Source organism: Stenella coeruleoalba (genome assembly GCF_951394435.1).
Source record: "Stenella coeruleoalba genome assembly, chromosome: 1".
Classification (NCBI taxonomy): domain Eukaryota; kingdom Metazoa; phylum Chordata; class Mammalia; order Artiodactyla; family Delphinidae; genus Stenella; species Stenella coeruleoalba.
In genome coordinates, this window is record NC_137169.1 from 18,320,035 (window position 1) to 18,438,936 (window position 118,902).

At 46.5% G+C, this 118,902-nt stretch overlaps 6 protein-coding genes across 11 annotated transcripts; 2 read left to right on the forward strand and 4 right to left on the reverse strand.

Moving 5' to 3' along the window:
• The first annotated feature begins 5,818 nt into the window (after positions 1 to 5,818).
• On the forward strand, positions 5,819 to 12,676 carry PITHD1 (PITH domain containing 1). Its single transcript, XM_079900686.1, has 6 exons — positions 5,819 to 6,451; positions 7,087 to 7,130; positions 7,497 to 7,574; positions 10,291 to 10,395; positions 11,072 to 11,180; positions 11,719 to 12,676. Exons 1-6 carry the CDS (start codon positions 6,254 to 6,256, stop codon positions 11,818 to 11,820), a joined length of 636 nt encoding a protein of 211 aa, XP_079756812.1. The 5' UTR covers positions 5,819 to 6,253; the 3' UTR covers positions 11,821 to 12,676.
• Positions 12,677 to 14,790: 2,114 nt separating this feature from the next.
• Positions 14,791 to 19,225, forward strand: LYPLA2 (lysophospholipase 2). 2 transcript variants are annotated; one of them, XM_079922414.1, is made up of 10 exons: positions 14,791 to 14,887; positions 16,341 to 16,444; positions 16,711 to 16,742; positions 16,870 to 16,935; positions 17,410 to 17,457; positions 17,549 to 17,619; positions 17,760 to 17,833; positions 17,911 to 18,012; positions 18,114 to 18,287; positions 18,437 to 19,225. In XM_079922414.1, the coding sequence occupies exons 2-10, from the start codon at positions 16,367 to 16,369 to the stop codon at positions 18,503 to 18,505; spliced, it is 714 nt and encodes a 237-aa protein (XP_079778540.1). In that variant the 5' UTR covers positions 14,791 to 14,887; positions 16,341 to 16,366; the 3' UTR covers positions 18,506 to 19,225. The 2 variants fall into 2 exon arrangements, with proteins under 2 accessions (XP_079778540.1, XP_079778539.1); XM_079922413.1 differs by having other exon boundaries at positions 14,849 to 14,887; positions 18,380 to 19,222.
• Positions 19,226 to 19,361: 136 nt separating this feature from the next.
• On the reverse strand, positions 19,362 to 23,865 carry GALE (UDP-galactose-4-epimerase). Of its 4 annotated transcripts, XM_079922383.1 has the most exons (11): positions 23,809 to 23,865; positions 21,988 to 22,208; positions 21,726 to 21,841; positions 21,524 to 21,637; positions 21,114 to 21,290; positions 20,727 to 20,840; positions 20,565 to 20,631; positions 20,375 to 20,460; positions 20,188 to 20,265; positions 19,855 to 19,969; positions 19,489 to 19,682 (listed from the first exon to the last, which is right to left on the reverse strand). In XM_079922383.1, the coding sequence occupies exons 2-11, from the start codon at positions 22,106 to 22,108 to the stop codon at positions 19,624 to 19,626; spliced, it is 1,047 nt and encodes a 348-aa protein (XP_079778509.1). In that variant the 5' UTR covers positions 22,109 to 22,208; positions 23,809 to 23,865; the 3' UTR covers positions 19,489 to 19,623. The 4 variants fall into 4 exon arrangements, with proteins under 4 accessions (XP_079778506.1, XP_079778507.1, XP_079778508.1 ...); XM_079922380.1 differs by lacking the exon at positions 19,855 to 19,969 and having other exon boundaries at positions 19,362 to 19,682; XM_079922381.1 differs by lacking the exon at positions 19,855 to 19,969 and having other exon boundaries at positions 19,362 to 19,682; positions 23,818 to 23,855.
• A 171-nt stretch (positions 23,866 to 24,036) lies between these two features.
• Positions 24,037 to 41,859, reverse strand: HMGCL (3-hydroxy-3-methylglutaryl-CoA lyase). 2 transcript variants are annotated; one of them, XM_079903579.1, is made up of 9 exons: positions 41,789 to 41,859; positions 37,387 to 37,470; positions 35,454 to 35,561; positions 34,645 to 34,740; positions 32,781 to 32,929; positions 30,199 to 30,262; positions 28,553 to 28,741; positions 27,088 to 27,213; positions 24,037 to 25,885 (listed from the first exon to the last, which is right to left on the reverse strand). In XM_079903579.1, the coding sequence occupies exons 1-9, from the start codon at positions 41,846 to 41,848 to the stop codon at positions 25,784 to 25,786; spliced, it is 978 nt and encodes a 325-aa protein (XP_079759705.1). In that variant the 5' UTR covers positions 41,849 to 41,859; the 3' UTR covers positions 24,037 to 25,783. The 2 variants fall into 2 exon arrangements, with proteins under 2 accessions (XP_079759705.1, XP_079759706.1); XM_079903580.1 differs by lacking the exon at positions 41,789 to 41,859 and adding an exon at positions 39,790 to 39,830.
• Positions 41,860 to 49,770: 7,911 nt separating this feature from the next.
• Positions 49,771 to 71,951, reverse strand: FUCA1 (alpha-L-fucosidase 1). The gene is made up of 8 exons (XM_079914484.1): positions 71,521 to 71,951; positions 66,578 to 66,712; positions 59,115 to 59,252; positions 57,319 to 57,424; positions 53,911 to 54,111; positions 52,432 to 52,622; positions 51,037 to 51,136; positions 49,771 to 50,812 (listed from the first exon to the last, which is right to left on the reverse strand). Exons 1-8 carry the CDS (start codon positions 71,907 to 71,909, stop codon positions 50,672 to 50,674), a joined length of 1,401 nt encoding a protein of 466 aa, XP_079770610.1. The 5' UTR covers positions 71,910 to 71,951; the 3' UTR covers positions 49,771 to 50,671.
• A 5,911-nt stretch (positions 71,952 to 77,862) lies between these two features.
• CNR2 (cannabinoid receptor 2) lies at positions 77,863 to 78,960 on the reverse strand (the record flags this gene model as incomplete). The annotated part of the gene is made up of 1 exon (XM_079940267.1): positions 77,863 to 78,960. The coding sequence occupies exon 1, from the start codon at positions 78,943 to 78,945 to the stop codon at positions 77,863 to 77,865; it is 1,083 nt and encodes a 360-aa protein (XP_079796393.1). The 5' UTR covers positions 78,946 to 78,960.
• Positions 78,961 to 118,902: the final 39,942 nt, after the last annotated feature.

Here is a 118,902-nt window from a genome sequence, read left to right on the forward strand (position 1 = left end):
AGGCAGGGCCCAGTGTGGCCACATCATGGAGTTTTAAAGAAAAGACAGAAATCTAGACGTCTATGTAAAATTTCCCAGTATTTAAAACCCAGAAAATCTATATAAAGTGGATAATTTTCCAGAAAAATACAACTTACCAAAATTGACCCATATAGAAATGACAAATTTAAACAGACTAATTACCATAGAAAAAAATAGAGAAAGTAGTTGTAGAGTTTGCCCTATAAAATAGCTCCAGGCCTAAGATTTCATAGGAGAATTCTTTCAACCTTAAAGATTAGATAATACCAATGCCACGTGAACTATTCCAAAGCAAAGAAAGAGAAGAGGTTAAGGAACCCTGGACTTGGTTATGGTGTAGCAACAATTCCCAAATCTCAGTGGCTCAACACAACCAAGATTTGTTTCTCACTCACACTGCATGTCCAATGAGGGTCTGTTGGAGCTCTGCTTTACGTCATCCTCACGCAGGGACCCAGGCTGAGGGAGGCCTTCTAAGATTTTCAAGGCAAGTTAAGAATACTGCACTGGGGCTTCCCTGGTGGCACAGTGATTGAGAGTCCGCCTGCCGATGCAGGGGACGCGGGTTCGTGCCCCGGTCCGGGAAGATCCCACATGCCGCGGAGCGGCTGGGCCCGTGAGCCATGGCCGCTGAGCCTGCGCGTCCGGAGCCTGTGCTCCGCGACGGGAGAGGCCACAGCAGTGAGAGGCCTGCGTACCGCAAAAAGAAAAAGAAAAAAAAAAAAGAATACTGCACTGGACCCTAAGCTACGTCCAGAGGTGACATCCATCATATTTCATTGGCTGCACCTAAATTCAAGGGGACAGGGAAGTACAATCCATCCATGCACCTTGATGCAGAGAACTGGAAATATTTGCTAACTCCAAAGGCAATCACAGTAGCCTGGACTCTCAGGTACTCCACAACGCCACCCAGCTTTGAATTCCACACTTCCAGGCTTCAGCAGGTCACTTAACCTCTCTGTGTCTCAGTGTTTTCCTCCCCAAATGAGGAAAATACACCAACCTTGTGGAGCTATCATATGATGATTTAATGAGTTAAACATGTAAAGTGCTTAAAATCGTGCCTGGAACATAAAAAAAGCTCAAGACATGTCAGCCAGGACGTCAGTGATGAATTAGGCGAAGTACCCAACATGGAATGGGCATTTAGTAAAGGGTTTTTTAAAATTTCATTTATTTATTTATTTAATTTTGGCTGTGCTGGGTCTTCTTTTCTGTGCGTGGGCTTTCTCTAGTTGTGGTGAGCGGGGGCCACTCTTCATCGCGGTGCGCGGGCCTCTCACTGTCGCAGCCTCTCCCATTGCGGAGCACAACTCCAGATGCGCAGGCTCAGTAGTTGTAGCTCACGGGCCCAGCTGCTCCGCGGCATGCGGGATCCTCCCAGACCAGGGCTCGAACCCGTGTCCCTTGCATAGGCAGGCAGACCCCCAACGACTGCGCCACCAGGGAAGCCCAGTAAAGGGTTTTTGTTATAACTGAAGCTCTGAGGAAAATGATTTGTCCAATGTAACCTACCTGGTACATGCAGCATAACATGGTGGTTAACAGCCTGAGCTCTGGGGTCTCAGCTTTGCACCAGAGTAAGTACTTAATAAATGTTAATTAATATTTGGAGGTGGTTCAATGTGGTTAGCCTCAGCACAGCCTCTGGAGGCCCACTGCCTGGCTTCAAATCCTGGTTCCACTACTAACCAGCTGTGTGTCCATGGGCAAGTTACTTAGCTTCTCTGTGCCCCAGTTTTCTCACCTATAAAATGAAAATAATAGGACACCTATAATTACGAAGATTAGAAAACAATATAAGTAAAGCTCTTGGGACAGTGTGTGGCACATTATTAGTGCCATATGGTTATTAGCTATTATTAGTACAATACTCTCAGTTTGCCACAAGGAAACATTCGAAAGTGACAGAAAAATAGTTCATTTCTCCCAGCTTAACTGAGACAGGAGAGGAGGGAAGGTGGATACAAATTCAGCAGTCCTTTTGCTACAGAAATGTTTGCAGATGAACCTGGGAGTAGGAGAAAGAAAAAATCGGAAGCTTTTCCTACCTGCCCCAGGGTAATCTTAGAAGTCGGTGAGAATTCCCATTTGTCCTCAGACATCCCTGCAACATAGGAGTGCAAGGGAAGAGACAGAGTAAGGAGAGGCAAAAGGCATTATCCGCAAATCAGAGCCAGGCTACCTTGCAAGAGCTGGTTTCTTCCAAATCCAACCCCCTTAGCAATTGCAATTTCCCACTGAACCAGACGGGGATGCTGAGCTGACACTAAGTAATGGACACTATCTACCCTTTTCCAACCCACCAGATGTTGTTCCAAACCTTTCTCATACATTATTCATATCGCCCTCATAATAAAACCCTACAGAGTAGGTACTCTTAGTATTCCCATTTTATATATGACAAGTCTGAGGCTTAGAGAGGCTAAGCAACTTGCCCAGCAGGCCATACTCCGTATTTGCGGGATTGAGGCAAGAGTACAAATGGTGGGTACTTAAAAAGTTATAAATGGAGCTAACGAACAGTTAAATAAAATACAGCCTAGGCAATTCCCTGGTTGCCCAGTGGTTAGGACTCTGTGCTTTCACTGCTATGGGCCCGGGTTTGATCCCTGGTGGGGGAACTAAGATCCTGTAAGCCGCACAGCCTGGCCAAAAACAAACAAACAAGAAATACAGCTAGAATATTCTGCTACCTGGACAAAAGAACCTTCGCAGTGACCTGGAGGCCACCTTCAGATTTCTGAGCCTTTGGAGCTCTGCACTAGAAGGTGGTGGAATGGGAGAGAACAGGGCCCGAGCCCCACCCCTCTTCTCTTACCCCTAAAATGTGTCCCTGCAAGGGGCCTTGTGCACAGGCGTGCAGGTGTCTTAACCTGTATGCTCACGTTCTGTTCTAGGGTCTCTAAATTGAAAAGGTCCGTCAGGTATCCAGCACAATGAATGACAAAAGAGCCACAGCACTGCATTTCAGAACACTAGGGACCAAAAGAAGATCTTAAAAGCTTCCAGAAATGGAATGAGGGAAACCCACACAAAGAATCAGGAGTCAGAATGGCATTGTATTTCTCAAAGCTAGAAGACAACAGAGCAATAGCTTCAGAATTCTGAGAGATTCTATCCTCATCCAAATTACCAATTAAATACAAGAGAAATTTAAAGACATTTTCAGTGGCCACTTAATATGTATGGCAGTGTGGCAGCCACCTCCAAGGGGGCCTCTAATGAGTTCTACCTCTTGGTATTCACACCCTTATGTTGTTCCCTCTCACACTGAATATGGCTGACCTATGGAACCGTGCAATATTTTAGAATCAACAGTATGTGATTTCTACGGCTAGGCCATAAAAGACATTGTGGTTTCTACTTTGCTCTGTTTGATCACTTGCTCTGGCGAAAGCCAGCCACCATGTCACTAGGACACTCAAGCAGTCCTACGGAGCGGTCTATATGGTGAGGCCTCGTGCCAACAGCCTGCACCGACTTGCCAGCCATACGAGAGCACCATCTTGGAAGTGGATTGTCCAGCTCCATCAAGCTTTCAGAAGACTTGAGGTTCATGAGAGAGCGAAGACAGAACCCTCCAGCCCTCCAGCAAAGCCCCTCCTAAATTCTTGACTTGCGGAAATTGTGAGATGAATGCTGACTGTTGTTTTAAGCGGATAAATTTGGGAGTAATTTGTTACACAACAAAAGGTAACCAGTATGGGTCTATTGCGGGGGGAAGAGCAGGGAGCCACAGTATTTTGTAGTTCTTCCAATTAAAAGGTGAAGTCTGTCTCTCCACCCTTGAATTTGGATTTGGCCAATGAAACTCGTTTTGGCTGACAGGACATTCACAAAAATGATAGAGGTTGATGGTTAACAGGTGCTTGTGCAATTGGGTCTTCCCTCCTGTGCTCCTGGAACTCAGCAACTGCAACAATGTGTCTGAGTTCTGGTAGTCTGCAGGAGACTTGTCGCCATCACCTCAGCTGACAGTCCATATCAACAAGACTTGTGAGTGAGGCTATTCCAAACTAATCAGCCTACCCAACTTGCCCAGAAAAGAACTGACCAGGTGATCTACAGAAGCATGAGAAATACTAAATGCTGTTGTTTAAAGATTTTAAGTTTTGGAGTGATTTGTTACATGGTATAAGCTAATCGATACAACATATTTACTTCATGTATACCTTTTTGTTTCAGGAAAACAAACTAGGCTCAAAACCTAGTAATTTCCCAAACTTATCTGATCTTGGGCAAGTTAATTTACCTCTTTCAGCCTCAATTTTCCTCACCTTCAAATTGGGGATAATATTGGGTAACACTCCCTATCTCTCAAAGATCATGTGACAAATAACTGAGATGAACTACACGAACTACATAATGTGCTTAGCACCATGTCTGGCACACACTGCTCGATAAACCACTAAAGGATGACAATGATGCGAATGATAGGAAAGAAGCCAAAAGTGAGTAGAAGGCCTGGGTTAGTCCTGCAGTGGGATACAGTCTTCCCAAAGAAAGGCTACTGAGTGTATCATTCTATCAAACAAATATTCGCTAAGCGTTTAGCACTTGCCAGTCCCCTTCCCTGAAACGGTAACATGAAGGCAGGAATAAGTCATAACATTGAGCTAGCTGAACCAGAACCAAGCTTGCCTGCTTCACAAAGAATTGAACTAGGACATCAAAATATTTCTGAATGGAACTTGAGCAGATGTTTATTTTCGTTTGCAGCCCCCAGTCTGGTCTGGATACTTCAGAGCCAGAGTGAAGGGTAGGGGCTATCCAAAGTATCTCTTAACTCTCTCAACTTCCTATCTCTCCCCGTCTCCACCAAGAAGTAAGAACGCATTCTACCCCGAAACCAGAATCATTTCAACTCTAAATAGTGGCTTTCCACTCTTGATCGCAACCCAAAAGATGAGAAACATTTTAAATTGCACCTGAGTATACAAGAAGCTGAAACAAAAGTTCCATAAGTGGAGACTAAAATGTGTAATACATTCTGAATTTTCTATTTTATTCTATTTAATTTTTTAATGCCGGTCACAATCCTCTAAATGGATTTTAAGACATATCAATGGGTCACAACCAGCTGTTTGAAAGAACTGCTCTGAAACATCACATGGGGAGGGGACTTAAAGGTCATCTAGTCCAATCCTTTTATTTTACAGAGGGTAAACTGAGACTCAGAGAGGTTAAATCACTTGCCCAAGGCCACAAAGCTAGTAAGTGGCAGTGCTTGGATTTCAACCAAGATCTGACTCAACTATTGAATTCTTACCATGTGTCAGCCACTACGCCGAGTTCTTGAAGAGCATTATTTCATTTAATACCCACTGTGATCCTATGAAACAGATATTACCATTCCCACTTTACAGACGAGGAACAAAAAGTCTCAGGATGGGGAACATGACTTATTCAGGGTGTCACACAGTCAATAACAGACCCAGGACTTGTCTCCAGATTCAGCTGTCCATAAATCCTGTGGTCTCGACCACTAAGACCACTCAGAAGAAAGTGGTTATGAAAGTGGGTTTGTGAGCTCTAAGCGCCTAAGCGTGCACATGGGCGGCAGTGATAACGTTGTGCTCCCTACTCTTCAGGGCCTTATCACTGCGCCACCAGCTCCCAAAGAACGTTGGTGGTGGGCTTCCCTGGTGGCGCACTGGTTGAGGGTCCGCCTGCCGATGCAGGGGACACGGGTTCGTGCCCCGGTCCGGGAGGATCCCACATGCCGCGGAGCGGCTGGGCCCGTGAGCCATGGCCGCTGAGCCTGCACGTCCGGAGCCTGTGCTCCGCAACGGGAGAGGCCACAACAGTGAGAGGCCCGCGTACCGCAAAAAAAAAAAAAAAAGTTGGTGGTAAACGAAAAGAGAACAGACTTTAGCCTAAGGAGGAGGAGGATTCGAAACGCAGCCCGGAACACCAGTTTAATCTCTGTTTAAACTCGGAACACCAGTTTAATCTCTGCTTTTCAGTTTCCCCATCTGTGAAGCTGGGACTACAATAGCATCCGTCTCCAGGACTGAAAGAGCCAATCTTAATTTCCCGGCCCCCGGAAGCGCCTTAGCAAACGTCGACCCTTTCCGAGCCCCGCCCTCTTCTCCCCACGCGCTTGCGCCGCACAGGGGCGCCTTTTACGACGCGGCGGTCGCGGCGCGCTTGGCGGCCGGAGCGAAACGAGCGAGCCGCGGGTGGCGGCGGCAGGGCACGGGGACGCGCGGGCGGTGGCGTCGCCATGTCGCATGGCCACAGTCACGGCGGGGGCGGCTGTCGCTGCGCCGCCGAACGTGAGGAGCCTCCCGAGCAGCGCGGCCTGGCCTACGGCCTGTACCTGCGCATCGACCTGGAGCGGCTGCAGTGTCTCAACGAGAGCCGCGAGGGCAGCGGCCGCGGCGTCTTCAAGCCGTGGGAGGAGCGGACCGACCGCTCCAAGGTGGGCCTTCCGGGGCCTGGGTGGGCGGGCGGGGACCCGCGCGGGGCCTCAGGCCGCCCGTCTGCTCTGTCAGTCTCATTTCTGAAGTTAAAAATAACCACGGCCCGATTGCCAAGCGCTTTCCCGTGCCCGTCTCCTGACACCCCTTTGAGAGGCGAACAGGGTCGAATCTCCCCATTTTGTAGGTAGAGGAGCCGAGGCCCAGAGACGGGAAAGGGCGCTTTGCTTTACACGGCCAACGTTCAGTTCCAGGGCTGCGGGGGGTAGTGAGGGAGGATGACCCATCAGGGCGTTTTCCCTACCGTTTGACCACTGGTCCTAGTGGTTGCCTGATTACTTATCACCTGATGAAGACCGAAGACCAGCCTAGGGAGATGAAGCACGTTATCCTATCTAGAGTATTTACCATTGTGGGGCGTAGAGCCATTTGAAAGCTGTGGACCGCATAGGCACAGATCTCTGCACACAATTTCAGGAGGCTAGTTGGTGCAGGAAGTTAATAAGTGCTGGAAGACTGAGGGCGGTTGACTATCTGCATTGCACTCCAGCTGTAAAGCAGGGTGGAAGATGCCTAAAATCGTAGGCGCTCAGCAAATATTTGTTGCTTTCTCCTCTCTCCTCCTTCTCCCCTCCAGTTTGTTGAAAGTGATGCAGATGAAGAGCTTCTGTTTAATATTCCGTAAGTATTTCTTTGGTGCTTGCCTCAGGCTAAAGAGGCTGTACCCATTTGCCTTACCAGGATTCATTCCATGGTTGTGTCAAGAGCACACCTCTGTTTCTGGAAATGGGGTAAATTACTGAGGTGGGTGTGAGTAGCTTTCTTGGTGCAAAAAAGATGTATTTGTTAAAAGATAACTGAGAAGTCAAGGTAAATTTTTTAGAACCAAAGAATACCAGAGGCAGACATGATCTTAGAAATTACCTAGCACAAGTCTGACACATGAGTAAACTGAAGCCCAGTAAGGGGAAGGGCCTTGCCCAGGGTCACACAGCTCAGCAGAGATTGAACCCCAGGTTGACAACCCTCTTTTTTGCATTCTGGCAGATTTACAGGCAATGTCAAGCTCAAAGGTATCATTATAATGGGAGAAGATGATGACTCACACCCCTCTGAGATGAGACTGTAAGTGGCAAGGGTCTAGGCCCTCAAGAAGCTCCTATCCCTTTTTCTCTTTTCTCTGGTAGCACTTTATTCCAGAATAGTCTAATTTTTTCTTTTTACTGGGTTAAATATCTCCTCCCCCTCTTAAAAAAAAGTCTTATGTTTGTTCTGCATTGAAATACACTTATCTGTCTCTTCCTGAATTAACGACATTTTTAGATTAAGTATCTTTAGCGCCAACAGCTTGTCTCTCTTCAAAGTATTTGCTGTGGCACCATTGGCGTCCTATAAATGCCAACTGTTGATGACTTTGCAGTTTTCTTAATAACCCAGCTGCAGATCTCAAATGATCTTTAAGGAGTCTACTTTGGGGTTAGCTTCAACATCTTCCCTTGCTGTTTCAGACAATTACAATCTTTCTGTGTGTTTTGTTGAGATGGAAGCAGTCCATCTGAGTTTACATGGCCTTTAGTTAGCAAAGTTCTATATACTCCTTGTAACATGGAATCTGTTCATACTAGAGCTAGTACTCTCTTTCTGACAAGTTGCCTTATTCCAGCGTAGCCTTTCTAGAGGAGGGGACACTGCTTTCTGAGGGCTGCAGAAGCAAATATCAGAAGAACTTTACATAAAAAGTTCTTCTGAAAAATTGATCAATTTAAATGAGAGATTTAAGAAATGGACACTATTTTTGAATGTTAGAAACATGAATTTGAAAGCAAATCCACATATTTAATCATTGTAAGGAAACAAAGTACGTTTGAGGTGATGCTTTCTGGGACTCGTTTACTTGTGAGATGGATTGACTGGACAAGACTAGACATCCATGTTGTGTTGTAGTTAAGAGGGGGCTCTGGGGTAAATAGTCGGGTTCAAATTCTGGCTGTACCGCTTGCTAGCTGCATGACTTGGGCGATACTTCTCTGTATCCCAATGTTTCCATATGTAAAATGGCAGTAATAGTCTGAACCTCTTAAGATTGTGGAGAGAAATGAGCTATAACATGTAAAGAGCTTAGAATAAATCTGGAATGTAGTATGTGCCCCGTTTTGTTTTGTTCGTTGGTTGGTTTTGGGTGGGGGGGGTTGGCTGCGCTGCACAGCTTGTGGGATCTTAGTTCCCCGAACAGGGATTGAACCTGGGCCCTCAACAGTGAAAGAGCAGAGTCCTAACCACTGGACCGCCAGGGAATTCCATAGTATGTGCCTGGTTTTGGAAAGGCAGGTGCAAATGCTTATAGAGCCCTCAGTTCTAAGCACTTTGCACTTTATCAAATCTAAGATGTCATTGATTATAAAATGCACCATTATTTTATGTACCGTTGATAAAGAAAAAAGCGGTGTCTGTTCAACTATGACATGTCACTGATACATTCAGAAAAGTTAACTTGAGACCTTAAATCAGTGAAATTTGAACACAAAGTAGGTGTTAGATGATATTAAAGAATTATTGCTAATTGTTAAGTTGTTCATTGTAAAATGGTATCATATTTTTTTTACGAAGTCCTTACTTTGTAGAGATATATACGGACATATTTATGAATGAAATGATACGTTTGAGATTGCTTCAGAATATCAAGCGCAAACAAAATGGGGGTGATAGGCAAAATTGGCATCTTGAATATTGAAGCTCAGTAATAAGTATGTGGAGATTCATTATATTTTTCTCTTTACTCTTATGTATGTTTGAAATTTTCCATAGTAAAATTTTTTAACAAGTGTGTCTCTTAGAATTGATTCAGTTTAATATCCACATCAACCGTATGGGATATGTACTATCACTATCCCCATTTTACAGATGATGAACTAAGAGACAGATTAAATCACTTGCCCAAAATTACACAGCTGGTCAGTGACAGAACCAGACTTTAAACCTAGGAAGTCTGGCTCCAGAGACACTGCTTTTAACCACAGTGCTACTACACTGCCTCTCATAATGCTGCTTATAAATGTTCACTATTATTATTCTGTGCATCATTCTTAGAAACACTTTGAAGCAAACATTTGCTTTCCAAATGTTACCTGCATTTTGCTGCAGCTAATATCTAGGCCCCTCCCACGTGGGTGTGTTAATAAGACACTAGAGATTGGGGGTATGTGTGGCCCAGTCCTTTAGCATTTGTGAGTTACAGAGGAGACTGCTGTTTCTTAGATATGTCTTTGAAAATTTGTTTCTTCACTAGCAGTTTTACTTAACTTTCCAAAGCCCATTGTGAGTTGGCGGCCTTTTGTGCTTTCTTCAAAATGGAAATCCCCAAGTTGTATTTTTTTAAGACTTGTAAGATGACTCTGTATATAGGGTAATTTTGAACACAGAAAAATGCTTGAGTGTTGGGTTACCTGATCTTATCTCTTAACTGTGTTTAAGATGTTTCTGCCAAAGTATTTTTTCCCCATGAGTAAGCTGTTTTATTTAACATCCTCAGCTTGGTCTGAATGTGCTGAGTTGCTTATTTTCTCCATGCATTTGCTGCATGTGACCCAGTTTGAGCTATCGCTTTGTGTATTGCTTCTCATGCGCTCTTAACCCACTCAAAGATGCCACTGGCTTATGTTGCAGTTCTCAGCTCTTGTTGGATTAAAGATATTTGTGTATAAATGCCAGTAAAATGCCATTTCCAAAATTTGATCTCCTGTTGATAGAACCGAGGGCAGTTGAGGAGTCAGTAGGAAGTTCTGAGAACCTGAAAAATGTGATGATGCACATTTCTTGATTTTTCTCCCCTTTCCTTTCTCAGGTACAAGAACATTCCACAGATGAGCTTTGATGATACAGACAGGGAGCCAGATCAGACCTTTAGTCTGAACCGGGATCTTACAGGAGAACTAGAGTATGCTACAAAGTAAGCACTGGGCCTCTCTTGCACTCTTTGGCTTCTGAGAATGGCAGGCGCTCCCTCACTTGCAGTGAGCATTTGTGCATCTGTGCATTAGCATTTAGTGGGCTTGCCATTGTTTTTGGCCCATCTCCTGCTTCCTTAGCATCAGAAACAAGTTAAAACAGTGGAGAGCCCTGATCCTAGGCTTGGTCAGATTTTGGCAGAGCTTCAGTGCAAGCCACAGACTTGTTAACCTGGAAGCAATTGACAGATTTGAATGAGCTCCTAGTATGGTCTTAGGAAAGATGTTTTCAGAATTCCTCTTTGCATAGTGGGCTTACAGCAGCCAAGTTACATGTGACCACCTTACCTCTCTCATTTTCCTACTGAACTTGCTTTCAGATCCCTGCGTGGTCGCACAGCATTTCTCATTCCTGTTCCTTGCGGGCAGGGGCAGTGTTGATTCATTTTTCTGTCCCTATTGCCTTGGACAAGATCTGGCAGATGTTCAGTAAATGTTCACTGTATTCATTGCTTGCCCAAAGGAGAAGAATGAGACGTAAGACCCCAAGATTGTTCTCTGACATTTGCCTGGGTTTTACCACAAGATGGAGCTGGAATTGACTTTTTTGACATGGGTAGTGAGCTTCTCACTGAACTCTTAATTGTTGTCTTCTCTCTCCGCTCTTTCATCCTCTAGAATTTCTCGTTTTTCAAATGTCTATCATCTCTCAATTCATATTTCAAAAAACTTTGGAGCCGATACCACAAAGGTCTTTTATATTGGCCTGAGAGGAGAATGGACTGAGGTAAGATGGGGTTGGAAGTATTATTGCCCCTCTAATATGTGTACATATGTTTGTATATCTGCATGCTGTGGTGGTAGGAGCTTGAAGGAAAGGAAAAAGAGCAAGTGAGACACTGATTGCTCCCAGTCTAGTTTTTCTCGGTTTCATCACTGTAAACTGTCTGTCTCATTTGACAGGCTATAGGAATTTTAAGGGGGTTGAAATAATACAGTTGATATCAATGCAGTTTTTCACCTTAAAATTCTTTCCTTCATTTAACATTGTTGGTAACGTTTCTTGTTCTGGGCACCAGAGATAGGGTGATAAACAAGATAGACAAGGTCTTCTTCTCATGGTGCCTCCATTATAGTAGAGGAATGGATCTTCTAAGTGATGGGGTGAATCATTGATTCGATCTTACCCAGGCTTCTCAGGATAAAAAGTATCAGAACGGGGAATAGATTAGATGATGACTTCTAGAAATGAGCCTGAATAAGGACCACTCCGTTGAGTGGTCTAGGCAATGGCCAGCTGACCCAGCCTCTCAATTTTCTTGCAGCTTCGCCGACATGAGGTGACCATCTGCAATTATGAAGCATCGGCCAACCCAGCTGACCACAGGGTCCATCAGGTTACCCCACAGACACACTTTATTTCCTAAGGGCTGGCCAAGGCTCCACAGAGGCGTTGTGTCAGTGAAGATGTACGACATGCTGTTGGGAAAGACAGAGAGAGATGGGGCTCCAGAGAGAGTTGGCTGCCACAGCCTCTGCCAAGCTTTGTCTTTGGGGCTTGCTGCAGAAACCTGACCTACGGAAGACACCACACCCCCGGGAAGGGTCGTGTGGGTGCCGAGGGACAATCGTGGTTCTCTGGGGCCCTGCGGAAGTTGGGTCTTGGGGTGGTCAGCACCTGGCAGTCATGGATAATGCCTGCCTTCCCAGTTAATGTGGCCACAGGATCCCAAGTGTCTTGATGCTTTGTGGCAGGATTTTTGTGTGACTTGTTTTTTTTAAATGGAGACTCCTCCTGGGCTGCAGTAAACTTTGTGAAGCCTCAGCATTGTGTTCGTATTAACCACCAGGAGGGTGTCGAGCTAGAAGTCCTTGTCCCTGCGTGCTCCTTCTCCCTGTCACCTTTCACCATTCTTGTCAAGCTGCCCAGCTTGGAGTTGTCTGTTGTGCGCTAGTGTCCCATGGTTATAGTTAGAAGAGCAAGAATCTCCTGATAATGCGTAATAGCTTGAGAAGAAGTTCTTTTTTCCTGCTAACCAGGTAAGCAGTCTGAGGAGAGCATGGGCATCATTTCTGTGTTTGTTGGGATCCTGGTCAGGGTAAGATTGGGACTTAGATAAGATTCCTCTTGGGACATCCTTAATATTTATTAGCTTCTAACTAGTGTTGTAAGCCCAGTTGCCAATTTGGAGATCTCAGTTCTTCTCTTCATGGATTTTTATTCACTGTGACTAATAAGCTTCCTAATAAATCCTTGCCAGACTTAATGTTTGTATATTCTTTTGAGTTCTTGGTAGTACTCATGAAACCTTTACTGAGAACTGTATGAAACTTTGAAATCTGTTGTTGTTTGGGACCAGGTAGATGATAAGTGCCACAATTAAATCGACACTAGATCAGTATCTCCAGGAAAGGTCAGGTTTAATTCTGTACAGTAGGCTAAAAACGCTCCTACACCCACCCACCCACATTTTGTAAAGAAGAAGGTGAGGTTAAAAACCTTCTATTCCATTTCTTAGGTAAGGAAGTAAGTTGTGATGTTTACAAAAACAAGGGAGAACAGATTCTGGAGCTCATCAGAAGAAATGATGGTGAGGAAAGTGAAGTGAGCAGCCCCTAAGGTCTGAAGGTAGACCCGAGAAGTTGGACTTAAGATTTGAAAGTCAGTACGGCAATTGGACAGAATTTAAGTATCCTAAAAGAGGGGATTTAAAGTGGTCAGTATTCTCTCCTTTGCAGAAAATAGAAACACTTGATAATGGAAATTAGTGTTGAATTTAATCCTATTGAGAGAATGCCTCTGAGGGATTGGCCCACACCGTTGCTAGCCTGTTTCTCCAGCTTATCCTGGGGAAAGCCTGCCACCACCAAGCCTTGCCCGAGCCTCAATTTCTAAAAATGCAGCCTGAAATCAACCAGAATGCAAATACAATTCTCGACGCACCAAGGGTCCTACTCACTCCTCCGCCACAGCCTATTTATTTCAGTTGGGTCATTTGGAGATAAAGAAGGGCTATGTTTTAATTTGGAGTAGGGGGAAAATAAAGTTAGAAGTGTTCGAGCAGACTAACCATTAATCCCACTAGCACTAATAACCGGTAGCCTCTGAGACAAGGCCTCTGAATTTGAGCTTCACTCTGAAGAATTTGCTCAAAGTGCCACAGTGTCTTAGGTGATTGGGGTGCAGGAGGAATTGTTTATTCTTCCACAAGCAGACCCAGCAGGGATTCTGGGAGTGGGAGCAACTGTGTTGTCCTCATCCATTCACCCCTTTTCCAACCCTGGATCCTTGGCCTGCTCTGGTCCTCTGGACCCAAAGTTTTCCTGCTCTGTGACGGGCTGAGCACTTAAGACCAAACTGCCTCTTAACCTGGGAAAAAGTGCTTTGTTGAGCTTCCAGATATACTGTTTTCTTTCAGTTCAAAAAAACCTAGTGTACACTAAGCTGGGCAAATGAGTCCTAAGCTGCTGAGGGATGACTCATTTCCTGTGTGCAGATGCCCACAGGCCCTGTCAGGGACGTGGTCCTGCAAACCCAGTTTGCCTCCCCTTCCAGCCTTTATGTGGACCCTGAGCCCCATTCCACTTTTTCCGATGCTGCAAGGAGCAAAGGGTGACTCGGTGACCAAATGAAACCCTCTTTGTTAACAACTGGAGCTCGCTGATGGTGGTATTTTGTGCACTGTCTGTGTGGTATTGCTTGCTGAGGGCAGAGCTAAGACAACACCTCCGATTCCTGACCAGTTGTCTCGGACACTGCTGATGCCAGTGTTCTTTTCTCCCAGGTCCTTTTTAGAGTCATTATGTCCTCAACGCTGTGATTTTACACTGTATAGAGCATTTCCACACGGCCTCATTTGAGCCTAACAGCAAAGCTGTGAAGTAAGCTGGGTGGTTATTGTCACCGTTTTACAGCTCAGGAAGCAGGTGCAGGGGCAGCATCACAGTGTAATCCTGAGGTTGCTGTTTACTTCCCTCCCCTGAGCCTCAGTTTCCTCATCTTTAAAGTAAGGTTGGAAGACTAGATGGTCTCAAAGTGTCTTTTCAGCTGAGTGTATGACTTTATCCATGACCCTGGAACAGGACGTGAGGGCCAGTGGTGGAAACCCAAGACCATAAATGGATGGGAAGGTGGGAAGCTCTGCTAGTGTGAGGAATGCCTCTCCTTCAGGACAGGTTTCCTCCAGGAGATGCACGGGTGGTGGGAGCAAGTGGGAGCCACGGAGGCACTGTCTAGATTCGGCCGGAGACTCCGTGGCTTGGTTATGGGGAGTGGCCCCACCGTACCCAACATGGCAGCTCCTATCTGAAGAAACCCCGACGCCCACTTCCGGGTTCCGTACCGCTGGCCAGGCTACTTCCGGCAGCGCGATGGCTGGGTTCCCGGGACTCGAACGGAAGTTCCGGCGGGGGCGGCAGAGGGGGAAGAGTGTGTGTCTGTGCGGGAGAGAGAGGAGAATCGCCCGAGAGGTCTCGAAACCCCCAGGAGTGGAGGTACCGTGGTCCGGGGCCAGCAGGCCCGGGGAGGGCACTGGCGGGGCATCGGCCCACCGCGAGGGTACTGGCGAGTGGGGAGGGGCAACCGCAGTTGTGAGGGATGGGGGTGGGGAGTGAGGTGCGAAGAGGCGCTGGCCGGTCTGGGGGACTTTGGGGGCAGAGGGGGAGGAAGATGGGGTCCCGGTGTGATGAGAGGGACTTCGGGGTCGGAAGTGGAGGATCCCATTGTGGGGCGGGTGCTCTCCAGGGTCAAAGGTAGAACGCCCCTTTGTGGCCAGAGGCGGGTCCGGGGTCAGGATAGAAATTGTCACTGTGGGGAGGGCGACTCTCGGTCAGAACAGAAGTTCCCATTGTGGGGAGTGGGAGACCATAGGGCAGGGTGGAAGTTTCTACTGTGGCGAGGAAGACCCCAGGTCAGGGGGGAAGGCACCACTCTGAGAGGAGGGGCCTGGGGTGAGGGTGGAAGTATCTCTGTGGGGAAGAAAGGGAATCTCAGCTTAGGACAAAAGGTGCATTCCTGTGTGGGAAGAGGAACCCCAGGGTCAGAGGTGAGGGATCCTACTGTGCGGAGGGGCGCTCGGGGGAGAGGGGAGGGGGAAGCCAGTTGGTGGGGTGGGAGGGGTGGGCGCTGCTAGGAAGGGTCGGCACTTAGGGGCAGGTAGCAGAAGCTGCCGGGGAGTTTGGAGGATGCTAAGGACGGGAGGAGCCAGCCAGCTTGGCATTCTTTTGTGCGTTTGGGAGTCCCAGAGCATGGTCGAGCTGGGGGACCTATTTGGAGTCAGTGGGCAGCAGCAGGTGGCCTCATACAGGGGGGCGGGGGGCACTGTTTAGGAGGTGGGTGGTGGATCGGAGTTTGTGTGCCTTCTGGGGACATGGGCAGCTCCCAGGGGCTCTGAGAAGGGCTGAGCCAGAAGGCTGATGGGAGCTGGATGGGAGGGAAGTTGGAGAAAATGTGTGTGGGGTTGAGGGTAGGGGTTGGAAACATATTTCCCGGCAGTTTTCCTTCCCTTCATTTCCCAGTAGGGCCGGGAGTTGGGAAGGAGGGGACGCAAGGGCTCTAGAGAAGGGGGATGATTGGAGAGCAGGGAGAGGAGGCAGTTACCTGCCAACAGAGTGTTAGGTGGGGAGAAGGCAGCAGGGGATGCCCTGGCTCCGCTGCCCCACGGCCCCAAAGCCCTGCCTCTGCCCACCTCCAGCAACCTCAGGCTGTGTGGGGGGCCAGAAGCAGGGCCACTAGGGTGGCTGCCCCTGCTTTTCAGCCCTGGAGTGAAGGCAAACTTCCTGCCCGCTTGCTCGGACCCAGAACTTCTTGCCTGGCTTTTCTTTGTGCCCAGGATAGAACCTGAGGGCTGATGGCCCGGGTAGGCCCTGGGTTTCAGGCTCTGCTTCTGTGTCAGGATTCTCTCCCCTTCCTGGCCTTGCTCTTGACCACTGTCCCGAATGTGCACAGGCCCCAGCCGTGGAGCCCTGCAGTGTATGTGTGGTAACACCATGTCTGTGCCCCTGCTCACCGATGCTGCCACTGTGTCTGGAGCTGAGCGGGAAACAGCTGCGGTAAGGGTCATCTGCTATCCACGCAGCCCCCAAGGGGCCAGCTGGGGAACTGGCTGGAGGGGGCGTGGGGAAAATAGAGGTGGCAGTGAGGAGAGGGCGAGCAGCCTGCAGCCGGGAGGCAGGGGCTTAATCACCTGTCTGGCTGCCACCTCAGTTCCCCTCCAGGTCCTTGGGGGTGAGGGAGGGGTGGCCAGAAGTTGGAGGACAGAGTGAGAGTGATAGCAGGACGGTGACTGCCCTATTCCCCATCTCTGATCCTTTTCCAGGTTATTTTTTTACATGGCCTTGGAGACACAGGGTGAGTGAGCTGGGGAGGGGGTGTTTCTGGGGAAGTGGGGGAGGGCCCAGGGGGCGGGACTGGAGCGGCCTGCGCCCTCCCTTCCTCCCTCTACACATCGGTGTCTTTTCTCTCTTCCCTCCTACAGGCACAGCTGGGCTGACGCCCTCTCTACTATCCGGCTCCCTCACGTCAAGTACATCTGTCCCCACGCGTGAGTGTCACCCCAGCAAGGGGAGGGGCTGAGGATGGGGGGTGGTCCTTTGGTCCCAGGCCTGTTCTCCTGCCGGCTGCATCCTGGGGCCTGGGGCCCAGAGCAGTCACAAGTGCCATTTTCAGCCTTCATCATTCCTGTGGAACCCTCAGGAATAGGGTCCAGCCCCAGACCCAAGGCCTCCTAGACCTGAGACTCCTAGAACTAGCACCCCCTGTACCCCTTCCCCAAGTACTCACCGACTGAGCTGGAACCCCGCACACCGAGTGCTGGGCTGTGCTTCTCCATTGCTACTGCCGATGCCCCCAGCCACAGCCTCCAGCCCCACGTGGCAGGTTGCCTGGCAACACCTTAAACACAGGCCCTGCCTGCTGGGAGGGTTCCCCAGGGGTTGCCCTGCCCCCACCTGGGCTTTCTGCTGTGGCTTCCTCATCCCTCCTGAGCATGACGGCCCCTCTTGCTGTCCCTCCCCAGGCCTCGGATCCCTGTGACACTCAACATGAAGATGGTGATGCCCTCCTGGTGAGTTTGGAGAGGGGGAATAGGAGCTTGAGGGAGCTGCCTGGGGCCAGCCCAGGTCTCCTAGGAGCTGCCAACGCCTCTGCTCCTCCAGGTTTGACCTGATGGGGCTGAGTCCAGATGCCCCAGAGGACGAGGCTGGCATTAAGAAGGCAGCAGAGAACAGTAAGGCCCCAGCCCCTCCTCGGCATCCTCCCTCTCCCCCTCTGCCCGCCGAGGAAAGTGCCTGGCAATACCTGTTTGGCTCCCTTCCTTGGGTCCCTGTGGCAGCTTTCCCTCCACCCAGTCATGCCCCCTCCCCCCAGTCAAGGCCTTGATCGAGCATGAGATGAAGAATGGGATCCCTGCCAATCGGATCGTCCTGGGAGGCTTTTCACAGGTGAGGGGAGAGAGAGGGGGGTGGGGGGTGGGAGTTGAGCTGTGCCCTCATGAGCCCTCATTCTCTCCTTCCTCCAGGGTGGAGCCCTGTCCCTCTACACAGCCCTCACCTGCCCCCACCCTCTGGCTGGCATTGTGGCATTGAGCTGTTGGCTGCCTCTGCACCGGGCCTTCCCCCAGGTGAGTGTCTCCACTACCCCGCTCCTGCCCTCTGTCTCCTTGAGGCTGGGGGATTGCGCCCAAGCACTGGCTTTGCTCTCTGAGTCCCGTCTGGCCCACAGGCAGCCAACGGCAGTGCCAAGGACCTGACCATCCTTCAGTGTCACGGGGAGCTGGACCCCATGGTTCCCGTACGGTTTGGGGCCCTGACAGCCGAGAAGCTTCGGTCCGTTGTCACACCCGCCAGGGTCCAGTTCAAGACTTACCCCGGGGTCACGCACAGCTCCTGTCCTCAGGTCAGTGCCGAGGGGCTGCTTCCCACTCCCGCCCTTCTCCTTCCTCCCTCCAGCCAGGAGCCTCTCACAATACCCCCACCCCCCACCCCCAGGAGATGGCAGCTGTGAAGGAGTTTCTTGAGAAGCTGCTGCCTCCTGTCTAACTACAGTTGCTGGCCCCCAGCGCGGTCCCCCAGCTCATGGGGCACTTGGCACACGCGGCACCATCTTGGATCTGAGCCGGTCGAGCCCCTCTCACCCTCCTGGACCCTTCCTTTTCCCACAGGCCTCTGGGGTAGGCAGGCCAAGGCCTGGCCGGGCCTCCCTTCCTGACTTCAGCCACCTGGCTGTCTGCTGCAGGGGGTGGGCTGCTTTCTTATCCCATTTCCCTGGAGGGGGGGGCCCCCCTGGCAGCAGTATTGGAGGGGCTGTAGGCAGCGGGAGAAAGGGGCCCAGCCGCTGACCCACTCACTCAGGACCTCACTCACTAGCCCCACTTTGGGCCCCTCCTGTGACCTCAGGGTTTGGCCCCTGGGGCCCTACCAGGCCCCACCTCCCACCCTCTCCCGCCAGCTGATTCTGCCCAGATAATCGTGTCTCTCCTGCCTCCACTCCAGCTGCTTCTCAATCATGAATGTGTCTGTGGCCCGGGCCCCCTTGCTGCTGTGGGCTCCCTGCCCCTGCGCAGGAGTGTGGGTGACGGGGCGGAGTCCTTCGAGGGGGCCTCCCCTCAGCCATTCTGACTTGGGGGCTGGGCCCTGCCTCCCCATTACCCTCCGCCCCCGCGGGCCTGGAGCCTGCAGGGCTGGACTGAGGCTCAAGGTCTCCCCCAGCTGCCTCACCCCACATTGTCCCCACTCTAGGGCCAGGGGGAGGTGGGGAGGAGTCATGTCTTGTCTTCTGTCTCCATGTAGTTTTGGGTGTTTTTCTTGTTGTGTCTGGATTCCGATAAAATTAAAGAAATTGCTTCAACTCTTAGGCCTGGATGATTCTATCCAAGGGGTAGAGTGTGATCACGTGCAAGAATCTGCTCCAGTGTAAGAAAACTTTATTTTAAATACTTTGGGAAGCTCCTTCGTAGCAGTATAAATTAGTGCCCGGGAGGAGGGCGTTCCGTGTGTCTCAGGGCCCTGCTTCGCCCCACTTGCTCTTGGTGGTCCTCCTGGGTTCCTGGACCCTGTGGAATAGAGACCCCTGATACGTGGTCAGTGGTGCGCTTGGCCTCATGCCTGGTGGGCTGAGTGGGCACCGTTGGGGTCTGAGGTAGGGGAGGCTCTGAGGCCCCTGGGTTCCTCCCAGAGGCTGGAGAGCAGGCAGTTGTTTCTCTTCCTTTTCTGGTCCCTGGTAGGTGAGGGTCTCAGGCCTGCGCGCCAAAGCCTGAAGGATTCTGCTTCTGCCAGCGCCATAGATCTTCACCTGTGATGGGGCGAGGTCTGTGCTCAGGGTCCACGCTGGAGTGCAGGGCCCGCACCACCTTGGACAGCCCAGAGTGGGCAGGGCCAGACCCCCGGCGGCCCTTTTCCTAGCCCCTGACTCTCTCCCAGGGGCCAGGCCAGCACCCAGGGTCAGGGGTTGGGCTAGCACTCACACATCCTATCCAGCCCTAAGGCTGCTGACCAGCCCAGCTCCTTGAGGGCCAGGCTGGGGTTGGCATAACAGGCAGCCACGTCGCCTTCCCGCCGGGCCACCACCTTGTACGGGATCTGCAAGAGAGGGGGCGGTTGTAGCTTAGCTGAGCTGGCCCTAGCCTTATCTGCCAACTTGCTAACCAGGCCCTCAAGAAATGGAGGTCCAGAGCAGGGTCTCGCTCTCAGGCGTCAAGTCCTAAGGCAGGCTTGGGGAGACAGGGCGGTGCTGGGATGCCCGTCATGTAGGTTAGTGGGAGGGGCTGGGGGTGGGTCAGGGTGGGCTGCCAGCCTACCTTCTTCCCCGAGGCCTTCTCCATGGCCACGACCATCTGTAACACCGAATAGCCCGTGCCCGTGCCCAGGTTGTAGATCTGCCCAGAGAGGAGAACAGGGACCGTGCCAGGGGCTGGACTTACTACCCCTCTGGGCCCCATTGGTCCAGGCCTCCGCCTCCTTCCCCTCCCTCCCTTCTCTTCCTACCCGGCAGCCACACTGCTCCTTCAGCTTCCTCAAGGCCGCGATGTGGCCCTTGGCCAGATCCACGACATGGATGTAATCCCGGACGCCTGCAGAGGAGGAGGTGGTGGGGCGCTGGGTGCAGTACAGTCTCTGTCCCACCGCAGTCTCCCTCCCGGCTCCCACTCCTGGCTCCTCCTGGTTCTGAGCTCACCTGTGCCATCCTCTGTGTCATAGTCGTTGCCAAAGACATTTAGTGCCTCCCGTCGTCCAATCGCCACCTGGGGTGGAGGTCAGGTTAGCTTTTCCCAGGACCTTGGCACCAGCTGTAGCCCTCAAGTCTAGGGCCACCCCCTTCCTTTCCCTTCTCCCTTACCTGGGAGACATAGGGCATGAGGTTATTGGGGATGCCCTGGGGATCCTCGCCGATGCAGCCCGAGGCGTGGGCGCCTATGGGGTTGAAATATCGCAGCAGCACTGCATTCCAGGCCTGTGGGACGCAGGTCAGACGATGGGGGTTGGGGTGCAGGCTGCGCGTCCCAGCTGAATCCAGAGCCCACCCTGCTGGTTGTCTATCCCTAGAAAGGAGCAGGGTATCGGGCCCTCCCTGCAAGTGCTGTGACCTCGTGCAAGTCACTGCTGCTTCCTGAACCCCAGCCTCCTCCTTGGTGGAGGCTGATCAGGATCCCGTCCTCAGGCTCGCGGGGGTGGGCTGTGAGGGGTCCGTGAGCGGAGCCACGGCTGAATCAAAGGGGGCCCTCACCTTGTCTGCCTGGCACAGGTCCCGGATCATTTCCTCGATGAAGAACTTGGACTTGCCATAGGGGTTGGTACAGCCACCTGTGGGGTGAGCCTCATCCAGGGGCAGGTACTGGGGGTTCCCATACACGGTGGCCGAGCTGCTAAACACCAGGTTCTTCACCCCGTGGGCCCTCATGATCTGCCCGTGGAGGGGAGGCGTCAGTGGCCTCTGCCTCACACGCTATTCCTGCCCCCTTACACCTCCCAGGTGGGTGGGGCTGAGCTATGGGCTCCCATTTACAGAAGGGGAGACTGAGGCTGAGAGGCAAAGACCTAGCAAAGATGACACAGCTTGGGCTCTGCCACCGTGTTTGGCACTGCGTACCCGGCCAGGGGCCCTCACAGTGTCTGTGTCCTTGCCTCAGGCCTCACCTCCAGAAGCTGGATGGTTCCTGTCAGGTTAACTCGGTAGTAATCCAGAGGCTTCTGCACCGACTCGCCCACAGCCTTGAGCCCAGCAAAGTGGATGACTGCCGTGAAGCTGTGCTGCAGGGTTGCAAAGCTGGGGTCAGAGGTTGCTTACAGGCCTGGCCCTTGGCTATGCCCCTTTCCCGTCTGCCTGCCAAGCACCCACCTTCTTAAAAAGACGCTGTAGGGCTGCCTGGTCCAAGATGTCCATCTCCTCAAACTCCACAGAGTGGCCTGTCAGCTCCTGAACCCGGCGCAAGCTCTCAGGCATGGAGCCCCCTCCTGGTTGGGCACATAGAGGCCATCAAAGTCAGAGAAGATGGGGTGCTGGGTTCCCAAGGGACTGGCCAGACACCCATCTCTTGGAGGCAGAACACAGGGTTTCCCTTCCATCCCCCTGGGAGCCCCAGCCCCCTCCGCCTGCTCACCACGAATGGCGTTATGGAAGTTGTCGACGACCACCGGCGAATAGCCCGCCTCCAGCAGCTCCAGCACGGTGTGGCTGCCGATGTAGCCAGCCCCACCTGTTACCAGCACCTTCTCCGCCATCGCGCCTGGCCCAGGACGGAGACTCAGAGGTGGCTGAGGCTGCCTGCTCAGGGCCTCCTTCGATCTGGACTCTGGCGTCAGAGGGAGGCAGTGGTGCGTCCTAGTTAATAGGGTGGGTCTGGAGTCAGCCCTGGCCCAAGACTGGATACCATCACTTTCTGGCCTTAGGCCTTGGAGACCACTTCTCTCTTGGCCTTAGTTTCCATCTCTATAACATGGAGTTTATAACTGTCCATCTATCACGTGGTAGTGTGAGGGTCAGATGAGGTGATTTTAAAGGACTGCCACATGGTACAGGTGGGGAGACTGATGGCACAAGTGCCATAACTGACCGGGGGTTGGGAAGATGGAACCCTAGGCTCCACACTGCCTTCCCCGAGGTGTCTGGGGACTGGACAGTTCTGGACAGAAGGAAACAAGGCAGCAGCATGGGGACTCCAAGAGCCCAGGAAGGGGTTCTGTCTGCTCAGACTCGGACCTTCCCAGTCCCTCTGCCATCACTAGGTATAAACTGGCTCCTTGGTTCAGTGACTAATACCTCCTGGGGTAAGCAGCCCCCTGACTCCCTCCCACAAAGGTCAACTGGGAGGAGGCAGGAAATATAGCAGACGGCCTCAGGGTGGGGTCTTTTGCCAGGCAGGCTGAGCCCAGCTCTGGGGTTACAGCACTGCACTCCTGGAGTGGGCCCCACCCCAGGTCAGCCAGGCTGGTTCTGCCTGTGCGGATGCCACTCCCGGCTTGGAGCTAAGGATCCCGCCTAATTCTAGGTGGCACTGAACAGGGTAGTGTAGACGTGGCCTTGGCCCCAGGCTCCACTGTCAGGTGTGCACCACCACCCTGAACAAACTCTACGGGCAGAGACGGTGGAGCGGAGGAGGGGGGCGGGGGAGGAAACTCAGACACTGAGGTCTTTCATTCCGGGCGGCCTGGCCCGCAGCCGCCTTCCTCCGAGCTGCGTCAATCCTCTTCTGGGCTCATCCAGCTCGACTGAACGCCCGCTGCGTGCCAGGCTCTGTATTGGGCACTTTTGCATTATTTTCCTGAATTCCCCCAATATCCTGATGAGGCAGGTGTTATTACTGGCACTTTACAAAAAAGGATACTAAGGTCAGAGAGGTGAAGTAATTGCCTTAAGTCACAAAGCTAGTGCTGGCCGGGCTAGAATCTGGAGCTCCAGGATCAAAGCCCCGCCCCTCTCCCCAAGCAGTTCGCCCCCCGCCCCCACTGTTTCCCGCTGGACTCTGCTCCTGACGCTGAAGCCGCCCCCGCCCCCGTCCCACAGAGCTCCATGCACTGTGCGGGCCCCCGGAAAGTGGTGGCGTAGGAGCTATGGGAGGCAGGAAGGCTGGTGAGGCCGGCCTCCCTCCGACTCGCAGAGTGGCCTCGGTCAGCTGTCGCCTCCTCAGTTTTCCCAGTCCGTAAAATGGAGAGGAGGGGGCGCAGGGCCGTGAGCTATCAAGTGCACTTGAGCCTCAGGCTGGGATTCGGGCGGTGGCTCGGAGGGGGCCGAACTAGGAGTGCCTCGGCCGGGAATGAATGAACCCTGGCCACCCCAGCCAAGGCAGCGGGAGCTGCGAGCAGCGAGGGTGGGTCCGCTCTGGCGGGACTCTGCCCAGAACGCAGCCCAGATCCCCGAGACTCTCCCTCGCGCCCGGCGGACCACCCGGCCCCTCGCAAACCCGCCCAGACCCCCCATTCACCTCCCGAACCTGCTCCGCACCACGCAACCCGCGCTGCCTCGAACGGCGCCGCCTTCCGAGCTCCGCGCCCAGTCCCTTTAAGAACCGACGGCCCGCCCTGGCCCCGCCTCCTCCACGCCCCCAGGAGACGTGTCAGCGGGGAGACCGCAGTACGGGGCGCCGGGAGGACCAAGGAAGCTACGTCTTCAGGACGCCTGCGCGGCACGTCCCGCAGAGGGCGGTACCGACCCGTGCCTGGGCGGTGGGCGGAGGAAGGCACGGCACGGCCCGGAGCCGCGCCCGCGAGCCCAGGCGCCAGCGCTTGTCCCGACCACGGGAGACAGGCGCCGCGCCCCAGGAGATGGGGCTTCTCAGGGGCGCCCGGCAGCCGTCCCGCGGCGGGAGCCACAGCCAAGCGCGGGGCCGAAGACCGCGGCTCCACGCTCGCCCGCAGGTTTTCCACTGTTTTCGCAGCTGCCAAACTCTTTCTTTTTAGTAACCCTGGCATGAAGCAGATGGCTGCCTGGAACAGAGGCGAGAGGGACGGCGCCGAAGGACGGGAACGGGTAGGGGTCGCCCAGAAGCTGCCGTTCTGGAAAGTCTAGTTTAAAAACCCGCCAAAGGGAACTTCTCTGTCGGTCCTGTAAGACTCCGTGCTCCCAATGTAGGGGGCCCGCGGTTCGATCGGGGAACTAGATCCCGCATGCATGCTGCAACTAAGAAGTCCATATGCCGCACCTAAAGATCCCGAACGCAGCAACGAAGACCAGGCATAGATTAGATTAGATAGATAGACCCGGCGTAGCTGGATTAGATTAGATAGATAAGATGGTTAGATTAGATATTTTTTTTTTTAAAATACCGCTAAGGGAGCCCTAAAACTAAAACAGGAATTACAGCGCCAATTGCGGTCAGCCTGGAACGGTTTGCACGCTGCCTACCATAATAGTACGTTAGAAAATGGTGTTCTGTTTTTGTTTAAAATAAAGGGAGGGCTAAGGAATGATGTGTATAAAGGCATGACATACTGAATGATGAAACCCGAGCAAAGGAAGAAATGCACACGTGTGTCCCACAGCCTGAGTGCCCTGGGCCTGCCCGAGTCCAGCAAGGACGCTGACAGGCAGGAGAGGCTGAGGTCCCGAGAGCTGAGTGCGCCCAGAGCTGCACGTGCCCAGGCCCAGAGGACCTTGTGCAACAGCCCAGGTCACAGAGCCACGAGCCTCAGAAACAACCTCCCCAGGGTGCTCTGGTCAGCGCTGTCATTACCATCGACCTCCCCAATTCTCAAGAAGGGAAAGAGGGAGAAAATTCAGAGATTAATAAACTGAAGTCTGTGTTTTCCTCTTAGAGGAAATGTTGAAAAGATGCTTTATTCCCTCTTCCCTATGTACACACATCTGTACAACAGAACACTGGAATGGTTATGTCATTAAACCTTTAATTACATAAGCTGCTTTCAACAATCATGTTCAAAGTGGAGATTTTCCAGAGGTGCTGGAGTTGGCAGGTGGCCACCACAGCTCAGCCCTCACCCCTTCACCAAATGCCCTCTGCCAGCTGAGGGAAAAATTCCTCCCTGCCCCTTTGCCCTACAAAGTCAGCGAGCGATGGCCCCGAGGACATGGCAGCATCAGGCTGTGCAGAGTGGCCAACTGGCAGGATTCACCCAGAGATGAGACTTGAGGATCAACCCAAGTCAGAGAATTGGGTTCCCAAGTGCCTTTAGGCATCCAACTCCTGGGCCTTTGGGTCCATGGTGAAGGGAGACCTCCAGCTGCCCAAGTCTCTTACTCATCCTCAGGTCAGGCAGGGAGGGCCTGAGGCCAGGCAACTCCAGTCCACCTCCTTTCCGCCAGGAGAGATCTAGGTGCAGAGCTGGCAGTGAGGTGCCTACTCCTGTTGATTTCATTCCCATTTCCACATGCCCATCTGTGAGTCATCCACACATATCCCTATTCCCACACAGTCCCCAGGGCTTTGGGGGGCAAGGGGCTCACAGTTTACAGGTAGCCTGAGCCACTTTGGAGCTGGTTCTTCTGTTCAGGGCTTGACAGATAAAGGCCCCAGCTTCCAGGAGCTTCTGGAGGTTCACACCCTTTGAGAAACAAGTTAGAGGATGCAGTAAGTCACGACATGCCCTCAACACCCAGGGAAACATCAGACTGGACAGAAAACTGTGTAAGGGTGAAGACAACCAGGCCCTTGTTCCTCTGACGACGGAATACCAGTTGCCTGTGAGGTGGTGTCCTCGTGGCATGTGGGGCTCTCCAGCTCCAGAGTCTAGCACAGGCCTGGCCCACCGTGGTCAAACACTGAATACTGAAGCAAGGACCGTGAGGCAGAGAGAAACAGGAGTAAAAACACCAATTAAGGGCTTCCCTGGTGGCATAGTGGATAAAAATCTGCCTGCCAGTGCAGGGGACACAGGTTCGATCCCTGGTCTGGGAAGATCCCACATGCCACAGAGTAACTAAGCCCGCGAGCCACAGCTACTGAGGCGGCGCTCTAGAGCCCGTGCTCCGCTACAAGAGAAGCCACCACAATGAGAAGCCCGCGCACTGCAACGAAGAGTAGCCTCCGCTCCCCACAACTAGAGAAACCCTGCAACGTAACCCAACGCAGCCAAAAATAAATAAGTGAAAAATTAAAAAAAAAAAAAACCACCAACTTAAGGGACCACACAGAAAACCTCTTGATAACAATAGCTATTTACTGATGCGTACTATCTGCTTAGCTCTGGGCCAAGCATTCCACATTTTCTTATCCTCGTAATGACTCTGTGAGATAGGTGCTGTTATTATTCCCATTTCCTAGGCCCAGAGCTGTGAAGTAATCTGTCAGGTCACACAGCCTGTGAGTGACAGGACTAGGTTTTAAACCCAGTTCTGTCTAATCCAAAAGCACAGATGCTACACTGCTTCCAACCCACACTGAGGGCCCTTACTGACTCCGGCAGAGCCCTGGGGGGCTAATTCTGCTGCCCTCATTTTTCAGAGAACAAAACAAAGGTCCAGAGGAAACTGACTCGCTTCAGGTCATGGCTTTACCCTTTCAGGGCTCTTTCCCTACACCCCCGTGCCCCCTCACACTGAGGGCCTGCCTCCTCGTGGCCTCCATCTGCCACGCTGTTATCCCAAAACATATGACAGAACGGCCCTAATCCCTTGGCACCCTTCTCTTAACTGCACCAGCACCACCACAAAAACCCTGAACAAACCCAGCAGCTTCTGTCTTCCGGCTTTAGGCAGAGCTCTGGTCAGTTCAGGGCTGCCGCCACCAGGAGGCAGGTGACATTACCGTGTGAACGCCCAAGCCGGCCAGCATGTAGACCAGGTCCTCGGTGGCCAAGTTTCCTGATGCTCCGTGTGCATAGGGACAGCCTCCAAGTCCCGCCACAGAAGAGTCCACAACACTCACTCCCATCTGCAAACAAGGATGGTGAAACATGGCTGTCACTGTGGGGACCAGAGCCTACAAAGCCGGTTCTTGTAAACCTACCATCTGCTGCCTGAAATTCTTTGGCTTATGATTCTGTCGACGTGAAAATCCCACTGAAAGAAACTGTTCCTCTTTTTAGTTCCTAAAACAGTGTGAGTCTTTTATGCTACACTGTTTCCTCTGCCAGGAATATCCACCCTCCTTCCTTTCATGGTCAACTCCTCACCTTCTCCTTCTCAGCCTAAAAGCCACCTCCTCAGAGGGGCCCTTCCCGATCACCGACCTAAACTAACCCTCTCCCACTGTTGAGGTTTCAGACCCCTGTTGCTTACTGTGTTCACTCACCCCCGCTCCCACTCCCTCACCCCACATCAAGCCTCTAACCCCACAGGGGCCTATCCCATTTCTCTAGGTCAGTCGCCCCACTTTCCTAATATGACTGTTTCACTTTCTCCTCTCTCCTTAAACCTCAACTCTGAGAAAACAGACCCAGAAGGTAATAGAATCATCTGGCTTAAAGACATGAGCCTCAAGGAGGTAACATGAGAACTAGAAAGAGGGGAAAAAATAAGGTGGCCCTGGATTGCTCTAGCTAACCTAAAGACAACCGGCTGGACTCAGACTATCACTACAGCAAGGCAGCCTGTGGTCAGACACTCGGAAATTTCTGTCTAAGGGGCTGCTGGGCCACGGGACCCTCATTCTGGGCCAGCCCGCAAGAAGCAAGCCTCAAAAGAAACCCAATCTGAGGTCTTAGTCCAATCTTTGGGGAACAGCATTAAAGGTTCTCCCTCTGAGTGACCTCTGCCTCCCTCCCTACTTCCTGCCCGCTCTCGCTACACACAGGCACACGCACGCGCACTCACAGCCCTGTGTGCTAGGGCAGGGCCGGGGCACCTGAGTCCTCCCTGACCCCACCTTAGTCTTACAATGCAGTGCTGCCTGGTCACCTTTCCGCTTCCCTTTTTCAACTGCTTAACTTTTTCGTGTCCTTCAGGCCTCCCCTGGCAAATCCTCCCTGACCTCCCCAGCTGGGACTGGGGCCTTGCCGAGCCCCAGGCTTCCTCCCTGCGTGGCATCTGTCACAGTGCATTAGGACTGTCACCTGATTCTCGACTGTCTCTCCTAACAGACAGATGCAGGCACTTTTAGGGCAGGGTCACGTGTTTGTGTCCGCCATGGCCAGCCCGCGGCCTGGCACACAGGTGTGGGCCTTCAGCACAGTGAACGCTTGCTGAAAGAATAAACGGAACATAGCTGTCCTGCCACCATACCCTTCAGGAGAATGGACATGTGCCTCTACTCTGGGACATGCCCTGATTACCTGCAGGGCCATCAAGGTGTTGGCCAGGGCCTGGCCATAGGTGTCATGGCAGTGGACAGCCAGGGCAGCCACTGGCACCTCATGCATGACAGCGGACAGCATATCCTTCATGATCCCAGGGGTGCCCACGCCAATGGTGTCTCCCAGAGAGATCTCATAGCAGCCCACTGAGTACATCTTCTTGGCAACCTGGGGAAACAAGCAGGCGCTTGGAGGACCCCAGATTCCTCAAGCCAGGGGTCCTTAGCCTACGCAGAACACCTCCACGTGTGAGACGCTAAATTCCTACCAGACCACAGACTCCTTACAACTTTATGAGTGGGAATGACGATCCTCCTTCTACTCGTCAGGAGACTGGGACGTAAGGAGCAGAGCTGGCCACTGGGCGCGGGCCCTGGGGCCCCAACCCCTGTGCTTTCCTCCTGTGCGTGCCTCAAACTCCATCCAGTCCTCCACTTAACCACCTTCACACCCTGTGTCAGACCCAGGGGCCAGAATCAGTAGAGCTGATTCCTTTCGCGTAGCTCTGTCCTTGGTAGGAAGATGTGTGAAATCATGGGTCTGGGGTGCTAGTTATATATTTTTAAGAGAAGTACATAACTATTAAAATTTTTAGAAGCGCATTTGTCAACCCCTAAAATCACTGCAAAACCAGAGCAGTATATGCCCCACCTGAGGAGACGCTGCTCCACACTGCTGTGCTGGAGAAGGGGGAGGAAGGCGGAGGTGGGGTCAGGGACGTGGTGATACTCAACGGTGGTCTGATGGATAAAGAAATCGGTGAGCCCCCTCCGCGACTGCCCATGTGGGCAGAATGACAAGGAGCCATGGCAGCCAGTGGGCGGCAGAGGGTGCAGCAGAAGCGGCAGGCTCGGGAGTGACGTGATGCTGAAGTGAAACCCCAGTTCCGCTGCTCACTAGCTATGGGACCTTGGCAACGGACCTAAGTTTCCTGAGCTTCAATTTCTGCTTCTGAAAAACAGTGACGAGCCTTTGCAGGGATACAGGGAGGACTGGCGGCAACAGGAGGCTGAGATTCTGGACGACAGCAGCCACTCTCAATAAGCAGTTGCTACTGTTAGCAATGCTCATTTCCGGGTGCTACCTGGTGTGTGGGAAGAGCAAGAGGGCTTTAGAGGTACGCAGATGGGGGTTGAGACCTGGTTTCACCATTTGCAACCTGCATGGCAAGTTAGTCTGTTTCCTCAACTGTAAAATGGAATAACAATAACACCAAATTTGCTGGGTGCTTTTGAGGACAAAATGACATAAGTTCTTGGGCTGTTCAAGTTCATTTCCCGCCCTGTGTTATTCTCAGAGGATGTCAATGGCCTCTCCAACCACTACAAGGAACCCCTCTGCAGAGGATTCTCACCTCACATCACCTGTCCACTGACCAGACTGGAAACTGAGTCAGGGGCTTTCACCCTGGGGTAGAGGGCAGGGGCTTCGGAGACTCCATGCCAGGCTAGGAGGTGGCCCTCCAGGGGTGAGCACAGGGCTGTGCTCTCAGAGGGGCTTAATGAAGGAGCTGGGCAAAGAAATGAAATCCGTGACCCACCATGAAAGTGTGGCGAGAGCAACCTATGCACTCAGGGGCAGGCACGGGAGCCAACGCTCACAAAATCCCCCCCCCCCACACACACCTCAGCTACTTTAGCCGGGGAGATCTTCCCTTCGTAGGGGCATCCGAGCACACAGGAGACGTACCTGTGGGAAAACAGGGAGGATTGGTGTCAACGCCCCCGGGCTCTTTGGCCAGCAGAGCTGGGGCAGGGCGGCTGCTCGACACACATCCCTGGTTAGCCTGCACCCAAACCTGAAGCCAGGCGGGAGGCCACGGGCCTGGCTGAGAGGCTAGCTCAGTGCCGGCGAGCGGGCGAAGGCAGTGCTGCTCAGTGCCAGGGGCGGGCAGTGCAGCGCCACAGCAGGGAGGGCAAGAAACTAACAGGCCTGTAGTTCAGGAAGCAGGCGACACACAGAGAGGCAGCCAGGCAACCAAGGGGGAGGAGAAGCCAAAGAGGGCACTATGGGCAGCCAGCGGAGCCGCATGGAGTGGGGCCATGCTCGGGAGAGGACTAAGGACGGGTGAAAGCAAAGCGGGAACGAAAAAGCTGGGCCAGCCGAGGGCCAAGGGACCGGCTGCTCCGGCTGAGTGGCCAGAGGGTTCAAACACTCATTTATTCAACGGATATATACTGAGCTGCCCACAGTGTGCCAGGCACTGGGGAAGCGCAGTGAGCAAGACTGAAAAGATCCCCACTGCCACGGAGCTTAAGGTTTCAGGTAGGGAGACAGCGATAAAAGAGTGATCTAGGGCTTTCCTGGTGGTGCAGTGGTTGGGAGTCCGCCTGCCGATGCAGGGGACACGGGTTCGTGCCCCGGTCCGGGAAGATCCCACATGCCGCAGAGCGGCTGGGCCTGTGAGCCATGGCCGCTGAGCCTGCGCGTCCGGAGGCTGTGCTCCGCAATGGGAGAGGCCGCAGCGGTGAGAGGCCCGCGTACAGCAAACAAACAAACAAACAAACAGTTTAATAAGGGAAGGACATAATCTCAAAAAGTGACGTGCTATGAAGGAAAGACAAGGGTAGTGTGACAGGAGCAACCAGAGGAGGCCAACAACAGTAGGATGGCCCAGGAAGACCTCTGTGAGGACGCGAAGCTGGAGCTGAGATGGGGGGAGAGCCGTGTTCCGGGCAGAGAGAAGAACCAGTGTAGAGTCCCTGAGACCGAAGAGTAGGTGTGTTCAAGACACAGAACAAAGGACAAAACAGCTGAGGTATGGGCAGCAAGGGGCAAAGAAGTACAACATGAGGTTGGAGAGGAGGCCACCGGCCTGATCGTGGGGTCTTGCGAGTTACGGTGAGGAGTCTGGATCTTGGGTGTAGCCAGTTTCTATGTCCACCCACCCATTCAGGCTGAGGCTCCATTAAAACCTTTTAGAGTCTTACAAAGTACTCTGCATATTATGAGGCATAATAAATGTCTGCTGGATAAATACATTTCAGACTCAAACATCTCAGTGTATTTTTCCATCTTAATCCTTCTTCTTACTCTCCAATCACTGCTGAGCACAGAAAAGCTAAAGGAATACTGAGGAAAGAGCACAGGCTTGGGAGTCAGGAAGACCTGACATGCCCTTGCTTCCCCATCCATCTATCCGCCTGTCGGTTCCTGAGCACCTACTATGTGCTAGGCCCAGAGCTGGGAGAGGGAGTACAGCAGGGACTGAGGTGGGCTCTGCCCTCACGGAGAGCAGAGTCTAGTGGGGGATGGGAGGCAGAGGAGAATTTAACAAGCAGGTAAGTGCTTTGTTAGAGGATGTTCAGGGGACTCTGGGAGCCCAGAGGAGGGACACCAACTCCACCTAAGGGAAGAGAAAGCTTCGTGGAGAAACTGGCATCCATGAGAGGACCTGAGATGAGCAGGAGTTAGCCCTGACAAGTAGGATGTAGAAGGAGGAGTGTCCTGAGTCTACAGAAAGCACGTGCAAAGGCCCAGAGGCAGGAGAGAACTGGGCCATGTGACAAATGGAAAGAAATTCCAGCTGGCTGGAATGCAGTGTGCTGAGGAAGCAGGGCCAGAAGAGGGATGTGAGCTGCAGAGAGTGACAGGGGCTGAAAAACGCAGGGGCTTGTAAACCACGTTGAAAAGTCTGGAGTTGATGAGTCACTGACAGGTTTTTAACCAGGGAGTGATGTGATCAGATGTGTACTTCTGAAACAGCATTCTGGCTGCAGTTTGTTGTGTGACCTTACAGCAGACTCTTCATCCTTCCTGAGCCTCAGTTTTGTCATCTGGAAGTGGGGACAGAGGCCTCCTTGCTGGGCGATTGTGAGGCTACAATTAGATAATACAGGGACAACGCCTGTCACTACTGCTATTAAAGACGTGATGTCGGAGACGTCTTAGAGGCCGAGGGGATTCCTCAGGGATGTGTGAAGAGTTGGTGGTGGAGCCAGGATTAAACTGACCTCCACAAACCCTGTTTAGTGTCTGTCCTGCTAGATTCCTCTGGTGAACTGACCCAAAAATCAGGTTTGGAGAAAGCACTTGCCAGGATTTCTTCTGACCAAATTTACTTGGGAAAAGATGTCTGGGTGTGGACCTTGGGCTGCCTGCACCCAGGATAAGGAGTCTGTGAGGCATGGTCACTGGAGTTAGAGCCTGGCCCTATTCCAGAATGGTACTGAGGAAATAGAGGCAGCACCAATGTGGTCAGACTCACCCCCGCACAGGGATACTGGCTGCCCGAGCTGCCTTCAGGATTTCGTCAAACCGCTGCACACTCTCATCTATGGAGCAGTTGATGTTCTTCTTGCTGAAGAGCTCGGAGGCAGCTCCAAAGACAGCCACTTCCTTGGCTCCGGCAGCAACCTGCCAACGGCCAGGTGGATTCCTTTCAGCATTTTTCTCTTCAAGGAATACCCACACAGAGTGGCAAAAACCTTTGTCTAATGGTGAATTTTATGATATATGAATATTATAAGTTGATTTGTGTCCTTCCCAAAGACATGTTGAAATGCTGACCCCCAGTACCTCAGAACGTGACCTTGTTTGGCAATAGGGTCACTGTAGATGTAATTAGCTAAGATGAAGTCATATTAGTCCCTCTTCCCTTATACGATTGCGCCCATGTGAAGACAGACACAGAGGAAAGGCCAGCGAGGGGGAAGCAGATACTGGAGTGACGCACCTAAAAGCGGAGGAACACTGAGGATTGCCAATCATCACCAGAAACTAGGAGAGAGGCGTGGAAAGATTCTCTCTCAGAGACCTCAGAGGAACCAACCTGGGCTTCCCTGGTGGCGCAGTGGTTAAGAATACACCTGCCAACGCAGGGGACACAGGTTCGAGCCCTGGTCCGGGAAGATCCCACATGCCACGGAGCAACTAAGACCGTGAGCCACAACTACTGAGCCTGCACTTTAGAGCCCCCAAGCCACAACTACTGAGCCCACACACCTAGAGCCCGTGAGCCAAAACTACTGAGCCCACATGCCTAGAGCCCATGGTCTGCAACAAGAGAAGCCACCATAATGAGAAGCCTGCGCACCAGAACAGAGAGTAGTCCCTGCTCGCCGCAACTAGAGAAAGCCCACGCACAGCAACGAAGACCCAACGCAACCAAAAATAAATACATAAATAAATTTTAAAAAAAAAGAAGGAACCAACCCTACTGACACCTTGATTTAGGACTTCTAGCCTCCAGAACTGTGAGAGAATACATTTCTATTGTTTTAAGCCACCTAGTTTTTCCATATTTTATAATGGCAGCCCTAGGAAGTTAATACAGTGAATTATATCTCAATAAAAAAGAAGCCTTGGCCTTCCCCAAGAACCAACACTGCTGCTGCAGTCACCATCCTGGAAGTCACTCTTTTTTTTTTTTTTTTGCGGTACGCGGGCCTCTCACTGTTGTGGCCTCTCCCATTGCAGAGCACAGGCTCCGGACGCGTAGGCTCAGCAGCCATGGCTCACAGGCCCAGCCGCTCCGTGGCATATGGGATCCTCCCAGACCGGGGCACAAACCCGTGTTCCCTGCATTGGCAGGCGGACTCTCAACCACTGCGCCACCAGGGAAGCCCTGGAAGTCACTCTTAAAAGAAGCTTTTTGCCTAAATTCGGAATCAACATCTCCAATGACGTTCTCATGTAAAATTATAAGCAAGTTGACAGATACTAGCAACCACCTTTAACTCTTGTGGAGAGCTCAATCACCTTTTTTTAAAGAGGAGATGGGCAACAACAACAAGAGCTAACATTTATTAAGCACTTATCTTCTACCAGGCTCTTACTAAGCAACTCATGTGCATCCTATCTTCTGAAATCCTCACAATGTTAGGTACCATCATTAACCTTATTTTATAGGCAGAACCTGAGGCTCAGAGAGGTTTAGCAGCTTGTCAAGATCAGAGAGCTGGGAGTGGCGGTGCCAGGACTGCCCCCAGGTCTGTCTGACGGTGCCCATTACTGCTGGAGACAAGTCATTCAGACAGAAATCCTGGGACAGGGACTGAGCCCAGGGACAAGACAGAGGCCAATGCCATCAATCTCATTTCAGGGGCCCCCACCGAAAACAGGTCTCTTACCGCTGCCTGGAAGCCTTTGAAATTTGGGGTCAGCACTGGGTAGCTGATGCCAGGAAATTTCTGGATGCCCTTCATGACTTCAGCGTGGTCAGCCATCTGAGAGCCAAAGGAGACACTGCCAAGTCACCACCAAGGGCAGGCAGAGTTTAGGTAGAGAAAAACGTTTTAGCACAAAATCTCTGTTCTCCAGGACCCTTGCAGAATGAGTCCTTTTGCAGAGCTGAGTCTCCCCAACGCTCTTACTGTTTGTTTGACTGCTGATGAGCGAGAAGGCTCCTTGGCCTGGGTGAGATCCCCAGTCTCTCCATATGGCTAACACTGTCAACTCGACATAAGGAGCAACAGCAGCAATGGTACTTGTAGCCATTTGCTGAGAATGTGCTCCGAGCCCGGCACTGTGCTCAGTGCCATGTAACTCAGTTGGAACAGGATCTTTCTTCCCACTTGACTATCTCTGTGAAGCAGGAGTCGCCAGTCTTTCCCCTTCACAAACGCAGAAGCCACACCTCTAGACAGGCCTAGAGATTCTAGACTTCTTAGAGCCAGAAGAGACCTGAGAGGTCATCTTGAAGCTGGAGAGGGGAAGGCCTCACCAAGCTCACCATGCAAGTCGGGGCAGGGCCCAGACTGAATCCAAGCCACCTGCCTCCCGGGGCGTGCTCTTTAGCTGCACATGCTACTGTGAAGCACAGAGAGCTCTCAAAGCCAGAGACCTGGAAACCTACGTTCCTGACTTCTACTGACTTGCAGGGCAAGTGCAAAACTTTACATCCCTCTCATCTGAGACATGCCTGAGGGCTGGGGCTCACCTGGGGAACCCATTTGGGAGACACAAAGCTGGTGGCTTCTATAACAGGGAGTCCTGCTTCGGAAAGCATGTCTATCAGTTTGATTTTCATTGGAGTAGGTATAATATTCTGTAATGCAGAGAAAAACCAGAAAAGACAGGTTGGCAAAGTCAGTAATTAAATGGTCTCAGAATGCAGCCTGTTAGTTCAAAGCTTTTACTACAGCAAGCACTTCACTATCTCAACTTTCAAACACTATCATGAATTCACATGTAATCCTGGCCAACAGGTGCAGAACAAGGCTTGTCTTCGAATTCTACAGATAGCATTTTGCAGTGGAAGCAGTTTCTCACTTGAAAATGAGTTAATACTGACATGGAGACAATATTTTCCTGTCATACAGGCTTTTAAACTAAATTTTTGTTGCTTTATGACCCCATCATAAACAAAGTGCCATGGCCTGAAAGGGCAGAGATGACTAACCTTCTGGGTCCTATGAGATGTGGCCTCCAAAGGGTCACACCATCCCCTTCTGTCTCTCAGCTGGCACAGGAGCTCATCCTCACATGATCAGCCTGCTGCTTCTCTGTCCCTCACCATGTCTAGCTGCTCACCAGACTCTGTGGACTCCTAGCTCCAAATCTACCGTCATTATCCCATGTATGTTATGGCATGGTCACAGTCACTCTACCAATTCCTCCCACACAGGAATCCTTCTAAAACACAGTCTCCATTATCTCACTCTCCTGCTCAAAAGCCTTCCATGGCTCCCTAGTACTTACAGGATTAGGTCAAAAATCCTAAAACTCCAAGTCCTTCTCGCCAGGCCCTTCCACCCCCAATTTCTCTCCCACTGCTTTAATTTAATCTATTCCACAAGTAATTTTTGAGAGCCTTCTATGTTCCAAGGATTGTGCTAGGAGCCACAGATACAGCGGTGAGCAGAACAGACATGATCCTGTCCTCAGAGAGCTTACAGCTTATTGTTTCCAACCAACACTCACTATTAAAGGTAGGCTGATCATGCTTTAAAAAAAAAATTTTTAAAGAGGTTTTCTTATTGAAAAAATAATTAATATATGATTATTTCAGAAAAACATGCCAAAAACAAAAGAAAACCACCCTTAAAACCTCCCAGAGATAACACTCTTAATACCCTGACAGGTAACTTTCTAGATCTGTGCAGTCTAGTACATTAGACATGAGCCATACGTGGCTATTTAAATTTTAATTAATTAAAATTACATTAAAAAATTCAATTCCCAGCCACACTAGTCACATTTCAAGTGCTCAACAGCTACAAGTGTCTAGTGGCTACTGTACGGGACAGCTCAAGCCTAGAACACTTCTGTCTTCACAGGAAGTTCTACTGGACAGCACTGTTCTATGATCCTTTTCTAGGCAGGTGCTCCCACACATATATAAATTTTTTTGTTTCTTACACAAAAGTATAAGATTAAATATATATATATATATAGAGAGAGAGAGAGACACTCTCTTATAATCTGATTACATCTTAATATACTCCTATATTATTAACGGCTTCACAATATTCCATTTTATGAAGTCATTAATGTATTTGAGTTATCTTTCCTCCTACTGAACATTTAGGTTGTTTCCAACTGTTCTGCTGTTACAACAGGGTTTTAAGGAACATCCGCAAGGCTAAATCTTTGCATGTGACTTTCATGACTTCCTTTGGACAAATCCCCTTATGTGCAATTGCTGGATCAAAGGCACGCCCTCACCTTCCCTCTGCGCTCCCGCAGCACTTACCGTCCCCCCCCCCCCACAGGGCCTTAAGGTGGACCCGGGGTCACAACACTTGTGGCTGAACTGTCACAGGTGCCTGCCTGGCCTCCCTGACCCGGCCCTAAGTTGGGTATAGTTCTGCACCCCCCACATGGAACTCTCGAAGCCTGCAAAAACTTTTTTGGTTGATTTCCAGCCTTACCTTTTCATTTTGTAGTCCGTCTCGGGGACCAACTTCCACAATTTTCACTTGCTTTGGGAAAGTACCCACAGATGAGGTGCTAACCTTTGGTTTAAAAGAGGAAACAAAAAGTAACAGGAGGAAATTGTCACAATTCTCCAGGGGGGCAAATCTGAAAGAATGTATCCATCTTCACTAATGCTGAGACAAGAAGCAATATTTCTCACCCTTTAATTCACATTTGCTCTGTTTTAGAATCAAGAACAACAAAAAAAATTCACTTAGAAACAGGAATAGAATAAGACAGCAGTCCCCAACCTTGTTGGCACAAGGGACTGGTTTCGTGGAAGACAATTTTTCCACGGACTGTGGGGGGGGGAGGGGATGGTTTCGGGACGATTCAAGCACATTACATTTATTGTGCACTTTATTTCTATTATTACATTGTAATATATACTGAAATAATTATGCAACTCATCGTAATGCAGAATCAGTGGGATCCCTGAGCTTGTTTTCCTGCAACTAGATGGTCCCATCTGGGGGCGATGGGAGACAGTGACACTTGAAGTGTGTGGCTTATGTCCAGTCTACTCCATAAGATGCAGTTTGTCACTTGCCACTCACTGATAGGGTTTTGATATGAGTCTGCAAGCAACTGATTTATTATGGTCTCTGTGCAGTCAAACCTCTCTGCTAATGATAATCTGTATTTGCAGCTGCTCCCCAGCGCTAGCATCACCGCCTCAGCTCCACATCAGATCATCAGGCATTAGATTCTCACAAGGAGCGAGCAACCTAGATCCCTCGCATGTGCAGTTCACAGTAGGGCTCACGCTCCTGTAAGAATCTAATGCTGCCGCTGATCTGACAGGAGGCGGAGCTCAGGCGGTAATGGGAGTGATTCGGCAGATGAAGCTTCGCTCACTTGCCCATCGCTCACCTCCTGCTGTGCGGCCTGGTTCCTAACAGGCCACAGACCGATGCTGGTCCATGGCCCGAGGGTTGGGGACCTCTGGAGTAAGTGATTCATGCTCCCAGTACAGGGCCATTTCCAACTCTCCTTTAGTCTAGACCCATTTCCAACCACCTGACAGTTGAGCATTTAGGTTTTTATTTTTTTTAATTATTTTTAAAAAATATTTATTTAGTTGGTTGCACTGGGTCTTAGTTGTGGCTCACCGGCTCCTTAGTTACGGCATATGGGCTTCTTAGTTGCGGCATGCATGTGGGATCTAGTTCCCTGACCAAGGATCGAACCCGGGCCACCCTGCATTGGGAGTGCGGAGTCTTAACCACTGCACCACCAGGGAAGTCCCTAGGTTTTTTTAAACAAACCCATTTGTGCTCTCAAACACAGATGTCCCTAAACAGAACTTTAATTACTCCTAAAGCCCAGTCCGACTTGAGTCTTCCTATCTCAGTAAGAAGCATCACATACACCCTGTTGCCTAAGCCAGAAACTTGACTCATTCCTTTCCCACTCACCATAGCCTATAAGATTCTTCTCATCTGACTCCTGCCAATCTCCGAGAACTCATTACTGGTTCCTACTGTTCTGCACTCACCCCTCAGATGGGTCACTATACTCCAGACCCACCAGCCTTTCTCCCATAGCAGGGCCTCAGGGCTTACAGTTCCTCTGCCCAGGATGCTCTTCACCTGGCCCTTCCCACATCTGGCTCCCTCTCATCTTTCAGTCATAGATAGGCCCCTCTGACTACCCTTTGTAAAGCTGCCAATCCCCTCACCCTCATTATTTTCTATTTCAGGACTATAATGACTCCCTTGAGAGCACTGCAAATAATGCCTGCTCAATGATTCCTCCAGTAGAATGTATGCTCTATGAGCGACTCTGTCGTAACCTCCACTTCCTCTCACGTTTGACACTGTGCTTGGCACAAAGGAGGCACTCATTAAATAGTTATTAAAACAACAGATAAATGCATGAAGGGCATACCTGCCCCAGAGGAGGGCAACTACTGAGTGTGGTGAGAAGCAGTCTTGGACTTTGTGGGGTTGTGGGGATGGACGAGGCTCTGTTCTCTTATAATCATAGGCTGGGTGATGACAAGGAGAGTGAGTCTGAGAGGAGATAAAACCTTCAGCAGTTGAAGACATTAAAAAAAGGCCCCGAGTCTCCTCTGTGTAAAGTCTGTCCTATATAAAGTCCTCTATGGGAAATCTCCCCCTCCCCACCACCACCGAGTAATACAAGGCTTTTTTCCCCTCTTTCCTCTATTCTTCTTAGTACTACTTAATACTGTTTAAATTAATTACATTTTACCAGATTTGCTCTGGATAAACATATTGCAATGGGGCAAGGGGAGAGGGGTACTGGGAATCTGACAAGGATCCCAAATTCCTGAAACCCTTAAGGAAGGAAATATTCCCAGCTATGAATCAGCTGGAACTTAAACAACTCACCTGAATTGGCTTTGCTTTTAGCCAGTAAAGCTTCCTAGAGACTAATGGATGTCAATAGGCTAGGTTGGAAGGTCCCTGCAAGTTGAATATCCCTCCAAAAGGTATGTTGAGCCTCTGCTGGTACATTACCCTAAAAGGATCGCACTGGAATGTAAGCTCCATGAGGCAGGGACTTTGTTTTATTCATTGTTATCTTTCCAAGGCCTTGCTACCTAATATGGGCTCAATAAATAACCAGTGAATGTTGTTGAAAGAATGTAAAACCTGTTTCCAAGTTCCTTTTATGAGAACAGAATAAACTCAATTCTACTTCCTTCCCCATAACAACACTTCATACTAACAACAAAACAAGCATTTACTATTATTGAAGCATTTACTATTTGCCAGGCACTTAAAAGAGCCTTTTACATATTAACCCATATTATCCTCTCAACAACCTTATTAGGTAGGAACTATTATAATCCCCATTTTACTGTGAGAAATCTGAAGTCCAAGGAGATTAAGTAATTTTCCCAAGGTCACATGGTTAGCTAGTCACTGAGCTCGTATCTGAACCCCGCAGTGTGGATCTAGAGCCTATGCTCTTAACCCCTACGCCATGTTGCCTCTGCCACCCTTCGGTCTCCCCCAGTCTTCTCTCGCCTTGGTTAAACACCCAATTCATTCCCTCTGTAAAGTTCTGCATAGAAATAATCCCCTCTAACCACACAAATCCTGGGCCACAGCCTCCTGAGCTATGGTACCTTTATCAACAGCTAAAACTGACTAAAGCCCAGTGCTAACTTCCAGACATCAGCACCTCATTTAGTCCCTACATGACAGGAACTATCACTATTCCAATTCCATAGAGGAGGAAACAGCCTCAGAAAACCCCAAATCACACAGGTAGGAAGTGAGGAAGTTTGGATTTAACCGTCTGGTTCTGACATCAAGTCTGTGTAAGTTACCCCATGGAGGGAGGGCCTACTACCAGCATTTCATTACACCAGGAATTTTTTCAAATCACATTTACATCCACCATCTCATTTAATTTTCTTAACTTTTCAAGCTGGACTTACTGGATTTATTTGCAATGAGCAATCGGTGGGGGAAGGTGGTCTAGTAGACACTGAAGTGGTTTTCTGAGAGGGGCCCCTAGTGCCAAGGCAGTGTAATTTTTACCAGTTTAAACTCCTCCTAAACTCTAAGGCAACAACTGAGCAATCACTTACTAAGAGCTAGAGCAATGTTAAATGCTTTACTTACGTTTTCCTTAATCTCCAAACCAACCCTGAGGTAATCTTTCCTCATGTCATAGATCAAGAAAACCAGGGTTTAGAGACCTGTCACTCAACCGCAAAAGTGGCTTCAGTACCACTGGGACATCTCAGCTCGAGCTTTACCCAACACAATGTATTCAACCCTTTATACAATTAGGTCTCCTACACTTTCCTTCCACTCACTGAGCATGGGCGAGAGGTGGAAACACCAGGATCAAACTGGCCCAAAGTACAATTCCAAGGGAATCACAACTGGCCACACGCGATCTAAGTCCTGCTCAGCACGCTGGGATAGCTCGCCAAGCGTCCCCAAATGCAACAAGAGCTGGAAATGGAGACGGACGGAGGGGGATGACCTGGGTTTCTCCACTCGAACTGGCAGGGTAATCATGATTTTCCTTAATGAGGGACTTGGGGAAGTCTGAAGCTCAGTTACAGGGAGACAGATGCCAGGGTCACCAGAAAGAGCCTTGGCCAGGGAATGAGGACGCCTGGGATGGCGACCCAGGTCTCCACGACCCGGGCGAGTCGCTCCCCATCTCTGGGCCTCAGTTTCCCCATGCCCCTCAAGGGATTTGGACGAGTCAGAGAGGGTCCAAGATTCCAAAGCCCTCCCAACCCTCCTGGCCTGATGAGCTGTCCGGCTTCGCCTCTCAGAGAGCAGCCGCTATGGGCCAAGCCCCCGACCCTGACCATCACGGTGCCTTCAGGACCGCCCCTGGGCGGGCCGGGGCACTTACAGCCCGGAGGGACGCCAAGCCCACCAGTCTCCACAGGGGCGCCTTCTTCACTGTCGCCATCTTCACCCAGCTTCCCCGGCGGCAGCCCAGCGGAGCCCCACGTGACCACCGACAGCCAGGTGGGCGGGGCCCCGCCTGTGGGGCGGGGCCGCTGGAGCGCCGTGATGACGCCCTACGCTGGCTCCGTGCCCAGTCTGTCTACGTTTTTATTTCTTCTGGGCAGTGCTTCCCTAGCCGTTATTTATGCGCGCCCTTTGTGTGCCAGACGAAGTGAGGCGCTAGGACTATAAAGATGAACAAAAATTAACCAAAGTCTCTGACTTAATGGGTTTGTAGTCTGGGAGATGTGGGAAGACAGATATTAACAGTCACACGAATAGTTGTAGAATTACCTTCCGCATTAATAAGATGAAGCATTACTATTTGCCACCCACTGTTCTGAGTTATTTGCATGTATTAACTCATTCATCACGATCTTCAGGACTTAAATGCAGGCAGTCGACTCCAAAGAGAGAAGCATCCTTTGATTGAAGAATGAGTAAAATTTACCCAGGTAAAGAGGATACAAGAAAAACTTTCCCGACAGAGCATAGCATATGCAGAGGACCCGAGGCAAAGAAATTGAATGCCCAGAGCAGTGTTTTTCAAAATGTGTGTTGTACCTCATTGGTAATAATATCAATTTAGTGGGTACTTTTTCAAAGAAATAGAAAATATCAGAGTACATTGTATAAGTAGTAAAGCTAGGTACTGTACTGCTTTACAAAACTTTTGTTTGTTAATGCATAACAAACTAGGTTGCACTATAAAATAAAATTCTTTCTGTAGGCTGCAATTAGAAATGTTTGAAAACATTGTTTTAGAGAGATGAAAAGAAGGCCACAATGACTGGAGAGCCGACAGGGAGTTAGAAGGAGTCTTCCTACTAAGACGGGAGAGATTGACAGGGACTGTACCACAGGGCTTTGGAGAACACGTTAATAACAGCTATCCTAATAGCAATGCTTTTGAAGGATTTTAAGCAGGAAGATACGATCAAATTTGCATTTTGTAAGTAGTTACTGTGGTTACTGGGTGGGTGGATATCCAACTAGTAAGTGCACTGACTGGCATTCTCAGGAGAGGGAGAGAAGGCACTGTCCCTGTTTTCAAGGGACTCAGATTTTTAGCTAGGGAGAGAACAAGACATGATAAGGGTTTTGTTACGCTTCCACAGCACCAAAAATTTTCTCCATCATAACAGAGCACTACTGACAGAATCCTCAAGCCTGCAGCTAGAGGGCTGAACTTGACCCCAAAATACTAGTATGACATTTAAAATAAATATGACATTTGAGACTTGTACACTGAAAAGTACAAACCATTGCTGAAACTAAAGAAGACATAAGTAAATGAAAAGATATCCATGTTCATGAATTGGAAGATTTAATGTTGTTAGGATGTTAATACTACCCAAAGGTGATCCACAGGTTCACTGCAATCCCTATTTAAATCCCAGTGATGGTTTTGGCAGAAGTAGAAAAAAAAAAATCCTACATTTCATAAGGAATCTCAAGGACCTTGAATAGCCAACATGTTCTTTAAAAAAAGAACAAAGTTGGGGCTTCCCTGGTGGCGCAGTGGTTGAGAGTCCACCTGCCGATGCAGGGGACACGGGTTCGTGCCCTGGTCCGGGAAGATCCCACATGCCGCGGAGCGGCTAGGCCCGTGAGCCATGGCCGCCGAGCCTGCGCGTCCGGAGCCTGTGCTCTGCAACGAGAGAGGCCACAACAGTGAGAGGCCCGCGTACCGAAAAAAAAAAAAATCCAGAAATTAGCCCTTGCATATATGATCAAATAATTTTCAATAAGAATGCCAAGACCATTCAATGGGGAAAGAAGAGTCTTTTCAACAAATGGTGCTGGGAAAATTGGATATCCACATGCAAAAGAATGAAGTTGGATCCTTACCTGATGCCACATACAAAAATTAACTCAAAATGGATCAAAGACTTTAACTGGTTGTTCACTGTGGTGCACACAATACCAGGTACATGTCTGGCACTAAGTAAATATTTACTGTAAGAGTAATACTAGCAAATGTATGAGAGTCGGCCTAGGGTCAGCTGCAGTTGGAATCTTATTTTAATTCAAAATGTGAGAAAAAGAACAACTGGAAAACTCCAAGTAAGTAGAATGAAGGCTAAAATAAAAGGTAGAAAATTAAATGATATAGGGAAAAAAGTTACAATTGAGAGGGAATCATCCAATTAAAAAAAAAGAAAACTGGCTTTTTGAGACTAATAAAATTGACAACATTGTATAAGCACATTGATCACACACAAAAAAGCCATGAATAAAACAAGAGGACAGAATTAAAGACACTGCACTGTTTAATATACAAATTTATGGACAATAAATCTGAAAACTTTGTTGAAATGAATTTCCTGGAATATTGTAACTTTAAAAAGTGGTTTGAAAATAAAAGAATCTCCCCACATCCACTAGGATGGCTATAGTCAAAAAGACAGAAAATAGGGATTCCTATTGGCGCAGTGGTTGAGAGTCTGCCTGCCGATGCAGGGGACGCGGGTTCGTGCCCCGGCCAATGCAGGGGACGCGGGTTCGTGCCCCGGTCCGGGAAGATCCCACATGCCGCGGAGCTGCTGGGCCCGTGAGCCATGGCCGCTGAGTCTGCGCGTCCGGCGCCTGTGCTCCGCAGCGGCAGAGGCCACAACGGTGAGAGGCCGGCGTACCGCAAAAAAAAAAAAATAATAATAAAAAAAAAAAAGACAGAAAATAAGTGTTGGTGAGGGTGTGGAGAAATTGGAATCTTTATACATGACTATATAAACAGTGAATATAAATGGTGCAGCTGCTGTGGAAAACAGTTTGGTGATTCCTCAAAAAGCTAAACTTAAAATTACCATATGATCCAGCAATTCCACTCCTAGGTATATACCCAAGAAAGTGGAAAAGGAGGAACTCAAAGAAATAATTTATTCATCAGTGTTCATAGCAGCATTTCTCATATCCCAAAGGTGTAAACATTTCAGGTGCTCATCAGCTTGTGAATGGATAAACAGAATGTGATATATATGTACAATGGAATATTAGCCTTCAAAAATCCATTTGACCCAGTAATCCCACTCTATATACTCAAGAGAAATAAAAACATATGTCCACAAAAAACTTGTACACAGATGTTCATAGCAGCCTATTCCTAATTAGCTGGAAAGTGTAAGCAACCCAAATGTCCATTCAGTGATTAATAAGTAAATAAAATGTGGTGGTGTGCCCATACAATGGAATATTATTCAGCCATAAAAAGAAATAAAGTACTGATATGGGTTACGACATGCATCGACCTTGAAAAAATTATACTAACTGAAAGAAGGCAGACACAAAAGACCACATATTGTATGCCTCCACTTGTGTAAGGTACCTAGAACGGGCAAATTCACAGAGATAGGAAGTAGATTCGTGGTTAGCTAGGGCTGGGAGGGTGTTGAGGGGAGATGAGAGTGACTGCTAAAAGGTAAGGGGTTTCTTTTGGGGATGATAAAAATATTCTAAAATGGATTGTGTCAATGATTGACAACACTGTGAATATACTAAAAGCCACTGAATTGTACATTTTAAATGAGTGAATTGTATAATGTGAATTATATCTCAATAAAGATGTTTTTTACATGGCAAAAGCATAATTAATAAATAAATTGAGGGAAAGTCCCTGAGATGACTGATGGTAGAGTCCATTGGGCCTCAGAGGCCCAGTCCCACCTTTCCACCTGCTCGAGGTTGACCGGCTGGGTCTATGGTCCAAGAAAGTCCCCCCAAGTGCGGTGTCTTGGGCCTGGAAAAGGTCTCCTCGGCTGCACCACACGTCCCCTGGTGGTCACTGTGGCAGGATTGCCTACCTTCAGAAAATTCTCAGCCCATTAGCAGACTATGGGAGTCACTTTTATCAGTTTTCTAAGATAAGCACAGTGAAAAAATACTTTGATGGCAGATGGGAGGATGTGGCCTCCCAAAGTCCCCGGCTGAAAAGTCCAGACATGCCTTGGGCCAAAATTTTGTAAGGGGTTCAATCCACTCTTCACTGCAAACTATCCAGTCCTGGCCTGGTAATCCCAGCACTGAATTATTTGAGACATTTGAATTGAAGGCAAACCCAAGGAGTTCAACTTACTCCTCTCCACTGAGATAAATCCTCCATAGTAGACTTACTAAGGATATTTGATATAATCTAGAAAGTTTAAGAGTTGGGGACACACCTTGAGCTTCCATTTTGTAAGGGGGTCCATCCATGTGGTTGCACAGCAAACCATCCCAGCCTGTGACCCTCCACTGAGCTATTCCACTGAAAGAAACAACACACCTCAGATCTCGATTTTGTGAGAAGTCAGATCTACTCATCTCCATTGTGACCATTCTGGAATCTGGAATCCTGTCCTACAGTGTGGATTTACTCCAGACTTTAAGATGCAATCTAGAAGTCTTAGAGTTGGAGACATATTCTGGGACTTGAGTTTGTAAGGAGTTGGATCTCCCTGTCTCCAGTGGAACTATCCTGGAATCAAGCCCAACAGCGCGGATTTACTCAACACATTGCATGCAGCCCTGAAGACAGAGTTGGGACCATTCTTTGGGATGAAATTTATAAGGATTTGGATCTACTCTTCTCATTAGAATCATCCTGGAATCAAGCCCGGAAGCATTCCAGACGTTCCGTATCTACTGGAAAATTTACGAGTTGAGGACACACCTGGGGCCGTGATTGTGCCAGGAGTTGGATCTATTTGAGGATCCACCCAACAGGATTTACTGGGAAACTTCCATACAATCAGGGAGACTGGGGTGCCAAAGCGTCCAAAAGGTCTGAGGTGCTGCCTGGAGCCATCTTGTTGCCCCGCCATCTCCTTCCGGTGGGAAATGGCGGTTGGAAACTTAGAGAAGTTGGAACTTCGGCTGTTGAGTCTCTTGCACAACTTTTGCTAATTTTGTTTTAGGTATTTCATATCTTTTGTTAAAGTAAATGGAATTGTTTCATCGTTTTCTAGTTTCTGGACTGTAGGTATGCAATTGCTTTTTATTGATGGATCCAAAAACCTGCTAACGTATCTTATTAATTCTAATAACTTTTTTTTTGGCTATGCCCTGAGGCTTGCTGGATCTCAGTTCCCCGACCAGGGATTGAACCAGGCCCCGGCAGCGAAAGCCCCGAGTCCTAACAACTAGACCACCAGGGAATTCCCCTAATTCTAATACTTTATTTGTATATATTCTTTGAAGTTTTCTATGTGAATAATCCCATCGTCCAAGAACAATGACTGCGTGGTTTCATCCTTTCTGATTCTTACGCCCCTGATTTTGTTACTTGTTTTACTGCCTTGATTAGGACCTCCCAAACAACATCGAATAGTAACAGTGATGCTTGGCGCCCCATCTCGCTTCTGGTTGGAAGAGCTTTTTTCTAAACATCATGTCTTTAAGTATTATGTTTGCTATAGATTGTTAGTGTTACCAAAAGCAAGTCGTGTGCCCGATGCACAGTGAGGCCAAACAATACCTAAACATCAGAGTTTGGAACAGAGAAAGGTTTATTGCAGGGCCATCCAAGGAGACGGCTGGCTCATGCCTTAAAAACCCTGAACTCCCGAGGAAAGCTTTCAGCAAAGCCCTTTTATGGGAAAGGTGAGGGAGGGGCGTGGTTAGCTGTTGCAAACTTCTGGGGTCAGATCCTTTGTTCTTGAGGTCAGGTCACGATGTTCCTATAAACCTCCACTAAAACAAACGTTAGCAAATACCAATCAGAAACTTGAACGGAGAGACCGAAGCTGGTGAAGCTATCACCTTAATGGCAGTGTCCGTATACTTCGGTTGCTGAGCCCTCCATGGACTGCAACCCATGGAGACTGCTGCCACCATTAGGTCAAGGGCTGGGCCCAGCCAGTGGGCCGCGTGGCAAGGGCTCTGGAGTTCTGCAGGACACAGCCCTCAGCCAGCCCTCCGGGCCTCCCAGCTCACCCGCCAGCCTGAGACCGGGAGGGAGAAGCTCGATCCTCCTCTCCCTGCGCTCTCTACCGTGATCACTGCCAGGCTGACCGTTGGCAGAGCAGAATCTCCAACTGCTGCACAACAACGGTCTCGCGCTAATGGTCGTGCGCCAGTGGGCGCTTGCCAACAGTTACGCACCCGTCCGCCCCCATTACAGTGGCAGACACACCTGCAGGTCAGGCTCTCGAGGCCGACTGGGCACAGGCCTGTGCTGCCTCCTTGCCTTCTCCCCGGCCGCCTGCTTCACCCTCCTGTTATAGCCATTCCTGCGGGGAGCTGAGCAGGAGTCACGGATGGCCAGGCCAGGCTGGGGGCAGTGGCGGTGCGCGGGGCAGTGCATGACAGGGCGAGCTGGCTCCGTCGGATGTGGTGCACGAAGCTGTGACTCCTGTCCAGCCCCCCGCCAGGCTCGCAGCAAAGCCCCGGCCCGGGACGCGGCACTGCTTCCTTCTGGAGCCGCGGTGCCCGGAGCTGCCGCTGCCTCAACGGCCCCAATGGCCAGCCTTCTGCCCCATATTCTTTTCCATTATGGTTTATTACAGGATACTGATATAGTTCCCTGTGCTATACAGCAGGACCTTGTTGTTTATCCATTCTATATATAATAGTTTGCATCTGCTAATCGCAAACTCCCAGCCCATCCCTCCCCACCCTCCCTCCCTCTTGGCAACCACAAGTCCGTTCTCTATGACTGTGAGTCTGTTTCTGTTTTGTAGATAAGTTCATTTGTGTCATATTTTAGATTCTACATATAAGTGATGTCATATGGTATTTGTCTTTCTCTGTCTGACTCACTTCACTTAGTATGATAATCTCTAGGTCCATCCATGTTGCCGCAAATGGCATTATTTCATTCTTTCATTCTACTATGGCTTAGTAGTCCATTGTGGATATAGATATAGATACATGTATCTATCTATCTATCTCTCTCTATATATATCACATCTTTTTTTGTTTTTTGGCTCGAACAGGGATCGAACCCAGGCCCTTGGCAGTGACAGGGCAGAGTCCTAACCACTGGACCACCAGGGAATTCCCAACTATACACACATCTTCTTTATCCATTCATCTGTCGACGGACATTCAGGCTGTTTCTGGGTCTTGGCTATTGTAAACAGTGCTGCTATGAACATAGGGGTGCATGTATCTTTTTATAGTTTTTTTCCAGATACATGCCCAGGAGTAGGATTGCTGGATCATATGGCAGCTCTATTTTTAGTTTTTTGAGGAACCTCCATACTGTCTTCCATAGTGGCTGTGCCAGTTTACATTCCCACCAACACTGTACGAGGGTTCCTTTTTCTCCACACCATCTCCAGCATTTGTTATTTGTAGACTTTAATGAGATGGCCATTCTGACCGGTGTGAGGTGGTACCTCATTGTAGTTTTGATTTGCATTTCTCTAATAATTAGCAATGATGAGCATCTTTTCATGTGCCTTTTGGTCATCTGTATGTCTTCTTTGGAGAAATGTCTATTTAGGTCTTCTGCCCATTTTTGATTGGGTTAGTACTGTAGTATTTATTTTAAAAATTTGCATATAAATGGACTTGCACAGTTCAAACCCATATTGTTCAAGAATCAGCTACATATATATACACTTCCATGTTTTAGCTATTGTGAATAATGCTGCTATGAACATGGGTCTACAAATAATCTCTTTGAGATTCTGTTTTCAGTGCTTTTGGGTATATATCCAAAAAGTGGAATTGCTGGACCATGTGGTAGTTTTGTGTTTAATTTTTTCAGAAACTGCTGTACCGTTTTCTGCAACCAGTTGCATCATTTTACACTCCCACCAGTGACGCACAACAGTTCCAATTTCTCCATATTTTTGCCAACACTTGTTATTTTCTGGCTTTTGTTTTTTGATAATAGCCATCCTAATGATTATGAAGTGGTATCTCACTGTGGTTTTAATTTGCATTGCCCTAGTGCTTAGTAATTTTGAATATCTTTCATGCCTTATTGGCCATTTGTATATCTTCTTTGGAAAAATGTCTATTCAAGTCCTTTGCCCATTTTTGCTGAGGTTTTTTTTGAGTCACCTCAAAAGAATGGTACTAGAAGTGAGGAGTAGAAGAACCAAAGGAATTACTTTCTTTGCTCTGCATTAAAGAGACTTGGCAAGTTATCCCCCTTCTATTTTTTTATAAAACATAAGGCTATAAGCAATCCATATAGAAACTGGAAGAAGAAAGCTACAACATGCTTTTTGGTAGAAAATAATTTGATGTACAAATTTATTTATTTGATTGTATTAAAGAAAGCAGGGCAGAATCACATTCATTTTCTTCATAGTATCACTGTAAACAGACTGAATTTCAGAGCTCTTAGTTTGCTTTGGAAACTTCTAAAAAGCTGATTATTAGCAGCCTAGGAAGCACTTTCCTTCCCCTCCAGGATCTCCTGCTCCTGGGGGTAGGTGGGAGTAACTGGTCACATTTGATGCTAAATAAATAGCAAGTGGTGGATTTTGCCAAATCCTTTTCAGCTCCTCCTATAGGCAACGGGATGACTTGGCTTATTCTTGATCTGAAATCATTTGAGTAAACAAGCAGGTTATGAAACACAGAATGGAGTGAAGTTTCCATCGTAGATAATTCCCAAAGTTAGGATGAGCTTAACTGCTCAATCCCTTCTGCTGATCAGAGAGAGAGATGCTAGCAATCGATCTCAGATCTTTGATCCTGTGAGACATCAGCATAACGTAATTCCTTCCTTTTATTAAAATGCGTTGGAAAAGAGATGTGTGAGTAGACAAGAGTAGTTTATTACAGTGATGGTACTGTAAGAGGAAAATCAAAGTGTAGGCAGTGTCCCTTTCTGGTTGAACTCCAATGATCACTCCACTCCTGTCAGCTTTACAGTCCAAGCAAACTCAGTCGGAAGAGCAGAGGGTGGTAACTGGGGCAGGTACACGAGGAGACCTTTACCTGGATTTGGGGACCACTTCAGATACTTTTCGATTCCCAGCATTGTTACCTGCAGAAAGCAAAAGGGAATGGAAAAAACATTAATGCACTGATGGGCACAGAATGTAGCCTGAACATGGTGAGAAACAACTATGCTGGGCCATGGCAGGGGAGACAGTCCAAAAGGGGAATAAATATGGGAGAAACCTGGGGAAGGAAGGAAGAATTAGAGAAGACTTGCCAATTCCTTTACAAAAAGTTACATCTCTGACAAGACTGACTGAGGCTCTTTACCTCTGTAGTCGAAGTAGTTATGGGGGATTTAAGGCTTAAGATTCCATCTTCTGGCCAGTGTAGGAAAATGGCATAAACAGCTGATCCTTTTGAGGTATACCTGGGAAAAAAGAAACATCACTGTCAAAGATACCTGGCTTATTACCCTGCCACATGACCTTATATGTTCCCCTTTCAATTATCCACCAATTCCAAGACCTTCAGTCTGTCACTGCTACAAGGAAGCACTAATAACTCGATACCAATTAAGGTCTGTGGGAAGAAAGCAGCCCTGGAAGATTCTTTCTGGTGATATCTTCCATTTTCTCTCTCTACAGGGTTCTAAGTTTTCTTTAAAAAATTTGTAACTCTTATACTAGTTACCTCACACTGAAGCCATTTGCCTCATCATTCAAATCATTCTTTGACTCCAAATCCATATGAAAAGTCAAGGATATAACAAGGGCAAGGTGTGCAACGAAGACAAATCTGGGTTTTTGTTTTTAATTTAAAATTTTTTTTTTATTTTTTAATTTTTGGCCACCCAACACAGCTTGCGGGATCTTAGTTCCCCGACCGGGGATCGAACCCTGGCCCATGGCAGTGAAAGAGCAGAGTCCTAACCACTGGACCGCCAGGGAATTCCCAAGACAAGCTTGTTGTTCTGAGATTTCACCATGCTTAAAGAAGAGGGTGAAAATCACTACATAGAAACTCATCCAGAACAGAAGGATGAACGTGTTTCCCCTGACCCAGAGACCCCTGCTCTCTGGTATAACATTTACAGAGGTCTTTCACTGAGCAGTTAGTTTGTGCCTGGCACTCTGATGATACTTTACATATGTTATCTCATTTAACCCTCACACTCTAGGAAGTTACGTATCATCACCCCATCTTGCCATTGAAAAACACTGAAGCGCAAGATCAAATAACTAGATCCACAATCCAAGCATGAATCATGACTTCTCCATTTAGCAGCTCTGTAATTCTAGGCAAGTGATATTCCTGCCCTGAGTCTGCTTTCTCACTTGTAACCTGATAATGATAGGATCAACTTGGTGGGATGGTTGAGGGGATGAAATTAGGGGAAAGAATTTAGAGCGAAGCCTGCATATTGTGAATGTCGTGCAAATATCAGCTATTAGTATTTTTAGGAGGTGGGGTAACATTGTCAAGCAAATTGACTGACACTTTGTAGCTCTTTCTTTTTTCACCAAGCCTTGGCCTCCCTTACTAGTCAAAGATACCCTGGGGCCTAAAACATAAACCTGGGCACAAATTTAATAGCAAAAGGACCGCTTTTGCATTTCCTCAAGATGACTCCCAGCCTGGCTTGTACCACTGTGGACCCAAGGAGATGCCAGCTCAGGGTGGGGCCACATCCCATTCCTGCACGTAACAGAAGACTAGACTCACCACACAGAGGTCGTGTTTTTTTCCAATTGTACCCTCCATGGTTTGGAGGCATAGATAGCCTCCCCATTGATGCTCAGCCACTTCCCAACAGCAAGAAGCCTTTCTTGGAAGATGGGAACAATCAGTCCATCTTTAGTTGGTCCAACGTTGAGAAGATAGTTGCCTCCCAAACTTACTGTCTGAATCAGTTCCTGGAGAGAAAAGAAACAAGGAAATCCCAGCTCTGAATGTCAAGACTGGAGAAATGCTTATAACACACAGATGAAGGGAAGAAAAAGAATCTAGGCTACATTCTCCCTCTGTTTTGTGAATAGCCTTTACCCTTTGGAAAATACTATATATTTTTGTCATTATAAAAGCAGGATAGGCTTATGTGAGAAAATTTTAAAATCCTGCCACAAGGTGGAGAAATATATTAACTCGAATTCCAGGGAGTATCACAGGCACTTCCCTGTGAACCGGCACCTGCTGTGGTGCCGTGTGCAGCGGGAAGGGTCGTGTGTCAGAAGCACAGACTGTGAGCAGGGAACTGAAAACAAAGCACTTGGCCATGAAGGAATCCCATGGAGCCATCCAGAGAGAAAACAGGGATCAGAGAGGACAGATTTAGAGCAGGTGCTGTGGAGACTCTGGGGAGGTAGAAAAGATCTGATGAATTTCAGGACACTTTGTATGTGGTGGGCTATATAAGTGTGTATGTTGCCCCTTCAGGAAAACATGCTGTAAAGAGATATATTCTTTAAGATTTTTGGAGGGAGATGCGTGTGTGTTTAGTGTGACCTCAAACGGTAGCACTTCAAGGCAGCCCAGAAAAATTAAGGCTACATACAGAATACTTTAAAAAGGAGGTTTTGTTACAGTACCCCAAAGACACCACACCATTAATTTTTTTTTTTTTTGGTGGTACGTGGGCCTCTCACTGTTGTGGCCTCTCCCGTTGTGGAGCACTGGCTCCGAACGCGCAGGCTCAGCAGCCGTGGCTCACGGGCCCAGCTGCTCCGCGGCATGTGGGATCTTCCCAGACCGGGGCACGAACCCGTGTCCCCTGCATCGGCAGGTGGACTCTCAACCACTGCGCCACCAGGGAAGCCCCACACCATTAACTTCTGATGTTTCCTTTTGGTGCTTTTCCTATGCAGTTAATTCTATATAGTTGTGATACTACACCAACCCTCTAAGCATTAATCCATGTTACATTCAGAAACATTTTAATAGTTAAGGAAAATCCCTAAATCTATGTAATTACTCCTTTATGGTTGCAAGAAATTGAAACAACCCAAATGTCAAACTGAAAATAATCCTGGGAAGAACATCTCTGTACAGAACTCTTCTTAATTATACCTAGTTCCTTAGGACAGGTTTTATGAGTGTGTTCAATAACCCTAAAGGGATCTATCAGCCTGCACTTCCATCCACAGTGCTTCCACCACTCTTAGTCAGAAGGTAGTTAACAAATCACTACCTCACAGGTACTCTTACCGAAATGATTTGAGATTCACTTGCGATGTCAGCCATTGCCATGTTGCGACGATAGCCCCAGGACAGCTTGTCTATTGAGGTGCACATCTCCCACTTGTGATCTGGCAAGGTCTCTGGCTTGAATTTATCTTGACAGTTGTAGTATCCTCCATGGCGACAGGAACAGTTCTGACCCCATCGGTCATTTACTACGACAACATCCTAAAGGAGGAAGGAGTACCGGGGTCATCGGGGGTAAAATCACTTAGGTTCCTTACGTAACACAGTTTGATGTATTAGGTGCTTACTTGGAAGCAAGAAGCAGACTTAGTCGAGAGCAGTGTTTCTTTTTTTTTAAATTTTATTTTACTTTTGGCTGTGTTGGATCTTCATTGCTGTGCGCGGGCTTTCTCTAGTCGCGGAGAGCGGGGGTTACTCTTCACTGTGGTGTGCAGGCTCTAGGTGTGCGGGATTCAGTAGCTGTGGCACGCAGGCTCAGTAGTTGTAGCTCACGGGCTCTAGAGCACAGGCTCAATAGTTGTGGCGCGCGGGTTTAGTTGCTCTGCAGCATGTGAGATCTGCCCGGGCCAGGGATCAAACCGTGTCCCCTGCATTGGCAGGCAGATTCTTAACCACTGTGCCACCAGGGAAGCCCAAGAGCAGTGTTTCTTAACTGGGGGCCATTTTGCCCTGGACAAGACTTTTAGCAAAATCTAGAGACAGTTGTTTTGGTTGTCACAACCGGGGCGGGGGTGGGGGGGTGCTACTGCCACCTAGTGGGTGGAGACCAGGGATGCTTCTAAACATCTTAACAACATACAGGACAGTCCCCTCACAACAAAGAAATATCCAGCCCGGAATGTCAATAGTACCGAGGCTGAGAAACCCTGGCCTAGCAATGTGTAATGTCAGAGCTGGAATGGCCTGTTTAAATAATCTAGTAAACCACTTATTCTATCAAAGGAGAAATGGAGAGGAGACTTGCCCGAGGTCACAACCCCAGGCAGAGTTTCAGAAAGCTGGGCCTGTGAATCAGGTATTTAAACCCAGCCCAGGATACTTTCCACTATACAACCCTGACTTTCTTTACTTAGGTAAGAAAAAATCAAACATTCTTTTCCCTTCCCTCAAGGTTTTGCTGAACTTTGAGAAATCCTTACATGGAATAACCTAATGTAAATGTTTACTACTACTATAAGGGACTTCCCTGGCCATCCAGTGATTAACAAGCCACCTTCCAATGGAGGGGATGCAGGTTCGATCCCTGGTCGGGGAACTAAGATCCCACGTGCTGTGGGTCAACTAAGCCCGTGTGCCCTAGAGCTCGCACGCCACAACTAGAGAGCCCACGTGCCACAACTACTGAGCCCGTGCACCACAACCAAGACCTGATGCAGCCAAATAAATAAATAAATAAGTGTTTTTAAAAAAATACTACTATGAGGCTCATACTGGGTTATCTAGGGTAAAAGAAACACAGTTCTTGCCCTCAGAAATCCAGCAGAGACTAGCTGAGGAGACAGATACGTGAAAAATTATAATGTGACATCACAGCAGAGTTAGGGATGAACGTAAACAGGGAACACCGATCCAGGAGTGTTTCTTGCTTCTTCCAGGAAAGAATATAAATTGCCAGGAGGCAGATTTAGTTTACATTGCACCAATACTTACTATGCGCCTAACTGGGCCAAGTACTGTTCGTGGGGTTGGGGACACAGCAGTGAACAGACCCAAACGCTTGCCCTCACAAAGCTGACACTTCAGTGAGGGAGACAGATAGTAAAGAGGCAAATGATATCTGAAATATGTTAGGCCAATATCAATATCTTAGTGGTAAGAGAAAGATAAAGCAAAGAAAGACATACAGTGTGACAGGGGCATGCTGCAATTTTAGATAGGGTGACGGGGAAGGTGACCTCCCAGGGAACACCTGCAGAGAGCTCAGGAGTGAGCCACGTGGGAACTAGAGAGAATGGAGAATAAGGAGAAGGGACTATTTCTCCTAAAAGTACTTTCCTAACATGAGTGTATCTCCAAAACCACCCTCCTTCCCAATGCGTGAGAAAGCATTCAGAACAAGAGTGGGTAGAACAGGGTCTGTGGTGTCCCACCCAAGGATCCACAACGGAGCCACCCCAGCCTGAGGACCATCGGGGAAGAAGCACAACACTGTGCCACTAGAGGTCCCCACACATCTTGCAAGTCCCAGAAAACCAATCTGAATTTGCTTCAATTTGTCACATAGGATCCTTCCTTTTTTCTTTCTCTCCATTTTCTGAATTTAGTAATATTTACCCAATGAGATCCTTAGAGGTTTATGAATCTACCAAGAAAGCTCAGTTCAAACTGGTCTTACACTTAGACTTTTCTTTAAAATCCACAACAAATCTAGAATATGTAAAATTTTTGAAATTTGCTATAGTGAAGATTAAGATGTCTGCTGCTTTGTAAGTGTATTGAAATACAAACTTTAAATGGGTAGCTATCGTGCAGCGTAATAGTGTTGATTATGGGGGAGAGGACAAGGTAGGCAAAGTTCCCTCAGGAATTTGGAGGGACTCCCCTGGTGGCACAGTGGTTAAGAATCCACCTGCCAATGCAGGGGACACAGGTTCGAGCCCTGGCCCGGGAAAATTCCACATGCCATCCACGGCAACTAAGGCCGTGCGCCACAACTACAGAGCCTGTGTTCTAGAGCCAGTGAGCCACAGCTACTGAGCCCGTGTGCCACAGCTACTGAGCCCGTGTGCCACAACTACTGAAGCCCACACGCCTAGAGCCCGTGCTCCACAACAAGAGAAGCCACCGCAATGAGAAGCCCGTGCACCGCAACCAAGAGTAGCCCCTGCTTGCCTCAATTAGAGAAAGCTGGGGCTGGCAATGAAGACCCAACACAGCCAAAAAAATAAAATAAGTTAATTAATTTAAAAAAAAAAGAATTTGGAATATAAGGGAAATGAAATTTCCCCTTAAGAGTTAAACTACATAATCAACATAAGAGTAGGTGAAGTCATAGATATTCACATTTTATTCTTATCGTTTAATTTTACATGTTTTATATATTAATTTTTGGGGTGGTTTTCTCATTTATAATGTCTGTTTACTTAATAGTTTATTTTCTCTATGGTGGTCTGGGACTTCGCCATACTATTTCTAGCCTACTTAAATTTAAGAAGATTTAAAACTATCTTGTAAAAATCAAGAATTAAAGGAGAAGAAGAAAGATTATACTCCAAGTAAGAGGCCAAAAAAGAATTAATGGAGAAACCTTTAACATCCACTAAGTTCCCTGATCCCTACCACACCCACGTTGATATTACTATTTACTATTGTTGCTGTGGTCATTATTGTTATTACTCCGGATCTCGGTTCCTCACATTTTCTTTTATCATAACAGAAAAATAAGAGATAAATCATATAATCATGTACCTTAACTGGGCTATCATTGTAGAGCCAAGCAAGAAAATTTGTAGAGTTCCAATAATTATCAGGACATTCCCACTCTCCATCAGACCAAATCAAGTCAGGTTTGTACCTGAGAGACAAGCAATGAGAACAATGTTTATTATCTGAATTCATTCATAGTAAAGTCTTACGGATCTATCTTTGCAACAAGTATTTAAAAATTAATTTTCTCCTATTTGGAAAGTACCAAAAGACTACCGCAATGCAGAGAAGGTGGAAAACTAAAGAGACAAAAATGACAACACAGACACACACACAAGCCCCTTAGCTAACACAACCACTGTTTAATACACAGCACTTTGGTGTATTTCTTCCTAATCTTTTTCTTTTTAATGTCTTAACTTAAAAAGTAGAGTTGTAATCAGTGTGTATACAATTTGGTTTCCTTCCGGCAACTAATTCCAATGAAAAGAGTGGTGGTCCAGAACTACAGGATTAATGTTTCTGCTTTTAAGATGTATTAGAGCTTGAACTGTTCCGCCAAATGCATTTTTGGGGACAACTACCCAAAACTTTGACTATGAAAATCTATTGAATTCACTTGAGCCACAGTTGCATCTTTCACATATTATTACTCTGAGCCCTATGAGGTGTGAGTGTGTGTGTGTATTCATAACTATAAGGTAAGCATTATTATTCCCACTTCAGAAAGCTAGAACCTAATGCTCAGTAGGGTACTCTGCTTTAGGTGACAAAGCTGGTAAGTAACAGGAGCTGGAACCCACATGCAAGTCTGCCTGATGCCTAATCGTGTGCTGTACTCCGTAACTACTTAGGATAGCAGCTTGATTCCAGGAAAATGACTGCCTGTCTGAGAGGTGAGAGAAGCACTGCTGGTCTGTGTTCCACTGTGTACGAGAAACTGTACTGGGCACTTTATACTCATTACCTCATTCACTCTCAAGACAACCCTGTGATGTATAAACAGATAAAGAAACTGAGTTCTAGAAAGATGAAGTCGTTTTTTCAAGGCTATCCAGTCAGTAAGAAAAAAGAACTAGATTTCTGACTTAAAGCCTATGCTGATCTCTTACAACTGTACTATTTCCTTAGAGAAGTCATCTGGATGCAAGGAGTTTTTTTTGTCTTCTGGTCTACAATGGGAGTCCAGGCAGAGATGGCTGCCTCTTAATCTTTAAAGGTCCACCATCCTCTAGGAGGCCCCAGAAGCAAGAAGGGCAAACTCAGAATAAAACGTGGTGAAGACTAGGGACAAATGCCAAAGTGAAAATCATCATTTTAAGAATAACGGCAATAACAACACCATTATTCGATACCAGGCATAGTGACAAATACTTCTCACATACTATGCTGAGCCCTACACAGAAGGCATTATTATCCCCACTTCACAGAGTAAGAATCTGAGGCTCAGAAGGGTGACCTGTTTAAGGTCTGTAAGTAACTAGAGCCAGGATTCAAATACAAATCTGCCAGATGCCAAATCCTCTTCAGGGTCCGTTAGACCATGTTGCCCTTCTTCAAGGTCCAGACAAAGAAAATAGCATGTAAGGAGGGAACTGAAGTTTTGACTTACTACCATCCTCAGTTTTGTTTGTTTCAATTTATAGAGGCAATATGACCATATTATGAAAGTTCTGAAAAGTAGGAAGAAAAAATATATTTTGTCTTAACACAACCACTACTTTTACTATTTTGATGTCCTACCCCTTTTCCCCTTCCCGTCAACTTAACAGTATCCTATAAGAAGCTCAGGTGTCATTGCTGAAGGTCATAAGGCCAAAAAAATTTCTGTTTTGTACCTGCTAACAAGGTCATATAGCTCTGGCATTGTTTTTGCATGGACAAAATGCTGTGTTTTGAAGCCATTTTTCTTATCACGTAGGTAGAGTGGATGGAACCATTCTAACAGTGAGTGATAGAGTCCATAGCGTATGTTCCTTAAACAGAAAAACAGGACAGCAACTGTCATTAAGCAAAGAAAAAATAATTTATTTTAAGAAAAATCAGTTGCAGCATTTTTACATCTCAGTGAAACTTATCCATAGGGCATGCAGAGGGGCAGGATCCACAACCTTTTCCTTAAATTATCTCATCATTCACTTAAGCAGAATGATCGGGCTTACTATGCTTTTGATAATACACATAACAAATTATTTTCATACATAAATATCTTAACACCAAATGTCATTTAAACCATCTTTTGTCTTTTAAGTCAATTATCTCAATAACACGTAGTCCTATTAAAAAATGTTTTCTGTCAATCGTAAGAACACATATGGAAGAGATACTAGAAAATAGAGACAAGTATAAAGAATAACTAAAATCTTATCACTTAAATAATCATTAGTAACATTTTCTGTGTAGCTGAATTAATTAATATAGGTTTATTGTTTCATATAAGATTTATTAATAGTTCTTAACGTGAGCAGAAGCAAGAAGAACTACAATCCTGCAGCCTGTGGAACAAAAACCACATTCACAGAGACAGACAAGATGAAAAGGCAGAGGGCTAGGTACCAGATGAAGGAACAGGATAAAACCCCAGAAAAACAACTAAATGAAGTGGAGATAGGAAACTTTCCAGAAAAAGAATTCAGAATAATGACAGTGAAATGATCCAGGACCTCGGAAAAGGAATGGAGGCAAAGATCAAGAAGATGGAAGAAATGTTTAATAAAGATCTAGAAGAATTAAAGAACAAACAAACAGAGATGAACAATACAATAACTGAAATGAAAAATACACTAGAAGGAATCAATAGCAGAATAACTGAGGCCGAAGAATGGATAAGTGACCTGGAAGACAGAATGGTGGAATTCACTGCTGCAGAACAGAATAAAGAAAAGAGGATGAAAAGAAATGAAGACTGCCTAAGAGACCTCTGGGCCAACATTAAACGCAACATTCACATTATACGGGTCCCAGAAGGAGAAGAGAGAGAGAAAGGACACGAGAAAATATTTCAAGAGATTACAGTTGAAAACTTCCCTAACATGAGAAAGGAAATACCCACCCAAGTTCAGGAAGCGCAGAGTCCCAGGCAGGATAAACCCAAGGAGAAACACGTGGAGACACATAGTAATCAAACTGACAAAAATTAAAGACAAAGAAAAATTATTGAAAGCAATAAGGAAAAAACGACAAACAACATACAAGGGAACTCCCAGAAGGTTAACAGCTGATTTCTCAGCAGAAACTCTACAAGCCAGAAGGGAGTGGCATGATACATTTAAAGTGATGAAAGGGAAGAATCTACAACCAAGATTACTCTACCCAGCAAGGATCTCATTCAGACTCTATGGAGAAATCAAAAGCTTTACAGACAAGCAAAAGCTGAGAGAATTCAGCACCACCAAACCAGCTCTACAACAAATGCTAAAGGAACTTCTCTAAGTGGGAAACACGAGAGAAGAAAAGGACCTACAAAAATAAACCCAAAACAATGAAGAAAATGGTCATAGGTACATACATATTGATAATTACCTTAAACGTGAATGGATTAAATGCTCCAACCAAGAGACACAGGCTTGCTGAATGGATACAAAAACAAGATCCATATATATACTGTCTACAAGAGACCCACTTCAGACTTAGGGACACATACAGACTGAAAGTGAGGGGATGGAAAAAGATATTCCATGCAAATGGAAATCAAAAGAAAGCCAGAGTAGCAATACTCATATAAGATAAAATAGACTTTAAGAATGTTACAAGAGACAAGGAAGGACACTACATAATGATCAAGGGATCAATCCAAGAAGAAGATATAACAATTATAACTATATATGCACCCAACATAGGAGCACCTCAATACATAAGGCAACTGCTAACAGCTATAAAAGAGGAAATTGACAGTAATACAATAATAGTGGGGGACTTTAATACCTCACTTACATCAATGGACAGATCATCCAAACAGAAAATTAATAAGGAAACACAAGCTTTAAATGACACAATAGACCAGATAGATTTAATTGATATTTATAGGACATTCCATCCAAAAACAGCAGATTACACTTTCTTCTCAAGTGCGCACGAACATTCTCCAGGATAGATCACATCTTGGGTCACAAATCAAGCCTCAGTAAATTTAAGAAAATTGAAATCATATCATCTTTTCTGACCAGAACACTATGAGATTAGAAATAAATTACAGGGAAAAATACGTAAAAAACACAAACACCTGGAGGCTAAACAATACGTTACTAAATAACCAAGAGATCACTGAAGAAATCAAAGAGGAAATCAAAAAATACCTAGAGACAAATGACAACGAAAACATGACGATCCAAAACCTATGGGATGCAGTAAAAGCAGTTCTAAGAGGGAAGTTTATAGCAATACAAGCCTACCTCAAGAGACAAGAAAAATCTCAAATAAACAATCTACACTTACACCTAAAGGAACTAGAGAAAGAAGAACAAACAAAACCCAAAGTTAGTAGAAGGAAAGAAATCATAAAGATCAGAGCAGAAATAAATGAAATAGAAACAAAGAAAACAATAGCAAAGATCAATAAAACTAAAAGCTGGTTCTTTGAGAAGATAAACCATAAGTCAGACTCATCAAGAAAAAGAGGGAGAGGACTCAAATCAATAAAATTACAAATGAAAAAGTAGAAGTTACAACAGACATTGCAGAAATACAAAGCATCCTAAGAGACTACTACAAGCAACTCTATGCCAATAAAATGGACAAATTCTTAGAAAGGTATAACCTTCCAAGACTGAACCAGGAAGAAATAGAAAATATGAACAGACCAATCACAAGTAATGAAATTGAAACTGTGATTAAAAATCTTCCAACAGGGCTTCCCTGGTGGCGCAGTGGTTGAGAGTCCGCCTGCCTATGCAGGGGACACGGGTTCGTGCCCCGGTCTGGGAAGATCCCACATGCCACGGAGTGGCTGGGCCCGTGAGCCATGGCTGCTGAGCCTATGCGTCCGGAGCCTGTGCTCCGCAACGGGAGAGGCCACAACAGTGAGAGGCCCACGTATTGCAAAAAAAAAAAAAAAAAATCTTCCAACAAACAAAAGTCCAGGAGCAGATGGCTTCATAGGTGAATTCTATCAAACATTTAGAGAAGAGCTAACACCCATCCTTCTTAACCTGTTCCAAAAAATTGCAGAGGAAGGAACACTCCCAAACTCATTCTATGAGGCCACCATTACCCTGATACCAAAAGCAGACAAGGATACTAAAAAAAAAGAAAATTACAGACCAATATCACTGATGAATATAGAGGCAAAAATCCTCAACAAAATACTAGCAAACAGAATCCAACAACACATTAAAAGGATTATACACCATGATCAAGTGGGATTTATCCCAAGGATGCAAGCATTCTTCAATATACGCAAATCAATCAATGTGATACACCATATTAACAAACTGAAGAATAAAAACCATATGATCATCTCAGCAGATGCAGAAAAAGCTTTTGACAAAATTCAACACCCATTTATGATAAAAAAACTCTCCAGAATGTGGGCATAAAGGGAACCTACCGCAACATAATAAAGGCCATATACGACAAACCCACAGCAAACATGATTCTCAACGGTGAAAAACTGAAAGCATTTCCTCTAAGATCAGGAACAAGACACGGATGCCCATTCTCGCCACTCTTATTCAACATAGTTTTGGAAGTCCTAGCCACGAAAATCAGAGAAGAAAAAGAAGTATAAGGAATACAGGGCTTCCCTGGTGGCGCAGTGGTTGAGAGTCCACCTGCCGATAAAGGGGACACGGGTTCATGCCCCAGTCCGGGAAGATCCCACATGCCGCGGAGCAGCTAGGCCCGTGAGCCATGGCCGCTGAGCCTGCGCATCCGGAGCCTGTGCTCCGCAACAGGAGAGGCCACAACAGTGAGAGGCCCGTGTACGGCAAAAAAAACCAAAACAAAAACGAATACAAATTGGAAAAGAAGTAAAACTGTCACTGTTTGCAGATGACATGATACTATACATAGAGAATCCTAAAGATGCCACCAGAAAACTACCAGAGCTAATCAATGAACTTGGTAAAGTTGTAGTGTACAAAATTAATGCACAGAAATCTCTTGCATTCTTATCATTAATGATGAAAAATCTGAAAGAGAAATTAAGGAAACACTCCGATTTACCACTGCAACAAAAAGAATAAAATACCTAGGAATAAACCTACCTAGGGAGACAAAAGACCTGTATGCAGAAAACTGTAAGACACTGTTGAAAGAAATTAAAGATGATACCAACAGATGGAGAGATATACCATGTTCTTGGATTGGAATAATCAATATTGTGAAAATGACTATACTGCCCAAAGCAAACTACAGATTCAATGCAATCCCTATCAAATTCCCAATGGCATTTTTTACAGGACTAGAACAAAAAATCCTAAAATCTGTAGGGAGACACAAAAGACCCCGAATAGCCAAAGCGGTCTTGAGGGAAAAAAACGGAGCTGGAGGAATCAGACTCCCTGACTTCAGACTATACTACAAAGCTACAGTAATCAAGACAGTACGGTACTGGCACGTAAAACAGAAATATAGGTCAACGGAACAGGATAGAAAGCCCAGGGATAAACCCACGCACCTATGGTCAACTAATCTATGACAAAGGAGGCAAGGATATACAATGGAGAAAAGACAGTCTCTTCAATAAGTGGTGCTGGGAAAACTGGACAGCTACATGTAAAAGAATGAAATTATAACACTCCCTAACACCATACACAAAAATGAACTCAAAATGGATTAGAGACCTAAATGTAAGACTGGACACTATAAAACTCTTAGAGGAAAACATAGGAAGAACACTCTTTGACATATATCACAGCAAGATCTTTTTCGATCCACCTCCTAGAGTAATGGAAATAAAAACAAAAATAAACAAATGGGGGCTTCCCTGGTGGCGCAGTGGTTGAGAGTCTGCCTGCCGATGCAGGGGACGCGGGTTCGTGCCCCGGTACGGGAAGATCCCACATGCCGCGGAGCGGCTGGGCCCATGAGCCATGGCCTCTGAGCCTGCACGTCCGGAGCCTGTGCTCCGCAACGGAAGAGGCCACAACAGTGAGAAGCCCACGTACCACAAAAAAAAAAAATAAAAAAAAAAATAAACAAATGGGACCTAATGAAACTTAAAAGCTTTTGCAAAGCAAAGGAAACTACAAACAAGACAAAAAGACAACCCTCAGAATGGGAGAAAATATTTGCAAACGAATCAACGGACAAAGGATTAATCTCCAAAATACATAAACAGCTCACGCAGCTCAATATTAAAAAAACAAACAACCCAATCCAAAAATAGGCAGAAGACCTACATAGACATTTCTCCAAAGAAGACATAGAGATGGCCAAGAAGCCCATGAAAAGCTGCTCAACATCACTAATTATTAGAGAAATTCAAATCAAAACTACAATAAGGTATCACCTCACACCAGTTAGAATGGGCATCATCAGAAAAATCTACAAACAACAAATGCTGGAGAGGGTGTGGAGAAAAGGGAACTCTCTTGCACTCTTGGTGGGAATGTAAATTGATACAGCCACTATGGAGAACAGTATGGAGGTTCCTTAAAAAACTAAAAATAGAATTACCATATAACCCAGCAATCCCACCACTGGGCATATACCCAGAGAAAACCATAATTCAAAAAGACACATGCACCCTAATGTTCATTGCAGCACTATTTACAATACCCAGGTCATGGAAGCAACCTAAATGCCCATCGACAGACGAATGGATAAAGAAGATGTGGTACATATATACAGTGGAATATTACTCAGCCATAAAACGGAACGAAATTGGGTAATTTGCAGAGACGTGGATGGATCTAGAGACTGTCATACAGAGTGAAGTATGTCAGAAAGAGAAAACAGATATCGTATATTAACACATATATGTGGAACCTAGAAAAATGGTACAGATGAACCGGTTTGCAGGGCAGAAATAGACACACAGATGTAGAGAACAAACGTATGGACACCAAGGGGGTAAAGTGGCGGGTAGGTAGTGCGATGAATTGGGAGATTGGGATTGACATATGTACACTAATATGTATAAAATGGATAACTTATGAGAACGTGCCATATAAAAAAATAAAATTCTAAAAAAAAAAAAAAATAGTTCTTAACGTTCCCCAAATGAAATACGGTTAAAGTGACCTATTTTCATATACAATAAAGCTTGTTTTGAGTTAAGAATAGTGAGTGTTTTGGAAATGCTATAATACAAGTAAGAAGTAAATGTAATATTGCAATGGCACAGATAAGACAGAAACAATTGAAGTTAAGTATTTCATCACGTGATTCACGGACTAAATAAAGAAGGTAAAAATCAAGGATCTTAGAGTCCAGATCTAATCAACACCTCAGAGTCTTACAGCAGGACTATTAGCAGAGCACAGCAGTGGGAAACTGAATATTTAACCGGTGACATAAGTCAGCAAATGCTTTCTCAATGGACCAGATAATATTTGAGGCTTTGCAGGCCTTGCGATCTCTATCCCAGCTCTGCAATTGTAGCTTGAAAGCAGCCAGAGACAATGCATAAATGAATGGGCACAACTGTGTTCCAGTCAAACTTTACTTATACAAACAGGCAGCTGGTCTACCCCTTAAATAGGACATCAAGTTTGCCAAATCACAACAGAGCTGAGATTGGGCATGACACAAATACCACTTTTCCTCCTTAGAGGCGAACATACCCAGAAATATAGGATCCAAACCCAAAATACCTGAGTTCAAATCCCACCTCTGCCATTTCCCAGCATTTTGATCCTGGGAAGTTACTTTTTATTAAGTGGCAAATATTAGAAAACATTAATTAGAATCAACAGGGTGGCTCCTTATCTCACTTTTTGCCCTTTTCAGTTCTCTCTTGATCTACTATTCATCTAACCCTTCCCTGAATGCCTGCAAAGCTCTGTGTTGACAGCTAAGGAGGATAGAAAGAGGAGAGGCCCAACCGTGGCCCCCATCAGATACTGGAAAAGGCCTGGGGTTGGTAGCCTTTCCAGAAAAAATCCTTTGCAGAAGGCAAATGAAGCATTGGGGTCTACGCTGGGTATCCTTCGCCTAAGCAGACAGGGCTGTGAACTTCTCTGATGGTGTCACCTTTGGTCATATGAAAACTGCCAAGCATCAAACACTGCTAAGGCCAGAAGCCCTTCAAGGTACTGGTTAAATGCAAACTTAGAAAACACACAAGAGTAGAGAAGGCACGGCACATTGGATGGCTAGATCAAAAGTGATGATGGAGTAATCATCTGTGGACACACACCTATTTCGGATGGCTGTTCCCAACTCACCAACCAGATCACGATGGGGCCCCAGATCCTCAGAGTTCCAGTTCCAGGACACAGGACTTGGCCAGTTGGTGAAGCCTTCATGATGCTTTGTTGTCAGGACTACGTACCTGTGGACATTGAAACCATATGAACAAAGGAAGTGGGCAGTGGGCCACCGGCACGAACGTACCCGGTATGCCTGGGGCTTTCAAAATGGTTGGGAGAACTTGACTATAGGAAATGTATGGTTGAACCTTGAACAACGTGGGGGTGAGGGGTGCCAACCCCCTGTGCAGAAGAAAATCCATGTATAACTTTTGACTCCCCGAAAACTTAACTACTAATAGCCTACTCTTGACTGGAAGCCTTAGCAATAACATAAATGACTGATTAATGCCCATTCTGGGGAACTTCCCTGGCAGTCCGGTGGTTAAGACTCTGTGCTTTCAATGCAGGGGGCACAGGTTCGATCCCTGGTCGGGGAACTAAGATCCTGCATGCCATGCAGTGTGGACAAAAACAAACAAACAAACAAAAAACCCCGCCCATTTTGTAGGTTATATGTATTATGTACTGTATTAATACAATAATGTGAGCTAGAGAAAAGAAAATGTTTTTAAGAAAATCATAAAATACATTTATAGTACTGTATTTATTGATACTATAAGTTTACATTGTCTGTTTACAAGAGGAACCACCTGTCAGTACCTACATCAATATTATCTTACATGATACAAAACACTGCAGATGTTATAATTATTACTAAAACTAGATATAAAAAGTGAAAAGCTAATGTGAAAAAGAAATTCATATTTATTTGTAGGTATAACAATTTGTGCATTGATAATAAAGAAGCAGCAATGTGATTGCTTTACAGTAGCCTAGAGTAATCAATATGATTGCTTCATGATAGCCTAGCCGATACACTAATGAATGAATCATTATAAAATTTTTATGGCCTATGGTATTATAATCCTATTCATAAAACAGTATTGGAAACATTGTTACATTAAAAAAAAACACACTTGCCTGTGATGATAGGCTGATACACAGTTTATCCAATTATGAGAGGGTAGAGGGGAGGGCACACTGTATGGTAATGTAATTCTTTGAAAGCAAAGTTTTAAAACAGTAAGAAAACTGATACATTGGTAATTTTTTATTGTGTCACTTACCATATGCTTATGTAAGGATTGGCTACTCACTTCCATACCAATCTTGCATATGATGTTCTATGTGATGCATACTCAGGCAATGACGACGACGATGATGACACAAAAACGTTTCATACAGTTCTTGCCATCCAGTTCTTAGGTTTTCACATGAAGACACACACTCACACAGCAGATACATTTATTAACTGTATGGCATAATGATTATTCACCGTTCATTAAGTGGAAGGAGATCATCATAAAGGTCTTCCTGGTGAGTAGGTTGAAGAGGAAGAGGAGGGGTGGGTCTTGCTGTCTCAGGGTGGCAGAGGCAGAAGAGGTGGACGGGGAGGCAGGAGAGGCAGGAATTCAGTGTAATGTTATGGAAATACATTGCAATTTCTGTCTGCCTTTTCTGTTTTTACATTTCTCTAAAAATAACGTCTACATGATACCAATCCTTCTTCCACTATTTGCTTTTTTTGTTTGTTTGTTTTTATTTTTTGGCTGCACTGCTTGACATGTGGGATCTTAGTTCTCAGACCAGGGATCAAACCTGTGCTCCCTGCATTGGAGGGGTAACCACGGGACCACCAGGGAAGTCCTCACTGTTTGCTCTAGTTTCAGTGCTCATATCATAGAAGGGTCCATGTGGTAAAAGAAGTCAAAAGCTGTCTTGAGTAATCAGAATCCTTCTGCCAGATTGTCTAACGTCAATCTGTCTTCTGGCACTGCTTCTTCTACATCTCCTTCCTCTGCACTTGCTCAGAAGCACTCATCTCCGTCAAGCTGTCCTCTGTTAATTCCTCAGGTGTGATGTTTATTAGCTCCTGAATTTCTCCAAGATCCACATCTTGAAACCCTTCACCTTGCATCTTTTTTTTGGGCCGCATTCGGTCTTTGTTGCTGCGCATGGGCTTTCTCTAGTTGCGGTGAGCGGGTGCTACTCTTTGTTGTGGCACGCAGGCTTCTCATCGCGGTGGTTTCTCTTGTTGTAGAGCACGGGCTCCAGGTGTGAGGGCTTCAGTAGTTGTGGTGCGTGGCCTTAGTTGCTCCACGGCATGTGGGATCTTCCCAGACCAGGGCTCGATTCCGTGTCCCCTGCTTTGGCAGGCGGATTCTTAACCACTGCGCCACCAGGGAAGACCTCCCCCCTCCCCATCTTTTTTGCCGTATCCACATCTCTTTCATGATTTCCTTGACTGGCTTTGTTATAAATCCTGTGAGGTCATGCAAAATATCTGGACACAGTTTTCTCCAGCAGGAATTTATTGTTTGGGGCTTGACGGCTTTCACAGCTTTTTCTACAACAACAATGGTATCTTCAGTGCTGCAATCCTTCCAGACTTTCATGATGTTATCTATATTGGGGTTCTCTTCCACAGCATTGACAATCCTTTTCACAGAGTACCATGTGCAATGAGCCTTAAAGGTCCTTATGACCCCCAAAGATCTAGAGGTTGAATTAGAGATGTTGTGTCTGGGGGCAAGTAGACCACTTTGATGCTTTTGGTGTTGAACTCTTGGGGTTCTAGGTTGCCAGGGGCATTTTCCAATATTAAAAGAACTTTAAAAGGCAGTCCCTGGGCTTCCCTGGTGGCGCAGTGGTTGAGAGTCCGCCTGCCGATGCAAGGGACACGGGTTCGTGCCCTGGTCCAGGAAGATCCCACATGCCGCAGAGCGGCTAGGCCCGTGAGCTATGGCCGCTGAGCCTGCGCATCTGGAGCCTGTGCTCTGCAATGGGAGAGGCCACAACAGTGAGAGGCCCGCGAACCGCAAAAAAAAAATAAATAAATAAAAAAAATTAAGCTGTTTGTTTTACCAAGCCCATATGAATTGCCTCTCATTCACAGAGGTGACAAAAGGCCAAAAGAAAAGGGGAGAAAAGGCAAGTGTTGAAATAACAAGCAAATCACTCACCATTTCATCTACTTTTATGGCAGAAAAACAGCTGGTGCTCACATGTGACAATTTAATCACTGGCCGATGTGGAGTGCTCAAGACTTTAAGGTCTAGACGGTATTTCAGACTCTGTGGATCACAGTCCTCTCTGTGGCATACTCTTCTTCTACTTTTTTTTTTTAATTAATTAATTTATTTATTTTTGGCTGTGTTGGGTCTTCATTGCTGCACGCGGGCTTTCTCTAGTTGCGGTGAGCGGGGGCTACTCTTCGTTGTGGTGCGCGGGCTTCTCATTGCAGTGGTTTCTCTTGTTGCGGAGCATGGGCTCTAGGCGCGCGGGCTTCAGTAGTTGTAGCACGCGGACTCAGTAGTTGTGGCTCGCAGGCTCTAGAGCACAGGCTCAGTAGTTGTGGCGCACAGGCTTAGTTGCTCTGTGGCATGTGGGATCTTCCCGGACCAGGGCTTGAACCCGTGTCCCCTGCATTGGCAGGCGGATTCTTAACCACTGTGCCACCAGGGAAGCCCCTCTTCTTCTACTTTTTAAAAACAACCCCTTAAAATGTAAAAATCCTTCTCATCTCAAGAAACTCACCAAAATGGGCAGAGGACCAATCCCTCTGGCCATGGTTGCAGACCTCTGGTGTGGTGGAAAGAACCTCCACCTTAGAGTCACGGGATTTGGAGTCTAGGACATTAGTTCCCTTCTTCTGTCTGGGCCAGTCATCTTGTCCATAGCAAGGGCATCTTGTCCTGGACAAAGGATGTCTCCCAGATTTTAGCTTCTTCATTTGAAAATTATGGATTTCTAAGGCTTCTGGAAGACAGTGAACTCCTCCTTTGTTTGTTCAAGGCTTATATTCCCATACACTTAATTGCAAACACTAAATATCAGTTGTAATTTCTTTTTTTTTTTTTTTTTTTTTCAGTTGTAATTTCTATTTAGTACAAGAGAACTTAAAGTCCAAGAGAAACTAAAACCTGGAAGACAGGTGAGGAGACAAAGTAAGGGTGGAAGACTGCCCTAAGCCAGGAGCCGGGAAACCTACCTGGCCTTCATTCTTACTCTCCTCCAACTCACTTCCTGCCCAGCAGCCTCAGAGTCATCATTCCTTGACTTAATACCTGCAACATCCTGTCTTCAAGGATGATTCCTTCAGGACTAGCCCCAGCTTTCAACAACCTTGTGAGTCCTTGCCTCTCTCTTCCCAGCCCCAGTGCTCTGCACTTTCAGTTCTCTGAACCATTCACAAGTAAGTTGCAACAGTTCTCAAAACGATTCTGACATTTCTTGAGCACTCTCTATGTGCAAGGCATTGAGAAGAGCAGCTGAAAGAGAATCTGTATTGTTGCCCAAATACACTGCACGCCAGAACTCCCTTCCCTTCGGGACATATTAAAGCTGAAAGGAGGAACACAATCCCTGTCTACAACCATGGAAGGAGGCGGCAGGGAGGTAAAATGCCTTGTTTAAGTTCGCAGCTGAACTAGGATCAGACTCCATACCACCGGCTTAAAATCCTGGAATCCTGATTGCCTTGTTGACCCGGAAGGGACATTAGGTATCACTTAGCTCAGTCTTCTTAATATTCAGGTACAGACACTGTGGGCTTTGCAGTCCATCACCAACCGGAAACCTTTATTTCCTTCTAATCCTCAACCAGACGCACCTTCTTAGGATCAGGCGTGCCATATTCAATTCTGCATCCTTCAGGAGGCAAAACACAGTACCCCCGGTATCTTAAGTCAGACGGACACCTGTGTGACCCGGCAAGTCGCCTAGCCTTCCCCCGCTCGGTTTTCACCTGCCTAAGCCCCCTCCCGGCGCTCGGGTCAGCCCTAGCCGGGGAAGGGGAGCCCCGCCCGCCCCGCGCGGCGGCACTCACTTCGCCCCGGCGGCCTCGAACAGGTTGGCCCAGCTGTCCGGGTGGAAGAAGCGCGCAGTGAATCTTGGCCCGAAGTCGCCATAGGTGAAATTGGGCGGGTAGTTCTCCTTCATGAAACTCTCGTACTGTGGCAGCTTTTCGCCCTTCCAATGCCACCAGAACCACTCACTTCCCCAGGCCGGCACCGAAAACACGCCCCAGTGCACAAACACTCCAAATTTGGCCTCGTCGAACCAGGCCGGCAGCGGCCGGGAGTCCAAACTCGGCCAGTCTGCGGTGTAGCGACGCGGAGGGTCGGTGCAGCGCGGAGGGTGGGTGCAGCGCAGAGCCCGCACCGCGCCGAGCACCAGCAGCAGCAACAGCTTCGCGCCCACCACCCGCAACTTCATCTCGGGATTTGGGACAGCAGTCTTGGAGCCGCACCGCCGCCACTGAACGCGCAAGTGCGGGGCGCGTGGCCCCGCCCACCCTAACTAATGATTGGCTCGGAAGGAAAAGGGGTGGGTCAACCCAGGCTGCTTGGCTACCGAGCGTCTTCCCCTCCTGGTGGGCGGTCCCTACCACCACTGGCTCTCAAAGGGAGAAAGGTGCAAGGAGGATGGGGGTGTGACCGATGATTGAAAACTTTGGAATTCACTGCCGGAGAAATCGAGGGGGTGTGGAAGGCCCGGTGTGTGCAGAGAACTGGGACTGGTCCATTTTGCCGTTGGCAGCTGTGGGGGACTTTTTGAGCTGTAGTATGGAAGAACAAGTCAGGAGGCAGGAATACCAGATGGACGGGCATTGTAACAGCCCTGGCAGAAATGACGGGGCAGAAGGACGATGGGAAGAAGCATTATAAGGGGAGAGGTGGGAGGAAAGTGGGCGCTGAAAGAGGAAGAACAGGTGTGACCATTTTGCCTGTCTAATAAATATTTTTTGAACTTGCTTTGGGAATTTTGAGGCAATTCAAAGAGCTTAACATCTAGTTGGAAAAACAAGACCCATGCACAGGCTACCACGAAGGAATATTTTTAGAGTAACAGCGTGAGAAATTCGAGAGCCTCAGGCCCAGAGTGCCTTGTGTGAACCTTGTCTGGCAGGGAGGTCACCAAATTCCTCTACAGTTGGTAGAGGCTGTGCCTGCGCAAACAGGCGGTGAGGCTGTCAGGTGTGGGAAGTCTAATGACTCCCCCGTGGCACAGCTGGTACCTACATATCAGTGAGAACTGCTGCAGGTAAGAGTTGGAAGGAACTTTGGAGACCCTCGACACTATCCCCTTCTTTACCCTTACCATTTTATGGAAGAGGAAACTGAGACCCAGAGAGGGGATTGGAGTTGCCCAAGATCATGCAACTAGTTTGGATCAGAAGTGGGACCAGAACCCAGGTATCCAGATGCAGAATCTATGTCTCTCAAATGCTGCTTCTCTCTTGCACCCCAGGAGGTGCAAGAGAAACTGACAAAAGCTGTGTCGACAGAAGCAAGCACCTCCTCATTCTAGGAGTGATAAAGAAACACAGTGGCTGTTGCTGAATGAACAGTCATTTTCTTTATTTTCCTTTACTTCCTCTGCAAGATTATATTGTAATATTGTCCACAACAGCAAGCCCAGACACCTAACACAAGCAAACAAACAAAACAACAACAACAAAAACATTCGTACACATCTTGTAGTGATCAGGGTAATGGTCTTTGATGTTACAGAACTCATCTTGGGGGAGATAAAATAGGACACCATGACCTTAATTTCTCCTTAGCCTCATAATCAAAATGTGAATCTGTAGGGGCAGGTGAGAGGCATTGCAATAGGGTGGAAAAACTGGAAGTTGGGAAACCTAGGTTTCTTGCATTGGACGCCACCTTGTTGGGTCTCCTTGGGCAAGTCTTGTCCACTCTCTGGTCCCATTTCCTCATCTAAACAATGAGAGCAGTTCTCTGTGATACCTGAGGTCCCCTTTCTCCCTTGCTCTCCCCCTCCATAAACTCTAAGCAGAAATAGAGTGTGATTGTGAAAGGAGAGAGGAAGAAAGCGTGGAAGTGCATTTAATTCAATGATTTTTAAACTCTAGTTTAAAACTCTAGTTTTATTCATTAAACAGATGTTTACTGAGTATCAATTTATGCCAGGCACTTGGGCATTTTCTTTGCTGAAATGAGATAGGACCCCACCAATGAATAAAGAAAGGCATGCCCCAAATTTAAGGAGCCACATATCCATCTTTAAAAAATCATCCAATTTCTTTGCCTTACAAAAATTTGGGTTAAAATAAAATTCGATTTTCCAAAATGTAATCTAAAGCTTTTCAGAAGCAGCTCAGTTTTCAGAAGCAGCTCAGCCACAGATGTTGATCAGCCCCTTTAAGACTCTATGCTGGGTCTTCACGTAACGCTGGGAACTGAGAGATAAACATGGAGCTCATCTTGTGGGGGAAGACAAGCCAGTGACTCCCACTTAACACAGTCCATGAGATGTGCTGTAAGAGAGGGTTGAAATTTGTCCTTGGGGGCTGTACTGGGTTGAAGCATGTCCCCCAAAACTTCATGTCTGCTTGAATCCTGTGAATGTTACCTTCTTTGGAAGTAGAGTCTTTGGAGATGTAATTTGTTAAATTAAGATGAGGTCATACTGGATTACAGTGTGCCTTAATCCAATGATTGGTGTCCTTAGAAGAAGACACCAAGAGAAAAGACCTAAATGTAAGATGGAAAACCATAAAACTCCTAGAAGAAAACATAGGCAGAACACTCTCTGACATAAATCGTAGCAATATTTTTTTGAATTTGTCTCCTAAGGCAAAGGAAATAAAAGCAAAAATAAATGGGATCTAATTAAACTTAAAAGCTTTTGCACAGCAAAGGAAACCATCAACAAAATGAAAAGAAAACCTACTGAATGGGAGAAAATATTTACAAATGATATGACTGATAAGGGGTTAATATCCAAAATATATAAACAGCTCATACAACTCAATATAAAAAAAGGAAAACAACCTGATTAAAAATGGTCAGAAGACCTGAATAGACATTTTTCCAGAGAAGGCATACATATGGCCAACAGGCACATGAAAAGATGCTCAACATTGCTACTTATTAGAGAAATGCAAATCAAAACCACAATGAGATATCACCTCACACCAGTCAGGATGACCATCATCAAAAAGAACACAAACAACAAATGTTGGCAAAGGATGTGGAGAGAAAGGAACCCTTGTACGCTGATGGTGGGAATGTAAATTGGTGCAGCCACTATGGAAAACAGTATGGAGGTTCCTCAGAAAACTAAAAATAGAGCTACCATATGATACAGCAATTCCACTCCTGGGCATATATCCAAAGAAAATGAAAACACTAATTCGAAAAGATACATGAATCCCAATGTTCATAGCAGCATTACTTATAACAGCCAAGAGATGGAAGCAATGTAAGTGCCCATCAAGGGATGAATGGATAAAGAGGATGTGATATACATACATATATATATATATATATATATATATATATATATATATATATGAAATGGAATACTACTCAGTCATTAAAAAAGAATAAATTCCTGCCATGTACAACGATATGGATGGACCTGGAGGGTATTATGCTAAGTGAAATAAGTCAGACAGAGAAACACAAATAGTGTATGTTATCATTTATATGTGGACTCTAAAAAAATAAAACAAATGAATGAACATAACAAAACAAAAACAGACTCACAGATATAGAGAACAAACTAGTGGTTACTGGTGGGGAGAGAGAAGGGGGAGGGGCAAGATAGGGGTGGGTGTTAAGAGGTACAAACTACTATGCATAAAATAAATAAGCTACAAGGATATATTGTACATCACAGGGAATATAGCCAATATTCATAATAAGTAAATGGAGTATAATCTATAAAAACGTTGAATCACTATGTTGTTGTTGTTTTTTTTTTTGCGGTACGCGGGCCTCTCACTGTTGTGGCCTCTCCCGTTGCGGAGCACAGGCTCCGGACGCGCAGGCTCAGCGGCCATGGCTCACGGGCCCAGCCGCTCCGCGGCATGTGGGATCTTCCCAGACCCGGGCACGAACCCATGTCCCCTGCATCGGCAGGCGGACTCTCAACCACTGTGCCACCAGGGAAGCCCGAATCACTATGTTTTATACCTGAAACTAATATAACATTGTAACTCAGCTATACCTCAATTAAAAAAAAAGAAAGACACCTGGAGATAAAGGGTGGGGAAAGGCCGTGTGAAGACAGAGGCAGAGGTAGGAGTTATGTTGCCACAAGCCAAGGAACACCAGGAGCTGCCAGAAGTTGGAAAAAGCAAGGAAGGATCCTCCCCATGCAACTTTGGAGAGAGCATGGCCTTGCTGACACCTTGATTTTCTAGAGTCCAGACCTGTGAAAGAATAAACTTCTGTTGTTATAAGCCACTCAGTTTGTGGAAAACTGTTGCAGGAAGTTTAATACAGGGCATAAAATGAAGTATGTTGAGAAATAATGATGAGTTATTACCTTAAGTTTGCAGCAATCTGATGTTACAAAAGTCTAATATTATTATTGGACCTATTAAGTCATATTATCACTTATACTTTATACATATTTATCACTTAGACTTATTATTATTGAAGTCATTATTATTTATAGGCTTATTTATTATTACTATCCTAATCGAGCAGAATTTGACTGAACTAGGCCAAGAGGTTAGTGGTAAAGAGGCTTAGGAGTCAAACAGAACTGGGTTGAAAACCCCAGCTTTGGGTACATGTTAGCAGTGTGACCTCAGGCAAGTGATTTTGCCTCTCAGAGATTTCCTCATCTGTAAAATAAGGATACCAAACCCTCTTCATCAGGTTACTGTGAAGACTAAGTGAGATCCCTCATTTAAAACCACATAGCCCAGAGCCTGGCACATAGTAAAACCTCAGTAAAAGCCAGTTGACTCTTATGACCAGAGCACACAGTAGTTATACCTTACCTAATGTTACCTCAGTTAATCTCTATCCCACGACCCTGACGATTTCCTTCATTGTACCACCAGTAATCATCTTCTTTCTTTTTTTATTGGCTCTCTTCCCACCAGAATGTAGAATGTGAGCCCCATCAGACAGGGGCAGAGTCTCCTTTATGGCTGGACACCCAGGACCTAGCACAAAGCCTGGCACATATTTGTGAGATGGGTGGATGAATGAATGAACAGTGAACACCTCGTCTTGTAAGTATTAAATGAAGACACGTTTAATCAATATCTTTCCTTTTACTCCATCTGTAGCTCCAAATAATTGCATTAGGATTCCTCTGCAGTCCTCCACACCATCAACAGTTTCTCTTGCCTACTGCTTTAAGCCCCTTTGGTAGGAACCTAGCCTCCCTGATATGTAAGATATGGGTGTCCTGGGATCTCCAAAAGTATGGGGCTGAATCCTTGCTGGAGATGATGGACTGTGGGATGTCAGAACCACACCTGGCACGTAGTAAGGGAATTTCCCCCTCCTCCCACTTGCTCTGCTTATTATTCATTATAGGGCATGGGGGTGGAGGAGACAAAGGGGCTGAATTGAGGGATGACCGGGAACAATTCGGGGATTTACAAAATCCCTGTGAATATCTTCCTTTTTTTTGGAGTTGGGTTAGCCTGGGACACTGCCTGCTTCCAGTGGTACCATCAAATAGGTCTTCACAAAACCAATCTGCATCTCAAGCGATCCCAGTCTCCTCTGTATTCCCCACATACCTAGGAGGACACAATGGTTGTGAGTGGGGATTACCAGGGTGTCAGAGAGGGCCGGTACCGTAATGATAAGATGCCCTGAACTGGAGGCTTGTCAGTTATCTCTGCAAGAGGTGGATCCACATCCTAGGTCCTCATTGCATTGCAGTTCTTGGTCCTCTGTGGGAAAGGGTGACCTGCAGGTAGGGCCTTTCATAGCTCTAGAACCAAGGTGGACCCAACAATTAAACAGGAAGAAGGGCTAGCCAGCCATCCTGAGATCCCAGGAGAGTGATCCATTCTTCCCAGATTTCCTCCAGGCCCTTTACTGCTGAGGCTGAAGGCTCCGCTTGGCTCCCGTGGTCTCTAGAGAATGCAGGCACTAAGCCGTCTTGTTGGGAAGGTTGTCCTGACCTGCAATGAGCCTGTCCCAGGCCTCCTGCCTCCTGCCCACCTTGCCGCCCCTCACAGGGTCTGGTTAGCCAACAGACTGTGTGCAGACAGGTGTGGCCAGGTTACCCTCCAGGGGTCAGTGCCAACACTCAGTGAAAAGGGGTAAGTGTCCAGGCCTTTGGGGTTGGTTCAAGTAAGATGAGAGGATCAAAGACACTCTCCTCCAGGGATTGAAATGATTTCTGACTTGGCTTATTTAAAATTGTGAAAGTGACCTCATTAGTGATTAGAGCAGTACAGCTCTCTGGAGTCTGGCCCTGGGGTGATTTTCACATCAGCCTCTGTCTCAGTGACTGAGGACCTCGGGAACTCTTCTTTTCCTTCAGGCCCGAGGCCCCTCAGGCACTTCCTCCAGTGGGCCAAGCGGTGGAGGGCAGAGGAGCGGATCTCCCCACTCCGCAGGGCGTAGATGATGGGGTTGACCATGGAGTTGACAAGGCAGAGCAAGGAGCAGAAGGCAAAGACCTCCTTGACCTGTTTGCTTAGAGTGGTGGCCAGGCTGTAGACCATGAGGGTCAGTACCGGGACCCAGCATATTAAGAGCACAGCCAGCAGCACCCCCAAGGTCTTGGCCAACCACACATCCAGCCTCATCCGGGCCATTCCGAGCACTTGCCTGTCCCGGTGCTCAGCCAAGCTGGTTACATGCTGACGGGCCTTCCAGAGGACATGTGCGTAGGTATAGATGATGCCAGAGAAGAGGACAGCAATGAACAGGAGCCAGCCCAGCAGATAGTCATTGGGGATCAGGGGGAAAAGCTCGGAGCAGGGCCTGGGACAGCAAGTCCATCCCATGAGAGGCAGAGAGGAAACCAATGCTGAGAGGACCCACATGATGCCCAGGGTCACCAGTGCCCTCCCACGGGTGAGTAGGGCTTTGTATGTAGGTGGGTAGTGCAGACAGAGGTAGCGGTCAATGGCGGTCAGCAGCAGGCTGCCTACGGAGGCCGTGAAGGTCATAGTCACGCTGCCAATCTTCAGCAGGAAGACAGCTTTGGAATCAAAGCCATGGAAGACGTGGAAATTTACAAAGTTGAAGGCAAAGACCGCACTGGCCAGAAAGTCAGCCCCAGCCAAGCTGCCAATGAACAGGTACGAGGGCTTCCTGCGGAGCCGGTGTGAGGACAGGATCAGGTAGAGCACCACCAGATTCTCCAGGGCGCTTAGTATGCCCAGAGAGGTGCACAGCACCGCGATAGCTATCTTTTGGGAACTGCTCAGGATCATGTAATCCTTCATGGGGTTGAAATCCAAGCCATCAGTGGAGCCATTGCCTGCCTGTATCTTCCCGCATATCTCCATGGGTTGGGTCCCTCGGCTTCTGCCGGGCTTACCAAGAAGCCTTTGCTGTAGTACAATGAGAAGAAGAAATGAGTTCTTTTTCAATCAGCGCAATAATGACCTCATACAATCACTGACTCTAACCAAACACTTTACCTGTGCGATGGATCATATGTTGAAACAGCGATTTATATTGGTTTCTCTCTATTTTACCCTTTCTTCATCCTAGTGGGGTGCTAGGTCTGTACTGGTTGCCTTAGGAGAGGCATGTGGGAATTCAAGAAGCAGAAGCGACCTGCAAACCATATGATCTCACTTACATGTGGAACTGAAAAAAAAACCCAACTAATTCGTAGATACAGAGAAGAGATTTGTGGTTGCCAGATGCAGGGGTTGGGGTCGGGGGGTGACATGGGTAAAGGTAGTCAAAGGTACAAGCTTCCAATTATAAAATAAGTAAGTCTTGGGAATGTACGTACAACATGGTGACTATAGTTACTAATATTGTATTTGAAAGTTGCTAAGAGAATAGATCTTAAAAGTTCTCATCATAAGAAAATAAATTTGCAGCTATGTGTGGTAACGAATGTTAATGACTCACTGTGGTGATCATTTCACAGTGTATACAAATATCAAATCATTATGTTGTATACCTGAAACTAGTATAATGTTACATGTCAATTATACCTCAATAAAATAAAATAAGAAATAAAATAAAAGTGACTGCCTTTTTTGGTCTTTTTTTAAAAAACCGGAAAACTACACCTAAGACTTCCCTTTGAAAGTAAGGAAATCTCCAAGGGTCAAAAACCGAGAGGAAATCAAAACCAAGAAGAAATGGAATCCAGAGTGATCTGGTGGAGGGTTTTTTGCATTGATGTTTTATTTTGTTTTGTTTGCCAGTTTTGGTAAGTAAGATGCTGAAGTTTTAACAACTGTTTAGGGATGGGAGACAAGACTTGGGTTTCACACCAGTAGATTTGCCAGATAAACTATAGGAGTCCAGATAAATTTGAATGTCAGATAATGAATCATTCTTAGTATAAGAATGTCCTAAATATTGAGAAAAACAAACAGGGCACCCAAATATTGTATGGGACATTATTAGAAAGCAAACTCTGAGTTTCTCTAGAAGGATATACTCTCGTATCCAGGTCACACAAGAGTTCCACATATAAAGGCCCATGGAATGTGAGCTCACAATGCAAACTTACAAAATGCACAAGGAAACATGAACAAGAGTTAGCAGAAATGTCAGACAGTAGAATTAGACTTCCAAGAATTCATACAATTCTTGGGTTTATGTTATAGAATATGTTTATAAGCTTTTGTTTGTTTTTTTGTTTTGGCTGCACGGCATGTGGAATCTTAGTTCTGACCAGGGATTGAACCCACCCCCGCCCCCTGCATTGGAAGCACGGAGCCTTAACCACTGGACCGCCAGGGAAGTCCGAATATGTTTAATATGATTAAACAATAAGGTATCAAAACCATGATTACCTAATGAGAGACTAGGCAGAATTGAAAACGAATCAAGTAGAGTTTCTGGAAGTGAAAAATGAAGTCATTGAAAACAGTAACCCTTAAGGGTAGGTTAAAGAGCAGAAGAGACTAGCTGAAAAGCTTTGATCTAGAAGGTGGATCTGAAGAAACTTCTCAAAATGCAGCACAAGGAGATAGATGCGAAATATGAAAAAGAGGTTAAGAGACAGGAAGGATTGAAAGAGAAGGTTTAAAATATATCTAACTGGAGTTTCAGAAGGGAAGAATAAAATTGGTGGTGGGCATTGAGGAGGCCATATTCAAAGAGATGCTAGTGGAGAATTGCCCAGAATTCTCCTGGACATGACTCTTCAGATTCAGAAATCACAGTGAACTTCGAGCATAATTTTTTTTTTAAACTGAAGTATAGTTGATTTACAATGTTGTGTTAGTTTCAGGTGTACAGCAAAGTGATTCAGTTTATATATATATATATATATACTTTTTCAGATTCTTTTCCATTATAGGTTATTACAAGATATTGAATATAGTTCCCTGTGCTATACAGTAGGACTTTGTTGTTTATCTATTTTATATATAGTTGTGTGTTGAACAGAATTTTAAAAACAAACCAATGGGAATTCCCTGGTTGTCCAGTGGTTAGGACTTGGCGATTGCACTGCCAGGGCCGGAGTTCGATTCCTGGTCGGGGAGCAAAGATTCCACAAGCCACACAGCAGGGCCAAAACCAAAACCAACCAACCAGCAAAAACCAAACAAACAGAAAAAGAATTCCACATTCACATATAGCATAATACAACTTCAGAATACCAAAGACAAAGAAAAAATTTAAAACAATCAGAGAGAAAAGGCAAAGGAATCACAATTAAATTTAAAAGCAGATTTTCCAATAACAGTAATAATAGTCAAAAGATAGAGGGAAAAAAGCTACACTATCACTCAAAATAAAGAAATACAAGTAGAATTGTCCACTAAAAGACTCTCACTGAAGGAACTCTAAAGCATATGCCATCAGAAGAAGGAAATTCTTCACAGAGGGAAGAACAGAAAGGCAAGCAGGAATTGTGAACAAATAAATTGATAAATGTATGAGTAAATAAAAAAATACATATAAAGCAACAACAATAATAATAATGATGACTGAGACTGATTTGGAGGGTATAAAAACAAAGTGGAAGTAAAATTGTGAATGACAGTAACACAAGGCAAGAGAGATGAATAGAGTTGAAGCTTTATTTAGGAAGTGAGTAAAGGTATTGATCTAATTTAGGATTTTAAAAATCAGGCATAATCTCTTACTTGGTTTACTACAATAGCTTCCTAACTGACTCCCTGCTTTTAACCAGGCCTGTCTAATTTCAGTACAACAGCCAAGGTGATCCTTTTAAAATATGTCAGATCCTTTTCAAATATGTCACTCCTCTGTCCCAAACCCCACACAGCACCCATTCCATTCAGTGTAAAAGCTAAAGTACTAACAGTGGCCTAGAAAGCTGTGTGTGTTCTGGCCCCATTGACTCTCTGACCTCCCTACTAACCATGCTTCCCTTGGTCAACTAGCTTTAGCCACACTGGCTTACTAATGGGTACTCCCCCCCGCCCCCCAACGGGGCCTTTGCAGTAGTTGTTCCCTCTTCCAGAACACTCTTTTCTATGCATGGGTCAATCTCACCTTCCTAAGTTGTGGCTCAAATTTTGCCTTTTCAAAGACATCTACCCTATCATTGTATTTAAAACTGTAGCTCACCCCACCCTCCTGCTCATCTGGTCCCCCTTACTCTGCTCTATATTTTATTTTTTCCATATCACTAATCACCTTCTAACATATAATTTACCCTACATAATCTTTATTGTTTATTATCTGTTCCACTAGAATTTAAGTTCCATAAGGTCAAGGAACTGACTCTTTTGTTCACTGATATAAGGGTTTAGAATAGTTTTTGGTACATAGTAGATACTCAACAAATATTTGTGAAATTGAAGTGAAATTGAATAGTCAGTGATTTTTAGCATTCCTCTCTCAGAACTTAACAAATTAAGCAGACAATATACTAATTAATATGATATATAAGATTTGAACATGCAATTAATAAGTTTGATCTGATAGTCATATATGGAACTCAGCACCCAATAATTAAAGAATACTCATTGTTTTCAAGCAAATGTGGACATTTACCAAAACTGGTCTTGTCTTAGGTGAAAAGTAAATTGCAACAAACTTTAAATAATCTGTAACATACAAACCATGTTCTCTGACCACAGTGCAATTTATTTAGAAATCAAGAACTTAAAAAATGTAACTAACAAACTTCACAGGTTTGAAGCTCCTGAATAATTCCTGAGCCAAAAAATCATAAAGGAAATGAGAAAATTCTTATAATTATAACATATTAAAATGAGTGGGATGCATCTGAGTAGTACTGAAAGGGAAATTTATAGGCCTACGTGCTCATATTAGAAAAGAAAAAAGACTCATGAGCTAAACATCCAACTCACGAAATTAGAAAAAGAGCAACAGCAAAAATACAAAGAAGGCAGAAGGCAGAAATAATAAGAGCAGAAATTGATGACATGGTAAAACAACAGAGAATAAGAAGCCCTGACAAAGACCGAAACTAGTTCTTTGAAAAGATCATAAAGCAGACAAACCTCAGGCAAGATTACTTAAGATGAAGGAGAGAACCTACAAATAAGAAAAATATCAGGCATGAAAGAGAAACGGTCAATAATCCTTTAAAAAGATGTTTAACCTCAATAGCATCCACAGAAAGGCAAGTTTCACTCCCATCAGATCAGCAAAAAGATGAATCTGACAATATCGAGTACTGGAGAGGATGTGGAGTGCGAACGGTCAGCACTGTGACGGGGGTGTAAGTTGGGGCAAACACTGTGGAGAGCAGTTTGGCAAAATCTAGTGAAGTTGAAGATGAGCCACTGCCCTGAGATGCACCAATTCCGCTCCTGAAAATGTGCCCAAGGAGACATGTACAATCAGCATTTTTGAAATAGCAAAAGAAAACCACCTTCACCACCACCAACAAAAGTCCATCAATTGCAAAATGCATAGATAAATTATAGTACATCCATACACAGAAATAAATGAAACAGTAAAAAATGAACTAGAACTATATGTGTCAACAAGGATAAATGCTAACATCACACCATTGAGCCAAAAGCCCAGTCCCTTAGGAGAATGTAGAGGATTTATAGAGTAGATAAAGAGAAGAGAACTCGCGGACAGTGGCAGAGGAACTAGAGAAGCAGGAGCGAGTGCAGTTTTTTTTCCCCGGACTAGACTAGAAAGCAATGTCTTGCCTGAGGCAAAGGGAAAAAATGTGTTCCTCTATGTAGACATTTCCCTGTATTCTTTTTTTTTTTTTTTTTTTTTTCGGTACGCGTGCCTCTCACTGTTGTGGCCTATCCCGTTGCAGAGCACAGGCTCCGGACGTGCAGGCTCAGCGGTCATGGCTCACGGGTCTAGCCACTCCGCGGCATGTGGGATCCTCCTGGACCGGGGCTTGAACCTGTGTCCCCTGCATCGGCAGGCGGAATCTCAACCACTGCGCCAACCAGGGAAGCCCCTCCCTGTATTCTTTACTGGCTTTTATTCCCCCCCTCAAAACATTAAACACTAAAACACTAAAAAGTAGTTACTTTTGAAAAATGGAAAAGTAGGTCATTAAAACTCACAACAGCATTTTATAAGATTTAAATATTTTATTTACACTCAAAACAGAATTTATTATAATTTTTTGGCACCCATTTAAATTTTGTGCCCATGGTGAGGGCCTCGCTCTCCTCACCCTACTTCTGGTCTTGCTAGAGGTTATCAGGGAGTGGGAGTTGGGACAAGCGAGGTCTGTGGTTCCCAAGCAGTGGTTTCCTGGTGTGTCTGGGTGAGAAGACCTTCGCTGCATTTTCAAACCTCCCCTCACAGTAACCTCCAGGGTGGGTGTGCTTATGCTCATTTTAGAGCGGAAGAAGGTTTAGGAATGATAAGCTGTTTGGGCTCCCTGTACTCACTCAATTTCCTTATCTATAAAATGGGGATAATGATGGTAACCCACCATTATAGATAATTCACGTTATAAGGATTAAGTTAGATGAAGATTAATTAAGATTTAATCTAATCTAATTAAGATTAGATTAAGATTAATTAACAATTAATACATAAAATATATTTAGAAGAGAGCTCGACACTTCACTGAACTGTTCTTAATTTGGAACCTGCTCAGGATGACCTAGTTATTTAAGAGTTGAGAACTGGGGTTCAACTCCAGTTCTGTCTATACCTGCACCATGAATGTGGTTAGTCTGAACGGAGATATGCTTTGAGTGTAAAATACACACCAGATTTCAAAGACAGTATGGAAAAAAGAAGGTAACATAGCTCATTAGTAATGTTTTTATATTAATTACCAGTCGAAATGATATATTGGGCTAAATAAAAACATTTATTTCACCCGTTTCTTTTTTTGGGGGGGCGTTTCTTTTTATTTATTTATTTACTTATTTATTTTAACATCTTTATTGGGGTATAATTGCTTTACAATGGTGTGTTAGTTTCTGCTTTATAACAAAGTGAATCAGCTATACATATACATATACATATATCCCCATATCTCCTCCCTCTTCCGTCTCCCTCCAACCGTCCCTAGCCCACTATTTATTTATTTTTTATTGTGGGTACTAGAACATTTTAAATGACAAGGGGCTCATGGGACAGCGCTAGCCCACCCCAACGTGCTGTACTGTCTGGTGACAGCAAGGCAAGGTCAGAAGTATTCCTCTGCAGCTGCTGTAGGCAGCCCCAGTTGGGCTCAACTGGTTGTCTCACCATTCCTCAGATAGTTCTGCTTTCTTGCACCTTTGCCCCAGGGGTTCCTCTCCCTGGCTCATCTTTTTTCTGGACTTGTCTTTCGCCCAGTGAAAGCTTCTACGACCACGCAGTCACACACCAAGTTCCTAGACTTACTCTGTATATATTATAACCAGTTCTGATTAGTCTTTTCTCCAACCAGGTTGATAACTGCACCAACCAACATTTGTATGCAATTTAACTTCTACAAAATATTTTTTCTCAGCCATAATCTAAAGTAATCCACACAATCTCTGATATAGGAATTGTGGTTATTGTTATTTCATAGGTAATGGAAGCTCAGAGACGTTAAACTACTTGGAGGAGGATGCACAGCTCGTCAAGGTCAGGAACTGAGCCTTCATTATTTCTGGGTCTTCTGTGCCTTGCACAATGCCTGCTACCTAGTCGTTGCTAAAAAACTGCTTAATGGGGAATTCCAGTGGTTAGGACTCTGCGTTTTCACTACTGAGGGCCCAGGTTCGATCCCTGGTTGGGGAACTAAGATCCCACAAGCCGCAGCGGGGCCAAAACAAACAAACAAACAAAAACTGCTTAATGAATGAAACCCATTTGGATGGAAAGCGGCTGTTGCCAATGTGTAGATCCCAAGTAAGAGTGTTAGGGGGAGGGGAGCACATAGGGTAGGTTCAAATCCTAGCCTGATGACCTTGTTCAAGATACTTAATGCCTCTGTTTTCCCATTTCTCATCTGTAAAATGGGTTTTTATGAGGATTTCAGTAAAGTGCTTATTATTGTTATTATTATTAGGAGCATCTTCAAAGGGGATAGTTCAACCTGCTTAGTGAGGTTGTTGACAGTAATGTGCCTGGAGCATTATATGAGCTTAATAAGCGGCAGCTCTTATAATCCAGTGTTTTTTAAATTTTAAGAGAGCAGAATGCTTCTTACCATCAATGGAACACCTATTCATAAATCAGGTAAAAATCTGAATTCATGTCACCTATTGTCCTCTCTTCCAGGCAGTCCAGATTCCTCTGTGGAGCCCTCAGCCTCCAAGGAACAGATTGAAAACCTCTCTTCTAATCCACCTCTGTCATTTTACCATCAAGGAAACAGTCTAAGGGTGGGGATGTAATTTTCTAAGATCACCCAACAAATCAGCAGCAGAGCTGGAACACATTCCCCAAACCACAATCAAAACCCTCGTGCTGTAAGCATAGAAGTGAGCCTATTCCGAAAAGCTGAAAAGGAGTGTTTCCCTGAGATGGATGCCCTTTGCTGAATGTTGCCAAGGCCACCCCAGAGTGAGACAGGAAATGGCGCTAGCCGAGTTCTCAGCCCTGGACATGAATAAGAGACAGTGTAAGCCTTTCTCAGCTCCCATATCCACCCTCCCACTTCTGGAAGCTTCCTCCCTGCACCCCCGCAGCCCCAGTCCCATCCCCCTCCAACTCTCTTGCCATATTTCCCTTAGAAAACAGCCCCCCACCATCAGAGAATGGCTTACCCCACGCAGAGTCCAGCCTAGAAGAGGGAGGCCGGGGTGGTGGTGACTGGTATTTGTGCCTCACCCAGGCCTGGCGTGGCCACCAACCTATGGTTATTGTGCAAATTAAGTAAGGCCAGGAAATGCAGGCATTTGGATGGCGGTCCTAACAAGAAAACATCCGACAACAGGATGCACAGAGCAACAGGAAACCCAGCTCCCTGTCTGCCTTCCCTCTGAGCAGATAGAAATCCCTTTTGGAGTCAGAGCTTCTGGCTTCTAGATGAACCTTCTTCCCGGGCAAGGACTGGTCTGAACGCCCGGCGCAGAGAGAGACTCAGTGCTTGCTGTGCTACACAACTGTTCCAGTTCCACCTCTGCATGGCTTGTCATGTGACTTTGGGCAAGTCCCTTCAGCTTTCTGAGCCCCTCTTCTCATTGTGAAATGACAATGACAAGACCTGTCCGATTCTCCTTGGGAAAACCAAATTGGCTGGCAATCTCCCCCATGGCTCTTTAACCAGGTCCATGGGGAGGCTGTGATGGGGTACCACTCCTTTCAAAGTGTAGGTAAGACTTCATGTCAGTGCGTTTGATAGGAGGAAAGGGTTCATTTTTTTTTTTTTTAATCAGCATGTCAGTGGAGTTTCAAATATTAGGAACCACTGATGCATGTGAAAACATTTTGTGACTTGACATCGTACAAATGTAGTATTAAAAGAGAAGCAAACAACCAAGTGCTTTTCCCACCTAAGAAAAATGCCAAACCCCCAAACTACATGACACTCTTTCCCCAGGGAGCATGCCCATGCTGCAGTGGGTGTCCAGGACCTGGAGCCCTGACTCCTGCTGAGTGTCTGCGAAGCGCACATTGAGTGCCGGGAAGTTGCTCAGGAAAAGGTGCGCCTGGGGGTTTTACTGACCTGAACTGAAAGTGTGAAGTGAAAGCATGCCATTGTCACAGCTGGCCCCTCTGTACTGCTGTGTTGAAAGCCCAAAGGCACTGGGGACCATGTGTGAGTGAGAAGGAGCTGGCCCTTTGATTGTGGCCGCTACAAGTGCAGTGAGAAGCTGAGACTGGAGGCCGGGAGCCAACATATTTATTTCTTACTGGGAGTGGGGAGGCCTGGGTTCCAGTCCCTGTTCTGCCACTGAGTGACTTTGGGCAGGTCCTTTCTCCTGTCTGGGTCTTTCTTTTCTCATCTTTAAAGCAAGTGGGTTGCTTAGGTCACTTCTTAGGTCTCCTCTGGGAAACTCGCAATGTTGGATCACAATGTCACAGGCTTGGCAACCAAACCTCCTTGGATTCAACCAGCCCTGGATTCAAATCCAGCTCTGTACCTCGTGGGCTGTGTGATCTTGGGCAAGTTACTTCACCTATCTGAGCCTCTGTTTCATTCATCTGTAAACTAGGAGGAATACTACCCCTATCACCCTGTTGTACAATCAAGTGATAGAAATTTATGAAATGAATGGTGGCTTCCAGTATGTGTCTAATGAATGGTGGCTTCCAGTATGTGTCTAATGAATGGCAGGACATAGTAGAATTAGTTTATAGGATTCTTACAGGATTCTGTGCTGGTCTTGTCCAACTGTCATCTGAGAACTTAGGCATATAGAAAGCTTTTCACTCATCCTCAGTGGACACTTTACTACCATGAAGTCCAGACCATCACATTAAAAAAGAAAAACCAAAAAAAACCTGTTTGACCTGCATGAATGATCCATTAGTAATAGACCAAGTTGAGGCTCTTGACTTGCTTCCCAGCAGGGCTCTTGGTACTGTGTTCAGCCATAGGAAGGGTGTCATGGGGCCTTCCTTCCATCTTTCTTCTCCTAGTTCCCCTCCGTGCTTGGTAGCACTTGGTTGCAGTTGCAAGAAAGTTTTGTGGAGTTTTGGGCTGTGGGCTATATTCCTTTGCCCAAATCTTATTTAGTTTTTCAGGCCCTATATCAAAAGCCACCTCCTCCAGGAAGCATTCTCTGGTTTCTCCTTACCTGTCTACGAGGATGAAACTCATTGAGTCCTAATGCATGGATCACTGTCTACCTTCCATTATTTGTGTCTTTTCCTCATATTGCTCCCTGTGAGCTTCTAATTTTGAGAACCTGGGTCAAGGATTGGTGGCATCTTTGTGTTCTACTCGCCCTCACACCAAAAAGAGCCCACAGTAGACTCTTGGTGGAGATCTTTTGATGAAGGACCCAAGCTAGGCTAAGCAGCCCTATGGAGATGGAACTCAGCCCACATAAGCAAGGCAATTTGATGGCCCCCAAGCCACCACTCCCCATTCCCAAGTCATGGCAGACATTGTCCATCTGTCCCAGTCCTCCCGCACCCTAAGCCTCACTGTGAGCTTCTCACTATAGTGTCCCTGGCCCACAGATCCAGACTTCCGGAAAGAGGCGGGAACACAAGCAACAGGTTGAAAGCAGAGAGTTAACTAGAAGGTTGGCAGCCGTCCAGGATCCTTAACCTTATAAACAGAGCACCAGGATAGTCATTCCTAAAATGAATTTGCCAGGGGAGGTGGGCCAGCATGTGGAGGAAGGAACTTAAAATTTCTCCAGTGATGTGAGTCGCAGGAGAAGGTTATCGATGCAAGGCAGAGTATAGAAATTGCCTTAGAGGAGAGACGCAAAGGGCTGCCAAAGGGGTTATTTCCCAAGCTGATTTCTCTAGTACTTTCCTCCTGGATTTCCAGCCCTTGGGCACAGGGCCTGGCAAAAAGTAGGCTCTTAAGTATCTTCAAATCAACTTATTGAACAAATGAATGAACAAATGTCGATTAGGAAAAAAGCAGGTTTCTTCAGACAAACTTTTGTGTTTCCTTTTCCCTCAGCTGCCAGGAAGCTCAGAGCTAAATGCAGTACAAGCCAGCAGTGCTGGGTCATTCAAGGTTGGTTCCTCATTCACTTATTGCTCCTTTTAGTAGTTTCTAGTGTTTTTCTTTTTTTTAAATTAAATATATATATATATATATATATATATATATATATATATATATATATTTGGCTGTTTCGGATCTTAGTTTTGGCACTCGGGATCTCGTTGTGGCTTGCGGCATGTGGAATCTTTAGTTGCGGCATGTGGGGTCTAGTTCCCTGACAAGGAATCGAACACGGGCCCCCTGCATTGGGAGCGTGCAGTCTTAGCCACTGGACCACCAGAGAAGTCTCTCTAGTGCTTCACTTTTATTTCCACTGCCCTAATTCATAACATAGGCCACCTCCAGTCCTTTTAGGAAAGCATTTGTATTTTAAAGAATTGGGGCAAAAGATCATCACTGAGGTCTCCTCTACAATTCCTTTCTCAAATGTCTATTGGTCATCAAAGAAACCCAGTCCCCATGAATCTGCCTTGTGGGGCTGAAGGATTTTGTCCCAAGTCTGCTGTCTACTCACCATTCATCATTCCTGCCCAGGGGTCTGTGGGGTCACCACCTGCTGTCTGGACACTCATTCTCCCTGGACCTTCCTTCTTCATTAATCTGTATCATCTCCAGCCTCTCTCCCAGGAGGAATTGAGCTAAATGATGCCTGAATCCTCTTTCCACTGTAGCGAAGGTTAAATGCCACATCTTCGGAATGAAGCATTGCAGGGTTCAAATCCCAGCTCTGCCACTGATGGGCTGTGTGACCTAGGGGCAAGTTACTCAAACTCTCTGAGCCTCAGTTTCTTCATCTGTAACTGGGGAAATTAATACCTGAATTCTTTTTTTTTTTAACTGTTCACAAGTTTAATTCTGAGTTGCAAAAATATTTTCCCTGTAATACCAGCATTCTTGATGTGCAGGTGAAATAATTATTTAAAACAAGCAGTAGCTTGGCCGCCTAATTGAACGACAGAGCGTGTGTGCAATGTAGTAGAAAGAAAAGCGTCCCAAGTTAGGAAGCAGATACTCAGGGTTTGAACCTGGCTCTGGCACTGGTTAATTCTATGCAGAAGTCACTTACTCTCTGTTGCCTCCATACTGCCATCTGAAAAGAAGATTGGAGGATAGTGGTGATGGGCACTTGGCATTGCACTAGCACTTTCTCTTCAGTATCTCATTTAAACCTGATATTATTATTTTCAATATTTCATAAATGAGGAAATTGGGGTACAGGGTTGCTAAGAGACTGGCTGGGAGCGTCAGGAACCTGTGCTCTTGTTCATTCCTCTGAAGACCCAGGGTCCCATCCTATTGCTTTACACTCTTTACCTCCAAGCCATTACACGGTAAATTAACAGACCTGAAATCTGCCCACAGGACAGTTTTGTTGAGTCTTTTCAAATATCTTCTTCTTCTTTTCAACTACCTTATACTCTAGCAACTTCCCTTTCAGAGAACAGACTCATAAGGCCCACATTCAGATCATACTTGACAGTTTGCACAGCAGGGAAGGGCTTATGGCTATTATATGAAGCAGGTAGCATTCCTTGAGCAAATGGGTTTAGAGAACGCAAGGCACTTGCCCCCAGTTCACAGCAAGTGGCAGGCCAAGCCAGACTTGAGCCTTTATGTTATGACAAAGTCAAGTTGATAAAGGGACAGGATCTAATGCATGACATTGCCCAGGTGACGCCAGACACAGGCAATCTTTTGTCTTTAGTCCCAGGGTCAAATCACATCTCTTTTCTCTTTTTGTCTTTTTCCTCTCTGACCAGTTGCACTCAGTCATGCCTCCTTTGCTACTATTAGCTGGCGTAGATTTTAGTCCTGTCCCCATCAGCCTGGTGAAGTCCTGATCTGCATGGATTTGCCAGTCAGGCTGATTTCCAGTCCTGGCTCAGCCAAGTATTAGCTTTGTGCCCTTGGATAAAGTCAATTACTTCATTCACTTCTTTTCCTCAGTTTCCTCATCTGTAAAATGGGAATAACATATAGTACACATTTCATCGGTGGTGAAGCACGAGGACTAGTTGGGATAGCATCATGCTTAGTATAGTGCCTGGTACACAGTTAGCCCGCCACTGACGGCAGATTATATATGTATATATAATATGTACACATATTGTAGCTTTCTCCTCAAAAAAAAATTTTTTTTTTTTTTTTGCTATGCCACGTGGCATGCAGGATCTTGTTTCCCTGACCGGGGATGGAACCCGCTCCCTCTGCGGTGGAAACGCAGAGTCTTAACCACTGGGCTGCCAGGGAAGTCCCTCTCCTCACTTCTCAAGTTCTTTGTTAGTTGGCAACAAATGAGAGTGACAATGTCATGTCTGCTATGCCCTTGGGCTGGTGTGAGGGCAGGGGCGTGGTCAAGGAGGAAGGCAAGAGGCAGGAGAGAGGGGGTGAGCAGAGGGAGAAGATCCTGTTTCCGGTCAGGACTTTTGGAGCTGAGTGAGCAGGAAGCTGACAATATGTCTGGGAGCTTGACGGATTATTAACCAGGCTGCGGTAAAGAAGTCAGTACCCGACAGCCTGCAGTCCTGAGGAGAGCCCTGGGCCAAGGAGATAGGAGTCTGGATTCCAGTTCCAATTTTGGGTGGAACTGATGCCTGAGAACCTCAGGCAAAACAGTCCCCTTCTCAGAATGTCCATCTGCACCAGATGAGATCTCAAAACCCTTCCAACCTGGTTCTTCTATTTTGTGAGTTGTGCAATCAACTGCACACAACTGGGGCGGGCTGGGGCGGGGCCGGGGCGGGCTGGGGCGGGGAGTGGGTGCGGGGATTCGTCAGGTGGGAAAAGAGCTAACAGCGAGAACGCCTGGAGCAGCAGTTCTCAGACTCCGTGGGCTCAGCACCTCTTTACCATCTCAAAAGTTACCCAGATCCTAAAGGGCTTTCCTTGCAGGTTACATCTTTCAACACCTACTGGGCAGAAACCAAAACTGACAACTTAGAAACAATATTTAATAAAGCTGTTACGTGTTAATAGAAATAACATGTTTTTAATGAAAATAATTTTGGGGGGCAGATGTCTTTATTGCCAGGCAGCTGGATCCTCATCCGCTTCTGCATCCAGTCTGTTACAATGGGTCGTTGTGGTTAAAGCGTATGAGGAAAAGGAATTTTTCACTGTCTCCCGGGCTTCCTTTGTGGTGGGCACTACAGGAGGCATTTTACCTGCACTCTCTCCTTTATCCTGCAAACTGCCCTTGCAGATAGAAATGCTTTATTCTCACTATCTTAGAGATCAGGAAAGTGAGGTTCAGCTGAATGGATTTGCCCAGTGTCTCACAGCTTGTAGGTGGCAGGATCAGAACCCAAAGCCAGGCTGCTCTGCTAGGTGCCAGACCCAATCCTTGGAAGGCAGGCCAGCCTGGATGGAGGGGGACGGGGGTCTTTCTCACACTCTGGGCAACAGTCTCTTCCCTGGTCTCCTTTTCCTCCTTTCCTCCTTGGACCATTTCCTCTAACCAGGGCCTCCAGCACCACCATTAGCTGCCAGGGCATTGACAGGTCAGCTCCAAGAGATCCGGGCTTCGTTGTCTGTTTTGTTCCCTGCTGCATCTCAGGGGCCCAGAATGCTGCCTGGCCCACGGCAGCTGCTCGAGGAATATTTGTCCAGGGAATTGGTTGAAGGAGTTCTGTGACACTTGTGAAAATCCTGAGGGAGGGCTACCTTCTTCAAGATTCTCAAAGTAGACACAACTGCTCGATTTATGGGGGAAAAGACGGACTGATAGAATATACATCAGCAGGAAGGGCACGCCTGGCTTAACATTTCAAAAGTGACTCTCAAAGCTTCTGTGGCAAGAGGACATAGGGAAAGCCTTTTAGAGCCTGACCAGCCCGCCTTGAATATATGGGCGAGAGGGGGATCGCAGGGTAGGGGGGACTGTACCTTAATGACAGTGGCTTGCTGTGTGCCAAGCACTGGGCTTTGCGTGTAAACTCAGTTACTCCTCACAACGAGGAGTGGAAGGTGGTGCTATTCTCATGTCCCTCTTTTACAGACGAGGAGATAGAAGCACAGGGGAATGAAGTGACTTGCCCAAGGTCATACAGAGGGTAAAGCCCAATTCGAACCCAGGCCCAGGCCCATCACCCTCAGTCAGATCCTGAAGCTTTCTCCTGGGGACCTCTATCCTTTGGGGGCGTGCGGTTCTTGAAATACTGTAAGTACATAGGCTTCCCTCTTTCCTGCTTTAGCAGATCCCAGGGTTCAGAGTCCCAGGATGGGCACCTTGACATGCTGTCTGAAGACATGTGTCTTAGTTCTGCCCCTGCAGGGAGCATCTCTACAATTCAGGGCTTCACTCTGATTCTGTGCTGGTTATCTTCATCTTGATAATAGGAACTAAAGGCCTATCTTCCTCTTTCTTTTTTGTTTTTTTAATAAATTTATTTATTTTTGGCTGCGTTGGGTCTTCGTTGCTGTGAGCAGGCTTTCTCTAGTTGAGGCGAGCGGGGGCTACTCTTTGTTGCGGTGAGCAGGCTTCTCATTGCGGTGGCTTCTCTTGTTGTGGAGCACGGGCTCTAGGTGCATGGGCTTCAGTAGTTGCAGCACGCGGGCTCAGTAGTTGTGGTGCACGGGCTTAGCTGCTCCGCGGCATGTGGGAATCTTCCCAGACCAGGGATCAAACCTGCATCCCCTGCACTGGCAGGCGGATTCTTAACCACTGCGCCACCAGGGAAGTCCCTATCCTCCTCTTTCAAAGAAAACCTATTACAGAAAATTTTAGGAACTCAATCATTAAAGTGTAAATGCCCGATAAGAGTCTCTGGCTTCCCCTCACCCTGGGTGTACTTGCTGCTGGTGGAAGCTTGGTCAGGAGTCAATGGGAAGCATGGCAGGGGGAGCAGGTGGGTTTAGGAGCATTGTTAAAACTGTTAAAATTACACCTAGAAGTGGCTGGTCAGCCCCCTCCGCCCATGAAGTGCTCTCTGTAGGACAAGCAAAGCGTTGTAATGAGGTAGGGGGAGGGGGGGCAGAGAGGCCATTAGTGGATGCTGAGGACTTTTCATGGTGGCTCCTCTCTGTATAGCAGAGAGTAGGAAAAGGTTAACCGCATGGTGGGTATTCTGAATCCCCTGTGGTTTCCTTTCAGGCTGTTCTGCCTCTTCCTGGCTTGGCCAGATCCCAAAGGGTGTGGTCCCTCCCTAATCTTGATTCTGGTTGTTTCTAGGGTTGCAGCAGTGGGGGTGGCGGTTCCAATTTGGGCTGGTCCCCGAGCAGAGGCGGGAGTGGTGGGGTGATGACGCGCAGAGCCCCGGAGGCTCAGCTCTTGAAACACACCAGTGCTCACGACAAAGACAGAAAGTGACACTGAATGAGCACTTACTGTATACTGTGGGCCAGACTCCATGCTACGCCCTTTACACATGAACTCATATATTCCACACGACGAGCCAATGAGGGAAGTGGTATGACTCCCACTGTATAATTGAGGGAACTGGCATCAGTAAGGAGGCTGAGTCGTAGGGCTGCAGGCCGCTAAGATGTGAGTGGTGACAGTGGCTGGAGGGTCACAGGGACAGCTGGACAGTGGCTGATGCTAAATGAAACCTAGTGTGGGCACTCAGGCCATGGACAGATAAGGAGAGGCCAGACATCTGTGGAGCTGACCCTCATGCAAGTTCCACGATAGGCTTTTGTGATAGAATGAATTCACGTGTGTTTGGGGATCTGTCTGGCTTCTGGCCTCCGTGGCCGTGAAGAGGAAAGCACATTACCATTTCTAGCCTAGGATTTGGGATCAGATCCAGCAATACTGATTCCTTCAGTATACCCACTTACAGGGTAACCTGGATTTCTATCCCCTGCTTCTGTGAGGAGAGGTGGTGAACAGGTAAGGATCAGCTCAGAATAAGAAGGGAATAGTTAGAGGTTTAAGAGGCAGCCTTGAGTCACAGTTGTGAGTTCTGATTCTGCCCCCTTATTAAATCTGTGGGCTCTTGGGCAAATTACCTCACTATCCTGAGCCTCAGTGTCCTCATCTGTAAAATGGGGTTAATGAAATTATCTCCCCTCAGGGCGCTTGCGAGGGGTGAATGGGGCGGGCAGCAGGTAGAAAACGCATAACACAGTGCCTGGCTGGCACTTAACAGATCCTCATAAACGTTAGCTATTACGTTTATTGTTTTTGTGTGCATTTTTCTCTGCCAGATTACTTAAGGATCATATCCAAAATTTAAAGAGTAAAATAAAATAGAATGAGATGGTTGGACTAGACCATCTCTCATCTCTCCTGACTCAGGAACTATTTCACAGTAAAATATAATTTTACAAACCCCCATGAGAATTATTTGGGCTATATCATAATTTTCTATGGTCCATGAAAAAGGAAGTGTTTTTAAGTCAAATGTACTATTTTTTTAAAATTAATTAATTTATTTATTTTTGGCTGGGTTGGGTCTTTTTTGTGGCGAGCGGGGGCTACTCTGCGTTGGGTTACGCAGGCTTCTTGTTGCTGTGGCTTTTCTCGTTGCGGAGCACAGGCTGTAGGTGCGTGGGCTCAGTAGTTGTGGCTCACAGGCTGAGTCGTTCCGTGGCATGTGGGATCTTCCCGGACCAGGGCATGAACCTGTGTCCCCTGCATTGGTAGGCAGATTCTTAACCACTGTGCCACCAGGGAAGCCCCCTAAATCAAATGTACTATTTTTAATAAGTGTATTATTTCCAAAATTTCCCTAACATTTATTTTATTTAAATTATATGCATAATATATAAAAACAAATTTTGACTTCTCCCCACTTTACAGTGGCATATGTGCTTGATTTGCTTTAAATTCATGACAGAAGAAAATGCATGGTTGCTGAACAAATTTTAAAGTGATGTTTTATGGGGGGGCCAAATAGACATTAAAATAGAATGAAATGGGGAATTCCCTGGTGGTCCAGTGGGTAGGACTCAGCGCTCTCACTGCCAGGGGTCCAGGTTCAATCGCTGGCTGGGGAACTAAGATCCCGCAAGCCCTGCGAGATCACTGTCATGAGTTGGGGGTTGGCATTCTTGCATTTGATGCTTAAAAGTCTGATTTGTAGGGCTTCCCTGGTGGCACAGTGGTTAAGAATCCACCTGCCGATGCAGGGGATGCGGGTTTGAGCCCTGGTCTGGGAAGATTCCACATGCCGCGGAGCAACAAAGCCCGTGCACCACAACTACTGAGCCCACGTGCCACGACTACTGAAGCCTGTGCGCCTAGAGTCTGTGATCTACAACAAAGAGAAGCTACCACAATAAGAAGCCCATGCACCACAATGAAGGGTAGCCCCTGCTCGCCTCAACTAGAGAAAGCCCGCGCGCAGCAATGAAGACCCAACACAGCCATAAATAAACAAATTTTAAAAAAATCTGATTTGTACTTTAAAAGAGAATGTTATGTTTGTTGTATGGTAAGATAAAATAGCTCTCAGGTCCCTATTTGCAAGCACCTCTCTGCATATGCCTTGCAGGTATAGATTACCTTTATGCCCAACACAGGGAAAGAAAGAGTACATATTATTTTCTCTTTCTCTTTTTCTTTTTTGCGGTATGCGGGCCTCTTACTGTTGTGGCCTCTCCCGCTGCGGAGCACAGGCTCCGGACGCGCAGGCTCCTGGGCCCAGCCGCTCTGCGGCACGTGGGATCGTCCCGGACCGGGGAACGAACCCATGTCCCCCGCATCGGCAGGTGGACTCTCAACCACTGCGCCACCAGGGAAGCCCTATTTTCTCTTTTTAACATTTTGTAACTCACAAGAATTTTTATGACAAGGTATATAAGGAATTTGATCAGATAAATGCAAATGATAAATCTTAAGACTTATCTGCGGAGGAGTCATCATCTTCCTTCTCCTATTTCCTTGTGTATTCGACCTCAGTGTTCACTTTGATTCCTTTATTTAATCATTGGTTCATAAGAGGTATAAATTAAACAATACAAGATTAAGAATAAGACCAATGTAAAACCTTGCATCAGCCAAAGCCACTCCAGTGGCCAAATGATGAACAGCCTGGTTGGGGGTCATGAGGTTATTGTTTGTTTGATCACTACTAACTGCTGCTTTTGATTCTTCCATTTATTTTATTTTATTTAAAAAAATTTTTTTGGCTGTGCCATGTGGCTTGCAGGATCTTAGTTCCCCAACCAGGGATCGAACCCAGGACCCTGGCAGTGAGAGTGCCAAGTCTTAACCACTGGACCACCAGGAAATTCCTGATTCCCATGTATCTTAAGAAGCTCTCACCCTGAGAAAAATATCTTTTAAATGGCAAAATAATTATTCACTAATTTTTCAAAAAATGAAAACATTCTAATAATGTGAACCTTCTGGAACACCTTCTTCCCTGTTGGGAAGAGCTGGTGGAAAGTAGTGGAAAGACAGACCCCGGCTTGACTCTTGTCTTTGCCATTTACCTGCTGTGTCTGAGCCTTGGTGGCCTCATCTGTCCAATAAGTATTACGTGACAACTTAGAGAAGGTCCATGAAGCACCTCACTCCCCCCTGGTCCTCAGCAGCCTCCCATCTCCTGCTTTTGGCTCCATCAGATTCCCCAGGATCCAGGCAGATACACGGAGACACATAAAAGATGGACTCATTGAACTCTGACAGAGGCAACACTGTGAATGCAGCTGTGATTCTCAAAGAGGAACTCTGGAGTGGCCGCAACCCCCAGAGAGGAAGGCAGGGGGGCTTTGGTGGGAGGGACTGCTTCTGACTCACTGGGTAAGCAGATAAGGGGCCTCCCCTGTGCAGGTGGGAGCAGGTGGGGGAGGAGAAGAGAAGCAGCAAAACCCACAGGACGCCCAACCCACCCATGTTGTCTCTTCTGCCCGAGCTCCCACAAACATCCTCCCCATTTGGACGGGATACCCACAGCTCTCCTTCCCACGCCTGGGTCTAATGACACTGGGGAGGATCCTCCCCACCTGACCTACCCCACTGATCTGCCCTGGTCTGCTATTTTCTTTCCTTTGGGGTCTTCGCTGCATGGGGGTGGGGGCAGGACACACCCCATGCTCTGTGGACCCTATCTCTCCAGGATATGTTGGGAATAGGGAATAATGGTCTTGTCCTTTTCTGCTGGAAGAGGGCTGACCCTGGAGCCTGCATTGCACCTTACTGCTTACGAGGCACTTCCCACAACTGTTTTCCTGTTTGATTCTCACCACAATGTACCGTGGTTCTGGATTCAGACACACCTGGGTTTGGGTCTTGGCTTTGCCACGTGACCAGCTGTGTGAACTTGAGCAAGGTCTTAAGCCCGTGTCAGCTTCAGTTTCTCACCTCTTAAATGTGGGTAGTGACAGCATCTCTCCCACAGGCTGCTGTGAGGATTGAAAAAGGTAAGTCTTCAGGGCTAGCAGAGCTCCAGCATATGGTGCTAGAAAGTTCAGTAAATGTTAACTTCAGAAAATAAACAAGCACCCCTTTGAGACAGGTAGGTAATGCTACCATAGCTTCATATTTAGAGTTGAAGACACTGAGGTTGAGAAAGGTGATGTGGCTCAGCCAGGGCCTCCTGACTAATTGGTGAGGGAGACTTGGGTCTTCCACAGGATTCGGTGATGGACAGCACAAGCTTTGGAACCCGCAGAGCAGGACCCAACGCTGGCTCCTCTCTTCGTCGGCCATGTGACCTTGAGCGAGTACCCATTGCCTTTGAGCCTTGGTTTCCTCCTCTGTAGGGTAGGACAGCCTGTCTCCCTTCAGAGTGCCCTTGGTGTCTCCCGGCTCAGAGACTTTGCGCAGGGGTGGGGTGGAAAGCAGAAGCTGTTGGAAGACAGGCCTTCTTCCTGTCCTTTGTGAAAAACCTAAGAAGGTTAAGCTGGTGTCCCAGGTGGGTAGGGAGAGAAGAGCCAGCATCTGTGATCGAAAGCCGAGGAGAGAGGAGAGATGGCCCCACACAGGGAGGGGACCAGAGGTCATGGGTCCTTGAGTGTTGGGGACCTGGGCTCTGGCCTGGAAGTGCCTTGGGGAGACGGTGGGACCTCTGGGGAAAGTTGCCAGGTGGCATACCCTGAGGGTGAACCCAAGACACAGGGGATTCGAGCCTTGGCAAAGAATCCGGGCTCCAGGCTGGACTTCAGAGGATCCAACCCATTTGGACAAGGGGCATTCACCAAAGGAGGAGCCTGGGTGGCTTCTCTCACTCTGTGCTCTGCAGGTGACCCTAAGAGTTGATGTGTGATGCTTGAAGGTGGGGGTGGGGGCGGGGGAAGCTCCGTACACACTGAGGTTCAGCTACTGACCAGTTCAGGAGGATGGGGGCTCAGAGTCTTATTGAATGGGCTTTAATAAGAATGAATAGGGATTTCCCTGGTGGTGCAGTGGTTAAGAATCCGCCTGCCAACGCAGGGAACACGGATTCGAGCCCTGGTCCGGGAAGATCCCACATGCCACGGAGCAACTAAACTAGACCCATGTGCCACAACTACTGAAAGCCGCGTGCCTAGAGCCCATGCTCCACAACAAGAGAAGCCACCGCAACGAGAAGCCCACGCACCGCAACCAAGAGTAGCCCCGGCTCAACGCAGCTAAAGAAAAGCCTGCGCACAGCAACGAAGACCCAAAACAGCCAAAAAAAAAAAAAAAAAAGAACGAATCAAAGAACATTTTATGCATATCTGAGAGCGTGAGGTAAGATTAATAGATGCAACAAGATGAGGAAGGAAGAAAAGAGACTGGCGCTGAGGGCTCTGCTCAGCTGAGCCGGGCTGCCATTTTCCCACCTTAACCTGACCTTAACAAGCCAAAGGATGAAGGACATGCTTCATTGATAGAAATTGATGCTTGGCCCCAGGGCAGGTTAGGGGCCGTCTCGAGGTGAGCCAGAAGGCGGATGCAGAGCTGGGGCCAGAGTCGTCGGGTGCCACCTCCCAGGCCTCCCCAGATTCCTCCCCAGCCCCTCCCCCACCTCAGTCCTGGTCTTTATGCCCTGAAGGTGTCTACATGCCACCCATTCCAGGGAAAAGCAGCGCGCAGCCTCATTTATCCTCATCTCTAATCCAGGGCCAGAGCAGGTGGAGTCAAGATCAGAATCTCCACCTCAGCCACCTGCTGAGCCCAGCACAGGTACCCATCCTAGCGCCGGCATCATCCCATCGACACTCCCACGAACCTGTGACTGATGGTCCCGGGCCCAAATTTCTCAGAAGAGGAAGCTGAGTGGGAGAGAAGTGGAGTGATTTGTCTGAGGCCATAAGGCTACTAGAGGCTGCGCTGGGGTTCGCACCTGGGCACTGACCCCAGAACACACTTGTCAACACTACTGTTCGCTGAGTGGAACCTCCAGGGAAATGGACCCCTAGCCTCCTGGGTCTAGCGTGGACTAGACTACACTATGTTACCGAGCTGCCTCAACCAGGCAAGCTGCATCTCTCTGTGCCTCAGTTTCCCCACCTGTAAAACAAAGGCTGGGACTCACCAGATGGTCTTTTCCAGCCTTAGTCTTTTGGGGTTTTTTCCTGGCCCACCATCTGCTGTTTAGGCCTGTACCTTGTAAGGCAGGAGGGCCTAGTGGTTGAAGAGTGGGCCATGGAGCCAGAATGCCTAAGTTCAAGACCAGAGTTCTCATTTAACGCCCATATGACTTCAGGTAAGTCGCCGAGCCCCCGTCTGTAAAGTGGGGAATGATTTAGACCGTCGTGAGGATTAAATAAACATGAAAGGCCCTTAGCGCAGCACCTGGCACACAGCGAGGCCCTCTGCGGGCTGTGATCGTCACCTTGTGTCCTGACTTTGGTGGACGTGAATGCTGAGAGCTGATTCTCGTCCTGTCCAAGGGTGAGGACGGCACCAGCCCTGAACCTTCCAGGGGTTGGTCCTCCAAAACCTCAGGAGTCCTCTACAACATCAATCCCCTGGCCCCAGGCAGTCGCACCCAGCTTCCTACAACCCTGGAGGGAAGGGATAAGGTAAGAACACAGGTTTTCTGGAATGAGGAAGAAGCCCAAAATAAGACAACAGAAAAAGCTACTCACGGTTGTCCCTGGCTGAGCTCCCTGACCCAGCTGGATGTTGAGGGGTCCTGGCAGTTGTGTGTCTAAGGCCCAGCCCTGGGTCCCAGTCAGAGCTCCTGTGGGGCTGCTGCCCTCAAACCAGCTTTCTCTTGCTTTTGCTTTCTCACAGATGAGTGAGTGTGGGCAGCTCTGGCCTTCCGTCCCTGTCACCACTTCCCCTCTGGGTACCCAGTGTCACAACGTCCTTGCCCTTACAGTTGAACTGTTTCTCATGGGGCTCTCTGGCCAGGGCATAGGCCCTGGAGTCATGGGATTTGGGATCCAACCCAGCCTAGCTGTTATGATCTTGAGCAATTCACTCAACCTCCCTAAACCTTAGTTTCTTCATCTGTAAAATGGGGATAATGCACCCTTTTTTTTTTTTTTTACACAGATCACCTAAAAGGACATTCCATTCTAATGCTCTTCCCCACCAGACTAGAGCTTTGAAATCCAAATGCCTACAGACACCAGGCAGATAACATAAATGGGTGAAGGATGCTGGTAGGGGGCAATAAGGAGTGGTGGGGACTGCAGGGGAAACGGGGAACACATCTCTCAGCTCCAGGCAAGCCTTGCTACTTGGGAGTGCAGTCTCGATTGCTAGATGTTCCAAGCATTTGGAAGATGTACCACATTTTTCAACAGATACTAGAAAACCTGACTTTTATGTAGTGGCTTCCAGTTTTAGAATGTTGACCACAAAGTCAAATCTTCTAAAAATGCTAAGTGGGTCAAATCAAACACCATTTTCAGTTTATGTTTGCTGGACCATGGGATCCCGGAGGGCAGGGAGTGTGTAGCCAGTGCCCAGTCCAACACCTGATACAGTTCAAACTATTCTCACACCTGTTATGAGCTAGAATATTTAATGAGAATCTACTTCTCCTTAGGGATACAGAGATGAGTACAATAAAGTTCTCACCCCCTAGGGTAATGGCCTTTAATTATGTCATCAGATCTTTTCACCTAATGCCCCCCACCCCCATACACACACACCCCAGACCCCAAGGGATAGATCTGGGCCAGTAATTCTCAAGAAGGGAGATTTTGCCCCCGAGGTGGAGTTACTAGATTCAGCTAGTAAAAATCTAGGATGGTAATATTTGAGACATACATATACTAAAAATTATTTGTTGTTTATCTGAAATTGATATTTAGCTGGCCATTCTATATTTTATCTAGCAACTCCACCCAGAGGGGACCTCTGGCAATATCTGAAGATGTCACACCGGGAGGGGATCCTACTGACATCTAGTGGGTGGAAGCCAAGAACGCCGCCAAACATCCTACCGTGCGCAGGACACAGGAATCATTCAGCTCACGATGTCCATAACACGGAGGGGGAGAAATGGCTCTAGAACCAGCCCAGGTCCCTTCTGAGCAAACCCCACTCTGGGAGGCCTTTCATTTGATGACAAGTCTTTTGGGGAGCCCTCTTGTGCCTTTCCTAAGAGCAAGTAATTGACAGTAAGGATGGGAAGAGACCCTGGGATGCTAAGAAAGAGGAAAAAGGAGACAGGAGGTAGCTGGGGTGTGGGGGCCACCTGCAACCTACATCAGACTTCTGTCTGGACCGGAATTGGAGAACACCAAGGTTGAGCTGGCAAAGATCCAGCAGATGCTTCCATGACACTGACTCCCAGACCCCTGGTTTTGAGGAAACCCCATCATGAAGAAGAAAGGGGAGGTTGACCCCAAAGCCTGCTCTCCATCGCAGCCCAGAGAGTGGAATGGCAGGCTGAATGCATGAATGAGGAATAAATGATGAATGGATGAAGAAAAGAAGGAAGCTACTTAAAGGCTAAGGTGGAAAGAACACTGGGAATCTGGGTTCTAGTGTGGTTCTGCCACTGCCTGGCTGTGTTACTTCCTTTGTCTGGCCTCGATTTCCCCACTTCTAAAATGATAGGTGCTTCTGTAACTTGCGCGTGTATCAGAATCACCCGAAGGGCTTGTTAAAACACAGATTGCTGGCCCACCCCGCCCCAAGTTTCTGACTAAAGTATTCTGGGGTGTGGCCTGGGAATCTGAATTCCTAACAAGTTCCCAGGTGATGCTGTTGGTCCTTGGCCACACCTTGGGCAGCACTGGACAACGTGATGGATAAGGGCCCGTCTTGCTCGGTCGGTCCAGATCTCCAAGTCCTCTGGCTATCGTGGGCAGGGCTGAGGGGGCCCACGCAGGAAGTCTGTTCTGCTTTTCCCCAGGGAGGGCTAGGTGCACCTGCAGGGGAGGGTCCAGGAGTCAGTTTTTTTCAGTTCCTAGTGGACAGCTTCCCCCGGCCCTTGTTCTGTGAGACACTGCCATCTACTGGACGCATCTGCCCATAGTTGGGCCCAGAGCACTGCCATATTTGGGGCCTGATTGAAGGAGGAACATTCTTGGGTCGTGTCTTTCCTACCAGGCTTCAGGGAAGCCGCCTTGGTAACTTCTAGGCCATCTGTCTGACTCTTTCAGAGGACTCAGCTTCCAGTATACAGGGCACCTGAATTAACCTGGGAAAATAAAAATAAAATGCTCTGGCAAGCTTGTGGAATAACATTTTCACCAAACTGTTGCTATTTTCTGCTTAAAAAAACCCTGACGTACAATTATGTTCATCTACTAAATGCAGATATTGGTGGCGATACTTACACGGAAAAGGATTTGTGTATCTTTGAAAGTTTTTACTACTAGCACCCTTTTAGGTGGTTGCATAATGCATGCTTCAGTCATGGTTATTCACTTACCAAATCGGGCAAAAAAAACAATAGCAATGCTGGAAAGCCTGTGATGAGACACTCTTGTACATTTAGTGGGAATATAAGCTGAAAGTAAGTGGAACTAGGTTCTCCAGTGTGGTGGGTGGTTTGAGTGCAGTCTCTGGAATTGGGCTAGCCTTAGGTTTACATTCTGGTTTGGGGAGAATCTACAGTTGCTCAGTCAAAGCACTTTCTTTTTTTTGGTCTCAATTTTTTCAACCAGGAATGAGGAACCAGGTCCCGGTCAGTGTTTCTCAAACTTTAACTTCATCAGACTCTCCAGGAGAACTTATTAAAGTACAGAGATGCTGTACAGATGGCCAATAGGCACATGAAAGATGCTCATCATTGCTAATTATTAGAGAAATGCAAATCAAAACTACAATGAGGTACCACCTCACACCTGTCAGAATGGCCATCATTAAGAAGTTTACAAATAACAAATGCTGGAGATGGTGTGGAGAAAAGGGAACCCTCCTACACTGTTGGTGGGAATGTAAGCTGGAGCAGCCATTATGGAAAACAGTAAGGAGCTTCCTCAAAAACTAAAAATAGAGTTACCATATGATCCAGCAATCCCACTCCTGGGCATATATCTGGACAAAACTATAATTAAAAAAGATACATGTACCCTTATGTTCATAGCAGCAAAATTGACAGTAGTCAAGACATGGAAACAACCTAAATGCCCATCAACAGAGGAATGGATAAAGAAGATGTGGTACACAGATACAGTAGAATACTACTCAGCCATAAAAAAGAACAAAATAATGCCATTTGCAGCAATGTGGATGCAACTAGAGATTATCATACTAAGTGAAGTAAGTCAGAAAGAAAAAGACAAATACCGAATGATATCACTTATATATAGAATCTAAAATATGACACAAATGAACCTATCTACAAAGCAGAAACAGACTCACAGACATAGAGAACAGACTTGTGGTTGCCAAGGGGGAGGGAGGGTGGGGAGGGATGGACTGGGAGTTTGGGATTAGTAGATGCAAACTATTACATATAGAATGGATGGACAACAGTGTCCTACTGCACAGGGAACTATATTCAATGTCCTGGGATAAGCCATAGTGGAAAAGAATATAAAAAAGAATGTATATATCTTTATACACACACACAACTGAGTCACTTTGCCGTACAGCAGAAATTAACACAACATTGTAAATCAACTATACTTCAGCTGAGAGAGCCCTTGCCATGTCTCAGGAGGTTGACACAAAGGAGGTTGTGCCTCTCGGCTCTGCTGATCGTTCCTTGAAGGAATGAGCTCAAGTGGCCAAACCATATGACTTTTCAAGAGATACCCCAAATCTGGAATTCCTTGATTTTTTAATCAAACATGTGTTTAATTAAACAAAAAACACATCTTCAGCCCGGATCTATCCTGCGGGCCTCCAGTTTGCAACCTCTGCCTAAGGACCCTTCTGGCTCTGCATTTCCATGTTGTCCCATCCTCTCCCTCTCCAGCCCTCCCAGTGAGGATAGCAGGTAATTTCTCATAGATGAATGCACGCACATCGCCTCCCCAAGGGTACCTATTCTTCCCTTTTCCAAGGTATTGCCTTTGTATGTCAAAAGAAGGGGATGTGTGACTCCGCATCCACTCACAGCTAACTCTGAAATGCATCAGACCCCACCTTTGCTACTTGTTGGGCCTTTTTTTCTGATTATGAAATTAAACAGAAGTCACAGACAATGTCCACATATGTGCAAGTTAAAAAAAAGAGAGAAGCAGAATAAGACGTGTGGCATACTACTATTTTTGTAGATTAGAAAACACCTACACACAGAAGACAATACAACATATTTTACAAGGATACATTTAAAGTCAAGGTTATTTGGTGACCAAAGAGGTACCGCATAGAGGTTACCTGTAGTGGAGAGGGAGGGGCAGAGGGGAGCGCAGGAGGAAGGGGGATAAAAGAAATTCAGTACATCAATGAATCAGTTACCTGCGAGGAGGGTACCCTAGACTGGAGGGGGCTACTTAAGACAGTAAACTCACCCAAGGGGCCCCCCTAAAGGTGTAATAATTCTCATTGCAGACATTTGGGAAATTTAAAATATATGTGAGGGAGAAGACAAAAACACCTGCCTCCGATCCCTCTGCAGGGAACCAGAGAGCCACTGCTAGCTTTTTGATCTTTTGCTCTCGGCTGCCGCAAGTTCAGGCCTCAGCATGCCTGTGGGGGCCTTGGGGACGGAGGAGAGAGGACGGTTAAAAAGATGAATTAGAGGGTGGATCAACAGAACCGGAATTTGGAGCCAAACTTTGAGCTCTGGTGCCCAGGCGAAGCATGTGGGTCTTTCCATCAGCTCTTTGCCCTGGGGGGCAGATCCCAGCCAGCAGGGAAACAATTAGCTCTATAAATAACAGCGTTGGCAGGGGCTGAGGGCAGATCTGAGCCTGCTAGGCTCAGGGACCTGAGAGAGTTTAATAGTAGCCTCGTCTCTCACCATTGGGCTCAGACAGCAGTGCAAGTGCAGGCAGATAACCTCTGGGCTCCCGATCAGGACCTGTGGCAGGCGTCTTCAGTAGCAGAGTACTGGATTTGGATTTTCCAACTGGGTCTGGCCATGAGAAGCAATGCAGCGCGGTGGTTAAGCATCTGGGCTCTGAAGCAGATGGACCTGGGCGTCCATTCCCAGTTCTGCCACTGAACAGCTGTGTGACCTTGATCAAGTTACTTAATTTCCTTGAACTTCAGTTTTCCTTTGTACTAATACTCCCTAGCAACTAAATGCAAGAAATGGAAAGCACCATATAAATATCAGGGACAACTGTAAACACAAGATTAATAAGACAGATATAGATGCCATCACTAAGACTCTCTCCCCGACCAAACTGTAGACAGGTTCCTCGGAGTCCCCTTTTCAACTAGGCCTTGATGTTGGTCCCTGTCCTGCCTTAGGCCTGCCCAGCCCAGTCTTAGCAAAGAAGGCTACTAAGTCATCCTCCCCTCCCACCATCGATATCCTTCAAATTCCTCATCCCCCAACTTTGTTTTGTTTTTTGGCCGCGTGGCATACAGCAGCTTAGTTCCCTGACCAGGGACCTGCAGCGGAAGTGCGGAGTTTTAACCACTGGACCACCAGGAATGTTCCCTCATCCCCCAAATTTGCTGTCTCAGTCCTTGGCCTGCCTTTAGCAAGAATCCCCCTACCCTCAATATCTCTTCTTAGTAACTTTCAACTCACTGGCACCCTCACCCTGCGCCTTGGCTTTAAATCCCCAGCTGCCTTTGCTGTATTTGGAGTTGAGCCCCATCTCTCTTCCCTATTGCAATATTCCTATCGCAGTATTTCTGAACAAAGTTTTCCTTACCATTTTAACAATTGTCAGAATAATTTTTCTTCAACGTCCCCAATCAGAACAAAAAATTTAAAAGTTAACCCAAGAGAAAACCATTGTCGGGCAGTAAATCCTACATTCCCATTGTAAACTTCATACTATCCCAGTACCTGGCGCAAATGCCCAACCCACGGTGGGCGCTCAACAAGTATGTGTTGAATGAGAAAATGGGGAGTGTCCCCGGGGAGGGAAAAATACTGGGAGTCATAGTGCTTAAGAGCTGAGTTCTATCTGCTCCCTTAGCTCAGGGGGTGGGATGCTTTGTGGAAGAGCCCCAGGGGTCAAGAGATCTGTGTCCGGCCCCCAGGGCTGCCCTAGCTCTCGCTATGAGCCCCAGTCCCCTCATCTGTGAAATGAACAGGCTGGTTTAGTAAAAGTTAAAAAAAAATTTTTTTTACTGTAATCCATGAAAAATTCATTTTACATTATGACCCATTACATTTCTAACATTTATACTCGGCCATAAAAAAGAATGAAATAATGCCATTTGCAGCAACGTGGATGGTCCTAGAGATGACATGCTCAGTGAAGTAAGTCAGACAGAGAAAAACAAATATCATATGATATCGTTTATATATGGTATCTAAAACAAATGTTACAGATGAACCTATTTACAAAACAGAAATAGAGTCACAGATGTAGAAAACAAACTTATGGTTACCAGGGGGGAAAGGAGGGGAAGGGATAAATTAGGAGATTGGGATCAACATATACACACTACTATATATAAAATAGATAACTCATAAGGAAGGACCTAGTGTACATCACGGGGAACTCTTTTTTTCTTATGGAATAACTTTTATTTATTGAGCTTTTTTAAAAAACATCTTTATTGGAGTATAATTGCTTTACAATGGTGTGTTAGTTTCTGCTGTATAACAAAGTGAATCAGCTATACGTATACATATATCCCCATATCTCCTCCTTCTTGCGTCTCCCTCCCACCCTCCCTATCCCACCCCTCTAGGTGGTCACAAAGCACCGAGCTGATCTCCTGTGCTGTGCGACTGCTTCCCACTAGCTATCTATCTTACATTTGGTAGTGTATATATGTCCATGCCACTCTCTCACTTTGTCAGCACAGGGAACTCTTCACAATACTCTGTAATGACCTACGTGGGAAGAGAATCTAAAAAATAGTGGATATATGTGTATGCATAACTGATGCACTTTGCTGTACAGCAGAAAGTAACACAACATTGTAAATCAACTATACTCCGATAAAAATTAATTTAAAAAGAAAGATGAACATCCAGGACACCATACGACATTGACCCAGCTGTCCTTCCTCCCCCTCCCCCATATCCTTTAGTTTTGTGGGTCTTTCCAAGGGAAATAAAAGTGAATCGTGCAAGACCATCTTAAATTGATCTCGTCACTTCTCTCAGGACCTTTGTTTCCTGCTCTGGCGAAGAGCATATGAATTATGAGCAGTGTGGAGCTGAGGCTATGCCGACGTCAGGTGAGGTTGTTGAACGTGCATAGTGTGCTCATCCTCTCTGAATTATTTGAAACACAGAGCCAAGTGATTACCATATCAATATTTCCTTCACACGCTCTGTGATGGAGTTTGCTGGTCAAAACATCATTATTTCTTTGTTGGACAGTTTGAGATTTGATATCTGAGTCTTTGAGATATTCCAAGTTTTCCATTAGCTTTTGTGGCAAGCATTAGTAAAAAAGGAAAATTGTACTTAAATAGCAATTTAATTACTTAAATAACCAACTATCTAAAAATAATAATAATAACATTTACATGCTATGAATAAAATTACATCAATTTCATGTAACAGTAATAATCCTCTTCATTCTCTTCAAATCTACTCTGTTTTATTCTTTAAAATGTTATTTGTAGCCAAAAACATAATTTTTAATCACCCACAAACTGAAATTTGCAAACACTTGTTAGAGGGCCTCCTGTCCGGGTCTGGAATTCTGACCCGCCTGCATATCACTGCCTCTGCATCTTTGGTTATGCTGTCATCCCAGCCTGTAGTGTCCTCTCCCTCCTGCTTCTCTGTCTGATCTTGACTCCTTCCTCCAGGCCTAACCAAATCCTTTCCCCTATGGATCTTCCCTGCTAGGTCACAAATCCCACTTCTCAATCTGTTTTTGGTTTTGTTTTTTTCTTGAATGGTTACATCTGTCAAATAGCTGGTAGGTATTTATTTGCCTACTTCTGTGTCTAGAACTGTGCTTGGGTCTATGGAGGAGTCCAAAAGGCACATGTGATCAGCAAGACATAGGGAACAGGGAACAGGAGAACGCAGCCTGGGTAGGGTGGGGGCGGTTTGAGTAGCGGGCGTTGTCCTGGAGGAGTGGGGAGGGCAGAGAACCCTCTTTTCACTTCCCAATTCAGAGAAATGCAGAGAGGGCAAAGAGAGTTAAGGCTGAGGACAAAATGAGCCCAAAGGCAGGGGAGGAGCAGGAAGGACCGTTCTTTAAACAAAGAGGAGGCAGCGTCCAAGGCCTCCATGCAGGGTCAAGGGAAGCGGGTCAGAGGGAGGCCCTTCCTGATGCCTGACTGGCTGGGCCCGGTGATTAAGCAATCTTAGGGTCAGCAAAGGTGGTTTCCACTCTGGGCAAGTTCCAAAGTGTCCAACTGGCTGGACACTCCTGACTCAGAGCTGGCTCAAGAAGCTGTCGATAGGTTTATCTTGAACCTTCCGAGAAAAGAAAGTTGACTGGACTATTTCACGGTTTTTAATCGTAGACTGAATAGCAATAAAGATTCTCTCCTCGACCAAATTCTACTCAGGCTCCCCTGAACTTTTCAATCAGCCTTCAACTTTTGGACTTTCATGTTCATCTCTGCACTGTCCAATTTTAGCAAGAATTCTGCGAGGTTGGTTTAGTTAGAATCTCCCATCCTCCATGTCTGATCGCCCTCCATATCTAATTGGGTTCCTCAGCCTCCACCAGCCCCAGGTGATGCCTGATCACCCTGGCCGGCCTTCAGCAGGAATCCTATTAGGGCAGTTTAGCCAGAATCCCACCCCTCACACCCCTTACTCCTGATGTTGCCTCTTAGTAATTTTCCATCCACTCACACCCACCCTGCCCCTTGGCTAGAAATCCCCACGTGCCCGTACTGTATTCAGAGCTGAGTCCGATCTCTCTCCCGCTGCAAAAAACCATTGCAGTGGTCCCTACACTCATCATAATGCTCCCCTACCCCCAGCCCTTGAATAAAGCCTTTCTTACCATCTTTAACAAGTGTCATGAATAATTTTCCAATAGCTTTCAGGACCCACGAGAGGACATAGGAGACAGTCCACAAGCAAGGGGTTGTGGGGAATACCTGAATGGTTGAGGAAGCAACGGTGAAGGCAGGACTGGATTGGGGTTCAAGTTCTAGCTCTGCCTCATCCTGGCTGTGTGATCTTGAACAAGTCTGAGCCTTAGATGCTTCTCCTGTAAAATAGAGGATGGGGTGGACCACCCAGCTCTGACTTTCAGTAGGTACTTAGTAAACATCCATTGGACAAATGAAAGGAAAATAAAAACAACCCCCAGGTATTGAACCCTCACCGTGCACAGTTCTAGACACATAAGCAGACAAATAAATACCTACCAGCTAATTGACAGATATAACCATTAAAGAAAACAAAAACAAAAACAGATTGAGGGGACTTGCCTGGTGGTGCAGTGATTAAGAATCCACCTGCCAATGCAGGGGACACGGGTTCGATCCCTGGTCCGGGAAGATCCCACATGCTGCAGAGCAACTAAGCCTGTGCGCCACAGCTACTGAGCCTGCACTCCAGAGCCTGTGTGCCACAACTACTGAAGCCTGCAAACCCTAGGGCTTGTGTGCCGCAACCACTGAGCCAGTGTGCTGCAACTACTAAAACCCGAGCACCTAGAGCCCATGCTCCGCAACAAGAGAAGCCACCACAATGAGAAGCCCGCACACCGCAACGAAGAGTAGCCCCCACTTGCTGCAACTAGAGAAAGCCCGCGTGCAGCAACGAAGACCCAACACAGCCAAAACAAACAAACACTTACCATCATCTGACACCCACTATATAGTTTTTGAAATATCACCAAACACTTTATTTAAAAGGCTGACATTTACTATTACTCACTCATTCATTTATTCCAACGTTCAAAGTGATGTTGAATGCCTACTCAGTTCTTGAAGAGTTCTTCATTTATTCCTTCTACATTGCTCTTCTTTATGTGCATCCAAGTTTCTGACCTATATTTTACTTCTTCTTGAATAACTTCTTTCAAAATTTCTTGCAGAGAAAATCTGCTAGCAATTAATTCCCTCAGTTCTTGTTTGTCTGAGAGTCTTCATTTCTCATTTACTTTCGAAGGATAATTTTGCTGGATAGAATTCTAGGTTCATGGGCTTTTTTCTCTCAACACACTAAATTATTCACTCCACTCTCTTCTTACTTTCCTGGTTTTGGATGAGAGGTCTGGTGTAATTATTATCTTTGTTCCTCTATAGATAAGGTATTCTTTCTATCACACTATCCCCAACTTCCTGACACCTTTCAAGATTTTCTCTTTGTCTTTGGTTTTCTGCATTTTGAATATGATATGTCTAGCTGTGCATTTGGGGGTATTTACCTCACTGGATAAGATTTCTGTGCTTCTTGGATCTGTGGTTCAGTGTTTGTTATTAATTTTGGAAAGTTACCAGCCATTAATATTTCAAATATTTCTTCTACTCCATTCTTTCTTTCTTCTCCTTTCCAAGTAAGCATATCTTATGACTTTTGATATTCTCTCATTGTTCTTGGATACTCTGACTTGCTTTTTTCTCTTTGCATTTTAATCCAGTTCAGCATTATGGTCTGAAAGCCAGAAACTTGTATTTATCCAAAGGTCCTTTCTATAAATCTCTATATTTCACTTATTTGTTCATTTGTCTGTTTCTCTTCCCTAAAAAATAAACTCCACGAGGGCAGGGATCTATGTCTATTTTGGTCACTTCTACATCTCCAATGCCTAGAACGGTGTTTGGTACATACTAGGTGTTCAATTGATATTTATTGAATGAACAAATGAGTGAATGAAGTAGCTGAACCTCAGAAAGGTTAAATAAAATGACTTACCCAATGTTATCCAGACAGGAAGGGGCAGAGCTGAAATTCAAATCCATGGGGTCAACCCATTTAACTTCTATGTCATAACTGTCTCTTTTATTCAATGAATGTTTATAGAGATCCTAATTCCCATTGGGCCCTGTTCTAGGTGCTGGGGTTACAGCAGTAAACAGAACGAAGTCCTTGCCCTCATGGTGCTTGCATCCTAGTATCCTCTCATAAGAAAAGAGATGTAACTTTATAATATTGGGAAGGTGGATGCAAGGCCGAGAATTGAGTTGCAACTCCCAGTTGCATGCCCATGGTAGACATGACTAGTCGATAGAGGCCCTTATTCCTGCTGAGCCCAGTGCTACACACAATCCTCCACAATGCAGCACTACAGGCTGCCACTGTCCACTGGAGTTGGCACTGAAATAAACCTTATTTGCCATGTGTGAATAGGTGAATCAATAAGGGCATGAATCCTAGTCATGCACTGTGCAGCCAGAACCTCTGGAACCACAAATGCAAGGCCCATGGCTGGCCCAGGGCTTGGGGTTTCTTCCCACTGGTCCCAGGCAGTGTCTTCCTCTTTCCTTTTCCCAGCCAGTGACCTACCCTGGGGGAATGGAGGGCAAGGAGACTCACCAAGGTGCAGATCAGATAGAAAGGCCCTACAGGTGACCAGGTTATGTTGAAGCTGGGAGTGTAGCCTGGTGTGAGGAATGGGCATAGGCTCTGGAATGGGCAGCTCTGGGTTAAAATCACTGCTTCTCCATTATTTGTGTGGCTTCGGGCAAATCACTGCACCATTCTGAGCTTTAGTTTCCTCACCTGTTAAATAGGATAATGCTCTGGCTTCAAAGGGCTGACACGAAGATTAGATGAAATAATCTATATAAAGGGACCGGCTTAGTGCTTGACACATAGTAGGCACTCAACAAATGTTTGATGAGTGAACAAATGACTGCATGAGTGAATGAATGCACAAGTGTTCTAGCATGGAAGGTGGACACAAAAGCAAGACTGGCAGACTGCATTATCCAGAGACGACCTAAACAAAGTCTCCCATCTGTATGACTTCTCCCATTGAGAGGTGAGGTTTATGTCACCTCCTCTTGAAATTAGGAAGACTTTCATGATTATTTTAACTGAAGGAGTATGCCAGAAGTGATACTATGTGACTTTCAAGGCTGGGAACCCTCGCTCTTGAACACTTCAGTTACCATGTAAAGGATCTGACAGCCCTGTGGTTGCCATGCTGTGTGGAAGCCCAAACTCACCCATGTGAAGAGACCACAAGGAGAGGCTGTGAGAGACCATGAAGACAGAGAGATGCCCAGTCGGCTTCATCCACCATCTGCCACCAGCAACCACATGAGAGACCGAAGTCAGTCTGCCCGGCCGATCCTTCCTGTATGCTGGACCCACAGAAACTTGGAGAGATAATAAAACCATTGCTGTTGCTTTAAACCATTAAGCTTTGGGGTGACTTATTAGGCAACAATAGTAACTAGAACCACAGGTAACCCAAATACTCTCCAATGAGTGCTATAATAGAAGTGTGCACTGTGTGTTTGGAAACACAGAGGAGGGAGCCATGAAAAGTAATTGAATGTACGACGTGAAGAAAGAAATTACACTAATACATCTAAGAGGATACACTGTCAAACTGAGTTGTTGTTGGAAGAAATCTTTACTTTATTTTTTATTTTATTGAAGTATAGTTGGTTTACAATGTTGTGTTAGTTTCAGGTGTACAGCCAAGTGATTCAGTTATGTATATAGATAGATAGATAGATAGATGATAGATATAGATATACATATATTCTTTTACAGATTCTTTTCCCTTATAGGCGATTACAAAATATTGAGTACAGTTCCCTGTGCTATAGAGTAGGTCCTTGTTGGTTATCTATTTTATTTATAGTGGTGTGTATATGTTAATTCCAACCTCCTAATTGATCTCTCCTCCACCCCTTTCCCCTTTGGTAGCCATAAATTTGTTTTCTATGTCTGTGGGTCTATTTCTGTTTTGTAAATAAGTTCATTTGTATCTTTTTTTTTTTTTTTAGATTCCACATGTAAGTGATATCATATGATATTTGTCTTTCTCTGTCTGGCTTACTGCACTTAGTATGATAATCTCTAGGTCCATCCATGTTGCCACAAATGGCATTATTTCACTATTTTTAATGACTCAGTAGTATTCCATTGCATATATGTACCACATCTTCTTTATCCATTCATCTCTCGATGGACATTTAGGTTGCTTCCATGTCTTGGCTATTGTAAATAGTGCTGATGTGAACATTGGGGTGCATGTATCTTACCGAATTTATCTTTAGATGAAGGTTTTCTGATACGGGAACTCAAGGACAATCTCCATTCCCCGCTGTCTTAGGAAACCTCCCTGGATTTCCATTGCCCCCACCCCCAACCCCTTTTCCCAGACCTGGGGTCAAGTTCTGAACTCCCATAGCTTTCAGGCTGCTGAACAACAGAAAGAGCATTGGACTTGGTGTGAGAATTCTTGGGTTCAAGCCCTGGTCCACTGGCTACTAGCTGAATGATTCTGGGCAAGTCAGTTTGTCCAAGTCAGCTAAACCTCAGGCTCCTCATTATGGAAGGGAAATGCTGTAACTGCTAATGTTATTAAATGCTCTGTACCTCCTGGGCTTTGAGCCCGTTAAACACCACTTCCCTTAATCCTCACAACCACCCAGTGAGATACAGATTATCATCTCCATTTTCCCAATAAGGAACCTGACCCAGAGACATTAAGATACTTGCCCAAGGCTGTGCATCATTTGAGTGGCAGGGCTGGGATTCAAAACCAGGCTGTCCAACTCCAGAGCTTGTGCTCTTAACATTGTGTTGACCCAGTGGGGTGGGGCGGAACTCAAGGAGAGCTTGTGAAAGTAAGTGAAAGTGCTTCTCTAAATGAAAGTAGTGCTGTATGCAAAACGTGAAGAAACTTATAGTTCTTTGTAGCTCCCTCAGAACACTTGGCTTGCTCTGCTGTACAGTGTACACAGTTGCTCTCATTTCTGACTCTCGTCAAAATGCCTTAAAGGCAAGATCCATGTCTCATTCATCGCTGCACCCACAAAGGATCCAATCCAGCTCCAAGGACCGAATTGGAGCTCAGGAAAAAAGAGTGGATGGAGGGAGTGGATTCCTTGTTTAAGCTGAAGGGCTAAGGCAATTATATCTGCTCATTACAGTGTAATGAAAACAAGAACACCTTTCAAAAACACATAAAAAAAAATCTCAGTGTTCCTGAAACACTTCTAAACCACACTTTCTATCCTGGGCTTTAAAACTCAACGTATCATTTTCTCGCTGAGAGTTTGCAGATGCGGTCTCAACAGAAGGGGAAGAAAGAGAAGCAGAGAGGCTTTATGGCTCCAGCAGACTTTCCCGGACACATTCCTCAGGGTAGGAAGAGGACCTTCCGTTCACAAGCAGCAGAATCTGACTGGGGAGGAGGTGGGGGAGAAGTTATTTGAAAGCAGAACTCTCTCAGGCCCAGAGGTTCTGTGGAAACCTGTTTTTTCAAAGTTCTCTTGTGTGTGACCTGATCCAGAAACTCTGGGGAAGTTCAAGAGATTTGATGTTATGAGCTGCCCATGAAGTTAGGTCCAAAAGCTTCCCTCAAGCTGAGGTTCTTCTTACAGAAGTCGTGAGAACTGGGACTTCCCCAGTGGCGCAGTGGATAAGACTCTGCGCTCCCAATGCAGGGGGGCCTGGTTCGATCCCTGGTCAGGGAACTAGATCCCACATGCATGCCGCAACTAAGAGTTCCCATGCCACAACTAAGGAGCCTGCCTTCTGCAACTAAGATGTGCTGCAACCAAATAAATAAATATTAGAAAAAAAAAGAGGGCTTCCCTGGTGGCTCAGTGGTTAAGAATCCGCCTGCCAATGCAAGGGACATGGGTTTGAGCCCTGGTCCGGGAAGATCCCACATGTCGCAGAGCAACTAAGCCCGTGTGCCACAACTGCTGAGCCTGTGCTAGAGAGCCCGCGAGCCACAACTACTGAGCCCGCGTGCCTAGAGTCTGTGCTCTGCAACAAGAGAAGCCACCACAATAGGCCCATGCACGGCAACGAAGAGTGGTCCCTGCTCGCCACAACTAGAGAAAGCCCGTGTGCAGCAACAAAGACCCAACGCAGCCAAAAAAATAAATAAAAAATAATTTAAAAAAAAAAGTTAAAAAAAAAAAAAGAAAAGAAAAGAAGAAGTCTGGAGAGCCTATACCATTTCCAGTGTAGCAAGAAGGGAAATTCTTCAACATGTTTGTGTTAGTGGGCTTGTCACTCATTTTCCACAGTGAGTAGCGAACTTCCTTAACAAGTTGACATTGAACCAAAATAGGATTCATTTGACGAGTGCTAAATGCAGGTGAAAGAGCTCATTCTTCTGCTCATGAACAGTCATCTGAGACTTTTGGCAATTTTAAGCTCTAAATTATAACCGATAACATTTTACATTCACCTGAGCTATTGAAACAGCCAAGTGTGCATGGATAGTACAACAGCTAAAAACAACAGCTTTGGAATCAGACAGGCTGGGTTTGAACCTCAACCCCATCATTTTGTAGCTGTGGGGCCACAGGTAAACAGTTTAATCTGTTTAAACCTCAATGCCTTCCGGTACAAACTAGGTCTAATCATAGTTAAAGATTTCCAGGGTTATTGTCAGGATTAAATGAGTGTATGTACATATACGTGGCTTAGTATATTAAATCCTCAGTAAATGTTAGCTCTTCTGGTAGGCAGCCCCTAAAATGGCTCCCAGTAACCCCTGCATCCTGGTACCGTCAGCCCTCTGTATCCATGGGTTCTGCACCCCGAGATTCAGTCAACCACAGATTGAAAATATTCCAGGGGGAAAAAATTCCAGAAAGTTTCAAAAAGGAAAACTTAAATTTGCCACTAGCAGGCAACTATTTACATAGCATTTACATTGTGTTTACAACTATTTACATAATATTTACATTGTATTAGGTGTTATAAGTAACCTAGAGGTGATTTAAAGTATATGGGAGAGTGTGCCTCGGTTATAAGCAACTACTATGCCATTTTATACAAGGAAGTTGAACATCCACAGATTTTGGTATCTGAGGGGGTCCTGGGACCAAACCCCTGCATATACTGAGAGACAACTGTATTTACATCCCTTCCTCCTCTTGACTGTGGGCTGGACTCAGTGACTAGCTTCCAATAAACAGAATATAGCAAAAGTGGTGAGATGTTAGGGACCCTGAGTAGCCAAAACAATCCTGAAAATGGAAGAACAAAGTTGGATAGCTCACACTTTCTGATTTCAATACTTACTACAAAGCTACAGTAATCAAAACAATGGGAAAATGGCATAAACATAGACACACAGATCCATGGAATAGAATAGAGAGACTAGAAATAAACCCTCACATATATGGTCACATGATTTCCAACAAGGGTGCCAAGACCATTCAGTGGAGAGAGGACAGTCTTTTCAACAAATGTGCTAGGAAAACTGAATATCCACAAGCAAAAGTATCAAGTTGGACTCTCATTTTATACCATATACATAAAATAACCCCAAAATGCATCAAAGACCTAAACATAAGAGCTAAAACTCTTAAGGAAACATGCAACAAGAGCTTCACCATGTCAGATTTGGCAAAGACGTGTTGGATTATGACACCAAAGACACAGACAACAGAAGAAAAAATAAGCAAACTGGACTTCATGAAAACTAAAAATTTTGTGCCTCAAAGGACACTATCAACAGAGTGAAATGGCAACCTATCGAATGGGAGAAAATATTTGCACATCATATATCTGATAAGAGATTAATATCCAGAATATATAAAGAACTCCTAAAAATCAACAATGACAAAATGACCCAATTCAAAAATGGGCAAAGAAGTTGAATAGATATTTCTCCAGAGAAGATACACAGATTGCCAATAAGTATATGAAAAAGATGGTCTACATCACAGACCATTAGGGAATTGCAAGACAAAACCACAATGAGATACCCTTTCACAGCCATTAGGATGGTTAATATAAAACAAAAGCAAAAAAAACCAGAAAATAACAAGTGTTGGCAACGGTGTGGAGAAATTGGCACACTTGTGTAGTGCTGATGAGAGTATAAAACT

Coding starts and splice junctions, on each gene's coding strand:
- PITHD1 (XM_079900686.1), top strand. CDS start 6,254: ATGTCGCATGGCCACAGTCACGGCGGGGGCGGCTGTCGCTGCGCCGCC. Junction 7,131..7,496: donor GAGCTTCTGTTTAATATTCC/GTAAGTATTTCT, acceptor GCATTCTGGCAG/ATTTACAGGCAATGTCAAGC. Junction 7,575..10,290: donor CACCCCTCTGAGATGAGACT/GTAAGTGGCAAG, acceptor TTCCTTTCTCAG/GTACAAGAACATTCCACAGA.
- LYPLA2 (XM_079922414.1), top strand. CDS start 16,367: ATGTGTGGTAACACCATGTCTGTGCCCCTGCTCACCGATGCTGCCACT. Junction 16,743..16,869: donor CATGGCCTTGGAGACACAGG/GTGAGTGAGCTG, acceptor TCCCTCCTACAG/GCACAGCTGGGCTGACGCCC. Junction 16,936..17,409: donor AAGTACATCTGTCCCCACGC/GTGAGTGTCACC, acceptor GTCCCTCCCCAG/GCCTCGGATCCCTGTGACAC.
- GALE (XM_079922380.1), bottom strand. CDS start 22,108: ATGGCGGAGAAGGTGCTGGTAACAGGTGGGGCTGGCTACATCGGCAGC. Junction 21,842..21,987: donor CTTCCATAACGCCATTCGTG/GTGAGCAGGCGG, acceptor GTGCCCAACCAG/GAGGGGGCTCCATGCCTGAG. Junction 20,266..20,374: donor AGGAGCAGTGTGGCTGCCGG/GTAGGAAGAGAA, acceptor CTCTCTGGGCAG/ATCTACAACCTGGGCACGGG.
- HMGCL (XM_079903579.1), bottom strand. CDS start 41,848: ATGGCGACAGTGAAGAAGGCGCCCCTGTGGAGACTGGTGGGCTTGGCG. Junction 37,471..41,788: donor GCTTGGCGTCCCTCCGGGCT/GTAAGTGCCCCG, acceptor TTTAAACCAAAG/GTTAGCACCTCATCTGTGGG. Junction 25,886..27,087: donor CCGGCTTGGGCGTTCACACG/GTAATGTCACCT, acceptor TGTTTCTCAAAG/GGTGTGAACCTCCAGAAGCT.
- FUCA1 (XM_079914484.1), bottom strand. CDS start 71,909: ATGAAGTTGCGGGTGGTGGGCGCGAAGCTGTTGCTGCTGCTGGTGCTC. Junction 66,713..71,520: donor TTCGAGGCCGCCGGGGCGAA/GTGAGTGCCGCC, acceptor CAATGTCCACAG/GTACGTAGTCCTGACAACAA. Junction 52,623..53,910: donor GTGAATCTCAAATCATTTCG/GTAAGAGTACCT, acceptor TTTTCTCTCCAG/GAACTGATTCAGACAGTAAG.